General features: G+C 42.6%; 4 protein-coding genes and 2 long non-coding RNA genes across 14 annotated transcripts in view; 3 read left to right on the forward strand and 3 right to left on the reverse strand.

Moving 5' to 3' along the window:
* Positions 1-6,125: 6,125 nt before the first annotated feature.
* Positions 6,126-7,809, reverse strand: LOC146672693 (uncharacterized). Its single transcript, XR_014908425.1, has 2 exons — positions 7,576-7,809; positions 6,126-6,692 (listed from the first exon to the last, which is right to left on the reverse strand). It is a non-coding gene; the product is annotated as an uncharacterized LOC146672693 (long non-coding RNA).
* Positions 7,810-11,179: 3,370 nt separating this feature from the next.
* On the forward strand, positions 11,180-115,566 carry LOC146672694 (uncharacterized). 2 transcript variants are annotated; one of them, XM_085387949.1, is made up of 6 exons: positions 11,180-12,445; positions 14,716-14,821; positions 15,240-26,056; positions 32,169-33,773; positions 34,099-34,474; positions 112,171-115,566. In XM_085387949.1, the coding sequence occupies exons 3-6, from the start codon at positions 25,913-25,915 to the stop codon at positions 112,569-112,571; spliced, it is 2,526 nt and encodes an 841-aa protein (XP_085244075.1). In that variant the 5' UTR covers positions 11,180-12,445; positions 14,716-14,821; positions 15,240-25,912; the 3' UTR covers positions 112,572-115,566. The 2 variants fall into 2 exon arrangements, with proteins under 2 accessions (XP_085244075.1, XP_085244083.1); XM_085387957.1 differs by lacking the exons at positions 11,180-12,445; positions 14,716-14,821; positions 112,171-115,566 and having other exon boundaries at positions 14,932-26,056; positions 34,099-35,233.
* Positions 40,388-45,761, forward strand: LOC146672695 (stonustoxin subunit alpha-like). Its single transcript, XM_085402599.1, has 3 exons — positions 40,388-40,413; positions 41,468-41,514; positions 41,663-45,761. The coding sequence occupies exons 1-3, from the start codon at positions 40,388-40,390 to the stop codon at positions 42,202-42,204; spliced, it is 615 nt and encodes a 204-aa protein (XP_085258725.1). The 3' UTR covers positions 42,205-45,761.
* On the reverse strand, positions 60,000-80,389 carry LOC146672696 (uncharacterized). Its single transcript, XR_014908427.1, has 3 exons — positions 80,318-80,389; positions 65,363-65,468; positions 60,000-60,694 (listed from the first exon to the last, which is right to left on the reverse strand). It is a non-coding gene; the product is annotated as an uncharacterized LOC146672696 (long non-coding RNA).
* Positions 90,846-112,298, forward strand: LOC146672697 (uncharacterized). 7 transcript variants are annotated; one of them, XR_014908404.1, is made up of 5 exons: positions 90,846-91,002; positions 95,125-95,230; positions 105,186-105,782; positions 106,398-106,560; positions 111,879-112,298. XR_014908404.1 is itself a non-coding variant. In XM_085388361.1 (5 exons), the coding sequence occupies exons 2-5, from the start codon at positions 95,213-95,215 to the stop codon at positions 111,988-111,990; spliced, it is 900 nt and encodes a 299-aa protein (XP_085244487.1). In that variant the 5' UTR covers positions 90,846-91,002; positions 95,125-95,212; the 3' UTR covers positions 111,991-112,298. The 7 variants fall into 7 exon arrangements, 6 of the variants coding, with proteins under 6 accessions (XP_085244487.1, XP_085244495.1, XP_085244503.1 ...); XM_085388361.1 differs by having other exon boundaries at positions 106,388-106,560; XM_085388369.1 differs by having other exon boundaries at positions 106,388-106,560; positions 111,882-112,298.
* Positions 115,567-142,802: 27,236 nt separating the features above from the next.
* Positions 142,803-144,179, reverse strand: part of LOC146672698 (uncharacterized) — a 26,250-nt gene continuing 24,873 nt past the window's right edge. For both annotated transcript variants that reach the window (XM_085387872.1, XM_085387861.1), the window contains one exon: positions 142,803-144,179. This exon is cut by the window's right edge and continues 56 nt beyond it. In XM_085387872.1, coding sequence (XP_085243998.1) covers positions 143,543-144,179 — 637 coding nt within the window. In that variant the 3' untranslated portion in view covers positions 142,803-143,542.

The raw sequence follows: 144,179 nt of genomic DNA on the forward strand, positions 1-144,179 counted from the left end.
AGAGGATGGCTTTATCGATCCTTAAAAATGGTTCCCATCCTCTAAGGGGTGAATTTCAGCTTCTTCCCTCAGGACGGAGGTTTCTATTTCCGAGATGCAGGACAAAGCGTTATAAAAACAGCTTTGTCCCCGTTGCTGTCACTGAATTAAATAAGAACTGTTTTTGATTCGAAATATTAAAGTATGTGTCACAGTGAGTTTTATATATTTACTAGGTATGTGTGTAAAATACATACTTGGGCAGAATATTGCAAATATCTATTTTTCATTTTGTAGCAGCATAGAGCTTTTTTCCAATTATTTTTTAAAAGTCAGGTCAAGGCTCCAAAAGCCCAAAGGCGATATAACAGTTTGTGTTTGCTACATGGATCATTGTAGTTCAGCTTTCCTTTGTTATATTTCTTTAAGAGCTCAAAATGTGTTCATTACATAAATCAAATGTAATTTTCTCTGTAGCACTTCATGGATTTCATAAGCAACACACTGTAGTTGTTCACACAAAGCATAAAGGTAAAAACAATATACACAGTGTTATCTTCATTTTAGATGTCACAAAGTATTTGCGGCTCCCAGTGTTTTCCCGAACCCTGACCCTTTGTGTGGAAACCGGGTCCAAAAGGCTCTTTGGGTGTTAAAGGTTGCTGACCCCTGCACTAGGCCCAACTGACACATATATTTGATTCCAAATACAAAAAATAATGTGTAACCTGCTGGAAGAATGTAGGAGGTTGAGACAGGATCTCAACACTTGGTGTCTGCAACAAAAGACAACAATATGTGGGCCGATCGTGGCTCAAGAGTTGGCAGCTCGTCTTGTAATCGGAAGGTTGCCGGTTCGAGCCCCGGCTTGGACAGTCTCGGTCGTTGTGTCCTTGGGCAAAAAAGCACTTTGGGGTCCTTAGGGACGAGTAAAGCGCTCTACAAATACAGGCCATGTAATGGCAGAAACATTCTCTACTGTAAATCCTGACTAGTTCATTAACTACAGATCAGTTTCAGTGAACATTATTCACAGAGGGATCTGAGTTCCTTATACCAGACTCTACAGAAACTGTAACACTGTACAGCTCTGCGACTCAACAATATGACAACAATGTAACACACACTAGAATCATCAAATAAAGCCCCGCTAACCACTAGAACTAGAACTAACTAGCACTGGACACTTGCATATTAGAGATTTCTACCACCATAGGAGGCGAGATATCATCCTTGAACCAGAGCATCCAGCCCTCAATTTCGGACATAAAAAGCGACGTGGCCAGGCATGATAACACTTTGACTGAACTGCAGGACTGTGCCTCGAACCACTCTGACACCATCGCCACTCTCCAGGCCACTGTGGAGCGTTTGTCTGCGGAGGTAAAGAAGTTAGATGAGAGATGTGGAGCTCTTGAGGCACTCCAGGAGGAATAATTTAAGAACTGCAGGAATACCAGAAGGCACAGAGGGACCCAAGATGACTGAGTTGGTTCACACCTGTTGGCGGAGGCGCTATCTCTCGAGGAGAAGCCACTCATCGATCGAGCACATAGAGTGAATCGCCAGCGTCCCAAACAAAGTCATCTTCCTCGGCCCATCATCTTGAGATTGCACTACTACCACATTGGTGAGGAAATTCTGCTGAAAGCTGCAGAGAACAAGAACCTGATGTATAAGGGTTTTTAAAATAAACATCCTCCCAGATTTCCCTCCCTCTGTTGGAAACGCAGAGCCGCATTTGCAAATATGAGAGGAAGACTAAGTGGGATGACCGGCGTCAGGTACAGACTGCTATACCCTGCAAAGCTGTTAGTGACCCATGGTGATGTGAGGAAAAGCTTTACCGATCCCAAAGAGACCGTAGACTACGCGGAGAAGCACCTCTCCCACCCACCTTCAAATGTATTAAAAGCAAGGATATATCTATATGTCTAACGCTGACACAGCACTGTGTTTCTTCTTTTCCCTTTATATTCCATGTAAAGGTGAATATGGAGCGTTTATGGAGCTCGTTTATTGAGCAGCTGTCAGTTAGAAGGTAAGAGTTACTAGGTTAACAGAGGTTAGCAGTAACAGTACGGGGAAGTATATTGTGTTGTTCTTTTGTTGGTTTTTATTTTATCGTACTTTACTTTGTTATTTTGATTTTACCTGTTGTGAGTGCTTCCCGTAATTCTCCTTTTTCTTGCGCCGCTGCGGCCAGAGTTCACAACATTACATATTTTTGTATCTATAAACAGGAAGCTGACACTCTCCAGACTTTATCAAAGGTGTGAGCGTCACAGCAGAGGCCTTTGTGTCAACGTAGCTGAAGACAAAACACAGAAACACATGAAGGAGATTTTCCTGGCCTGGATTTTATACAAATATTCTGCAGTACATCAAAAATGAAAGAAAACCATTAGTCAACATATGAACATCACCTCTGAAGTTACAGAGCTTTGATTGGAGACACAGCTGAGCGTTTTGCATTTTGCATAATTAATTACACAATTAATTATGTAACCATAATTAAATGGTTACATCATCTTTAAAGTCCCCAGAGATCAGGAAAAGGGCCTGAGGGTGCTGTGTTTGGAGTCTGCTGGTTACAGTGTGCAGGACCTCACAGGCTGCTGCAGCGTTAGCAGAGGGCGGGACATACACAGCTATCATAATCACGTGTGTAAACTCTCGTGGTAGATAGTACGGTCTCATGCTAACCGCTAGCAGCTCAATGTCCTTACAGCATAGCGTCTCTTTGATAGAGAAATGCCCAGAGTTACACCATCTATCGTTCACAAACACAGCCAGACCCCCTCCTCCCTTCTTACCACTCTCCGCTGTTCTGTCATAAGAGGCTCAGCAGCTAAAGCAGCACACCTGGGTCTCCCAGCCTATTAAAAGCAGCCCTTTGCTTCACCTGCTTCACTAAACATTATTATTTTAAGCAGAGTGGTGTGATTTATGTAGGCATTGCTGTGTGACAGGATGACTTTTCTTGCACACCCACCAAATGAGGGCGCACATGCTTCCACGCCCACTGGTGACTGCACACATCCTTTCAAGGAAGCATTTCATTCATCCCTAACAAATGGAAGAAAACACTGTGCAGCGTGTTCAGGTTTGAACGTGGCCCCGGCCTCTCTCTGCATCCACCTGGCACATGCAACACACATCCACTCCCTGCTGAACTGCTTGTATTTGATGTGTTGAAGTTTTGGTAAAGTTTGAATAAATTCCACTTTATTTATAGGAACATTTCATCTGTGGACTCCTGCTTCCCCTCTCCTTGAGCCAGTTTGTGACGGGAACATGACATAAGAAAAGTAATTTATCCCTTTTTGATTCTGTGTATCTGGCGCTCATCCAGTGAGTTCACACTTGGCAGAAACAGACTGAATTTGTCTGGAGAACTTTGGCTTCAGCCAAGTTAGATAAACACACTGTGTCTCTGTCAAAACAGCAGTGTAGTTGTGGCACCCCTGTGAGGGAATGACCACATGAATATTATTTTGTGTAAAACACTCATGTAACGGGACATTTTTCATTGCTATATGTATTTATTTTCAGTTTCTTTAAGAGGATAGAAAATCCATGTAACAGGGATTCATTTTATGTTAGAAAGCAGTGAGGGCGGAACTTTGGTGCTTGCTCCGGGGTTTCGGGGTGCAGTAAGTGGAGCCCACCTTCCGCTGCTTCCTCAGACACGTTCTGGAGGAAAGCAGAGACGCATCGTGTCTTCCTTACTCTGCTCTTCACCTGCTTTTACAGGTCGGTACACGGTGCTCGCACCGAAAATGTTGTTTATTGTCACCATGGTTACCCACGTTAATGTGAATGGGAGAGTTAAGGCGGTCCGCCAAAGTTATTTATATGTAAACACGGGAGAAAACCAGAGGAGTGTCCCGCGCGACCGCACCGCGAGCCCGCTCGTTAGGTGGAGCGCTCGTGAAGCAGAGTCAGTGCGCTCCTATGCTCTGTGCAAACGTGTTGTAATGCTCCAATCAAATCAGTTCTGTGAGATGTGAATGTTAATAGTTCTGTTAAAGTGACTGAGTAGATTAGCTAGTGTAACACAAGCACTCTGAGCAACTCTGTGTAGCTAACAGAGGCATTCATGGGTTGATTCAACAAGCTGTGTTTCATGATGCACTAAATAGTGATTTTGCCAGTAAATTACTGGAGGGAACAAATGTAATGTATTTACCAATGCTGTTATTGAATAGAACTGTTTAGCCAGTAAGACACTGCAGAAGACAATGTGATGTGTTTATTGATATGATAAAAGGATGTAGCTGTTATGGAAAGAAGTGTGAACTTGAGAAACTGAACCAGTTAAAAAGAGTATATTTCACTGATGTTGTGAAATAAGTAAATGTAATTGATGTGAATGAGGAACCAGCTGAACAGTATATTGAAAGCTCATGTTTAGTGTTTTATAGCATTTATTTGTGTGAAATAAATCAGACTCAGACACGTTCTGGAGGAAAGCAGAGACGCATCGTGTCTTCCTTACGGTGTGTTCACACCGAACGCGATGGACGCGAATAGAGCGTCAGGTTTACATGTAAAGTCAATGGAAAGGCGCGATGACGCGCGATTGCGGGTCCCGCGAAAATTCGGAAGCAGATTTGCGTCGCGAAAACGCCAAAACGCGTGAAACGCGCGTCAGTGTAGCGCGTCTGGCGCGTTTGACTCGCGAATAAAACCACGCGCGTGAGTTTTTGTGTTGCATTTTGTGCATACGCGCGTTTCGCGTCTACCGCTCGAGTTGGAAAAATCTGAACTCCAGCGTCAAATCGCGCCGCGACAACCAATCAGGAGCCTGGTGACGTGGCTGTTACCTAGGTCAAAGGGGCAGATCCAGCCAAAGCCTTTCATACTTCAATGGAGGGGAAGGCTAATCAATGCGGTAGCAAACAACTCGGAGCTGTACAACACCAGCTGCTTTCAGTACCGAGACAGGAATAAAAAGGACCGAGCTTGGAGGAAGATATGTGAAGAGATCGGGCAACCTGGTAAGTTCATTCATTTCTCTTTTGAAAGTTTTCACTGACCCGGGGAAGCCGCACAAAAGCTAGCAAGCCACCGCTATTTTCCCACTGACGTACAAATACCGTTCTGCTTTTATGCATGTTGTCATTTAGGAATATATTTTATTGTTTATTAATAAACAGCACACAGTGGTCCCGCTGTTCATCCGTCACTGCTTTGCTTTTTCGCTGATTTTTTATTGCACAGTACAGCATTGCATTCTGCAGCCTGATTGACAAATCTCCTGCGCTTGCCAAATTTATCACGTTTGGTTTTGATAACCATCGCGTCCAATAGAAAAAACAGCACAAAAACACCCATAACTATGAGCCTCATTCGGAAATAGACACCTGCACCGTGAGGGAAAAAGGCGCACGAAAGTGGCGGGCAGATGAAGACAAACCGCGGCATAATAATACTTTTACGTTTTGCAATCTACAAAGGTTTGCACTTTGAGAATCAATTGTGAGAACTGTGACCAGGGGCTAGTTATTCTGAGAACCCCTGCAATAAATGAGGGACCACTGTCTACTCTACGATTATTATATCCAACCTGTTAACATTTAATACTGTATTGATAGAACCAACTGATTCTGCAGCAGAGCATCCCCAGTCCCTGAGCTCCTGCTGCTGCACCCACAGATATGTACAGCAAGCACTGATACCTTTTTAGTCGGTGGGATTGCCTTGTGATCACCTTTACTAAATATCTACAACCAATCTGATTATATCCTGTTATTGTTTTTTTTTTTTTTCAATGTTGAAATTAAAATCTAGTAGCAGCCTTCTCATTTCTTTGTGTTTTGTGCTGTTTTACAGGCCCACAGAGGAGGACGGCTCCGAGGCAGATGAGGGACGGGTCCCAGGACGGTCCATCGGCGGTGGAGCTGGCCATCCTGGAGTCCCTGAAGAGGCCACACCAGTCTCCAATGGAGCATTTCCTCCTCAGCCTTGTTCCTGCTCTGGAGAGCAGCTGGTCCTTTTTATTCCTGTCTCTCTGTAAATTCTTATATTTTATATATTTATGTTTAATGTTTTTCTGTTTGAGACTTTTAATATTATTTCAAATAAATGTTTATAATGACTAATGTCTCAGTTCTACTACACAGCAAATGTTGGCACACAACTTGACACATGTAGAATTTATTTCATATTATACTAATGACAAAATATACTGATACAGTGGGATGCAGAAGTTTGGGCAACCTTGTTAATAGACATTATTTTCCTGTATAAATCGTTGGTTGTTACAATAAAAAATGTCAGTTAAATATCATACAGGAGACACACACAGTGATATTTGAGAAGTGAAAAGAAGTTTACTGGATTTACAGAAAGTGTGCAATAATTGTTTAAACAAAATCAAGCAGGTGCATCAATTTGGGCACCACAAAAAAGAAATGAAATAAATATTTAGTGCATATCAATGTGTGTGTCTCCTATATGATATATGGGGTGCCTTTGTCTGGATGTGCTTCCCATCCAGAGCTGCACAGCACAGAGGAAAGTTCCAGCGCTCCTGGAATCCCTCTGTGATGGAGCGCCAGTCTCCAGGTGAAGGCACAGCCATGAAGTCGTCCACTAGACAGTCCCAGATGGACGTCGTTGCCTGGGGGGTGATCTGGCTCACCGTGGACACACCGACTCTGAAACTGAACGCGATGGTCCTGAAGGAGTCCCCGGTGACAAGGAACCTGGACAAAATTGTTCAAAATCAGTATTATGTGTACTGCAGTTACAAAATACATTATTCAAATTCCAAAATACTTTTGTGATGTCAGATATAAATCACAAAACTTAAATCTTACATAAAACATTTTGTAATTATAAGGATAATTACAAAATGTATATTAGATAATATCTAAAACATTTGTGTTTTATTTTAACTTTAACATATAATTTGATTGGTAGCAACTTTCACAACTACAGTGAGCCAATCACTCATAATTCCTAAACATGTCAATCAGGTAGGAATGAAGTAAGACATTAATAGAAATAAAGAGTTGTGTGTTAACATGTAGCCCTTTCCTTGCTTAAATCATTAATATTTTTGAAAAATTAATCTGTGATAAGACAGCTTATCAAGATAGAACCATGTAACTAGAGATGAACCAAACTGTTCAGTTTTATCTAACTCTGTTTTAATAAAGGCTGGTGACCCCTGCTATAGAGTCTGACAGCTGCAGGGATTATATACAAATATTCAACTATCCCAGAATTAAACCAGGTCTAAATAAAAAGGAGTGAGTATCACTACAAGGTTAACTCAGTGGTCCTAATGCTACAGTTTGATATCAGCAAACACCGAGCGCATACATTGATGTGACACCACAGCCATGCTATCATGCAAACACTGATAACAGCATAAATCGAATTAAATCGGGACTTGATGAGACCTTCTGAGTATCACTAGAAATATTATAAATAGTCGTCTCTGTACCACAGTTTGCTTTCAGTAAACACCGACAGCATTCACTGTTAGCATAGCACATCCATGTTAGCAGTGTATAACTGGATGGATTAGCATATTAGCACAGATATCAATAAAGGACTACCGTATTAAATAGTTTTACTAACCTCAGGCAGACGGACAGGCGCTCTGCAGGTGGGATTGAGCGCCTGTAGTTGGTGTCTAGGCGGGCGATGCTGGGACCGACGAGGGAAAGCAGGTCCTCAAACTGGCCGAGTGAATGACGGTGATAGCGCTGGAATCGGCCGTCATCCAGGCGCAGCTCCTGGAGCAAGTGGTGAAACTCACCAAACTGCTCATGCCTCTGGAGGACCTGATGGACCCAGGTACGGCGAGGACGTCTTTTACGCCGCAGCTCTGCTCTCCACAGTACATAGAGAAGGGAGACTCTCTCTTCAAGCGCTAGCTCGATAGCTGCCATCTTGCAAAGATACCGGTCTGGCACAACTCCCTCCCACATTCCTCCCACATTTCCGGTTCACGCGCGTCAAAATTTGACGCGCGATGGATTTTTCTTGGACACGCGTTGAGACGCGAATGTACACGCGTCAAATTAGGGGCGTTTGGGGCGTTTTATTCGCGTCCATCGCGTTCGGTGTGAACACACCGTTACTCTGCTCTTCACCTGCTTTTACAGGTAACATATTTGTCATCGAGGTCTTCATCCTTGGGACCCGTAACATAGTAACTTCTTCATTGTTATACTTCTATAGTTTTCCCATTTTGTGAGCTGTGGATGTGGAAAGTGTCTCAGTGACACATCCACATGAAAACGGCGTTACCTTCGTTCATTTGCACGTCAAATGAACGAGCTGTTTGGACTTTAACGTCACAGCTGATGCTTCGATACTCGAACTCAAGAGTTCAGCTTCCACTCAGAGGTACAAGTACACACAGCAAAGATAAACGTGTACACAAGGTGGAACCCACAAGTGCACAGCTCCAACCAGAGATGGGCAGTAATCCGATTACTTTTTTCAAGAAACGAGTAAAGTGAGGGATTACTATTGCAAAAAGGTAATTAGATTACTGTTACTTTCCCGTAAGCACGCTGCGTTACTGCGTTACTAAAACCGCAGCTGTGTGCAGATGAACAATGGATAATCTATCGAGTGTGGAGAGAGTGTGAGCGTGCAGCGTTTAAAGCGTGGAAGCACTGACCTTACTTTGAGTTTGACTCTGTAAAAAGTGACAAAAACATTAGCATCCGCTGTTCACTGCGTGGGAAGACAACATGCTCACTCACTATGTGTTAATGGGCATGCTTATTTATAACTTTGATAAAATGTCATAAAAATAATTCCATGCCAGCTCACCATTGGTGATCAGGTAGTTTCTGTTCCAGTTCCAGTCCCATAAATCATGAAGCTTGCTGCCAGAAAAGCTTCAAATCTCCTTTGAAAGCTGTTTGTGGTCTTGATTGTGGGAGCTTCAGTTGTCTGACTCCAGCTGCCACACAGTGCTCACTGATATCATTTGCAAAAACCCCAGTGTGACAATATTTATCAGTGAAGCAGAAATCAGGAAGTGACGACTTTTCTTTGAACATTTGCTAAGGCTAAGCTGTGCTTTCTACCACAGTTGGGAATTTCCTGGTTTACAACAAATTATTGTGTCAACACCGCATAAGATTTCAAACTACAGGAAAATCACTGGAGTTATAAGAGGCAGACAACGACACACACACCACATGCATGCTGTTGCTATTTATTGTGGATTAACCTGTCAAGGGCAAGAACAAAATAATTCTGCCTCAAATACAGGAAATCATAGCTTTCCTGTATTTCCTCCATTGTTGGCATGCTGGTTAGTGCTGTTGCTCCACAGTAAGAAGGTCCTGGGCTAAATTATCCATGAATGTAAACGGCTGTGTGTTTCTATCTGATAGACTGGTGAGCTGTCCAGGGTGTACCCTGCCTGGTAACCTATCACTTCAGGGTTATTTCCCAGCCCTGCTGCAACCAGGATAGAGATAGGAGGATGGTAGTTGTTGTAGACCCATTCAATTTCAATTGAAGGATTAAAATGTTCCAGGAGCTCAACTTACTCCATCTGAACATGTTTCAATCGTGTTTTATGAACACAACATGCAGCTTTACTGAATATGAAAAGGTTGTGTTGATTTAACTCAGTTGTTTAAGTTTCTGCCAAAGCAAAACCTTTGTGTGCAACCAGTGTCCACTATTGAATCAAGTAAATCCAACATGTTTTTGTCAGTGCAAAAGGAGTTACGGTGCCTGTATTCCTGCACAATATTGTCCCGGGAGGGAGAAAAACTTTCTGGTGAAGTTTTGGTTGATTTTTGGGTTTTGCTTGACACTAGGTTGATTTTATCAGTGAGGTTTGGATTGTTTTCTTTCTCTAAGAGAGAGAAAGATGGTTTTATGCTTGGACATGTTTGCAATGGGCCCCAGTATTTGTTACTTTATTAGTATTTTATTGGTTGCGTTTGTTTGTGCTTTTGTTACAGTGCACTGAGATAAGAACATCTGAGAGGTGTGATCCACCACTGGTGATATTTTGGTATTTTGTGAGTTCCCGATTTAACAAATCAGCTCTTTAATCCAGACCTGAGAGGTTGAACTTTAAAGCGCTATAAAATATTCTTACTGGAAACAGTGGCAAAGTGTTTTTCTCCATGATTATAATGGGCTTGGGAGAAATTCACTTATATGTGACATTGATCACATGAGAAGTCCTGAGCCTAAAAGGATTGCAGCGAGTCAATCCAGTCCAAAAACAAGGAGCTGTTTTCCTTTAAAATGATGACGTCATCTTGCTGGTGATGGAGGCTCGAATAGGCTGCGCGTGAGACTCCATTATCAGCAATATCTGGTATGAATGTGTGTGGATGTATGCATGTGACTGGACTGTGACGGACTGACGACTAAAAGTTTAACTGACTTGATACTGAGACAAAAACGGTGCCGACTTTAGGATTAGTGAATGTCCACAACAATTCACCCAGCCTGTAGAAGAAGGGTGGAGGTTTTGTCTTGCTTTGTTTGTGCAGGAGCAGAAGGATGACAGAGACTAAAGGGGGAGGCTGTAGCTTCACATGAGTGTGAGCTGCAGACTGAACCCTTTGGTTGCTAATGTTGAGTCACTGATGTTTGCATTAAGAAAATTGTGTTTTATTAGCTGTGTTTTAATTAAGGTATCACATTATATTGTTGGGAATGTTAAATGCTAAAGTGAAGAAAAGCTTTGATTTCACTCATGACTGAACATGTTATTATTAACCATAGCAGGCTGTAAAGAGTCAATTAGCTTTTATAGATGGAAAAAAAGGCCAAAAACTCTGTTAATACCTATGAATAACAGGCAATGATAGACTTGTCACATTCAAAATAGAGATATGTAATAACAAACACGGGTCCGTGTCATTTAGGTTCTCCATTGAAATAGTCAATCATTTAGAAAAGTAGAATATATATATATATGTCTCAACGCTGTTTCTCAATAATATTAAAAACCTAAAAACTATTGTTGTGGAAGATAGAAGTCACTGTGACAGCCCTCTGACTGTGGAGGACGTTTGTAATCCTATTTCTGCACTTAAGGCCAACAAATCTCCCGGCACAGATGGTTTAACTGCAGAGTTTTATGAATCATTTTCTAATCTCCTGGCTCCGTCTTACTGCAGCTTTTCATAGGAAGTGTAGAGAATAACATCCTCCCTCCTACTCTTACTCAGGGTCTCATAACACTTATTCCAAAGCCAAACAAAGACTTACTTCTTATTGATAATTGGAGACCCATCTGTCTGCTCAATGATGACTATGAGATTATGGCTTTAGTACTTGCTAACAGAATGAAAGAGTTCTTGGACACAATTATGGATGAGACACAATCAGGCTTTATGAGAAACAGACACCTTTCTAAGAACATGAGACTGGTTTTAGATCTACTTGATTACTCTGATTTGGTATCTGACTATAGCTTCATTCTCTTCCTGGATTTTTAAAAGGCTTTTGATACAATTGAACATCAATTTATTTTCCACTCTTTGGAAAAATTTGGCATTTTTCTGTAAAGCTATCAAAACCTTGTACACGAATGGCAATAGCTCAATTAAAATGATTAAGACTCCACCCCGAGATTTGACCTGTTATACAAGGAATCAGCACAGCTGATAAGGAGCTCATCATCAGCCAGCTAGCTGATGACACCACACTCTTCTTGAAGAATGCAAATCAAATCCGTCCAGCCCTTAGTGTTATTAGTGATTTCTCTGAGGCATGTTAATACTTTTAGCTATTTTATATCCATAAATGTAAGTTTATTAATAAAACACCATATTTCTGCCTTTTTATAAGGATATGAATTGTACATACAATCAATTTCAGACTCAACCAACAAAAAGCCTCTCAGAACAATATTTATATTGTAACAGTTGCTATTGTAATGCAGTGTATCACCACATGGCGGCGCCTCCTGTCTCACGACTGGTGTCACCCCCTTTGTGTTCTTCTTCGCACTCCTCCTGTAATGGATGCTCCCGTGTGTACGCGGACTAGTGTGCTCTTTAGTAATGTGTGGTAGAGGTAGCACTTTTATTTTTGATATTGTAAATAAATGAGTACTTTTTGGAAAGTCAGAAGCTGTTGCTCATTCGCTATCCACCTGCACACCTCCGCGGCTGGCTTCATCTCCACTGCACGTTACAATATGTTGATTTTTTTCGCCTACTCATATCATCATTTTTTTACTCCTGGTTCTGTATGTTCATGTTCTGTTCTTTTGTAAACTTCATCTGTTTGTATGTTGTATACTCATTGTGTTTCAATAAAGTTCGATTTAATAAAAGGTACGTTCTAAACGAAGCTTCAGACGTCACTGATCACGTGACTCTGGCCAAACGAATCAAGCCTCGACACGGTGCTTCTGAAGCAGCGCGTTGATCTTTCTGACACACGCACCGGAGCGTCAGCTTCAAGCGGACCATCACTACGTCTCACATCTAAAGGTGTCAAGGTAACTTTGAACTGAGTTCAGTCAATCTGGAGTTTTTCCAAGTTTTCTGTTGCTCTCTGTGAGAGAAGAGCGTTAAAGGCGGGGCTCTCCAGAGTCCAGCAAAACAGGAAACCACAGCTGGGTGTGTGTAAGTGTGCAAACCAATAGAATGCATCGTGGTGGGGGGGGCATCACGGGCAAGAAAAAAATAAAATAATCGGTCGTACCCATGCTTCCCCGACGTCATGCCAGCGCATATTGGGAAATTCGTAGGCACCGATCGGTTTTCTATCAGCCATTTGCTGGGAGTAAGGGCGCCCTCCGTTTGCGAGGTGCGCCTGCTGCTGGCGGCACAGGGAGGAGAGGGCGGGGCGGCGGGGAGTCTCTGGCTGGCTGGAGCGGCATCTAATAACCAACTCGCAAAACAAAATAAAAACAACAAACAGATATTATGATACAGACTTATAATCTGCACCGATGTTTTTTCTAAATTCTATAAAGTGAGCGCGAGAGCCCTCGGTGCGCCTGCGCGCTGCTGAAGTCAAAGTAAACTTTATTGTCATCTCCGCTACAGACAGTCCAGCATATAGAGAGACGAGACGACGAGGCTGCAGTTACAGCGGTGCAAGTAAACAAACAATAAATATAAGAAGAGTAAGAAAATAAATCTACACTTTAGGACTCGGGGTAAAGGATCAATAACAATTTAATTTATAATTTACAGTTTGATGATTTAAAGTCTCACACAACCCGTCAAAAGGGGCGGGGCCGGCTGCTTCCAAGTAGAGCGCATTTCATTTATAATGATGTAAATCCAAGCCCATCATGGATTCACGATCTGAATCCTGGGTTGTGTGAAATCCCAGAAATCAACCTTAGACAAAGTGAATCTGTGAACTAAGGTGTAGGTCTGTTAGGTTAATTGTGCTGATCCTCGGGTTGGGGGATTTGTGTTTGTACTGGAGCGCAAAATTCAAACCAATGGAAGATGGACAACAAAAGTTCAAAGCCATCAGGTGCTCAGGTTAGAAAAAAGAGAAAAGATGCAGGTAAGCAGACGTGTGATTGGATAATGGCAGGTCATCCTGAACCAATCAGACTAAACTCCAAACAATACATTATGTTACAGATTTTAATATTAATTAGTCATTGTTACTTGTTGATTTGTCCTTTTCTCATTGTGTGACGAATTATGACGACTGTTTGGTAGCTGTTATTGTCTCTCTCTCTCTCTTCATGTGTGTTTCTCTGGTGAAACAATAGTTTTGTGTTAATGTTAGGGCTGCACGATTTTGCATGAAATGAGAATCACGATTTTTTGGCTTAGAATTGAGATCATGATTCTCTCATAACAATAAATAAACATAAAACAACAAATGTCTCACGTTTTGTTGTTGCAGCAAAATGTTGTCCTGCTTGAAATTCCGTCTCCACCGTTGCTCGACGCTGCGTGTACAGAGCAGGTAGTGCAACAATAGAAAAATAGTTGTGGGACGGCACTGTGTAGCGTTTGTCTAGGGTGTTGATCGTTTTCCTAAATCCCTCGTTTTGCACAGTGTTGATGGAGCCATATCTTTGGTCAGGTGATAAGTGATAGCCTCCGTAATGTCTTTGTGCCTGCGGGAGTTTGACGTGTATAGGGAAGCGCTGTATAAGGTTCCCGTTATTAATGTTTGGGTGGTTGACCGGGACAGATTTTCTCCTGTCACTTTCTCGTCATCCCTGACGTGCTCTCCGTTGTTGTTTCCCTGCTAATTTTAGCATCACACGGCACAGCTTCTGTATCACGTGGTATAAGGCTCCGCCCTTGTCATTTGTTGAGCAGGAAGAGTGAGCACTTGGTTTCATGCAGAGTACGTCCCGGATCAAAATGTGAAGTTTTACAAATCACCACTTCTTTAGTGAATATCATTTCAGTCTCAGACAATCTCGTTTCTCTTACAGAGGTTGAATGCACCTTCTGCGGATGGCGGTACCACACAGTGTGCGTGGACTTCCCCTGCACAGAAGGCAACTACAAATGCTGTGAATGCTAAATAAACAGAAACAAATGATCCCTGTTGTCTTTGCTTGATGATTGGTTTGAGTCTTGACAATCCACATTGCTGGCGTTGCATCTTTCAATGGCAGCAATGGCAGGTATCAGTGCTCAAACCTTTTGTGTTTGTTTCCAACAAGTTGCCCACCTCGGGAAACAAAAATGTGTTCTTTTACTTGTCAGATGAACATATGAGACACTTTGACTCTTCAGTGCAGTGTGGAGCCTAACAAAGATCTGTTTTGTGTCCCAGCTGATCAGCAGGAGGAGGAGAGTCTGACGGAGCAGCAGAGGAACATTTTCAGCTACTTGGACTCAGCTCAGCCACTACAGAGGAAACAATGAGCTCAACACAGAAGGTGACAGACAGAGCAGGACCATATGACCAAAGATATTTATCACCATATACATTTGAACATTTGCCATAACGATGTAGCTGACGATAGAATTGACACCAGACAAAATACTTTACAGCTGCACAACTTTATTAAAAAGCCATCAATGTATTTTCACTGAAACAAGCAGCTGTTGTTTATGTGCATTAAAGTTATATAAAAATGTAACAGTGCAAATGCAAATTCCTCGCTGACAGTTTAACCAAAAGGCGTTTCCAGTGGAAACTGGCCGACACATCCTGAGCATAACCATGTATAATATCCACTAAACTTCAGAAGAGGTTATACAGTCGTGGCCAAAAGGTTTGAGAATTGCATAAATATTGGAACCTGGAGAAGTTGCTGCTTAAGTTTTTATAATAGCATTTTGCCTGCACTCCAGAATATTATGAGGAGTGATCAGATGAACTGCATCGTCCTTCTTTGCCATGAAAACGAACTTAATCCCCAAAAAGCCTTACCACTGCATTTCATTGCTGTCATCAAAGGACCTGCTGAGACCATTTCAGTGATCGTCTTTGATAGGTTTTAGAGTATAAACCTATTCGCTGGAACGTTGAAGACAATATAATTACACTGCAAAAGCAAGACACTTGTAGGCAAGCTTCTTCATGTTACTCGTGCACGGGAGAGAACTGGACAACCGCTTGACTCCAGTTGGTCTCGTCCGTCCTCCCATACCACTGTCCTTTTATTGAGGTTACATGAATATGCATAGGTTCATTAACATATGACGTCCACATACACACAAAGAGTACCTTGCCTGGGTGTGTGTATGTGTGTGTGTGTGTGTGTGTGTGTGAGGTACTGCTGATCAAAGGGTCATAAAAGCACACAAGCAAACATCCTTGGTCAGGAAGAGGGTAGACTAGACCCCCCCCCCCCCCCCCCCCCCGGTAAGGAAGTCCAGCAGGTCATCTGAACAGAAAAGCACTCAGACTAGAACAGACATAGCTACGTTAATCCTACCATAAATCAGCAAGGGAAGATACGATCTCTCCTCTCTTCATGCTACACAGAGTTGTTACAGACCTCTTAGGATGAGACATTCTTTAAATCTACAAATGATTATATACTTCTAAGCATATGTGAGTAAATGTTTCTAAGCATAAATGACAATCAACAATACAACTCTAACAGTCTTCTTAACTCAGGTGAGAATGTTGGCGAGCACGAGGCTGGAGATCATCATGGCTGTATCCCGATTCAGGTTCTGCAGCTTTAAAGTCCTCAAGGGCCGCGTACTCAAAGACCGCTAAGGCCGAAGTGCGAGGCTCGTAGGCTCGTGAAATGGGACGTCTAGCCTCCGTCGCGCTGCCCAGGTTGCCTAGCAACCATGATACTAACAGCTGGAAACGTTTCATACAGCTTTGTTTGACAGAAATGAAGGAGAACATATTTAGTTCATTTGTTTCTACATGAGCTCTGTGTGATTTGATGAGTATCTGAGGCTGAGACCACAGGACTGTGAAACATGATTGTTGGGCTTCATTTCTGTGCTGAACAGTCGTTTAAGATTAGCTGTAAATAACAATTAGCTGATGTTGTTCATGAGACTAAAGTCATCTCACTAGTTTAAATGAATCAACACCCCCGAGTCATTCTAACTACCAGAAATCTCGAAGCACAGGCCGAGGGGGCGGTGTGGCAGCAATTTTTCACACCAGCCTATTAATTAATGAAAGACCAAAACTAGGGATAGGTATTGATAAGATTTTAACGATTCCGATTAGAGCAGGGCGATATGGCCAAAAATATTTATCACGATATATATTTGAAAATTTGCGATAACGATATAACTGACGATATAATTGATGCGAGACAAAATACAACTCCACAACATTACTAGCGCAAAAAGACAACCTTCCATTTATTTTCACTTAAACAAGAAGCTGGTTTTTATGTACATTAAAGCTTTATAAAAATGTAACAGTGCAAATGCAAATTCCTTGCTGAAAGTTTAACCAAAAGGCATTTCCAGTAGAAATGGGCTGACATATCCTGAGCATAACCATGTATAATATCGACTGAAGTTAAAAAGAGGTGCTTTGCAACATTAAACTGCAGTGTGCAGTACGTATTTTTCGGACCATAAGGTGCACGTGATTATAAGGCACATTAAGCGAAACAAAGCAGTCAGATAAATCAAACTTTATTAAACTCATTCTTCTTGCTTCCTCCACTTCTGTACCATTGATTCATTAATGTTGAATTCTCTGGCAGCTGTTCTATTCCCATGTTGTTGCAGTATATTAATGACTAACCTTGTATTGTGGATGGATTATCTCAGTTGTTCTCCTGACTGAAGTTTGGTCCGTTTACAGCATCCTGCCATGCGATTGCATTTGTCTCTAACTATCAGGCACGTTAACTTTTCTAAGTGGAAAAGTGTTGGTGTTCGTCCTCCAGCTTCACTGTTTATGTTATGCTAACATAGCTGTGTTGCTAGCGATCACGTAGCATATCGTTATATACCAGTTAGCCCACCTTCAGTAACCCTACAAACGTCACTGCTGTTTAGTTTCCTGTCTTCATTTATGTTGGAAGTGATAGCAGAGCTGTACGTTTGAATTTTTCCAGAAATCTCTGTCAGAACATGCTATATCATGCTTGGGTAACTAGCAAAACTAGCGAGCTAACTTCCGCTAGCTTCCTGCTAACTTCTAACTCCGTTAAATGTAATAACTTTTGTTTTCATGGATGCCTGGAAGCTAAACTTCATAGTTACACCTGGTAAAGCAGCAATGCTGATCGTTTTATTAAAGATGAAAGAATTTAGACAGTTTTTAAGTCTAGGTGATGCTGCAGTGTTCGTTTGACCTATAGCATACGGAGTTTAGGACCCAGATTACTCCCAGATTTAAGAGCATCTTAGTCCGACAAATACGACAATAACGACGGCCGCTTGCATGTTCTGCAAAAAATGTGCTTTGTGTATCTGACGGACAAACACCAAACCAGTTCCACATCACTGAAGTTGCACCATTTTTACAAACCAATTCTGGTTCATTTGTTTCACTCAACAATCGGCCATGTGCGTATGAAAACAAAGGCACTGCGCATGCGCGTTTTACTCATATTCTATCGCGATATTTCATTTTCCTATCGTTGCCTAACTTTATACCGGTATTACCGTGAACGGTATAATATGGCCCAGCCCTAATTCCGATTCCATTTTCGATTCTGTTTAACGATTCGATTCTTTATCGATTCTCTTATCGATTCTTATTTTTAAAAAAGGAGAACACTGAGGTCGATTAGCTTAGAACTTTATTTTTTATCTTCTCTTTGAACAAGATAGAAATTTAGGAGTAACATGGCCTTACAAACCCAACAGTGAGATCTTAAGAGATCCAGCCTGCGGCTCTTCAATGGGGTGTCACAGGGTCCCCAGGAAAAAAATGTAAATGTAAAATAATAAAATAAATATTCTCCTGTAGCAATAACAAAGTGTAACATAAATTATTCTGTAGCAATTACACAAGAATATCCAGTAATGTCCCTGCCTACAATTAAACACATTCACTTACCAAAGTGAAATCGGGGGCATCTGCTGTGGCAAACGGGTGCAAGCCTTTGACCACAAACTCAGTCACTGCTCGGTGACATTCGTCTATCCTGGCCTGAAAGGAGACGCTACCGGTAGACTGCAGTGAGAACTGCCAGCATCTGAGCCAGCCAGACTCTGTCTGTCTCATCACGGTCCCCTAAATGCACAGTAATGGCAGGTTTGTAATAAGGCAGATCGCGCTAACATAATATGCACTGTTAGTTGATTATTTACCTGCCGCATTAACGGGAGAGGACGTGCAAACGTTACTGCTACTGCTGGGTTGAGATTCACGAGTCCGGAGCGGAATTAAAAACACGACATTCATTTAAGGTTATCACGTGTTTTGTGAGCAAATGCTTTTGCATATTCGTAGTGTTTCCTCCCTTAAATGAAATATCTACTTTGCAAGTATTGCAAGTTGCCCTGTTGTCATCCGTTCTCGTAAAGTATAACCAAGCTTTTGAGCATTTGAGCCGCTGGCGCCATGTTTCCTGCCAGGTAAATGACGCTCCGCAACGTGGTGACGTCATTCGGGGCGACTGGAATCGATAAGGGAATTGTTTGCAAAAATGGCAAACGATTCCAAGGAATTGAAACAGTGGGAACCGGTTCTCAACAAGAACCGGGTTTCGATACCCATCCCTAACCAAGACAGACTTTTAATTCATTTGAAAGCCTGATGCTTAACATTGTCCACCCCAGCTGTGAAACTCAGAAACCAGTCTTACTTGTTATCATCTATCGTCCACCTGGGCCTTACACAGAGTTTCTGTCTGATTTCTCAGACTGTATATCTAATTTAGTTCTGAGCTCAGATAAAATAATTATTGTGGGTGATTTTAACATCCATGTAGATGCGAAGAATGACAGCCTCAACATGGCATTTAATCTGTTATTAGACTCAATTGGTTTCTCTCAAAATGTAAAAGAACCCACCCACCACTTTAATCACACTCTAGATCTTGTTTTAACATATGGCATCGAACCTGAACATTTAACAGTGTTTCCTGAAAACCCTCTCCTGTCTGATCATTTCCTGATAACATTTACTTTTACAATAATTGATTACACAGCGGTGGAGAGTAGACTTTATCAAAGTAGATGTCTTTCTGAAAGCACTGTAACTAAGTTTAAGAATATAATCCACCCACTGTTATCATCTCCAATGCCCTGTACCAACACAGAGCAGAGCAGCTATCTGAACGCTACCCCAACAGAGGTCGATTATCTTGTTAATAATTTCACCTCCTCACTACGTACGACTCTGGATACTGTAGCTCCTGTGAAAACTAAGGCCTCAAATCAGAAGTACCTGACTCCGTGGTATAATTCTCAAACACGTACCCTAAAGCAGATGACTCGTAATCTGGAGAGGAAATGGCGTGTCACAAATCTAGAGGATCATCATTTAGCCTGGAGAAATAGTTTGCTGCTTTATAAGAAAGCCCTCCGCAAAGCCAGAACATCTTACTATTCATCAATGATTGAAGAAAATAAGAACAACCCTAGGTTTCTCTTCAGCACTGTAGCCAGGCTGACAAAAAGTCAGAGCTCTTTTGAGCCAACCATCCCTTTAACGTTAACTAGTAATGACTTCATGAACTTCTTCACAAATAAAATTTTTATCATTAGAGAAAAAATTACCAATAATCATCCCACAGATGTAATATTATCTACAGTTACTCTTAGTACCATTGATGTTAAGTTAGACTCTTTTTCTCCAATTGATCTTTCTGAGTTAACTTCAATAATTACTTCCTCCAAACCATCAACGTGTCTTTTAGACCCCATTCCTACAAAACTGCTCAAAGAAGTCCTGCCATTAATTAATTCTTCGATCTTAAATATGATCAACCTATCTCTAATAATCGGCTATGTACCACAGGCCTTCAAGCTGGCTGTAGTTAAACCTTTACTCAAAAAGCCATCTCTAGACCCAGCAGTCTAGCTAATTATAGGCCAATCTCCAACCTTCCTTTCATATCAAAAATCCTTGAAAGAGTAGTTGTCAAACAGCTAACAGATCATCTGCAGAGGAATTGTTTATTTGAAGAGTTTCAGTCAGGTTTCAGAGCTCAGCACAGCACAGAAACAGCTTTAGTGAAGGTTACAAATGATCTTCTTATGGCCTCTGACAGTGGACTCATCTCTGTGCTTGTCCTGCTAGACCTCAGTGCAGCGTTCGATACTGTTGACCATAATATCCTATTAGAGCGATTAGAACATGCTGTAGGTATTACAAGTACTGCGCTGCAGTGGTTTGTATCATATCTATCTAATAGACTCCAATTTGTGCATGTAAATGGAGAGTCCTCTTCACACACTGAGGTTAATTATGGAGTTCCACAGGGTTCAGTGCTAGGACCAATTCTGTTTACATTATACATGCTTCCCTTAGGCAGTATCATTAGAAGACATAGCATACATTTTCACTGCTATGCAGATGACACCCAGCTCTATCTGTCCATGAAGCCAGATAACACACAACAATTAGTTAAACTGCAGGAATGTCTTAAAGACATAAAGACCTGGATGGCCGCTAACCTTCTGCTTCTTAATTCAGATAAAACTGAGGTTATTGTACTCGGCCCTGAAAATCTTAGAAATATGGTATCTAACCAGATTCTTACTCTGGATGGCATTACCTTGGCCTCCAGTAACGCGGTGAGGAACCTTGGAGTCATTTTTGACCAGGACATGTCCTTCAACGCACATATTAAACAAATATGTAAGACTGCTTTCTTCCATTTGTGCAACATCTCTAAAATTAGAAATATCCTGTCTCAGAGCGATGCTGAAAAACTAGTTCATGCATTTATTACTTCCAGGCTGGACTACTGTAATTCATTATTATCAGGATGTCCAAAAAACTCACTGAAAAGCCTTCAGCTAATCCAAAATGCTGCAGCAAGAGTACTGACAGGGACTAGAAAGAGAGAGCATATTTCTCCTGTTTTGGCTTCCCTTCATTGGCTTCCTGTTAAATCCAGAATTGAATTCAAAATCCTGCTCCTCACATACAAGGTCTTAAATAATCAGGCCCCATCTTATCTTAATGACCTTGTAGTACCATATCACCCTATTAGAGCGCTCCGCTCTCGCTCTGCAGGCCTACTTGTTGTTCCTAGAGTATTTAAGAGTAGAATGGGAGGGAGAGCCTTCAGTTTTCAGGCCCCTCTTCTGTGGAACCAGCTTCCAGTTTGGATTCGGGAGACAGACACTATCTCTACTTTCAAGATTAGGCTTAAAACTTTCCTTTTTGCTAAAGCATATAGTTAGGGCTGGACCAGGTGACCCTGAATCCTCCCTTAGTTATGCTGCAATAGATGTAGGCTGCCGGGCGATTCCCATGATGCATTGAGTTTTTCCTTTCCAGTCACCTTTCTCACTCACTATGTATTAATAGACCTCTCTGCATTGAATCATATCTGTTATTAACCTCTGTCTCTCTTCCACAGCATGTCTTTATCCTGTCTTCCTTCTCTCACCCCAACCGGTCGCAGCAGATGGCCGCCCCTCCCTGAGCCTGGTTCTGCCGGAGGTTTCTTCCTGTTAAAAGGGAGTTTTTCCTTCCCACTGTCGCCAAAGTGCTTGCTCATAGGGGGTCATATGATTGTTGGGTTTTTCTCTGTATCTATGAAGCGCCTTGAGGCGACTTTTGTTGTGATTTGGCGCTATATAAATAAAATTGAATTGATTTAAATTGAATTGATGCAACAAACACAGCAGCTACTGATCCAAAATACTCAAAGCTTCATAGAACTGAAACCAACATTTATTTTTAGCTCCATTCTGCTGCTGATACAGACTTTAGGTTTCTGAACATTAAACTTGTTGCTGCCTTTCATAGTGTGTAACTTGAAGGCCCTGAGTACTTTCTCCCACACTGGAAACACTGGGATGATCACATTATTTGAACATTACCTAATAAGACTCAGGACAGACAGTTATGTTAAACTTTCCTAGCAGTCCTTCACAAACAGGGAACAGTCTGTCTATTCTCTCCATCTGTCAGCTGCTGCTGGCTCTTCCTCCTCCTCTTCCTCAGACACTGCTGAGTTTGTCCTGGTGGATCATCAGGGCTGCAAAGCCTCACAGATGATGTGCAGCAGTGGCTCCCTCAGTCTGTCCTCACTCTGGACACTTGCAGTCGTCACACATGGAAATCAAATGTGTGATGAGCTGCAGGATTCAAACACAAGTGTAACTTATAAACACATGTTCATACTTTTATTCCACAATCAGAGAAAAAGAAACAGAGAGAGAGTGCAGGACAGACAGACAGGTGACAGTCTCAGGTGTACACACTGCTACACAACAGCACCAGAGAAGCAGGATTTAGTGTTTGTGTTATTACGAGTGTAAACAAGAAGAGTTCCAGATGGTGCAGTGGACACATGTGTGACTGCTGTGATTAAAGCATCTTTCTTTCAGCTTAACGAGTGAACCGTCAGCTCGTTCAAACACACGTTAAAGTGCGTTTGGCTCGACACCAGCGAACAGAGGCAGCAATATAACACAGCTAACATTAACAGTGCAGTGGATCCTGCTTGTGCCGTGATGTTCAGGACTGCAAACCGAGCAGCATCACTGACTTTCTGCTTGTTGTGTTTGTGGATATATGACTGACTTTAATTATCCACAAAATCATCACATTCTCTGTCAGATTAAGGTCGACTATTGAACGGCGTATATTTTAAAGGCTTTAAAACCAAGTTAACGCTGAAAGTACAAACATCACTAATGTCACATAACTCTGCCGACAAGGCATAGCTATGGCTATGAAATGCTCTTTGTGTATCACTTCTTCATTATGAAAGATGTCATTAATGCACTAGTAATGTCTCATCTGGAGTATTGTTCAATCATTTGGTCAGCAGCTAATAAGACAGCTCTTAACAGACTTCAGTTAGTCCAGAATAAGGCGTCCAGATTAGTGTGAAGATGTTCATACTATACTAATATTGATAAAATGCATAATAACCTTTCTTGGCTTCCTGTACAGGCTAAAATATTCTATGGCTTACTTGTAGTTCTAAAAAAAGCAATTCTATTAAACACACCACATTTATTCTGCTCAGCTGCAGTATCCAGATAAAATACATCATCATATTTTTTTTTTTTGTCCCGTTTGGATCTATAGCCATCAGAATTGTTGTCTTAAGGCCAAGAAAGATGCCAAGCGGATTTATTTTACCAAGTGGATCATCATGACCTTGCCATATTGGTCCATTTGATTGACCTTTATTATAATTATGAATTTATTTTATTTTCAGTTGCTACAAACGGGACAGACATGACTGTGCGATAGGACAGGGGGAAAGAATGAAAGAAAGAGAGGGAGAGAAAGAAAGAAAACCAAAGGGGAGAAGAGACTGTGAGAAGGGGGGGAAGAGAGAAAAAAAACAAACAAATAAAAAAACAAAACTCCTGAGTCACCTGTATGGAGAAAAAAAAACAGAGGAGAAAGCAAACAACAAAGAGCAACATAATAAGAAAAAAAAAGCACCATCACAATAAACTAGCTAGCAATAAATCTCCATGTAATGATCTGCTAGGGAGTGTGGGGAGCCACAGCCCTGTGCTCTATGGTATCAAGCAGGTATGGAGGAGATCAAAACTCCAGACATCCAGAGGCCCCCAGAACACAAGAGACCAAGGAAGACCCACAGAGGGGCAGCCGCACCACTGTCCCAGTAAGAGCTAAGGAGAGTCCCAGATGAGGGCTCACTCAGCAGCCGCGGAGCAGAAGCCAGGGGGAGTTGCAGCGACGCGTCTGTGAGGTCCGCCGGCAGCCAGCTGTGCCTGAGTGACCGAGCCCCAGGCCGAGAGGCTGGGGGCACCCCACCTCCGAAGTGGCCCGAGCGAGCCCCAATAAGCGGCCGCTAAGGAGTGAGCCGGTGTGTTCCCGGACGCCCACCCCCAGATACAAAGAACCACCAACGCACCGACACCTGAGGGAGTCCGCCACCGGCAGAGGAAGTGGTGGTGGGTGGAGATAGGCCTCCAAACCTTGGAGGGCCCGAGATGTCCCCAGAGAGGTGGCGTCTGATACCCAACCTGACATATAGACACAGACAATAATAATAATAATAATGGATACTTTATTGATCCCCATGGGGAAATTACTTGTTTTTCTCTGCATTTGACCCATTCACTCAGTGAAGCAGTGGGCAGCCCACTAAGCAGGCGCCCGGGGAGCAGTGTGTAGGGACGGTACCTTGCTCAGGGGTACCTCAGGGTAGCCGTTAAGTGGATTCGAACCGCCGACCTTCCGATCATGGGGCGACCACTTTACCTACTGAGCTATCCCTGCCCACATACAGGCACACACAGACACAAACATCTATTCCCACCCTCATGCTCTCATATGCACTTCACACTCAACCGACGTGGAGACAGACATAAAGAGACGCTGTACACACGATCACACTCCCCAAGCGTACTCTACAAACCGGGTCTAGGTACCCTTGCCCCTGGAGGGGGGAACTGCAGCACCCAGACCCAGGTGGTGTTACCCTTTTCCCTGCGGTGGGGAGAGGCAGACCGCCCCGACTCCGCAGCAGCAGGGAGGCCCCACACCCCAGACCGCAGTCGGACGGCCAACTCCTCCTAGCCCCCCCGCTCCAGCAGGCCGCAGAGAATGGGGGTGAGAGAAGACTCCAAACCTCCCTCCACCCGCTTATAGTAGTGTTGATGCATGTGTGTTCTAAGGTGCAATTAAAACCCAGGAGGGCATGGAGCTACCTGCCAGAGAGCAGCAGGTAAGCGCATAGTCCCTCCTGCTAGCCCTCAATGTCTACGTGTATTTAATATTGAGAGGTGGGCAACGATGCCAGGTGTGAGGTGTACACCCTGATGGTAACTTGGACTCCGTGTATCGTGCCCACCCCCAAGATCCTATATGTATGTGTAATGAGGGTGTGAGTAATGTGAATGTCTAAGTTGTGGGATAAAATTGAGGCAGAGGCAGCCAGAAGGGGACAGAGGGGGGTAGCCTCCTCTGCACCCTGGTGACATACCCCTACTCCAAGGCCCTGCATGTGTGGGTGGTTGTGGTGGAGCGGGAAGAGGGAGGCAGCTGGAGATGGGGAGGGAAGGAAGGGAGGGGCAGGTGACCCCTCCCTGGGGCCAGCTCCCCCACTGACCCCAGTAGGCACTCCCATACTCCGCGACCCACCAGGGAAAGGGGGCTCAGGCCCATCCAGACCGGGGCCCAGCGCAGCAGCGCCCCCCCGGCCCCACAGAGCCCGGGACAGTCCACCTAAACCCACCATAGAGAAAACTGCACCCACCCCACCATCCACTCATCTTCCAGACTACATGAGACAATAGACACCCAGGCTGAGATCTTCCTTCACTTCTCCTGTATCTCCCCCTCCTGCAGAGAGTTCCTGAGGAGAGGAAAGCTCCTGCAAGGTGTGACAATCTTCCCCACCGGTTGAAGAGCCCCACAGGTGGCTTGACACACCGGCAGCACCCTGCGCCAGGGATGGGCCCCCATGCACCCACCCGCCCACAACCCCGGCAACACACAAACCAGGACCCAAGGCCCCGAGGCCCGGCCAGGGCCCCGGCCCAGAGACGGCGCGCCCCCAGACCCTCACGCCCATCCCGGACCCACCCAGGGGCAGACAGGCTACCAGGTCAGTAACCCACGTCCATCAGCACAGACCCTCCCCTAGCCCCGCTGCACGCAGCCACGAGGAAATAGTCAGAAAAGCCCCCAACCGGACATGACCGCTACCCCGGGTTGAGCCCCCCAACGAAGATGCCTCTGGGGAAACCCCCGACGCCCTAAGCCTGTCCCTACCCCCACACCAATCACAACATTGAAGGCTGGACCAAACTATGACCCCCCACCCCCACTAGGTGATGGAGCTGATCAAAGGAGCCCAGAGCAATTGATCTGATGTGGTGGCAGAGGCTGTATCAAAACTAATGTAATCTAATAGATAATTTCTATATTGGTTAGAATTAAGATTGTTTTTATTTTTCCAGTTCATGAGGACAGTTTTCTTGGCTATGCATAGGGCAGGGAAAACCATATGGGCTATATTCTTTTCTGAAGTGACATTATCTAAGCTGCCCAACAAACACACTAAGGGGGAAGTTGGAATGTTACATTTCAGACACTTTGATAAGTCTTCACATATCTCGCGCCAAAACTTCTGCACTGGTGGACAGAACCAAAGAGCGTGAATGTAATTGTCTGGTGTATTGCTTTGACAGTATGAGCAGTTGTTTGAAGATGTAAAGCCCATCTTGAACATCCGATGACCTGTATAGTGCACTCTATGTAGTATTTTGTATTGTATTAATTGCAGACTGGGATTTTTAATCAATTTAAAGGTTTTTAAGCATACCTGAGACCAGAAGTTTTGGTCTATACTGACTGATAAATCTGCTTCCCACTTTGCAATAGGAAGTGATATTGATTCATCTAATTTAGAAAGTGTTCTGTATATTTTAGATAATAATTTGGGGGATTTAAGAGTAAGGAGATGTGCCGCACTTGGTGGTGTTTGTAATTCAACTTGACTGAGGTTGAATTTCTTTTTTATTATGGATTTAATTTGTTGATATTCTAAAAATCTTTTCTTGTTGATCCCATATTGTGCAACTAGTCTGTCAAATGGGATAAATTCTGTTCCCTCTAATATATGTTCTAAGTATTTAATTCCTTTACAACTCCATTCTGGGAAATTAATCATATTATTGTTTTGTAATATGTCAGGGTTATTCCAGATAGGTGTACGTTTGCATGGGATTAATGAAGACTCCGTTATTTTTAGAAACTCCCACCATGCTGTCAGAGAGAAGCTGATGTTGATACTTTTAAAGCATTCATGTCTTTTGATGTTTGAGCTAATAAATGGTAGGTCTGAAATCTCTAGATCCTTGCATAGTGCCTGTTCAACATCTAGCCAGGGCTCATCTAAGAAGGTATGTTTTGACCATTCTGAGATGAACTGAAGCCTGTTGGCTAAGAAGTATTGGTGAAAATTAGGCAGATCTAATCCTCCTCTATCCTTGGTTCTTTGTAGCGTTTTTAAGCTGGTATGCGGAGGTTTATTTTTCCAAAGGAATTTGGAAATATATGAATCCAGAGATCTGAACCAATCTTGTGATGGTTTGTTAGGGATCATCAAAAATAAGTAATTTATTTTTGGCAAGATCATTTTTATAGTGGCGACCCTTCCCATGAGTGATATGGGTAAAGATTTCCATCTAGTCAGATCGCCTTCTACTTTCTTTAGAAGTGGGATGTGATTTAATTTAGTTAAGTCTGAAAGCTTAGGAGAAACATTAATACCTAAATGTTTAATATTTTCGGATTGCAGTGGGGCAGAGGAAGAATTATGGAAGGAGCAGTTAATGGGGAGAACTGTAGATTTTGGCCAGTTAATTGAATAATCTGAAACTCTTGAAAACCAGTTTATTAGAGTAATTACCTCAGAGAGGTTGGTTTGTGTGTTTTGCAGAAAAAGCAACACATTATCCGCATAGAGACTGATTTTATGCTCTATGTTCTTACATTTTATGCCCTTAATTGTTGTAGCCTGTCTAAATGCTGCTGCTAGAGGTTCGATAAAAATTGCAAAAAGTGAAGGGGAGAGTGGGCATCCCTGTCTGGTGCCCCTCAGGAGACAGAAGCTGGAGGATGTCTGGTCATTTGTTCTGATACGAGCTGTTGGGGAATTGTATAATATTCTTATCCAGTTTATAAAAGAGTTTCCGAAACCAAATTTGTGTAAAGTTGCGAATAAAAATTTCCAGTTAACTCTGTCAAATGCTTTTTCTGCATCTAAAGAAAATATTATGGTTTCGATGTTTTTATTGTATGAGTAGTCTATTAAATTAAGTAATCTACGAGTGTTTGTTGAGGAGTGCCGACCTTTTATGAAACCAGTTTGGTCAGGATGAATTAAGAGGGGGGTTATTTTCTCTAATCTCTTTGAGAGAGCTTTGCAGATTATTTTAAGGTCTACATTTAAAAGAGAAATTGGACGATAGCTTGAGGGAAATAAAGGGTCTTTGCCTGGTTTTAGCAGGAGACTAATGTTGGCAGAATTCATATTTGGTGGTAGTCTGCCATTTTCCTTGATTTCTTGCAACATTCCGTGGAATACTGGTGCCAGAATTGTCCAGAATTCTTTGTAGAATTCTGCAGGGAAGCCGTCTGGACCTGGAGCCTGGAGCCTTATTATTGGGCATACTTATCAGGGCTTCCTGGAATTCACTTGGCGTCAGTGGCGAATCCAGTTCCATTGCTTGACTGTCTAGTAATTTTGGGAGAGTTACGTTGTCAAGAAACCGATCAATTTCATTTTTAGATGGGTTTATTTGTGGTGAGTATAAAGTTTCATAGAAATCCCTAAAAATGTTGTTTATTCTTCCAGGGTCATATATTGTGTTCCCCGATAAATCTTTAGCAGCACATATAGTTGTTTTTTCTTTATTTATTTTTAACTGGTTAGCTAGAAATCGGCCTGATTTGTTACTGTGTTCAAAATTCTGCAAGCGAAGTCTTTGTATAAGGAATTGTGTTTTTTTTTATTAATAGTTTCATTTAATTCTAGTTTTGTCTTGCATATTTTGTTCAATGTTTCCTGATCTTGGTCGCACGCATAGGCTTCTTCTAGTGATTTTATGTTTTTTTCTAATTCCTGAATATTTTTGTTTTCTTCTTTCTTTTTGTGTGATGAGAAAGAAATTATTTTACCTCTCATCACAGCTTTCCCTGCTTCCCATAGAACAGAAGCAGATATTCCGGGAGTGTCATTAAAGTCTAAATATGAAGTCCATTCCTTTTTAAAATATGTAATAAAGTCTTCATCTTTAAGCAGTGATGTATTAAATCTCCAGTTTTTACTTAGCGTAGTATTATTCTTGTGCATTAGTGTTAAAGATACAGGAGCATGATCGCTGACAGCTATAGGATGAATCTCAGTGTCTGAAATGTCACTCAGCAGTGAGCTGGTGACCAAAAAATAATCCAGACGAGAGTAAGAGTGATGAACATGCGAGAAAAAAGTATATTCCTTACTGTTGGGGTGAAGGGAGCGCCATGCATCGCGAAGGCCAAAGTCGCTCATATACTGTTTGATTATATTTGTGGATTGCCAATTGCGCTGAGTTCCTGTTGTGTTGAGCCTATCCATTTCTTCATTTAGTCCAAGGTTGAGGTCACCGCCAAGAATGAGTGCGCAATCGAGGTGCTCAGAGAGTGCACTAAAAAATCCGTGGAAGAATGAGGGTTCATCAACATTTGGACCATATATACTTACAATACATAGTTTTTTGTTCAATATTGATAGTTTAATAATTAGAAATCTACCCTCTGGATCTATAACTGTATCGAGTACTGTAAAATTAACATTTTTATGTATTAAAATTGCTACTCCCCGTTGTCTAGAATTATAACAGGCTGCAAACACGTTAGGAAACTCAGGTGTTTTAAGTTCGTTTAAACCTGTGACAGGTCTGTGAGTTTCTTGTAATAAAACATCTGCCTGTAGTTTTTTAAGCTGGTTAAATATCTTTAACCTCTTTCCTCTGGTGCCAGCTCCATTTACATTCCATGTGACAAACCTCAGCATGCCCATAATTGTGTGTGTATGTCGAATGATGTACGCTGGGTGTTTCGTTTAGACAGGTGGAGAGAGTGTGGAAACATCCCTTGTTTGTAAATAGAAAGAGAGAGAGAGAAAAAAAAGTGTGGTGAGAGGCTCCATAAGTCTGACTATGTGTGAATATTCACTAATATGAACAAGCGTGGCTTGCTTATGTGTCCTGCAAGTCTGTGCGTGCTGTGAGGCTGTTGTGAATGTGCTGCCGTTGAGCGGATGTGTTTGCGTGATCGTGGTGTGAAAATATGGAGGAAATAGAGGGTGTTGTTTGTAGGTGAGTGGGGAAGTAGGTGATCACAGCAGTGAAAGACAAGAGAAAGAAAGAAACCACATGAACTGTGAGCAACAACAAAAAAAAGAAACGAAACGGAAACATTCCAATTAAAGCAATGACGGAGGGTGACGGTGTTATATCTGCTATGACATCATATTGATATTACTAGGTTAAACCCATGTTAAAGGAGAAAGTGTGAATGAATAAGAAAAGAGTGTAGCGGGTTCTTATCTGGAGTGCAGTCAGTATAACCACAGTGTGGTGCCGGGGTCGCGGTACAGCTGTCCGTCCACGTAGAGCCGGTCCACGGCGATGACAGCACGGGAGCCTTTCTGGATGAAGCTACGTCGAACTGGGAACAGGACCTTGCGTCGTTCCAGGATCTCTTTGGGGAACTGGTCGTTCACGCTGAAGTCCGTTCCTTTCAGCTCTCTGCCGCGACTCTTCACCTGTTCCTTCTGTTTGAATTGCCCGAATTTGGCCACAATAGGCCGTGGTCTCCCGGTCCGCGACCTCACGCCCCCCAAGCGATGTACTCTATCGAAGTCGATGTTCTTTACGATGTCCTCCGGCAGCTTCAGGTGGATTTTGCTGAAGCTTTTCACCGTTGCCTCCGCATCCTCTCCGGTAGATTCTGGAATACCAGAGAACACAAGATTATCTCTCATGCTACGGGCTTGTAGATCGATAACGGACTCTTTTATTTTTTTATTTTCAATGTTTAGCTGGGTCACGTTATCGGTGAGAGATTTGACCGACTCCCGTAGCGTGGCATTTTCAGCAGCAAGCGTTTCCACCTGCTGCTGGCTGAATTCCAGGGATTCTCTCAGAGATTTAAATTCCCGGTGTAAAATCTCCACCAGGGCCAGCCTCGCATCGAAACTGGACAATCGCTTGTCGATTGACTCCAGGATGTCTGCGATGTCTTTGCCGGCAGGCGATGTTGTACCGGGGGAGTCTGCCGGGCGACATCTCTTCGATGACGGCGTCTCAATTTTGGTCGGGGAGGATGCACTGAGGGCCTTCTTCATTACTAGATCTTGAAAACAGCGGTCGATGTAATCTTGGAGAGCGTCTAAACTCTCCCCGTTGTCCTCCAGGGTGTTAGAGATGATAGAACAGATGTTGTTAGTTATATGACAATCGATTAGTATATTTGGTAATACTGAAGCTTGAAAAACCTTTGTTAAACTCTGTGCTACCATTTGCTTTTTTTTTATTCCGCCAAATCTCCGGCGTCTGACGTCACCTACAACATGGGTCGCTTACCTTACTCGTCACTCCGCTTACCTTACTCGTCACTTCCGTCACTTATTGATTGCTTATATTTGAACAATTGTGAAACCTCACTGTGGATGTAAGAGTGAAATTATGTGGATATCTTGAATCCACTTTATTGTGTAATATTTTATGTGAGTATTTGACGGAAGACGAGCAACATCTGTTGTGGAAGCTAACGGGGTTCCTTTAAAATAAACAAACATAGGATTTATTATCACTGAATAATTCTGTATAAATCTATACAAATTATAGAAATATGTAATAGGAAACAACAAAATAATCTAAATTATAAAATAATGTGTGTGTGTGTGTGTGTGTGTGTGTGTGTGTGTGTGTGTGTGTGTGTGTGTGTGCATGATTTTAGTGTTTGAACAGTCATGAATTATCTTTAACAGCAGGTTGGATGTAATGTGTTAGAACTACCAGCAGGTGGGGATAAGAGACCTTTAAGGTGTTTGGTGCCACGCTCCACCTTCAGGTTTAAAACTAGTGTTAATGGAGTTTGAAGGTTGAGTTTGTTCCACGACTGCATTTCACTCACTGCCTCTGTTTGTATCTCTGTCACTGCAGGACCAACATGGAGCCAGAAGTCAGCGCTCTCAGGAGGCCGACAAACCTCACAGAAGAAAGGGAGAGAAAAAACACACCTGTGACGAGTGTGGGAAGGGTTTTACTGTGAGGGCTAAACTAAAACAGCATCAGGTCATCCACACTGGAGTTAAAGCGTACAGCTGTGACGAGTGTGGGAAGGGTTTTACTGAGAAGGCTTCACTAAAACAGCATCAGGTCATCCACACTGGAGAGAGACCGTTCAGCTGTGACTTGTGTGGAAAGTCTTTTTCCTTGAAGGGTTACCTAAAAAAACACCAACTCATCCACAGTGGAGTTAAAGCGTACAGCTGTGATCAGTGTGGCAGAGCTTTTACTCACAGTAGCCACTTACAGAGGCATGTAGTTACCCACTCTGGAATTAAGCCATACAGCTGTGACGAGTGTGGGAAGGGTTTTACTGTGAGGGCTAAACTAAAACAGCATCAGGTCATCCACACTGGAGTTAAAGCGTACAGCTGTGACGAGTGTGGGAAGGGTTTTACTGAGAAGGCTTCACTAAAACAGCATCAGGTCATCCACACTGGAGAGAGACCGTTCAGCTGTGACTTGTGTGGAAAGTCTTTTTCCTTGAAGGGTTACCTAAAAAAACACCAACTCATCCACAGTGGAGTTAAAGCGTACAGCTGTGATCAGTGTGGCAGAGCTTTTACTCACAGTAGCCACTTACAGAGGCATGTAGTTACCCACTCTGGAATTAAGCCATACAGCTGTGACGAGTGTGGGAAGGGTTTTACTGTGAGGGCTAAACTAAAACAGCATCAGGTCATCCACACTGGAGTTAAAGCGTACAGCTGTGACGAGTGTGGGAAGGGTTTTACTGAGAAGGCTTCACTAAAACAGCATCAGGTCATCCACACTGGAGAGAGACCGTTCAGCTGTGACTTGTGTGGAAAGTCTTTTTCCTTGAAGGGTTACCTAAAAAAACACCAACTCATGCACAGTGGAGTTAAAGCGTACAGCTGTGATCAGTGTGGCAGAGCTTTTACTCGCAGTAGCAACTTACAGAGTCATCTAGTTACCCACTCTGGAATTAAGCCATACAGCTGTGACGAGTGTGGGATGGAGTTTACTCTGAAGGCTTCACTAAAACAGCATCAGGTCATCCACACTGGAGAGAGACCGTTCAGCTGTGACTTGTGTGGAAAGTCTTTTTCCTGGAAGGATTCTCTAAAAAAACACCAACTCATCCACAGTGGAGTTAAAGCGTACAGCTGTGATCAGTGTGGCAGAGCTTTTACTCACAGTAGCAGCTTACAGAGGCATGTAGTTACCCACTCTGGAATTAAGGCATACAGCTGTGACATCTGTGGAAAAACTTTCAGCCGGAGAGGAAGCCGAAATACACACCTACGCATTCACACCAGACATGATGTGTACTGCTGTGAACAGTGTGGCAAACAGTTTACAACAGACTCAGTCTTACAACGACACATGTTTACCCACACTGAGGAGAGACCTTATCGATGTGACCTGTGTGAGAAGACTTTTAAAGCTCCACGTTACCTGAGAGAACACCAACAGATCCACACCAGAAAGAGACTCTACAAGTGCAGCTACTGTGAGGTATGTATTTATATTGTTATCTTGTCATTTTAGCCTGACTGTTTGGAACAACTCTGCTCATTAAACTGTGTTAGCATGTTAGCAATTCTACTGCATGGAAAAGCAGCTCTGAGTGATTATTCAGATTTTCCTTTCAGTTATGATTTTAGTATTACTGTAGTATTATGGTGGTAGTATTGTAGTTATTGCAGCCCAGTAAACTGAGTGTGTTAACTGAAACAGTCAAATGTAGTTGGACGTCTGCAGAGATGCTCTTTATTTCAGGCGACGTTCAGGATACAAATGTTGAAGGACTGACTTACACTGTCTTTGTGTCTTTGTTTAGAAGCAGAGCGACACAGATGGATCCAGTTCTCAACCCTGTCATCACTGTGGTGGTGGGAAAGACTTTCATTGTGACCTCTGTGGAAAAACTTTCAGTCAGCAAAAGACCCTAAAACTACATCAACGTAGACACACTGGAGACAAACTGAAATACTGCAAAGAATGTGGGAGAAGCTTCACCACACCAAGTGAGTTAAAACGACATGAACTGATTCACAGTGGGGTTAAAAAGCACCTCTGTGATCAGTGTGGGTCATCTTTCACCACTGAAGGTCATCTTAAATCACACGAACGAGTCCACACAGGAGAGAAACCACACAAGTGCAGACACTGTGAGAGAAGCTTCTCACATTCAGGTCATCGTAACATTCATGAACGTACACACATGGAAGGAAACTACAGCTGTGACCAGTGTGACAAGAGCTTCAGGAATCTCAGTTCATACTCTGCACACAAACGATCCCACGTTACTAATAAACTGTTTCACTGTTACCAATGTGCCCAAACATTCACCTCATTGTCTGCTCTGTGCAAACATCAGCGCGATCACTCAGGGCTGAAATCACTCCCATCACTGGATCACAGTGAATCTGAAGACACAGAAAGATCCTCTGGTTTCTGTGTCAGACTCAAAAAGCTTGAGATCAGGCTCCACAGAGTTCAGATAGAATCATTTAAACTTGTGTTGAACTGAACTGGTTGCTGGGCTGAACTTCTACATAATACAGATCTACATGGGATCTTCTTTTCTGTTGTTTTACTGAGTCAGTTTTGTCCTTTTTTCTCTGTCCTGGTTTTGCTCGTCTGTAAATGATTGAAACTCAGTCAAATAGTTCATTGTTCTCCAGCAAAACGTTTTGGAAACTCATGTTTAACCTTTAAAACTCTGACATGTTTTAGCACACAAGGCTTCATCGGGGAGTTCACTCATGATTGGACCATGAGAACAAAGGTTTTTAGTTCTTTCAAAGAGAGTCTTGGAGATGTTTGATGTTTCTGTTTTTCTGAAACCACCTGAAAGAAAAACTATTTTTCTTGCTTTATGTAGTGTGGAAGTTTTTAATGTTTCTTCATCTGTGATGTTCTTGAATGTGTTCACGTGAAGATGGTACAAATAAACTGTCCTTTCAGCTTTAGCTCCTAATTTATTCATTATTTATGGATGTAGCACAGCAGCCGTCTCTTGATTAACACATGGAGGGCTCGGGATCTGATGGTGTCGTCTCCCTAATTTGCCCACTCAGTAAATCTCACTCATGGCCAAGAAATTGAAATAAACCTTGTTTCCCTGCTGGATAGTGATCCACTGTAACTCTGCTCCTCCTTCCTGTTTAGGATTTCTGTGGCTGAAGTAAAATTCCCTCCATCCATCACTTATCCCAGCTAACCCAAAGTGAAATAAAGTTTTGCTCGTCTTAAAAAAGCATTACAATAATGGGCATTACCAATGCAAACTGAATGATACAGAAGATGAAAGAAGAGACTTTGATCAGTTAATAAAGCTCATGATCTGGATTCATTGTGGCTGCTACACAGATACTTCTGGGTCACTTCTCTCAGTTAGGAACCTTCCTCACCAAACTGACTGTTGGACCACACCCCTGGTTTCATGAGAAATTGTTTCAGCCATGATTTCTCTTCCTGTATTTCAGAGTAAAGACTGAAGTGACGAATGGAAGCATGTTTAAAAAACACAATGTGAGAGACGTTGAGGTCCTTAGAAGTTACCCTGGGTTTTTCTGTCACCCTGCTAGATGTTACACACCTTGTTATTGGACTGATTTCTACTGCTGGACTACTCCTGCGGAGAGTAACAATACTCTTACTAATTAGCTCCCTTTCACACCTTTGGGGATATTTATTTTTGTGTTTGCAGCGCTGTGAGCCAGAACAGCGAGAGAAAAATCTGCAACAGCGACGAGCCGAATGCTTACGTGAATCGCAGCAGCTGCACATGTGCTACGCTGAATTAGAGGATATCTTTGCTCTGGATTTCTATTTCTACTTTTTCATTTCTATATGATTCTTCTTGCATCTAAACAAAGATGATTCAATTTGCTAAATGTTGATGGCTCTTCGTGCTCAGGTGTAAATGAGACGTAATATTTGCTCTTGGTTTGGTTCTCCTGTACAGAACCTTGCAGTACAACAGAAACCTAAAAACATTATTTGTAGTTGTTATTCTTAGTTGTTCTGCTGCCTAAATACCACAGGGTCTGATTATGAAGTTATTGAGCTGCACATACGTTACGACCTGCTTAAGTTCGAGGTCACAGCGTCTGTAGAGCAGCTGGAACATAATGAAGTCTACAAGGTTAAAGTTTTCTCTTCAGTTATTGTTCTTTCTGCTGCTTGGTTTGATGGATCTGAGAGCTTTTGTTTTTATTATTGTTATTATAATTATCATTAATATTTTACTCTCTAGAAGCTTTAAAATAGTGTTTGTGTTTGAAAAAATTGATTTAAGAATTGAACAGAAACATCTGTCCTTCTGAAAATCGCCCAAAGGCACGGAGACAAAGTCAAAGGATGCAACCTGTAACTTTCTCTTCCTTCATGTCAGGACCATCATCCATGATTTATATAAAATGCATATAGCAACAGTAGCACTTTAGTTTGGACTTTATGATTTCTGTAACTGGAAAATATTATTTTGTTTAAAGACAGAAGTGACCGCATAGTTGCAACATCAAAGGGAAATATTAATTAATTAGCATCAAGTATATTTGTTGCTTAAGCGTTTGCACTATAACTTAAGTAGGATTATAACTTTTAAGGAAGGAAAGATTTCAGATATTTAGTTCACTGCTTCAGTTATTTTATATGAAATTAAAACATTTACTTTGGTCAAATATGATGCTCTAAATCAAATAAAAGTTTGAAAATAAATGATGTATTTTTAAATGCTGCAACAAATGTTCACAAAAAGTAACTATAATTAAAACCAGTTAAACAAAATCAAATGTTTGAATCATGCTTAACCAAATGCCAGGCTGGAGAGCTGAACCTAAAGTATACGTAGAAAGATTTCAACATCTGAGCAGTTTTTAATGTTTTTATCACATATAAAATTCAAATTTTATTTGTCACGTACACAGTCATACACAGTACGATATGTAGTGAAATGCTTGGACAACTGCTCGTGACCTAAAGAAAACAAAAAAGGAAAAGGCTATGAATAAGATAGGAAATAAATATGAAAAATTAAAAAGGGTAAATTTAACTAGGAAGGAATAGAATATAAATTAAGGTTAAAAATGAAATAACTGTACAACACAAATTAGAATGAAGGGTAAATTTAACTGGGAAGAATAAGATAAAGATAAATATATAAATTAAAGTTTAAAATAAAATAACTGTACAACAAAATACACAATACACAATATAGAACTATATAAGAATGTATGAAGAAATCTAAATATAAATAAATATATACACAATAACAGCAGCTGTACAAGTATTAACCGGAAATGAAGAATATAGTGACCAGTGTTGTGCAAAACCAAAGTCCAGAAAGTCCAGTGTGTGTGAAAGAACCATATGTGTGGGTCAGTACTGTGTGGTGGTGTGATTGAGAGACCGTATCGCCTGCGGGAAGAAGCTCCTCCTCAGTCTCTCTGTGTTGGTCTTCAGGGAGCGGAATCGCTTTCCTGACCTCAACAGAGAGAACAGTCTGTTGTTGGGATGGCTGAGGTCCTTCACGATCTTCCTGGCCTTGGTCCAGCACCGCCTGTTGTAGATTGAGTGCAGGTCAGGGAGCTCGGAGCGGATGGTGCGCTCAGCTGACCGCACAACCCTCTGTAGAGCTCGTCTGTCCTGCATGGTGCTGTTCCCGAACCAGGTTAAGATGTTTCCCGCCAGGATGCTCTCTATGGTGCACGAGTAAAAGTTCCTGAGCACCTTGGAGGGCAGTTGGAAGTCTCTCAAGCGTCTGAGGTGGTAGAGACGCTGTCGGGCCTTTTTCACCACGGTGTTGATGTGACAGGACCATGACAGGTCCTGCGTGATGTGAACTCCGAGGTATTTGAAGCTGTCCACTCTCTCCACTGGGCACTCGTTGATGACAGGGGTCTGGTAGTTCCTCTCCTGCTTAGTGCTGAAGTCCACTATCAGCTCCTTTGTCTTACTGACGTTTAGAAGGAGGTTTTTCCTCTGGCACCAGTTCTCCAGATTCCTAATCTCCTTCAGGTAGGCCGTCTCGTTGTTATCAGAGATCAGGCCCACCACGACGGTGTCGTCAGCAAACTTGATGATGGTGGTGGAGCTGGTAGTGGCCACACAGTCATATGTGTACAAAGAGTACAGCAGGGGGCTCAGAACACACCCCTGGGGGGCTCCAGTGCTGAGAGTGGTGGAGGCTGAGACATGTCCGCCCATCCTTACTGCCTGTGGTCTGCCAGTTAGGAAGTTGGAGATCCACTGACACATAGATGAGCTGAGTCCCAGATGCTCCAGCTTGGTGGTGAGTGTGGAGGGAATTATGGTGTTAAATGCAGAGCTGTAGTCTATGAAGAGCATTTTAACATAATTCCCCCTTCTAGTGTCCAAGTGAGTGAGTGATGTGTGGAGGAGATGAGAGATGGCATCGTCTGTGGAACGATTTGGACGGTAAGCGAACTGTAGTGGGTCCAGTGTGTCTGGTAGTGAAGAAATGATGAAGTCTCTGACCAGGCGTTCAAAGCACTTCATCACTACTGAGGTGAGGGCTACAGGGCGATAGTCATTGAGAGAAGCAGGGTGGGGTTTCTTCGGGACAGGAACAATGATGGACTCTTTGAAGCATGTGGGGATCACCGACTGAGATAAAGAGATGTTGAATATCTCAGTGAACACAGGAGCTAGCTGGTATGCGCAGTCTCTTAGGATACGACCTGGGATGCCGTCTGGTCCTGCTGCTTTCCTGGTGTTCACTCTCTTGAAGGCTCTCCTTACTTCATGCTCGGAGATGACGAGCACGTTTCCGGTGCTAGCAGTATCTTCCTGTCTGCAGCCGTTAGCGCCGCTAACACTAGCATTGTTGGAGACCTTAGCTGCAGCCTCGAAGCGAGCATAGAAAGTGTTCAGCTCGTCTGCCAGAGTCACGGCCGCGTTCGTCATACCGGTTGTTGGTGCTTTATAGTCCGTTATTGTCCTTAGTCCCCGCCACAGGCTCCTAGAGTCACTCTGTTGGAGTTGTGACTCTAGTTTCCTCCCGTAGCGCTGCTTCGCCTCTTTCACCGCCCTCCGCACGTTATATGACGCGGCTTTGTACGGGTCCATGTCCCCCGTCTTGAGTCCCGTGTTGTAGGCAGCGGTGCGGGATCTCAGAGCGTCGCGGATGGTTTTATCCACCCACGGCTTCTGGTTGGGAAACGTTGTGATAGTCTTTGTCTCCACGGTATCATCCGCTAGTTTCCCGATGAATCCCACAACCGCAGTGGGTCCTGGCCCAATGCTTTGTGTTTTTGGTTTTCTTTGACTCTTGTTTTTCTTGGTTTTTGTTCTTCTTATTTATCAGGCTCTCAGTAATCTTAGTTCTCCCTCCCTCAGTGTTCATTTCAGCCTGTGTTTAGTTTCTGTTCCCGTGTCCCACGTTTCATCGTTTCATGTCGAGTCAGCCCTGTCTCTTTGTTTCCTGTGTCTCCCCAGTCAGCCCCGCCTCCCTCGGGCACTCATGTGTGATACAGAGTAATAAACCTGACTACATTTGCTACACTCTCTTTATTACCTGTTACTTTAAAATTCATACACTAATTATGTCTGCCCATCTCTCTAATGTGAAGGTCAAAGGTCAACATCCCAGTGACATAAGAATAATCCCAAAGGGGCAAAGGCAGCGGTTAATTTAGCATATTTAGCATTAAGGGTAAAGCAAGGATATACTTTTACTTATTGCGGCAGGGGTGTGGTCTCTGGCCTGCTGCAGTGGAGGCTGGTGGTGGGACGTCGCTATGTGACTGCAAACTAAATTGGGCTGCATTGAGTTCATGACTTTTCTTTTATCCCGCCGCCTACGCATCACTGTGAGAGTTAATATGAGATCTCTCTCTGTGGAAAAATAACTTTAAATCCCACTGACGTGTGTATAAATCTATATATGTATAATGTCCCGCTGGGCAGCAACTTAAAAAAACAAGTTTTTTTGAAGTGTTGTGAACGCAGCGCGCTGGGGCGAATGTCGGCGTTTGCCCAATAGAAAGGAGGAAGCCAGCCAGGTACAGGAAAGAAAGAAACACTCCAGGGCAACGCTGCTGGAACTTTGACTCATTGAGAAATGTTTCCCTGCTTGCATCAAGCCCGGCTGGTGTCCCATGAGATCCATATCCAACCCTGATTGGTGGGTTAATTCAGCTCCGCCCACAACACTGTAAAGTGTCATACGTTATCAAACTAACATTACATTTTCATATTAAGGTGGGGCCAAAAACTATCGTCCTGCGGGCCGCAATTGGCCCGCGGGCCGCGAGTTTGAGACCCCTGGTGTAGGAGGACACCTACTCTGCGTCTGGTTAAGTATAAGAGCCCTTTGTTAGGGGGGCCGCTGGACTCTTAGCACCAGCTTTGGGGTCACAGGGTCACATCTGGAACACACACACACACACACACACACACACACACACACACACACACACACACACACACACACACACACACTATGCACAGACTGGTACTCTTTGTTCATACCTGTGTAAGACGTCATATGTTAATGAACTTGTGCATATTCATGTAAGCTCAATAAAGAGCAGTGTTACGAGGGAGCAGACGAGAGCGACTGAGGTCAAGTGAAGGAACGGCGCTGTCACAGTTCTCTCCCTCATCAATTGTCTGGTTCCAGCGGTGGGTCTGTGCTAGACGACCCATCACCAGCTTTTTCCACTGGTTACCAGTACGTGGTAGAATCCACTTCCAGATCTGGTTGTCTTTAAATCTGTGAATGGATTGGCTCCATCTTATCTCTCTTTAACAAAATAATCCAAGTGGAGCCCTCAGGTCTGCAGATAAGCAGCTTCTGACCAGAACTAGACGTAAAAACAGAGGTGAGCTTTATCGATGGCTGCAGCCAAACTCTGGAACAGTCGCCCTTCACATCAGGTCGTCACCAACACTGGACATTTTTAAAAGCCGGTTGGAAACACATTTGTACTCTGTAGCTTTCAATCCTGACCAGTCTTTATAGTCATTACTGTGTATGTTTCCTATTTTCTCTCTACTCTGTGCAGCACTTTGGCTCAACCTGTTTTTAAATGTGCTGATAAATAAATGTAGATTTCTTTGAATAAAACAGTGGAGCCGAGCTTTGAGCTCAGTGTGTAACAGTGTGTGTGTGAGAGCCATGTAATGTCCATGTGTGCATGCTGACTGTGCTGCTCTGACCCCCCTCCTCCTTTCAGGGTGGAGCCTGCTGGAGTCCGATGGTTGAGACCAGGTCTGAGGAAGTGTAAGTGTGTTTTTAATGGGATTCATGAAAACAAAGCAGCACACATTCAACCATCTTCATCATGTCAGGAGTCATCATCAAAGTGTCAATCAATGAACAGATGATGGATCAATAACTGCAGCTGGATTGTGTTTGTTCTCTCCATCAGATTCCTGTCAACTCACAATCGACACAAACACAGTGAACACAAAGCTCCAACTGTCTGACAACAACAGGAAGGTGACACATGTGGAGGAGGTTCAGTCATATCCTGATCATCCAGACAGATTTGATGATGTTCATCAGCTGCTGTGTAGAAATGGTCTGACTGGTCGCTGTTACTGGGAGGTCGAGTGGAGAGGAGACGTTTGTATATCAGTGAGTTACAGAAGCATCAGAAGGAAAGGAGACAGTTATGACTGTTGGTTTGGATGGAATGATCAGTCCTGGAGTCTGTTCTGCTCTGATCGTGGTCCTCAGTCTGTCAGGCACAATAAAATAAAAACATCCATCTCCTCCTCCTCCTCCTCCTCCTCCTCTGTCTCTAACAGAGCAGCAGTGTATGTGGACTGTCCTGCTGGCACTCTGTCCTTCTACAGAGTCTCCTCTGACACTCTGATCTACCTCCACACCTTCAACACCACATTCACTCAAACTCTTTATCCTGGGTTTATGGTCTGGTTTCCTGGTTCCTCAGTGTCCCTGTGCTGAGTGGAGTGTAAAGAGTGTCTCCTGTTACAGAAACACTCTGACTGTTGAACAGATAGTTCAGTCTGTACATGTCTGTCTCTTTCACTCACAAACACGTTTTCAGATTCATGGATTCAATCAGTTGATGTTTGAAACTCTTCTAAATGATTCCTTGTAAACTTCTTCCTCTTCAGTCACAAACAAACAGGAAGTGATGTCACATGTGTTCCTGTCCACACAGCAGAATGAGTCTATTGCTGACAGTGATGTACAAACAGAGTGAGCATTTCTGAGGCCCAAAATAAACTGAGTAGTTCACTGAATGAACAATGGACTGTGAGCTCAGTTCCTTCATCATTAGTATGGATTATATATGTATATGTATTATATTAGTATCATATATATCAGGTGCTGCTGCTTTCAGTCATTGTGCAAATGTGCTGTTTGTAAGGTTGTAAAGCTGCAGTCAGCTGAGACTGAAGAAGTCACCTGATCAGTGAGCAAACGTTTCTGAAAACGTCCAGATGAACAGAATCAACCTTTTGGGATCAGCCAGCAATGCAGCATCATTGTTGTTCAGCTTCAGAGGTTTGCAGGAATGAACTGATGACCAGAAACAGCTGCAAAGTCCAAGAAAATACCAGCTGGAGTTCAGCTGCATTTGAAGAAGTCAAAGAAAAGTAAGGATGGCAAAGGGCGACGTTTTCTTCCAAAGAGCTGAAAACATGGTCGACGCCTCATTAGAAGAATCATCTGGACATTTGTGAGGAACTCTAACCAAGAAAGCAACGTCACACAGATCCAACAGACAGTTTCTATGACTGCAAGTGTTCAGTGGAAAAATGCTACATTGCATTATTGCATCCTCTCACCACAGGAGGCGCTGTTGGCACCACTGATTGCTGATCAGCTGTTCTCTGATGATCTGATTGATACTGTGAATAACGGGACTCACTGAACTCTGTGACACAGTGAAGATTACAGAGTTTAACTTCAACATCTGACTGACGTCACACAGACAGAAGGATGAACCAGTGAGGCACAGAACACAGTTACTGGAGATACTGGATCAGCTCCATGTGAACCTCTGATGGAGAAGCTGCTGAGCCAGAGAAACATCAGGACATGACAGCAGCTGCACTTATCTAACAACATGTAGCAGAGCTGATCTATGTTAGAGGATCTATCACAGCAGCTGAAGCCAAAGTCCAACACTGGATACCAGCTGAGCCTGTGCTGAGTGTAGTGTTACAGGAAAAGGGCAGAAACACTGGTAGCTCCCAGTGATGCTGACTGGGGCACAGAGCTGAATGATGCAGCATCAGGACACTGTTTCAGTCTGACTGACAGAGAAACCTGTAGCTGTATCTACATGTGAGGCAGAGGCCACACAAGCAGCTTTCTATGTTTCACAGTGACTGAGATCTTCAGTGGGGGTGGACATGCTCCTGTACAGACCTCTGAGGAGAACCAAGGTGCAGTCAAAGAGTCCAGTCTGTCCTCACAGATGTGAACATGTGCTAACACATCAGGTCTGCTGTCAGCTAGCAGGCTCACATCAGAATCACTGTTCCTGAAAAACACAGTCTGTGTGACATCATCAGTCAGCTGATGGTCCCAGATCTGAATGGTTTCTGTCTCTACTGAGGAAGTCAGAGAATATCACTGAGGTGTGGATCAGGTCTGAGTGAGCTGTGGAGGGACAGCTTTAAACAGTCCACAGGTCTCACGTCCTGCTCAGTCTGGTAGCAGATACCTCGTATTGTTCCAGATGTGCTGACATCAGCAGCAGCACAGCTGTGTGATACCATGAATCTCATTTATTGATCCAACACACAGTAAATACAAAGATCAGGATTTCTGAGAGTAATCATTATGAGTCTGAACACATGATCACTGAATGTTAGTCTCCACAATAATAAGCTAACACAAGCAAACACAGCTTTCAGCTCTTATTTTGAAACTGGCTTATTTAGAGAGCTGTGATGTGAGCGTGCCTGGCTCTGAGGCACTTGGGTCAGCCTCTGTTGTTTAGAAGTGTTACAGACTGTGAATGACACAGACCTGTCAGTTTCCATGTTTGTCTGTAACACAGCTCAGGGGCTCCATGCTGAACGCATCCATCCAGTGTTATTGATCCAGGACTGATACCAGCATTGGGATCAATACTACAACACACAATCACATGTGTCCACGTGATGCAGTTTGACCAGCTTTATTCATTAATGATCAATCAGCTTATTTACTGCATCTGAGTCCAGCTTCATTTAAATGATCCAACCATGAAAATGACATCAGTCCTACAGAAGCACTTCATGCTAACAGGAAGTCATTTATTAAGGTGGAATAACACAGAGACACAACCACTCACAGCTAACCTGACCCCACTAACTGCATGTGTTTGGACTGTGGGAGGAAGCCGGAGTACCGGAGAGGACGCACACAAACACGGGAGAACATGAAGCACTGAAACAAAGATGGTGGATTTGACCTCAGGACCAGGCGGGGTTACGGGGGTCATGACCCCCCAATAATAGATCCAGCTACACTGAAACTGTCAATTTCATTTACTTTTCCTGTTTTAAAGCTATCAGGCTGCTTTGTGGCTCACTCAATACTAAACTAAGATACTTTCAGTGTGAATCATTTGCAGGAACACAGGCAGGATTTAAAGTGCAGAACTTTACAGTCTCTGTCTCAAAGTTGGTCTGAACATGCTAACAGCTCTTTGTTTTTTTCAGTTTTCACTGGTTTGATGTAATGAAAGAAATTTTAAAGAAGCAGACGATTGTTGTTTAGTTCTATAGTTTCATAAATCGTGGTGTGGATCTAAGTCAACATTCAGAATAAATAAGATAATACAGCACTTTGATGGTTGCCTTTGTATTTTCCCAGCAGTGCTCAGGTTGGTTCTCAGCTACATTTACATACAGATGTTAATGTGTTCAGCAGCTGGACTCATCTGAGGAAGGAACATTGGAAAGGTGCTCAGTGCACAACTGCATCACTGATTTTATGTAAGACCCTGTGTTTTATTGTATTTATATATTTGTAACATTTGACTCAAACACTTTTGGGAAGGATGAAAATGTTTTCAGGAGGAAGTTTTTCCTTCTGTCCGACTGCAGTACACACAACACTGCGTCTCCCCCCATTATCACACTTCCTCAGGCTGGTGATGAGCGCCCCCTGGTGTCAGTGTTGATGACGTCATGCACAGTGAAACATAAACAGTTTCTGTTAATAAAAAATCATGTGTCCATTTTCATGTTTGCATCATGTTTCTGTAAAATCATCAGCTGTTTCTGAACCTTCTTCATTGTTTGACTCATTCCAACAGCTGTGAGCTGTGATGGAGTCAGAGCAGCTTCATCACTGATGTTCAGGTGAAGCTGAACTTAATAAACTGTAGAAATGATCAGGATTCAGGCTGGATGTGTAAAACACTTCTGTGTGAGGTCGCAGTGCTTCATATGTGTGTGTGGGCTGAAGCACACACGTGTGAGTCCTCAGAGGTTTCACACACATCACTGCACAGCGAGCGCTGGTGAACATCCAGGCCTCCTCGTAGAACTGATCACTGATTGGATCCAAAATATCGATGGAGGATCTGTGTAAGCGCTGAGGATCGTCCTGATGGACAGAACAGAAGGAGAGTGAGACAAGTGAAGAAATACTAAACAACACTGTGACATGAACTGAGCCACACACAGTTTGATTCACAGGTGATTGACAAGATAAGATAAGATAAGATAAGATAAGATAACTCTTTATTGTCATTGCACAGTCATACATAGTACAGTAGTACAATGAAATTGGAAAAACTGTCCTACGTCGGCACTACATATAACACAACACGACACGATATGACACATCACAACGTAACAAACAACACAACACAGTATATTAACTTAGTATAAAAAAGAAGAATAAGTGTATGTGTATTGCACACTGTTATTATTGCACATTAATTATTATTGCACCTTGTTATAAATATAAATATTATTGTTATCGTTTTAAACATTGTTACCTCCCCCTAAAAAGTCCAGGGAGGTATCCAGTCAGGTCAGCTATTTACATTGATCAGGGCTATTGCCCTGTTGTAAAAGCTGTCCTTGAGTCTATTTGTTCGGGACCTCAGCAGCCTGAACCTCCTGCCAGACGGCAGCAGCTTAAACACCCGGTGTCCTGGGTGTGTGCAGTCCCGTAGGATGCTGCGTGCCCTCTTGAGACAGCGAGTGCTGTACAGGTCCTTCAGGGAGGGAAGAGGATGTCCAATGATTTTTTGGGCCATGTTGATGACCCTCTGGAGTGCCTTTCTGTGTGCTGTGGTGCAGCTGGAGAACCACACACCGATGCAATATGTCAGCACACTTTCAATGGAGCAGCGGTAGAAGACGGTCAGCAGCTCCTTCTTCAGGTCCATTTTTCTGAGGATTCTCAGAAAGTGGAGACGCTGTTGGGCCTTCTTTAAGACCGCAGAGGTGTTAGAGCTCCATTGGAGGTCTGTGTCTATGTGCACACCCAGAAACTTGAAACTGGAGACCCTTTCCACGCACTCCCCGTTGATGCTGACAGGCTGCAGCTCGGACTTCCTCCTTCTGAAGTCAACTACCAGTTCTTTTGTTTTGGTGGTATTGAGGTCCAGGTTGTTGTCTGCACACCAATCTGACAGCCTCTGAACTTCAGCTCTGTATGCAGTCTCATCTCCCCCTGAGATGAGCCCCACCACAGTGGTATCATCTGCAAACTTGATGACTGTGTTGTCTGGGTGGGAACTAACACAGTCATGTGTGTACAGAGTGTACAGTAGGGGACTCAGTACACAGCCTTGTGGAGAGCCGGTGTTGAGGCTGAGGGCTGAGGAAAGATGAGGCCCCACTCTAACTCTCTGTACACGGTCTGAGAGGAAGTCTCTGATCCAGCGGCAGGTGGTGGAAGGAAGTCCAATTTCCAGCAGTTTATCTATTAGTCTGTCCGGGAGTATCGTATTGAAAGCAGAGCTAAAGTCAACAAAGAGCAGCCTGGCGTAACGGCCCTGCACTTCCAGGTGAGAGATGGTGGTGTGGAGCGTTGTAGCAATGGCATCTTCAGTTGATCTGTTAGCTCTGTATGCAAACTGGAGCGGGTCGAGTGTGGGTGGCAGGCAGGACATGATGTGACGTCGGACCAGTTTCTCAAAGCACTTCATTATAACAGGTGTTAGAGCAACTGGTCGGTAGTCGTTGAGGCTGCTAATGTTAGTACGCTTTGGCAGTGGGACAATTGTGGCTGACTTTAGGCACGGCGGGATGCAGGACTGGGACAGTGAAGTGTTGAAGATCTTAGTGAAGACCCCAGCCAGCTGGTCTGCACACTCTTTTAGGACCTTTGCGGTTACCCCATCTGGTCCGGTGGCCTTCCTGGGGTTCACTGCCCTCAGTGTGCGCCTCACCTCATATTCCTGCACTATGAGGCTTGGGCTGCTGCTGTCCGATGTTTTTGCTGCTGCTGCCTCTGGTCCCTTCACCTCGAAGCGTGCGAAGAAGTGGTTCAGCTCCTCTGCAAGCTCCGCGTTACCCTCAGTCAACGTGGTATTGCCAGGTTTGTAGTTGGTTAAGTGCTGAACTCCCTGCCATACCTGTCGTGAGTTGTTGGTGGTGAAGTGGTCTTCGATCCTTCTCTTGTACGCTGCCTTGGCCTCTCTGATGCCTCTTTTCAACTGAGATCTGGCTGCACTGTACTGCATACCATCACCGGATCTAAAAGCGGCGTCACGTTGCTTCAGCAGGACCTGGACCTCTTTAGTCATCCAGGGTTTCTGGTTGGAATACACCCGGAGACGTTTGTCCACAGTGACACTGTTGACACAGAAGTTAATATATGAGAGCACTGATGTTGTGTGCTCTTCAAGGTCCTGATGTTCGAACACGCTCCAGTCCGTGTTTTCAAAACAGTCCTGCAGAAAAGAAGATCAGAAAAGAAGATCAGACACCAGCGAGGGAGGATAAGAAAGACAGACGCAACAACATTGTCATCCCCTATGTAGCCGGAGTATCAGAAAAACTCAGGAGAGTTTTCTCCAAGCATGACATCCCGGTGCATTTCAGACCCAGCAACACGCTCAGACAGAAACTGGTTCACCCGAAAGACAAAACGCCAAAACACAGACTTAACAATGTGGTGTATGCTGTACAGTGCAGCGAGGAATGCCCAGACCTCTACATTGGAGAGACCAAACAGCCACTTCACAAGCGCATGGCACAACACAGAAGAGCCACCTCCACAGGACAAGACTCAGCAGTCCATCTGCATCTTAAGGTCAAAGGTCACTCTTTCGAGGATGCCAATGTTCACGTTTTGGACAGAGAGGACAGATGGTTTGAAAGAGGAGTGAAAGAAGCCATCTATGTCCTCTGTGAGCGACCATCTTTGAACAGAGGCGGGGGTTTACGACACCAACTCTCTGCCATCTATAATCCAGTTTTGAGATCCCTTCCCAGACGCCTTAACGCCCACTCACATCCTGGGCCATCTGACCTCAGGAATTCGCATGACAAGGTGGGGCCAGGTTTCACAATGAACTCACCCGAAACTCTGGCTGATTGGGTCCCACACCCAATTTCACACCTTGGCTCAGGCGATTAGAGGATCATCAGGGGGTCCTTTTGTCCCTCTGGGGGGTCACTCCCACTAGGTTTATATCTGGGACTCTCCACCATTTGACCTTAGAACTGAAGAAGCTTCTCGGATGAGAGGTGAAACGTCTTCAAGTAACTTAAAGAAGTCCAGACCCTTTTCTTTGCAAGCTCCTTTGACATTTGACCACGAGCAATCTTTTCTGGTTTGACGCCGTCTTTGTAGCCAGAAACCAGCTCTCTCCTCGGCTTCCTCCACTACACGCTTCCCCCACGCCAGTCTCCTCCGTCACTATAAAGGGGAGAGTCATGAGCTCCATCACCCTCACCTGTGCCGTCCAACGTCCCGCCACCAGCCTCCACTGCAGCAGGCCAGAGACCACACCCCTGCCACAATAAGTAAAAGTATATCCTTGCTGTACCCTTAATGCTAAATATGCTAAATTAACCGCTGCCTTTGCCCCTTTGGGATTATTCTTATGTCACTGGGATGTTGACCTTTGACCTTCACATTAGAGAGATGGGCAGACATAATTAGTTTATGAATTTTAAAGTAACAGGTAATAAAGAGAGTGTAGCAAATGTAGTCAGGTTTATTACTCTGTATCACACACATGAGTGCCCGAGGGAGGCGGGGCTGACTGGGAAGACACAGGAAACAGAGAGACAGGGCTGACTCGACATGAAACGATGAAACGTGGGACACGGGAACAGAAACTAAACACAGGCTGAACTAGAGCTGGGCGATATGAGATTTTTTCATATCACAATATGTTTTTTTCATTTCAGGCCATGACGATATCTATCACAATATAAGCCAAATAACTATATTTGTAAGATTTAAATGTGCTGTTGCTCACAAGTAAAATGTGAAATAATCAGCAGCTTGTTTTTATTTAAATATTTATTTCCCATAATAAGTTCAACAGGGTAGATGTACTTAAGGAACATGAGACTTTTTCAGATAAATAAAGGCAAATATTACAAACTACACAAAAGGCAGCCACTAAAGCGTTTAAGTTTCAAAATAGAACAAACGAAACAGACTACTAAATTGTCAATTCCACTTAGAAACAAAATATTAATTCTAAAAATAAATCTTAGTTTGTTTTACAGAAGAACAGACAAAACTGACTAACTTTTGTCAATATCAAATAAACTGAGAACTAAAAGGAAATTCTCAATCTCTCCTTGTTGTATAGCTGAGCTTTTCAAACAGTTTTAACAGTTACTTTAGTCTGACAAAAGCCGAATGACGAATTAGCGCTTCCAGTCAGAGACTGAGGCTACGTCCGCACGTACACGGGTATTTTTGAAAACGGAGATTTTCCGTTTTCGTTTTCAAAAATAATCCCGTCCACACATAAAGGCAGAAATGAAGGAAAACGCTGCTATGAACATGCCAAAGCAGCAGGTGGAGCTAGATTCCTAACCGTGCAGAAATGTTGGCCAATCAGAAGTCTAGAAGCCTCGGTGGGAAAAAGTAAACAAAGCTGGGGCATAGAAGCAGAACCGAGTCGTATGTGTGGACGGACAGTAACTGTGTGTATATGTAAGCATTTAAACACTGCAGAGAGTAGAATTAACAGTATTGTAGAAATTCATTTCACCGAAACAATAACGTGGCGCACAGTGTGACGCATGCACCAGTTTATTGTATTTCCAGACTTGCTTTCGGCACAATTTACAGTGCAGCTACTCTGTTTTTTGTCAGACTTGAAATAGCCGAAATACCTTCACACTACGGAACTTCTATGGCTCTTCCGTTCGACAATCTCTCCGGCATTGGAACCATCATCTGTTTTCTCTTCGGTCACGCTCGGTTGATTTTCTAGTCGGCACACTCATTTCCTCCATTACCCGCTGGATGCTTCCCAAACAAACACACGTGCGGCTTGGCACTTGTGCTGTACGTAACAAGTCACACGACGTGACGCTGCGGCTGTGATTGGTTCGGCTCTGCACTACTTAATTTGGATTGGCTGACCTTTTTTTTTTTTTTTTTTAAAAGAGGACAAGAGCGGCGAGGTCTATCGCGATAGCTTAATTTCTCTATCGAGTAAAAGTTATATCGGGATACATATCGTTATCGTTCTATCGCCCAGCTCTAGGCTGAAATGAACACTGAGGGAGGGAGAACTAAGATTACTGAGAGCCTGATAAATAAGAAGAACAAAAACCAAGAAAAACAAGAGTCAAAGAAAACCAAAAACACAAAGCATTGGGCCAGGACCCACTGCTGTGACATTTATATGTGATAAAAACATTAAAAACTGCTCAGATGTTGAAATCTTTAGGTTCAGCTCTCCAGCCTGGCATTTGGTTAAGCATGATTCAAACATTTGATTTTGTTCCTGAGGTGATTGACACATTATTTGACCACGAGCAATCTTTTCTGGTTTGACGCCGTCTTTGTAGCCAGAAACCAGCTCTCTCCTCGGCTTCCTCCACTACACGCTTCCCCCACGCCAGTCTCCTCCGTCACTATAAAGGGGAGAGTCATGAGCTCCATCACCCTCACCTGTGCCGTCCAACGTCCCGCCACCAGCCTCCACTGCAGCAGGCCAGAGACCACACCCCTGCCACAATAAGTAAAAGTATATCCTTGCTGTACCCTTAATGCTAAATGTGCTAAATTAACCGCTGCCTTTGCCCCTTAGATCAGAGAGGCTAAGGACAATTACAGGAGGAAGCTGGAGTGGAAACTCCAGCAGAACAGCATGAGAGAGGTGTGGAGGGGCATGAAGACCATCACTGGATTCAGGCCAACCAACAGCAGGGGAGCTGAGGGAGGTGAGAATAGAGCCAATGAGTTGAATCTGTTTTTCAATAGATTCGACACCACAGTGTCTGCTCCCACCCCCACAACCTCACCTGCAGTCAGCCTGGAATCCAGAGCCACACCACTGTGCCAGCCTCTCTCTTCACATTTTGCCTCCTGTGAGATTCCTGACACCCCTCCCCCACCCATCACCTTCACTCAATACCAGGTTGAGATGCAAATGAGGAGACTTCACTCAGGCAAGTCTGCTGGACCAGACGGAGTGAGTCCCCTTGTCCTCAAGACCTGTGCCCCCCAGCTGTGTGGAGTCTTTCATAAACTGTTTATGCTGAGTCTGAGTCTGCAGAGGGTCCCAGTGATGTGGAAGACATCATGCCTCGTCCCTGTACCAAAGACGCCACGTCCCAGTGGCCCCCAGGATTACAGGCCCGTGGCATTGACCTCCCACATCATGAAGACCCTGGAAAGGCTCATCCTGGACCAGCTGCGACCCATAGTAAGACCACACCTGGATCCCCTTCAGTTCGCTTATCAGCCTCGTCTCGGAACTGAGGACGCCATCATCTACCTGCTCAATCGTGTCTACACCCATCTGGACCAGCCGGCGAGCACTGTGAGGGTCATGTTTTTTGACTTTTCCAGTGCTTTCAACACCATCAGGCCGACCCTCCTGGGTGATAAGTTAGCAGCGATGCAGGTGGATGCTTCTCTGGTGTCCTGGATTGTTGATTACCTGACAGGAAGACCACAATATGTACAGTGGGGCAAAAAAGTATTTAGTCAGCCACCGATTGTGCAAGTTCCCCCACCTAAAATGATGACACAGGTCAGTAATTTGCACCAGAGGTACACTTCAACTGTGAGAGACAGAATGTGAAAAAAAAATCCATGAATCCACATGGTAGGATTTGTAAAGAATTTATTCGTAAATCAGGGTGGAAAATAAGTATTTGGTCAATAACAAAAATACAACTCAATACTTTGTAACATAACCTTTGTTGGCAATAACAGAGGTCAAACGTTTACTATAGGTCTTTACCAGGTTTGCACACACAGTAGCTGGTATTTTGGCCCATTCCTCCATGCAGATCTTCTCGAGAGCAGTGATGTTTTGGGGCTGTCGCCGAGCAACACGGACTTTCAACTCCCGCCACAGATTTTCTATGGGGTTGAGGTCTGGAGACTGGCTAGGCCACTCCAGGACTTTCAAATGCTTCTTACGGAGCCACTCCTTTGTTGCCCGGGCGGTGTGTTTTGGATCATTGTCATGTTGGAAGACCCAGCCTCGTTTCATCTTCAAAGTTCTCACTGATGGAAGGAGGTTTTGGCTCAAAATCTCACGATACATGGCCCCATTCATTCTGTCCTTAACACGGATCAGTCGTCCTGTCCCCTTGGCAGAAAAACAGCCCCATAGCATGATGTTTCCACCCCCATGCTTCACAGTAGGTATGGTGTTCTTGGGATGCAACTCAGTATTCTTCTTCCTCCAAACACGACGAGTTGAGTTTATACCAAAAAGTTCTACTTTGGTTTCATCTGACCACATGACATTCTCCCAATCCTCTGCTGTATCATCCATGTGCTCTCTGGCAAACTTCAGACGGGCCTGGACATGCACTGGCTTCAGCAGCGGAACACGTCTGACAGTGCGGGATTTGATTCCCTGCCGTTGTAGTGTGTTACTGATGGTGACCTTTGTTACTTTGGTCCCAGCTCTCTGCAGGTCATTCACCAGGTCCCCCCATGTGGTTCTGGGATCTTTGCTCACCGTTCTCATGATCATTTTGACCCCACGGGATGAGATCTTGCGTGGAGCCCCAGATCGAGGGAGATTATCAGTGGTCTTGTATGTCTTCCATTTTCTGATGATTGCTCCCACAGTTGATTTTTTCACACCAAGCTGCTTGCCTATTGTAGATTCACTCTTCCCAGTCTGGTGCAGGTCTACAATACTTTTCCTGGTGTCCTTCGAAAGCTCTTTGGTCTTGGCCATGGCGGAGTTTGGAGTCTGACTGTTTGAGGCTGTGGACAGGTGTCTTTTATACAGATGATGAGTTCAAACAGGTGCCATTCATACAGGTAACGAGTGGGGGACAGAAAAGCTTCTTACAGAAGACGTTACAGGTCTGTGAGAGCCAGAGATTTTCCTTGTTTGAGGTGACCAAATACTTATTTTCCACCCTAATTTACGAATAAATTCTTTACAAATCCTACCATGTGAATTCATGGATTTTTTTTTTCACATTCTGTCTCTCACAGTTGAAGTGTACCACTGGTGCAAATTACTGACCTCTGTCATCATTTTAAGTGGGGGAACTTGCACAATCGGTGGCTGACTAAATACTTTTTTGCCCCACTGTACGTCTCCCACAGTGTGTGTCTGACAAGGTGATCAGCAACACAGGGGCACCACAGGGGACTGTCCTCTCCCCCTTCCTCTTCACCCTCTACACCACAGACTTCAGCCACTGCACAGAGACCTGCCATCTTCAGAAGTTTTCTGATGACTCTGCGGTGGTTGGATGCATCAGCAGGGATGATGAGACAGAGTACCGGGCTGTGATCGACTCCTTTGTCACGTGGTGTGAGCAGAATCATCTGCAGCTCAACGTGGCAAAGACCAAGGAACTGATCGTGGACTTCAGGAAGACCAGGAAACACTTGACCCCTGTTTCAATTCAGGGGGTCAGTGTTGACATTGTGGAGGACTATAAATACCTTGGAGTACACATTGACAATAAACTGGACTGGGCTAAAAACACCACAGCACTTTACAGGAAGGGCCAGAGTCGTCTCTATTTTTTGAGGCGACTGAGGTCCTTCAACATCTGCCAGAAAATGCTGAGGATTTTCTATGAGTCTGTTGTGGCCAGTGCGATCCTCTATGCTGTTGCATGCTGGGGGAGCAGGCTGAGGGTCGCAGATGCCAACAGACTTAATAAACTAATCCGTAAGGCCAGCAATGTTGTGGGGATGGTGCTGGACACCCTCAAGGTGGTGTCGGAGAGGCGGATGCTGTCCAAGATAAAGACAATGTTGGATAACACCTCCCACCCACTCCATGACATGCTGGTCAGTCACAGGAGCACGTTCAGTGAGAGACTGAGATTACCGAAAAGCACCACTGAACGACACAGGAAATCATTCCTGCCTGTGGCCATCTCCCTGTACAACGCATCCACTTAACACACTGTTTGCTGCTACAGCTACACATGTTTCTTTTCCAACTATTTATTTATGAGTGACTTATGTATGTATGTATGTATATATATGTATATATTGTACTATTCTTAGTTAGTGTATTGTCTGTCTTGTCTTAATGTTGGTTTAAAATGGAGCACTGTAACAAAAAATAATTTCCCCCAGGGATCAATAAAGTATTCTGATTCTGATTCTGATTTCGGATTATTCTTATGTCACTGGGATGTTGACCTTTGACCTTCACATTAGAGAGATGGGCAGACATAATTAGTGTATGAATTTTAAAGTAACAGGTAATAAAGAGAGTGTAGCAAATGTAGTCAGGTTTATTACTCTGTATCACACATGACTGCCCGAGGGAGGCGGGGCTGACTGGGGAGACACAGGAAACAGAGAGACAGGGCTGACTCGACATGAAACGATGAAACGTGGGACACGGGAACAGAAACTAAACACAGGCTGAAATGAACACTGAGGGAGGGAGAACTAAGATTACTGAGAGCCTGATAAATAAGAAGAACAAAAACCAAGAAAAACAAGAGTCAAAGAAAACCAAAAACACAAAGCATTGGGCCAGGACCCACTGCTGTGACATTTATATGTGATAAAAACATTAAAAACTGCTCAGATGTTGAAATCTTTCTACGTATACTTTAGGTTCAGCTCTCCAGCCTGGCATTTGGTTAAGCATGATTCAAACATTTGATTTTGTTTAACTGGTTTTAATTATAGTTACTTTTTGTGAACATTTGTTGCAGCATTTAAAAATACATCATTTATTTTCAAACTTTTATTTGATTTAGAGCATCATATTTGACCAACGTAAATGTTTTAATTTCATATAAAATAACTGAAACAGTGAACTAAATATCTGAAATCTTTCCTTCCTTAAAAGTTATAATCCTACTTAAGTTATAGTGCAAACGCTTAAGCAACAAATATACTTGATGCTAATTAATTCATATTTCCCTTTGATGTTGCAACTATGCGGTCACTTCTGTCTTTAAACAAAATAATATTTTCCAGTTACAGAAATCATAAAGTCCAAACTAAAGTGCTACTGTTGCTATATGCATTTTATATAAATCATGGATGATGGTCCTGACATGAAGGAAGAGAAAGTTACAGGTTGCATCCTTTGACTTTGTCTCCGTGCCTTTGGGCCATTTTCAGAAGGACAGATGTTTCTGTTCAATTCTTAAATCAATTTTTTCAAACACAAACACTATTTTAAAGCTTCTAGAGAGTAAAATATTAATGATAATTATAATAACAATAATAAAAACAAAAGCTCTCAGATCCATCAAACCAAGCAGCAGAAAGAACAATAACTGAAGAGAAAACTTTAACCTTGTAGACTTCATTATGTTCCAGCTGCTCTACAGACGCTGTGACCTCGAACTTAAGCAGGTCGTAACGTATGTGCAGCTCAATAACTTCATAATCAGACCCTGTGGTATTTAGGCAGCAGAACAACTAAGAATAACAACTACAAATAATGTTTTTAGGTTTCTGTTGTACTGCAAGGTTCTGTACAGGAGAACCAAACCAAGAGCAAATATTACGTCTCATTTACACCTGAGCATGAAGAGCCATCAACATTTAGCAAATTGAATCATCTTTGTTTAGATGCAAGAAGAATCATATAGAAACGAAAAAGTAGAAATAGAAATCCAGAGCAAAGATATCCTCTAATTCAGCGTTGCACATGTGCAGCTGCTGCGATTCACGTAAGCATTCGGCTCGTCGCTGTTGCAGATTTTTCTCTCGCTGTTCTGGCTCACAGCGCTGCAAACACAAAAATAAATATCCCCAAAGGTGTGAAAGGGAGCTAATTAGTAAGAGTATTGTTACTCTCCGCAGGAGTAGTCCAGCAGTAGAAATCAGTCCAATAACAAGGTGTGTAACATCTAGCAGGGTGACAGAAAAACCCAGGGTAACTTCTAAGGACCTCAACGTCTCTCTCACATTGTGTTTTTTAAACATGCTTCCATTTGTCACTTCAGTCTTTACTCTGAAATACAGGAAGAGAAATCATGGCTGAAACAATTTCTCATGAAACCAGGGGTGTGGTCCAACAGTCAGTTTGGTGAGGAAGGTTCCTAACTACATCGTTCCCTCGCTCACCTGGAGACCGCTGGAAGCACTGTGAGAATCATGTTCTTTGATTTCTCCAGTGCCTTCAACACCATTCTTCCCTCGGTTCTAAAGGACAAGCTGGTGAACTCTGGAGTGGACCATCACCTCACTACCTGGATCCTGGACTACCTCACCGACCGACCACAGTATGTGAGGACTCAGGGCTGTGTGTCGGACAGGGTCGTCTGCAGTACGGGGGCCCCACAGGGAACGGTTCTGGCTCCGTTCCTCTTCACCATCTACACTGCAGACTTCTCCCACAATTCCACCCAGTGCTTCCTGCAGAAGTTCTCTGATGACTCTGCAATAGTCGGCCTCATCGCTGATGGGGACGACAAGGAGTACAGAGGTCTGACCCAAGACTTTGTGGACTGGTGCCAGCTGAACTACCTCCAGATCAACGCCAGTAAAACCAAGGAACTGGTGGTAGACTTCCGCAGGCACAAGCATTCTCCACTGCAACCACTGAACATCCAAGGTATGGACATTGAGGCTGTGGACACCTACAGGTACCTTGGTGTTCATCTGAACAATAGACTGGACTGGACTCATAACTCAGACGCCCTCTACAGGAAAGGGCAGAGCAGGCTGTACCTACTGCGGAGACTCAGGTCGTTTGGAGTGGAGGGCCCACTGCTGAAGACCTTCTATGACTCTGTTGTGGCTTCTGCTATCTTCTATGGTGTGGTCTGCTGGGGCGGCAGCATCTCTGCTGGGGACAGGAAGAGACTGAACAGGGTGATCCGAAGGGCCAGCTCTGTTCTAGGATGCCCTCTGGACCCAGTGGAGGTGGTGAGTGACAGGAGAATGGTGGCTAAGCTGTCATCCCTGTTGGACAACATCTCCCACCCCATGCAGCAGACTGTGACAGCACTGAGCAGCTCCTTCAGTGGGAGACTGCGGCACCCACGGTGTGGGACGGAGAGATTTCGCAGGTCTTTCCTCCCCACTGCTGTCAGACTCCATAATAAAGACTTTAACTGATCAAGCACACACATCCATACATATGCAATAGTACTAAGTGCAATAATCCTTTCTGTCATCGTTGTATTTTTACTCAGTTGTATATAGTATTTGTATTTGTATTCTATTTTTATCTTATTGTATATTTATTTTATTTTATTCTTCTGTATATAGTATTTTATTTTATTCTATTCTGTACAGTTGTGTACTGTATTTATTCTTATTGTATTCTAATTTTTGCCTCATAACTTTTGCACTGTCCACTTCCTGCTGTGACAAAACAAATTTCCCACGTGTGGGACTAATAAAGGTTATCTTATCTTAACTGAGAGAAGTGACCCAGAAGTATCTGTGTAGCAGCCACAATGAATCCAGATCATGACCTTTATTAACTGATCAAAGTCTCTTCTTTCATCTTCTGTATCATTCAGTTTGCATTGGTAATGCCCATTATTGTAACGCTTTTTTAAGACGAGCAAAACTTTATTTCACTTTGGGTTAGCTGGGATAAGTGATGGATGGAGGGAATTTTACTTCAGCCACAGAAATCCTAAACAGGAAGGAGGAGCAGAGTTACAGTGGATCACTATCCAGCAGGGAAACAAGGTTTATTTCAATTTCTTGGCCATGAGTGAGATTTACTGAGTGGGCAAATTCGGGAGACGACACCATCAGATCCCGAGCCCTCCATGTGTTAATCAAGAGACGGCTGCTGTGCTACATCCATAAATAATGAATAAATTAGGAGCTAAAGCTGAAAGGACAGTTTATTTGTACCATCTTCACGCGAACACATTCAAGAACATCACAGATGAAGAAACATTAAAAACTTCCACACTACATAAAGCAAGAAAAATAGTTTTTCTTTCAGGTGGTTTCAGAAAAACAGAAACATCAAACATCTCCAAGACTCTCTTTGAAAGAACTAAAAACCTTTGTTCTCATGGTCCAATCATGAGTGAACTCCCCGATGAAGCCTTGTGTGCTAAAACATGTCAGAGTTTTAAAGGTTAAACATGAGTTTCCAAAACGTTTTGCTGGAGAACAATGAACTATTTGACTGAGTTTCAATCATTTACAGACGAGCAAAACCAGGACAGAGAATAAAGGACAAAACTGACTCAGTAAAACAACAGAAAAGAAGATCCCATGTAGATCTGTATTATGTAGAAGTTCATCCCAGCAACCAGTTCAGTTCAACACAAGTTTAAATGATTCTATCTGAACTCTGTGGAGCCTGATCTCAAGCTTTTTGAGTCTGACACAGAAACCAGAGGATCTTTCTGTGTCTTCAGATTCACTGTGATCCAGTGATGGGAGTGATTTCAGCCCTGAGTGATCGCGCTGATGTTTGCACAGAGCAGACAATGAGGTGAATGTTTGGGCACATTGGTAACAGTGAAACAGTTTATTAGTAACGTGGGATCGTTTGTGTGCAGAGTATGAACTGAGATTCCTGAAGCTCTTGTCACACTGGTCACAGCTGTAGTTTCCTTCCATGTGTGCACGTTCATGAATGTTACGACTACCTGACTGTGAGAAGCTTCTCTCACAGTGTCTGCACTTGTGTGGTTTCTCTCCTGTGTGGACTCCTTTGTGTGTTTTAAGCTTCCATGCAGTGGTGAAGGATGACCCACACTGATCACAGAGGTGCTTTTTAACCCCACTGTGAATCAGTTCATGTCGTTTTAACTCACTTGGTGTGGTGAAGCTTCTCCCACATTCTTTGCAGTATTTCAGTTTGTCTCCAGTGTGTCTACGTTGATGTACTTTTAGGGTCTTTTGCCAACTGAAAGTTTTTCCACAGAGGTCACAATGAAAGTCTTTCCCACCACCACAGTGATGACAGGGTTGAGAACTGGATCCATCTGTGTCGCTCTGCTTTTAAACAAAGACACAAAGACAGTGTAAGTCAGTCCTTCAACATTTGTATCCTGAACGTCGCCTGAAATAAAGAGCATCTCTGCAGACGTCCAACTACATTTGACTGTTTCAGTTAACACACTCAGTTTACTGGGCTGCAATAACTACAATACTACCACCATAATACTACAGTAATACTAAAATCATAACTGAAAGGAAAATCTGAATAATCACTCAGAGCTGCTTTTCCATGCAGTAGAATTGCTAACATGCTAACACAGTTTAATGAGCAGAGTTGTTCCAAACAGTCAGGCTAAAATGACAAGATAACAATATAAATACATACCTCACAGTAGCTGCACTTGTAGAGTCTCTTTCTGGTGTGGATCTGTTGGTGTTGTCTCAGGTGACGTGGAGATTTAAAAGTCTTCTCACACAGGTCACATTGATAAGGTCTCTCCTCAGTGTGGGTAAACATGTGTCGTTGTAAGTCTGTGTGAGTTATAAACTGTTTGCCACACTGTTCACAGCAGTACACATCATGTCTGGTGTGAATGCGTAGGTGTGTATTTCGGTTCCCTCTCTGACTGAAAGTTTTTCCACAGATGTCACAGCTGTATGGCTTAATTCCAGAGTGGGTAACTAGATGCCTCTGTAAGTTGCTACTGTGAGTAAAAGCTCTGCCACACTGATCACAGCTGTACGCTTTAACTCCACTGTGGATGAGTTGGTGTGTTTTTAGGGAACCCTTGAAGGAAAAAGACTTTCCACACAAGTCACAGCTGAACGGTCTCTCTCCAGTGTGGATGACCTGATGCCGTTTTAGTTTAGCCCTCACAGTAAAACCCTTCCCACACTCGTCACAGGTGTGTTTTTTCTCTCCCTTTCCTCTGTGAGGTTTGTCGGCCTCCTGAGAGCGCTGACTTCTGGCTCCATGTTGGTCCTGCAGTGACAGAGATACAAGCAGAGGCAGTGAGTGAAATGCAGTCGTGGAACAAACTCAACCTTCAAACTCCATTAACACTAGTTTTAAACCTGAAGGTGGAGCGTGGCACCAAACACCTTAAAGGTCTCTTATCCCCACCTGCTGGTAGTTCTAACACATTACATCCAACCTGCTGTTAAAGATAATTCATGACTGTTCAAACACTAAAATCATGCCCATCACTCCTGATTGTACACACACACACACACACACACACACACACACACACACACACACACACACACACACACATTATTTTATAATTTAGATCATTTTGTTGTTTCCTATTACATATTTCTATAATTTGTATAGATTTATACAGAATTATTCAGTGATAATAAATCCTATGTTTGTTTATTCTAAAGGAACCCCGTTAGCTTCCACAACAGATGTTGTTCGTCTTCCGTCAAATACTCACATAAAATATTACACAATAAAGTGGATTCAAGATATCCACATAATTTCACTCTTACATCCACAGTGAGGTTTCACAATTGTTCAAATATAAGCAATCAATAATAATAATAATAATATCAATAACATTGAGGCACATTACACAAATTTCAAAAACAAATCATGTCTTACAATATTTACAACAACTAAAAGCTCTGTAAATCGGCTTTTAAGTGTTCATTGAAGTTTTGAATAATTCTCTAATTTTTTAAGGCAACTTATTCCACTTAAAAGTTGCTCTAAATGTAACAGTTTTACAAAACGTTACTTTTAACTCGAGCATTTACTAAATTGCAGTTTGTTGAAAACTGTGTAATATGATGATGTATTTCATTTGGATACTGCAGCTGAGCAGAATAAATGTGGTGTGTTTAACAGAATTGCTTTCTTTAGAACTACAAGTAAGCCATAGAATATTTTAGCCTGTACAGGAAGCCAAGAAAGGTTATTATGCATTTTATCAATATTAGTATAGTATGAACATCTTCACACTAATCTGGACGCCTTATTCTGGACTAACTGAAGTCTGTTAAGATCTGTCTTATTAGCTGCTGACCAAATGATTGAACAATACTCCAGATGAGACATTACTAGTGCATTAATGACATCTTTCATAATGAAGAAGTGATACACAAAGAGCATTTCATAGCCATAGCTATGCCTTGTCGGCAGAGTTATGTGACATTAGTGATGTTTGTACTTTCAGCGTTAACTTGGTTTTAAAGCCTTTAAAATATACGCCGTTCAATAGTCGACCTTAATCTGACAGAGAATTTGATGATTTTGTGGATAATTAAAGTCAGTCATATATCCACAAACACAACAAGCTGAAAGTCAGTGATGCTGCTCGGTTTGCAGTCCTGAACATCACGGCACAAGCAGGATCCACTGCACTGTTAATGTGAGCTGTGTTATATTGCTGCCTCTGTTCGGTGGTGTCGAGCCAAACGCACTTTAACGTGTGTTTGAACGAGCTGACGGTTCACTCGTTAAGCTGAAAGAAAGATGCTTTAATCACAGCAGTCACACATGTGTCCACTGCACCATCTGGAACTCTTCTTGTTTACACTCGTAATAACACAAACACTAAATCCTGCTTCTCTGGTGCTGTTGTGTAGCAGTGTGTACACCTGAGACTGTCACCTGTCTGTCTGTCCTGCACTCTCTCTCTGTTTCTTTCTCTCTGATTGTGGAATAAAAGTATGAACATGTGTTTATAAGTTACACTTGTGTCTGAATCCTGCAGCTTATCACACATTTGATTTCCATGTGTGACGACTGCAAGTGTCCAGAGTGAGGACAGACTGAGGGAGCCACTGCTGCACATCATCTGTGAGGCTTTGCAGCCCTGATGATCAACCAGGACAAACTCAGCAGTGTGTGAGGAAGAGGAGGAGGAAGAGCCAGCAGCAGCTGACAGATGGAGAGAATAGACAGACTGTTCCCTGTTTGTGAAGGACTGCTAGGAAAGTTTAACACAACTGTCTGTGCTGAATCCGTCTTATTAGGTAATGTTCAAATAATGTGATCATCCCAGTGTTTCCAGTGTGGGAGAAAGTACTCAGGGCCTTCAAGTTACACACTATGAAAGACAGCAACAAGTTTAATGTTCAGAAACCTAAAGTCTGTATCAGCAGCAGGATGGAGCTAAAAATAAATGTTGGTTTCAGTTCTATGAAGCTTTGAGTCTGTGAAGGTTCTCAGTCATCCAGGTCATCGTAGTCAAAGGAGCTTGCAAAGAAAAGCGTCTGGACTTCTTTAAGTTACTTGAAGACGTTTCACCTCTCATCCGAGAAGCTTCTTCAGTTCTCTCTCTTCACTTGCATACCCACCACGGAGGCCGTGGAGACGGTCAGAAAACGACTACAAGAAGACAGCTCCTTGGAGGACAGGACCAACTTCACAGCCGATCAGATTTGCACACTGTTAGACCTCTGCCTCACCACTACATATTTCAAATACAACGAAGGCTTTTACAGACAAAAACATGGCTGTGCCATGGGCTCCCCCGTGTCACCTATTGTAGCCAACCTTTACATGGAGGAAGTGGAAAGGAAGGCTCTTGTCTCTTTCAAAGGAAGAGTACCCAGCCACTGGTACAGATATGTAGACGACACATGGGTCAAAATCAAGACACAAGAAGTGGAATCCTTCACTGCGCACATTAACGCTGTGGATAAAAACATCAAGTTCACCAGGGAAGACACAAAGGATGACTGTTTGCCTTTCCTGGACTGCGCTGTGCACATTGAAGAGAACGGCAACCTCAACATCGAAGTTTACCGGAAGCCCACACACACGGACCAGTACCTCCTCTTTGACTCCCATCACCCTCTGGAACACAAACTTGGAGTAATTAGGACCCTACACCACCGAGCAGAACATGTTCCCTCTCAACCTGAAGGAAAAAAGAAGGAACACACACACATGTAAAGGAAGCACTCAAAACGTGCGGCTATCCTAAATGGGCGTTCTTAAAGTCAGCAAAGAGGCACAGAAAAGAAGACCAGACACCAGCGAGGGAGGATAAGAAGGACAGACGCAACAACATTGTCATCCCCTATGTAGCCGGTGTATCAGAAAAACTCAGGAGAGTTTTCTCCAAGCATGACATCCCGGTGCATTTCAGACCCAGCAACACGCTCAGACAGAAACTGGTTCACCCGAAAGATAAAACGCCAAAACACAAACTTAACAATGTGGTGTATGCTGTACAGTGCAGCGAGGAATGCCCAGACCTCTACATTGGAGAGACCAAACAGCCACTTCACAAGCGCATGGCACAACACAGAAGAGCCACCTCCACAGGACAAGACTCAGCAGTCCATCTGCATCTTAAGGATAAAGGACACTCTTTCGAGGATGCCAATGTTCACATTTTGGACAGAGAGGACAGATGGTTTGAAAGAGGAGTGAAGGAAGCCATCTATGTCCACTGTGAGCGACCATCTTTGAACAGAGGCGGTGGTTTACAACACCAACTCTCTGCCATCTATAATCCAGTTTTGAGATCCCTTCCCAGACGCCTTAACGCCCACTCACATCCTGGGCCATCTGATCTCAGGAATTCGCATGATAAGGTGGGGCCAGGTTTCACAATGAACTCACCCGAAACTCTGGCTGATTGGGACCCACACCCAGTTTCACACCTTGGCTCAGGCGATTAGAGGATCATCAGGGGGTCCTTTTGTCCCTCTGTGGGGGGTCACTCCCACTAGGTTTATATCTGGGACTCTCCACCATTTGACCTTAGAACTGAAGAAGCTTCTCGGATGAGAGGTGAAACGTCTTCAAGTAACTTAAAGAAGTCCAGACGCTTTTCTTTGCAAGCTCCTTTGACTATGAAGCTTTGAGTATTTTGGATCAGTAGCTGCTGTGTTTGTTGCATCATGTTGCTGTAACTGTTTATATGCTTTATATATTCTGAGCTAAGTTGATCTATAGTGTTACATCATATTCTATAAGGATGTTATGTGTTTGTAGACTTTCTGCCCAGTTTGACCCATTTAGCAGAAGTCAGCCTGTTTAAGGCTCTGATATCTATTCTGTGTGACTTAAAGCAGTTATGACATGGTCTGATTTTCTCACCCAATAAAGGAATATTTCATATATCAGTCTACTCTTCATTCTATCAGACACAGTTATCACAGCTCCTACATTTGCTTTTTACGCATATATGTAAGCATTGAGCCAAATTTAGTAATGCCAACAATATAATAACTATAATATTGGCCATATTATATTTACATTACCACAGTGAGATGACTTTAGTCTCATGAACAACATCAGCTAATTGTTATTTACAGCTAATCTTAAACGACTGTTCAGCACAGAAATGAAGCCCAACAATCATGTTTCACAGTCCTGTGGTCTCAGCCTCAGATACTCATCAAATCACACAGAGCTCATGTAGAAACAAATGAACTAAATATGTTCTCCTTCATTTCTGTCAAACACAGCTGTATGAAACGTTTCCAGCTGTTAGTACATAAACACATAAACAACAGCTGCTTGTTTCAGTGAAAATACATTGATGGGATTTTAATAAAGTTGTGCAGCTGTAAAGTATTTTGTCTGGTGTCAATTCTATCGTCAGCTACATCGTTATGGCAAATGTTCAAATGTATATGGTGATAAATATCTTTGGTCATATGGTCCTGCTCTGTCTGTCACCTTCTGTGTTGAGCTCATTGTTTCCTCTGTAGTGGCTGAGCTGAGTCCAAGTAGCTGAAAATGTTCCTCTGCTGCTCCGTCAGACTCTCCTCCTCCTGCTGATCAGCTGGGACACAAAACAGATCTTTGTTAGGCTCCACACTGCACTGAAGAGTCAAAGTGTCTCATATGTTCATCTGACAAGTAAAAGAACACATTTTTGTTTCCCGAGGTGGGCAACTTGTTGGAAACAAACACAAAAGCTTTGAGCACTGATACCTGCCTGAACAAATTAACACAAGTATAATCAGAGTCATAAAAATAAAAGTGTAGAATTATGTTCACAGGAAAAAGCCACCAATAGAAAAAATATAACTGTCAGGAGTTTTCCTGTAATGCAACTCAGGTCAGAATAAATGACACTCAGACAGGTTTGCAGGTTTAACGTGCACACGGGTGAGAGTTCAAACGAAGACTCACACCCCGCAGCAGTTGCCACCCTTTATTTATACTCAAACATGTTTGCGTCACAGACACATGCAGGAAGAGATAACATACAACAGTAGAGACTTCATCACAGATACATGAGTGGAAGAGATAACATACAACAGTAGAGACTTTGTGCTGAGCTTGCACAGTGTAACTTCTCTAGTACAAAGAGCAAACACATCTAGAGAACCTCAAATGAAATGTACTTCTATACATAAACATAATAAAATCTTTCAACATTCCCTCCTGTTGTTTGATCTTTTCTCCTATATATGTACATAGCAACTCACTAACACTGTATCAGTCTATGACCACTTGTAAAACATTTTTAGCCAAGACATCATGAAATAGTGAGTTTTGCAAGTATGTTATATCCAAATGTCTATCTCATTATCATGTTCTTCATTCTGTGGTAGGGTGATGTAAGCATTAATTGAAGCAGCTACCATTTTTGACACCATGTTCTTCAAACAAGGTATGACACATGAAGTGAAAAGACACAATAACAGTAGTAGAACACCAACAAAAACAAGTCCTTTAAACAACAGGGACTTCCAAGAGCCACTTAAAAGCCACGTGAGCCAGTCTTCTGTGTTCGCAACATAGTCTTGTTGTTGTACATCCCGAAGTTGTCTGAGTGTTTTCAGAGCATCAGTCATGTTGGATGAGTGTACATTATCTGGAATGTATGTGCAGCAAGTTGTATTGAACAAAACACATAGTCCGCCCTTTTCTGCCAAGATCATGTCCAGGGCGACTCGGTGTTGCATAACAGTCATTCTTATGGCATCAATTTCCTGATTTTGCTCTTTGTTGATGGTGGTCGATGCATTTAAAAACAGCCCAAAACGATAGTCCAATAGTCAGGGGGTCACTGTGGTTTAGGGCAATTCATGAATATTGATAATCTGGACTGGTAAAGCTTGCTACGCATGTCACTTGAGTCATATTCATATAATATAGGATGCTGTGTTTGAGCATATATATCTGTATCAGGCGTTGTTCATCCAGGGATGGATGTGGTCCTGTGTCACTTCGACCAGGTGTGAATTGTCATATGTCCATGTCCTTCTATGCAAGTTGGCTTCTTGATCCATTAAGTGCATCAGAGTCCATGCTGTAAGCAGCAGGGCCAAGGTGGTAAACAGAATAATCTTCATGATGACCAGACACACCGATTTACTCTGGTGAGTAGACTACAGGCGAGAAGTAGAAGGCGGGATATACCCGATCAGCCCTCCCTTCACCTGTAGATCACCAAAGAGTCGGGGTGGTGGTGTCTTTTAGGTTATGCTGTCACTCACTTCCACTTTTTTGCAATGCCTCTGGTGGATCCAAAGGGCCTCTCAGTGATTTTGCAAGCTGTTGGTGTCGTTAAGAGTACTTGGCATGGACCTTATCGCCTGGGTTTAATCTGCAAGAGACTTGAGAAGCGTCGCACAGCAGTTCGAAACAATATCCCTATTTTCTACTAAAGTTGTCTCTCTAACAGATTTATCTATTGGTTCACTTGTATCAATTCATGCATCTTTTCACTGAGGTCTGATTCAAACTATCTTACTTCTGATTCTTTCCAAAAATAATTTCACATGTAACAATTTATATATGTGTGTTTTCTATTTTTTATTTACCTCTTTGTTGTGCTCTGGTGGACATCTCTAAACACCATCATGAGTTCAGGCTTCAATTTCAACCCAATTATACTCCTCTGGGCTTCACCTTCCCACTGGCCCCTGTACCCTTCTCAAAGTGTCCTTTGTTGTCTTAAATCTCCAGCAAACACAATCTGTTTCTTCTCCGTTTCTTTTCAGTATTTTCCTTGTAGATTAAGTCCCAGCCAGGCAAAATATCACATTCAGTGCCTTTAAACAGTTATGTCACACTGTTCTTACCAGCCTGCTGTTAATTCTTCAGGTTCACGATGTTCTGTTGGTCTTCATCAGGAGATTAACTGTCCTTTGAGCTTCTTCTCAGGATCGGGACAAGTGGGAGGTCAAGCTGTAAAATTTTAAGCCAAACTTTGGCTTGTTTTTTCCCCAATTATGTTAATCTATGGTTTTGCTGCTATGCTCAAAATTCTAGGTTGAGAAAAGTCCACCTTTATCTATTTGTGGCCTATATTAACACACTAAACCATACCATTAATATCATTTTCATGTCTTTTCTTAAAGCCTCAAATTGCTTCATCTGGCTAGAGTCTGTCTCTTCTGTTTTTTCTCTCTGGGTGCTCACTCCTTATATGGGCATGCAAAGGTCCTGTCACACACACACTTCCTGTTACTCTCTTTTGCGTTTCTACAGGCTAATCAAACTCATTTTGCATTTACAATCTACAAACCCTTTGTAATTCTACTAACTTTTGATCTAACATGTAGCGTTATTCACACAATAATTTCATATTTTAATAAAATCCATGTGGATGGTGTAGAGAACTAGCCTCTCTTAGGTCTTAAGTTTCCTTGTGGGTTGTGTTTTTGACAGAATAGGCATCTTCTTACAAATTTTTCGCTAAAGTTCCAAAATTTATAGTGTAAAAATTTATAGTGTAAAAATTTATAGTGTAAAAGTGTGTATTGTTTATCTATACTATATTCCCTCCTGTTTACACATGTATTTACTACATGTGTCACTACAGCCGCTGTCCTGTGTAACGACTCTGGTAATACTGGTTTTCCATCACGGACCATTAAATCATCTTTCAGTTGTGCTCCACATTTCAGCCACTTGTTCTGTTCAGTGATTGTTGCAGCTTGTTGTTCGGTTTTTAGTACATCAAGTGGTATTTGTGGGCAGCAGTCGGATACTAGTAGCTCTGCCGGTTGTTGTGCAGCCTGTTTTGCTGCTTGATCTGCAAAATTATTTCCTTTTGTGACAATAAAATTGTCTTTTTGATGTGCTGCACATTTGCAAAGTGCCAATTGTTTTGGCAAGGTGATCACTTCCAGCAAGATTTTTTTTAAAAGCTGCCGTGTTGCACTGGGTTATCCGTAGAGGTAACCATACCTCTGTTATGCCAAATGTTTGCAAAGTGGTGCACTGCTGAAAGAACAAACTGGCTGTCAGTGTATATATTTATATTTTGGCCTGTGTGCAATTCATATGCACATATGACTGCATACGTGCAGCTGACTCTTTTACTGCCTCTGCTGCGGCTACACAGGCTTGCACATGCAGGCAGGCCTGACGCAACAGAGTCTAATTTACACGAGTCTAAATTTCACCAGGAATGTTAATGAGCATTGTTATCCTCCAAACGCCTGTGTTATCACAGCTTTCATATAACCTGCTCTTCTATCTACACGTAAGTAGAAAGGCTTATCATAGTCAGGCAATGTTAAAACTGTATCTGTCTGTAATGCCTATTTTTAAATAACTGAATGCTTCTTCTTCTTCTTTTTTCCATTTTTTTTCTATAGATGCAACATTACACTTTCACTCAAGACATTTTTAGATGATGTCTAGTGTTTCAAAGAATTCACACATCTCACATATTTCAAACTTTGAAGTTGGGTTTATATATATATATATATATATATATATATATATATATATATATATATATATATATATATATATATATATATATATGTATGTTTTTAAACTTTGGATTGCTCACAGTTCTAAAACTGGGCATTTGTAAATCATATGCCTGATCACTATGTGTCACTGATCCACAAGTATGGTCACAAATTTGTTTCCAAACCAACAAAAAAAATAAAATCATCAAACAAAACCAAAAACATACATGAGTCAGGACACAAAAAGAAAAATGCTGCTACTGAAACAGAGCAGAAGTGTGAGGGAAAACTGAGCTCACAGACTCTATTTTATTCAAAAGGTTTTCATGTGAATTATTTCCTTTTATTTATTTTATACATTCTGGGCATGGTCGTCATGCCAACTATGTTTCATTGTTAATATCAGTTTACAGGTTGTTATCCTTCCTATTATTAGTTTCAATAGGTTAAAAATAAGTTCTAATGTAATTTTGTCTTTGTTTATTTTATTTTTGTACTTCTTATATTTATATCTATTCGTTGGGGTCTGTTTCCAACCTTTTCAAACTACTTTGATCTCTAGTTTTCACTTAATAAGGGTTTTGTCAGTCACTGCACTGTAGTGTGACCTGATGCAGATTTTACTATTAAAGTATCTTCTGAGACTTGTACTTCCTTGCCACAATTCCAGCACGTATTATCTCTTTCTTCACTTCTTTCGCGTAAGTCTATCTGTCCTACATATCTCTGGCCTTTTCCTCTAAAGTCCTCCTGTCTGTTACCTTCTGTTACCTTCTAAATCCTCCTGAGAATGCGATAAACCCTGTTTCTGGATCTAATGTGAAAGTACCTGTGCTTGCAGGTTTTTCTTTTTTCTTTTTTATATTACACGGAATGTGTGCTCGGCATATTGCAATGCGTCGGCTAGTGGTCATTCATTGTGACCTAATGTTTTTCAACATCTAACATATTTTGTGCCTCTGCATAAGGACCAGGCTGAGGTCGAAACGGATCAGATGATAATTTAAGGGGGGGGGGGGGGGGGGGGGTCGCAGCAGCGGGAGTGGGGGTTGGCCGTGCAGCAGCAGGAGTGGGGGTTGGCTACCTCTGCCTTTTTCATTTTTCTTTTCTTGTTTCTTCTACTTTCAGTAATGCTCCTTTAGGTTGTGATAGTGCAGATGGGCTACATTTTCCTTCCCAGGTGGGACATTTGATCTTTTTAGGATTTCTCCATCTTTGCACACTAATTTGTCCGGCGCCTGGACATTTTTTTTTTTCTAGCCACTGCTCGTCAGCAGTGAGTTTTGTTGATTTATTACCCATTTTTTCCTCAACTCATAGATATTTTTACGTTTAAACACACATACACACACACCCGCGGTGCTTTCTCTGGCACGAGGAATGGGAGAGGCTATTAACACAGCCTTCTACTCTCAAGCTATTCTTTGAGAGCGGTGTTAATTTTATGTGTTGAAACACAACCTTCCTCCCGTCCCACCAGTACGTAAGCGACCAACGGTAAACAATTCAGTGGAGTAGTTCAGTCTCGCTAATGTACTGAAAAAGCAACTTACTCCACCAACAAAACAGTAAAACAATAAATACCTTTATGCGCGCGCTAATTTTACCCTCTACAGGGGAGCTACCAGTCCTATTTCAGACGAGCTCTATTTTATTTTAAAATGCTACCAGCCTTCTTCAGGCGAGCTTTTAAATGCTACCAGCCCCTCTCTGGGCGAGCTTTTAAATGCTACCAGCCCCTCTCTGGGCGAGCTTTTAAATGCTACCAGCCCCTCTCTGGGCGAGCTTTTAAATGCTACCAGCCCCTCTCTGGGCGAGCTTACACGATTTTACGCAACGTGTCTCAGAGTGTCAATATTCACCTGTTTGCTGACTTTGCCGGTTATCAGGTTTCCCTCATCGACCCCCAGCGTCGTGTACCACTTTTAAGAACGCTGGCCAGAACCCGAATTCTACGTCTCTGGTCTTTTATCCTGTACCTAGACAGGAGCTGTCGACAGACTTCAGCGCGGGCTTCTCACGACGTCAGGACTCGATGAGGTTTTCCTGTGGGATCACGCAAAGTGGTGTCCCTCCGGCTCGGAGGACCAAGAAATGTCAGGAGTTTTCCTGTAATGCAACTCAGGTCAGAATAAATGACACTCAGACAGGTTTGCAGGTTTAACGTGCACACGGGTGAGAGTTCAAACGAAGACTCACACCCCGCAGCAGTTGCCACCCTTTATTTATACTCAAACATGTTTGCGTCACAGACACATGCAGGAAGAGATAACATACAACAGTAGAGACTTCATCACAGATACATGAGTGGAAGAGATAACATACAACAGTAGAGACTTCATCACAGATACATGAGTGGAAGAGATAACATACAACAGTAGAGACTTCGTGCTGAGCTTGCACAGTGTAACTTCTCTAGTACAAAGAGCAAACACATCTAGAGAACCTCAAATGAAATGTACTTCTATACATAAACATAATAAAATCTTTCAACAATAACTATAGCACATAGCTATAGCACAATATAACTGTGCCATCAACACACAATGGGGATAAGACATACACAGCGCAAATAAAAAGCAAGATAGGAAAATTAGTAAAATAAATCACTGCAGACAAGGCCAGCATTTAACCGGTAGAAAACGCAAGATTAAACAAATACGTTTTAAGCCGTGATTTAAAAGATTGAATAGAGTCAGACGCCCGAATGCCAATGGGAAGGTTGTTCCACAACTCTGGTGCGGCCAGGGCAAACGCTCGATCACCTCTAGACTTCAGCCGAGATCTAGGCTGCACCAACAGTAACTGTGAGGATGATCTTAAAGCCCTAGCAGGAACATATAAGCTTAAGAGTTCCTTAAGATAGCTCGGTGCTGTGTTATTAGTGATTTTAAAAGTAAACAGCAGAATTTTAAATTGGATACGGTATTTCACAGGCAACCAGTGCAAATCAGCTAGGACGGGAGTAATGTGGGCAAACTTCTTAGTTTTGGTTAGAATGCCTGCAGCAGCATTTTGGACTGTCTGTAATCTATGGAGGAGGGAGAGTGGAGTCCAAAATAGAGTGAATTGCAGTAATCCAGCCTCGAAGTTACAAAGACATGGATGAGTTTTTCCAGGTCTTTATGCGAGATATACTGCCTGGCCTTAGAAATAAGGCGGAGTTGGTATAAACTGGATCTAACAACAGCAGACACTTGTCTATCAAGTTTAAATGAGCTGTCAAGTAACACGCCCAAATTCCTAACAGTGTCGTAAAAGGAGCTAGTGAGAAAACCAAAAGCATCACGAAGTTTGGCACGAAGGACATCACTGCCAAAGACCACAATTTCAGTTTTCTTATCATTAAGGATAAGAGTATTTGCCAGGAGCCATTGCCTGACCTCACACATGCACCCTCGAAAACTATTCAAGGACAAAGCTAGGTCATCATTTAACTCAAAGTAGATCTGAATGTCATCAGCATAATAATGAAAAGCGATGTGATATTTCTCAAAGATAGCGCTTAATGGAAGCATGTACAATGAGAACAGAGTAGGGCCTAACACAGATCCCTGAGGGACACCACAACAGACAGGTACAGCGGAGGAAGAGGAAGTGGCCAAGTGAACCGAGGAGAGCCAATTGGAGAAGTATGATTTAAACCAATCCAAGGAAACACCCTTGATGCCTACAGTGTGCTCAAGTCTCGCCAATAGGATTTTATGATCAACCATATCGAAAGCCGACGATAAATCCAATAGCACTAGGACCGAGGAGCGTCCATTGTCAGCCATTAGTAGAAGGTCATTGAGAACTCGGAGCAGCGCTGACTCAGTGCTATGATGTGGTTTGAAGGCCGATTGGAATTTATCATTAATGCTATTCTCATCCAGGTAGGCCTGGAGTTGAAGCAACACTATCTTCTCAAGAATTTTGGCCAAGAACGGAAGCTTGGAAATCGGCCTATAGTTCGCATAATCATTATAATCGAGGTTCCTTTTTTTAAGAAGAGGCTGAATTATAGCATGTTTAAAGGCTGATGGTACGCAACCAGAGAGCAAAGAAGAGTTCAAAAGGGACAATATACTAGGTCCAATTGCACTAAAACAGTCCTTAACTATACGAGATGGAAGAACATCATATACGAGATTAGTATTGTTCAGTTGTTCAACCAGACCCTTAAGAGTAGGGAGTGAAACGGGTTCAAACTGATAGAAGGAAGAGGAACAGTCAGGGGTAAACGCAGGGCCTGTCATTAAAGGAAGAGCAGATTTAAGAGATGAGACTTTATCTAAAAAATAATTTAAAAATTGTTCGCAAAGAACCGTGGAGCACGGCAGCGGCATAGTGGGGCAGGGGTTGACCACAGAGTTAAAAATTTTAAATAAAATTCGAGGATTGTTACCATTGGTAGAGATAATTTTTGAAAGAAAAGCTGCTTTAGCCATTTTGGCAGCAGTTTGAAACTTCAAGCGACTAGTACGTAGGATGTCGTAAGATGCCTGGAGTTTATCTTTCCTCCACCTTCTCTCATCCCGCCGACACGCACGTCGTAGAGTGCGAACAGAGTCACTTAACCAACATTGTGAGTAAGTTCTGGGGCGCTTCACTTTAATAGGTGCCACAGTGTCGAGGATGGAGGAACATGTAGTTAACAGGGTATTGGCAAAATTCTCAACCATATGAGGGGTAAGACAATCTGACGTAATAGATGCAGAATACACAAAAGAAGCAGAGAATTTCACCACAGTATCAGCATTAACAGTACGCACATCACATAATAACGTTACATGTTATTATGTGATGTTACTGAAATCATCATGAATAACAGGAGTGGTGATTCCTGTAACTTTGTGTATATAATTTGGCATTTCTTACTGATGTAGGCCAAAAATAAATACATAAACTGAGCACCTGATGGCTTTGAACTTTTGTTGTCCATCTTCCATTGGTTTGAATTTTGCGCTCCAGTACAAACACAAATCCCCCAACCCGAGGATCAGCACAATTAACCTAACAGACCTACACCTTAGTTCACAGATTCACTTTGTCTAAGGTTGATTTCTGGGATGTCACACAACCCAGGATTCAGATCGTGAATCCATGATGGGCTTGGATTTACATCATTATAAATGAAATGTGCTCTACTTGGAAGCAGCCGGCCCCGCCCCTTTTGACGGGTTGTGTGAGACTTTAAATCATCAAACTGTAAATTATAAATTTAAATTGTTATTGATCCTTTACCCCGAGTCCTAAAGTGTAGATTTATTTTCTTACTCTTCTTATATTTATTGTTTGTTTACTTGCACCGCTGTAACTGCAGCCTCGTCGTCTCGTCTCTCTATATGCTGGACTGTCTGTAGCGGAGATGACAATAAAGTTTACTTTGACTTCAGCAGCGCGCAGGCGCACCGAGGGCTCTCGCGCTCACTTTATAGAATTTAGAAAAAACATGGGTGCAGATTATAAGTCTGTATCATAATATCTGTTTGTTGTTTTTATTTTGTTTTGCGAGTTGGTTATTAGATGCCGCTCCAGCCAGCCAGGGACTCCCCGCCGCCCCGCCCTCTCCTCCCTGTGCCGCCAGCAGCAGGCGCACCTCGCAAACGGAGGGCGCCCTTACTCCCAGCAAATGGCTGATAGAAAACCGATCGGTGCCTACGAATTTCCCAATATGCGCTGGCATGACGTCGGGGAAGCATGGGTACGACCGATTATTTTATTTTTTTCTTGCCAATGCCCGTGATGCCCCCCCCACCACGATGCATTCTATTGGTTTGCACACTTACACACACCCAGCTGTGGTTTCCTGTTTTGCTGGACTCTGGAGAGCCCCGCCTTTAACGCTCTTCTCTCACAGAGAGCAACAGAAAACTTGGAAAAACTCCAGATTGACTGAACTCAGTTCAAAGTTACCTTGACACCTTTAGATGTGAGACGTAGTGATGGCCAGCTTGAAGCTGACGCTCCGGTGCGTGTGTCAGAAAGATCAACGCGCTGCTTCAGAAGCACCGTGTCGAGGCTTGATTCGTTTGGCCAGAGTCACGTGATCAGTGACGTCTGAAGCTTCGTTTAGAACGTACCTTTTATTAAATCGAACTTTATTGAAACACAATGAGTATACAACATACAAACAGATGAAGTTTACAAAAGAACAGAACATGAACATACAGAACCAGGAGTAAAAAAATTATGATATGAGTAGGCGAAAAAAATCAACATATTGTAACGTGCAGTGGAGATGAAGCCAGCCGCGGAGGTGTGCAGGTGGATAGCGAATGAGCAACAGCTTCTGACTTTCCAAAAAGTACTCATTTATTTACAATATCAAAAATAAAAGTGCTACCTCTACCACACATTACTAAAGAGCACACTAGTCCGCGTACACACGGGAGCATCCATTACAGGAGGAGTGCAAAGAAGAACAAAAAGGGGGTGACACCAGTCGTGAGACAGGAGGCGCCGCCATGTGGTGATACACTGCATTACAATAGCAACTGTTACAATATAAATATTGTTCTGAGAGGCTTTTTGTTGGTTGAGTCTGAAATTGATTGTATGTACAATTCATATCCTTATAAAAAGGCAGAAATATGGTGTTTTATTAATAAACTTACATTTATGGATATAAAATAGCTAAAAGTATTAACAATTTTTTTATAAAAAAACATTTATCATTCTTCCTGGGGAACTTAAAGAAAAAGAATAAAACATTTTCCCATCGTAAAGAAAACTCCCTTAAACTATAGACAATAACAAAACTGCTAAATTCTTCCAGAATCTCTGTGTAGAGGAACCAAAAGAGATGTGCCAAAGTTTCTGGATGATCCCCACAGAAAGTTCAATTAGTATTTATGTCTCTTTTAAATGTTACCATATAGTGACTGGCTGGGTAACATTTATGAAGAATTTTATATGAGATTTCCTTCACCTTGTTCACAATTAGATATTTATGGGATCATCCAGACTGTCTTCCAGGTGATATCTGGAACATGTCGATTCCAGTAAGATATTCTATATATGGGAGAGACATGATATCTTCTTGGAATAAACTACGTATTCTCTTATTGCTGTTACCAAGTTCCTGTGAAAAGCAGATTTTTCCCACTGCTGACTCAGCTGGATCAGGGAGAGTGACTGAGGCAGATATTGAGCTGTCGGTGTTTTTATATAACATTAAAGTCCCTGAGGGTATGGCACCAAGCACCATTGAGAATTCCCCAACACTGTTTGACAAGTTTGACGAGCATCTTGACTTTTGGTCTTTGGATATCAACAGTCCTGGATATGTGACTTCTTGTTTAACAGAAATGTTACAGAGAGCATTTGCAGTGCAGCCTTTAATTGCTAGTAATTCACATTTTTTTAGATTTCGACATAAAGCAGATGCCTCAGAGAAATCACTAATAACACTAAGGGCTGGACGGATTTGATTTGCATTCTTCAAGAAGAGTGTGGTGTCATCAGCTAGCTGGCTGATGATGAGCTCCTTATCAGCTGTGCTGATTCCTTGTATAACAGGTCAAATCTCGGGGTGGAGTCTTAATCATTTTAATTGAGCTATTGCCATTCGTGTACAAGGTTTTGATAGCTTTACAGAAAAATGCCAAATTTTTCCAAAGAGTGGAAAATAAATTGATGTTCAATTGTATCAAAAGCCTTTTAAAAATCCAGGAAGAGAATGAAGCTATAGTCAGATACCAAATCAGAGTAATCAAGTAGATCTAAAACCAGTCTCATGTTCTTAGAAAGGTGTCTGTTTCTCATAAAGCCTGATTGTGTCTCATCCATAATTGTGTCCAAGAACTCTTTCATTCTGTTAGCAAGTACTAAAGCCATAATCTCATAGTCATCATTGAGCAGACAGATGGGTCTCCAATTATCAATAAGAAGTAAGTCTTTGTTTGGCTTTGGAATAAGTGTTATGAGACCCTGAGTAAGAGTAGGAGGGAGGATGTTATTCTCTACACTTCCTATGAAAAGCTGCAGTAAGACGGAGCCAGGAGATTAGAAAATGATTCATAAAACTCTGCAGTTAAACCATCTGTGCCGGGAGATTTGTTGGCCTTAAGTGCAGAAATAGGATTACAAACATCCTCCACAGTCAGAGGGCTGTCACAGTGACTTCTATCTTCCACAACAATAGTTTTTAGGTTTTTAATATTATTGAGAAACAGCGTTGAGACATATATATATATATTCTACTTTTCTAAATGATTGACTATTTCAATGGAGAACCTAAATGACACGGACCCGTGTTTGTTATTACATATCTCTATTTTGAATGTGACAAGTCTATCATTGCCTGTTATTCATAGGTATTAACAGAGTTTTTGGCCTTTTTTTCCATCTATAAAAGCTAATTGACTCTTTACAGCCTGCTATGGTTAATAATAACATGTTCAGTCATGAGTGAAATCAAAGCTTTTCTTCACTTTAGCATTTAACATTCCCAACAATATAATGTGATACCTTAATTAAAACACAGCTAATAAAACACAATTTTCTTAATGCAAACATCAGTGACTCAACATTAGCAACCAAAGGGTTCAGTCTGCAGCTCACACTCATGTGAAGCTACAGCCTCCCCCTTTAGTCTCTGTCATCCTTCTGCTCCTGCAACAACAAAACAAAGCAAGACAAAACCTCCACCCTTCTTCTACAGGCTGGGTGAATTGTTGTGGACATTCACTAATCCTAAAGTCGGCACCGTTTTTGTCTCAGTATCAAGTCAGTTAAACTTTTAGTCGTCAGTCCATCACAGTCCAGTCACATGCATACATCCACACACATTCATACCAGATATTGCTGATAATGGAGTCTCACGCGCAGCCTATTCGAGCCTCCATCACCAGCAAGATGACGTCATCATTTTAAAGGAAAACAGCTCCTTGTTTTTGGACTGGATTGACTCGCTGCAATCCTTTTAGGCTCAGGACTTCTCATGTGATCAATGTCCCATATAAGTGAATTTCTCCCAAGCCCATTACAATCATGGAGAAAAACACTTTGCCACTGTTTCCAGTAAGAATATTTTATAGCGCTTTAAAGTTCAACCTCTCAGGTCTGGATTAAAGAGCTGATTTGTTAAATCGGGAACTCACAAAATACCAAAATATCACCAGCGGTGGATCACACCTCTCAGATGTTCTTATCTCAGTGCACTGTAACAAAAGCACAAACAAACGCAACCAATAAAATACTAATAAAGTAACAAATACTGGGGCCCATTGCAAACATGTCCAAGCATAAAACCATCTTTCTCTCTCTTAGAGAAAGAAAACAATCCAAACCTCACTGATAAAATCAACCTAGTGTCAAGCAAAACCCAAAAATCAACCAAAACTTCACCAGAAAGTTTTTCTCCCTCCCGGGACAATATTGTGCAGGAATACAGGCATCGTAACTCCTTTTGCACTGACAAAAACATGTTGGATTTACTTGATTCAATAGTGGACACTGGTTGCACACAAAGGTTTTGCTTTGGCAGAAACTTAAACAACTGAGTTAAATCAACACAACCTTTTCATATTCAGTAAAGCTGCATGTTGTGTTCATAAAACACGATTGAAACATGTTCAGATGGAGTAAGTTGAGCTCCTGGAACATTTTAATCCTTCAATTGAAATTGAATGGGTCTACAACAACTACCATCCTCCTATCTCTATCCTGGTTGCAGCAGGGCTGGGAAATAACCCTGAAGTGATAGGTTACCAGGCAGGGTACACCCTGGACAGCTCACCAGTCTATCAGATAGAAACACACAGCCGTTTACATTCATGGATAATTTAGCCCAGGACCTTCTTACTGTGGAGCAACAGCACTAACCAGCATACCAACAATGGAGGAAATACAGGAAAGCTATGATTTCCTGTATTTGAGGCAGAATTATTTTGTTCTTGCCCTTGACAGGTTAATCCATAATAAATAGCAACAGCATGCATGTGGTGTGTGTGTCGTTGTCTGCCTCTTATAACTCCAGTGATTTTCCTGTAGTTTGAAATCTTATGCGGTGTTGACACAATAATTTGTTGTAAACCAGGAAATTCCCAACTGTGGTAGAAAGCACAGCTTAGCCTTAGCAAATGTTCAAAGAAAAGTCGTCACTTCCTGATTTCTGCTTCACTGATAAATATTGTCACACTGGGGTTTTTGCAAATGATATCAGTGAGCACTGTGTGGCAGCTGGAGTCAGACAACTGAAGCTCCCACAATCAAGACCACAAACAGCTTTCAAAGGAGATGTGAAGCTTTTCTGGCAGCAAGCTTCATGATTTATGGGACTGGAACTGGAACAGAAACTACCTGATCACCAATGGTGAGCTGGCATGGAATTATTTTTATGACATTTTATCAAAGTTATAAATAAGCATGCCCATTAACACATAGTGAGTGAGCATGTTGTCTTCCCACGCAGTGAACAGCGGATGCTAATGTTTTTGTCACTTTTTACAGAGTCAAACTCAAAGTAAGGTCAGTGCTTCCACGCTTTAAACGCTGCACGCTCACACTCGATAGATTATCCATTGTTCATCTGCACACAGCTGCGGTTTTAGTAACGCAGTAACGCAGCGTGCTTACGGGAAAGTAACAGTAATCTAATTACCTTTTTTGCAATAGTAATCCCTCACTTTACTCGTTTCTTGAAAAAAGTAATCGGATTACTGCCCATCTCTGGTTGGAGCTGTGCACTTGTGGGTTCAACCTTGTGTACACGTTTATCTTTGCTGTGTGTACTTGTACCTCTGAGTGGAAGCTGAACTCTTGAGTTCGAGTATCGAAGCATCAGCTGTGACGTTAAAGTCCAAACAGCTCGTTCATTTGACGTGCAAATGAACGAAGGTAACGCCGTTTTCATGTGGATGTGTCACTGAGACACTTTCCACATCCACAGCTCACAAAATGGGAAAACTATAGAAGTATAACAATGAAGAAGTTACTATGTTACGGGTCCCAAGGATGAAGACCTCGATGACAAATATGTTACCTGTAAAAGCAGGTGAAGAGCAGAGTAAGGAAGACACGATGCGTCTCTGCTTTCCTCCAGAACGTGTCTGAGTCTGATTTATTTCACACAAATAAATGCTATAAAACACTAAACATGAGCTTTCAATATGCTGTTCAGCTGGTTCCTCATTCACATCAATTACATTTACTTATTTCACAACATCAGTGAAATATACTCTTTTTAACTGGTTCAGTTTCTCAAGTTCACACTTCTTTCCATAACAGCTACATCCTTTTATCATATCAATAAACACATCACATTGTCTTCTGCAGTGTCTTACTGGCTAAACAGTTCTATTCAATAACAGCATTGGTAAATACATTACATTTGTTCCCTCCAGTAATTTACTGGCAAAATCACTATTTAGTGCATCATGAAACACAGCTTGTTTAATCAACCCATGAATGCCTCTGTTAGCTACACAGAGTTGCTCAGAGTGCTTGTGTTACACTAGCTAATCTACTCAGTCACTTTAACAGAACTATTAACATTCACATCTCACAGAACTGATTTGATTGGAGCATTACAACACGTTTGCACAGAGCATAGGAGCGCACTGACTCTGCTTCACGAGCGCTCCACCTAACGAGCGGGCTCGCGGTGCGGTCGCGCGGGACACTCCTCTGGTTTTCTCCCGTGTTTACATATAAATAACTTTGGCGGACCGCCTTAACTCTCCCATTCACGTTAACGTGGGTAACCATGGTGACAATAAACAACATTTTCGGTGCGAGCACCGTGTACCGACCTGTAAAAGCAGGTGAAGAGCAGAGTAAGGAAGACACGATGCGTCTCTGCTTTCCTCCAGAACGTGTCTGAGGAAGCAGCGGAAGGTGGGCTCCACTTACTGCACCCCGAAACCCCGGAGCAAGCACCAAAGTTCCGCCCTCACTGCTTTCTAACATAAAATGAATCCCTGTTACATGGATTTTCTATCCTCTTAAAGAAACTGAAAATAAATACATATAGCAATGAAAAATGTCCCGTTACATGAGTGTTTTACACAAAATAATATTCATGTGGTCATTCCCTCACAGGGGTGCCACAACTACACTGCTGTTTTGACAGAGACACAGTGTGTTTATCTAACTTGGCTGAAGCCAAAGTTCTCCAGACAAATTCAGTCTGTTTCTGCCAAGTGTGAACTCACTGGATGAGCGCCAGATACACAGAATCAAAAAGGGATAAATTACTTTTCTTATGTCATGTTCCCGTCACAAACTGGCTCAAGGAGAGGGGAAGCAGGAGTCCACAGATGAAATGTTCCTATAAATAAAGTGGAATTTATTCAAACTTTACCAAAACTTCAACACATCAAATACAAGCAGTTCAGCAGGGAGTGGATGTGTGTTGCATGTGCCAGGTGGATGCAGAGAGAGGCCAGGGCCACGTTCAAACCTGAACACGCTGCACAGTGTTTTGTTCCATTTGTTAGGGATGAATGAAATGCTTCCTTGAAAGGATGTGTGCAGTCACCAGTGGGCGTGGAAGCATGTGCGCCCTCATTTGGTGGGTGTGCAAGAAAAGTCATCCTGTCACACAGCAATGCCTACATAAATCACACCACTCTGCTTAAAATAATAATGTTTAGTGAAGCAGGTGAAGCAAAGGGCTGCTTTTAATAGGCTGGGAGACCCAGGTGTGCTGCTTTAGCTGCTGAGCCTCTTATGACAGAACAGCGGAGAGTGGTAAGAAGGGAGGAGGGGGTCTGGCTGTGTTTGTGAACGATAGATGGTGTAACTCTGGGCATTTCTCTATCAAAGAGACGCTATGCTGTAAGGACATTGAGCTGCTAGCGGTTAGCATGAGACCGTACTATCTACCACGAGAGTTTACACACGTGATTATGATAGCTGTGTATGTCCCGCCCTCTGCTAACGCTGCAGCAGCCTGTGAGGTCCTGCACACTGTAAACAGCAGACTCCAAACACAGCACCCTCAGGCCCTTTTCCTGATCTCTGGGGACTTTAAAGATGATGTAACCATTTAATTATGGTTACATAATTAATTGTGTAATTAATTATGCAAAATGCAAAACGCTCAGCTGTGTCTCCAGTCAAAGCTCTGTAACTTCAGAGGTGATGTTCATATGTTGACTAATGGTTTTCTTTCATTTTTGATGTACTGCAGAATATTTGTATAAAATCCAGGCCAGGAAAATCTCCTTCATGTGTTTCTGTGTTTTGTCTTCAGCTACGTTGACACAAAGGCCTCTGCTGTGACGCTCACACCTTTGATAAAGTCTGGAGAGTGTCAGCTTCCTGTTTATAGATACAAAAATATGTAATGTTGTGAACTCTGGCCGCAGCGGCGCAAGAAAAAGGAGAATTACGGGAAGCACTCACAACAGGTAAAATCAAAATAACAAAGTAAAGTACGATAAAATAAAAACCAACAAAAGAACAACACAATATACTTCCCCGTACTGTTACTGCTAACCTCTGTTAACCTAGTAACTCTTACCTTCTAACTGACAGCTGCTCAATAAACGAGCTCCATAAACGCTCCATATTCACCTTTACATGGAATATAAAGGGAAAAGAAGAAACACAGTGCTGTGTCAGCGTTAGACATATAGATATATCCTTGCTTTTAATACATTTGAAGGTGGGTGGGAGAGGTGCTTCTCCGCGTAGTCTACGGTCTCTTTGGGATCGGTAAAGCTTTTCCTCACATCACCATGGGTCACTAACAGCTTTGCAGGGTATAGCAGTCTGTACCTGACGCCGGTCATCCCACGTAGTCTTCCTCTCATATTTGCAAATGCGGCTCTGCGTTTCCAACAGAGGGAGGGAAATCTGGGAGGATGTTTATTTTAAAAACCCTTATACATCAGGTTCTTGTTCTCTGCAGCTTTCAGCAGAATTTCCTCACCAATGTGGTAGTAGTGCAATCTCAAGATGATGGGCCGAGGAAGATGACTTTGTTTGGGACGCTGGCGATTCACTCTATGTGCTCGATCGATGAGTGGCTTCTCCTCGAGAGATAGCGCCTCCGCCAACAGGTGTGAACCAACTCAGTCATCTTGGGTCCCTCTGTGCCTTCTGGTATTCCTGCAGTTCTTAAATTATTCCTCCTGGAGTGCCTCAAGAGCTCCACATCTCTCATCTAACTTCTTTACCTCCGCAGACAAACGCTCCACAGTGGCCTGGAGAGTGGCGATGGTGTCAGAGTGGTTCGAGGCACAGTCCTGCAGTTCAGTCAAAGTGTTATCATGCCTGGCCACGTCGCTTTTTATGTCCGAAATTGAGGGCTGGATGCTCTGGTTCAAGGATGATATCTCGCCTCCTATGGTGGTAGAAATCTCTAATATGCAAGTGTCCAGTGCTAGTTAGTTAGTTCTAGTTCTAGTGGTTAGTGGGGCTTTATTTGATGATTCTAGTGTGTGTTACATTGTTGTCATATTGTTGAGTCGCAGAGCTGTACAGTGTTACAGTTTCTGTAGAGTCTGGTATAAGGAACTCAGATCCCTCTGTGAATAATGTTCACTGAAACTGATCTGTAGTTAATGAACTAGTCAGGATTTACACTAGAGAATGTTTCTGCCATTACATGGCCTGTATTTGTAGAGCGCTTTACTCGTCCCTAAGGACCCCAAAGTGCTTTTTTGCCCAAGGACACAACGACCGAGACTGTCCAAGCCGGGGCTCGAACCGGCAACCTTCCGATTACAAGACGAGCTGCCAACTCTTGAGCCACGATCGCCCCACATATTGTTGTCTTTTGTTGCAGACACCAAGTGTTGAGATCCTGTCTCAACCTCCTACATTCTTCCAGCAGGTTACACATTATTTTTTGTATTTGGAATCAAATATATGTGTCAGTTGGGCCTAGTGCAGGGGTCAGCAGCCTTTAACACCCAAAGAGCCTTTTGGACCCGGTTTCCACGCAAAGGGTCAGGGTTCGGGAAAACACTGGGAGCCGCAAATACTTTGTGACATCTAAAATGAAGATAACACTGTGTATATTGTTTTTACCTTTATGCTTTGTGTGAACAACTACAGTGTGTTGCTTATGAAATCCATGAAGTGCTACAGAGAAAATTACATTTGATTTATGTAATGAACACATTTTGAGCTCTTAAAGAAATATAACAAAGGAAAGCTGAACTACAATGATCCATGTAGCAAACACAAACTGTTATATCGCCTTTGGGCTTTTGGAGCCTTGACCTGACTTTTAAAAAATAATTGGAAAAAAGCTCTATGCTGCTACAAAATGAAAAATAGATATTTGCAAAATTCTGCCTAAGTATGTATTTTACCTGGTTACTGCGTGTGGTGGGCGTGGTCTGCAGCGCCACTGCAGGGGAGGCGGACGCACCTGAGCGGCACCCGCAATCACGCCTTAACGTCTGTGCTCTCTCTGCTGTTGTTGGTGTGTGTCGGGCTGTGAGCTGCAAAGCTACAGCCGGCTGTGTGCGTACAGCAACCGTGTGTGTAAAGTGGTCAATAAAGAGATGCTGAAAAGCGCGTTCATGCAAACATCGTCGGGTCTGCCGTGATATGTTTACAACGGGACTTCTGCTCCTGAACCTCTGCGCACAGCGTCTGCAGGTCGGGGCTGTACGAAGTCACTTTATCTCTACAGGACTGTAAGCTGTCGTCTGTGAGGCGTGAGCGTGTTTGTTTGAACACAGTTCACGGTGGAGAACAGCTGCTGACATAATGTGGATCCGAAGATCCATAACTGGCCTACCTGGGGCTGAAAGTCTCCATAAATGCAGGCGTTTCGGCGGCTACACCGGCTTCCACGAGTGTGACGCTTATTTTGAGAAAATAATAGAATATAAATGTATTTTTATATTTCAATATCACAATAATCTTCCAATGTAGAACTACAAGTTAAAAAAGAACTAACATAAATCAAATCCACTTCAGCTAAATACTTCTCATTTATTTCCATCTTACATGCTGTGACTGCAGCCATTCCCACATCTCTGTGAATGGGACTCATGGACATGGATCAGTGGTTGTTGATCAATGGTCCTGAGAATCTGCATAATTAAGATGAAGGAACGGAGCTCCCAGCCCATCGTTCCTGCAGCTGCTTTCAGTCTTTATGCAAATGTCCTGTTTGTAAGACTGAAACCTGCAGCTGAGACTGAAGACGTCACCTGATGATGACGACACGTTTCTCCCACAAAACGCTGCGTCCAGATGAACAGAAGCAACAGACTCACTTTCCTGGATGATTGAGATGCATCAAGACTTCATTGTGTGTTACTTCTCATTCAGCACAGACACATTATTCCTGTTAGGTCATGTCAGCTGTCACTCAGTACAAGCACAACTGTGAACAACACAAACTTCTCTTCAATGTGTCACAGAAACACTAAGTGTGAGAGCCTGTATGACACACAGGACAGACTGTAAGCTCTGCTGGCTGCACAGCACTTTGTAGCAGTTTTCCAACATGTCCTCCACCCGTGATGTCAGTGGTGGGACCCCAGTCACAGCACTCAGCACCACCTCCTTTAAATGGATTTTATAGCAGTTACTCCCGTTACTCGGTGCAACGCTTCTTAAATGTGTTTTTGCAGGATAAAACACAGCAGGTGGTGTAGAGAGGACGTCAGCTGACGGAGCAGAGGGAGGCAGACTGTGGATAAATGACAGAGTGAGAGGAGAGCAACCATGACAGAAGCACAGGTGTGGCAGATAGAAGTGGCTTTATAGACACTTATTGTCAGTCCTCGTGCATGCTGTGGAAATAAGTGTCTGTGTCATGAGGTGACATGTGAGCTTATCTTTGGTCAATAAAGCTGAACGACCAGTTTTCACTTTGCTTGTTACGCTTGTTTAGTGACGTCTGGGTTTCTGTGGAGCCCGAATTTTGATGAGTTCTGGTGAAATCATCTGAGATCATCTGAGCATCGGTGAAGAGTCAGCAGAGAAAGTGTGGGACAGAAGTTTGCTTTGGACACATGGACTGAAATAAAAAACTAACAAACAGGATTTCCAATGGACAGTATGGAGAAGTGAAAGTACACAAAGGCTGTGCTGGAACACGTGTGTTACACTTTTTGACAGCTGAGAACAAAACACAATATTTTGCATCATCTCTGCAGTGTCTCTTCTTTCCTCTGCTGTTGTGCTTTTAGCTCCAAACTGTTTCAAATGGTTTGTCAGCAAGCTGACCTCTGACCTCTGCAGTACTAACTCCTGACCCGTACAAAGAGCGGGCGTTTCTGACCTTTGACCTGCAGCTGTATGTCTCTCAGTCTCAGTTCTTCTCTCCGTCACTGATGGAGCAGGTGTAGTTGCTGCTGACAGTCAGTCGTTTGTTTTCTCAGAGTGAGGCTGAAGTCTGAACTGTTCAGAGCATCAGGTCTCATCAACGTGCGCTGCTGTAACGCCGCTTTGTCCTCTGAGATCACCAGGTATGAAACCTGAGTGCTGACAGAGCAGCATGTTCCCCCTCATTCACCTCCACCACCACAGCCAAGGCATGCTGGGAAACTGAGGACACACAGACGGAGAACTGAAGTGTCTGCTGTGTGTTCATCTCAGAGTCCTCACAGGTGACACATTAGCTCCAGAACACCAAGCCAGGTGTTTGAAGCCTGACAGGGATTCTTCCCATCCAGAGGGAGGATTTAGCTGCACAACAATGAACATTAGTGTGTAGTTTAGAAACACAGACTGTGCCTGCACTGCATCTAGTGAAGAAAAGTGTTACTGCGAGAGAACGAGGCTCCTTTAAAGCAGCTGATATTAAGGTTGAAAAATCAACAATAAGCTGATGTAATCAACGTTTCACAAAATGGTCAGCAGCTAAAATCTGGAGCCGTTCTTTGGTGGTAATTAACAGTTTGTTCTTGTTAGCTAATTATGTAATTAAAGGTAGCAGCAGAAGCCTTGTGTTGAAAGCCCATTCACTCACACATTCACACAGTATGTGTGTGTCTGTGTTACACTGTGGACATCCCTTCTGTTGGAGCGCCATCTTGTGGCAGGTTTAAGAAATGTTCTTCTTGTAAATCCAAACTGATGCACCTCCATAGCAGACTGTGGAGGCTTTCAGTGACATGAAGACTTGATTTATACTGTCATATTCTCCTGTTACACAAAGCACAGCACGCTGAACATGGATGAACTGAAACTCCCAGCATCTGACTGAGGAAAAGCACAAATCATTCTCACACTGACTCCTGCTTGATTTTAGATTTGCTTTCAAATCCTCACACTTTCATATGAAGCACTAAATGGGCTCCAGACTGTTTATTTCAGCTTCCTGTCAAACACACTGCTGCTCACACCGAGGCTCAGTTTACTCCTCCAGCCTGGCTTAACCTGCTGTCTGTTAAAAACAGTCCCACACTCCTCTGTTTAATCCTTCTGATCAGACTCTTTGATTTTGTATTGTTTTTACCTGAACTTGTGTTTTTGACATGGTTCTGTCTGTGAAATAAAGCTCACACACACACTGCTACAGTCCTTCATACACTTAGAAACGAAGCTGCTCCTTTCCTCAGTGCTGACACATAAAGAAGAGTTGGTTTTATATCCAACACGTCTCTGTTCCAGAAAACAGCTTCAGCAGCCTCTGAGTCTGAACTTGGAGTTGGTTATAAGCCACAGGCCTGTGTGCACAGCAATGAGGAAATATAATGCAGTAAGTGAAACATGGATGTGTGGAACAGATTATCCCAAAGGTTGATTCTGTTCATCTGGACGTTCTCAGTGAAACATTTGGTCTCTCGGTCAGGTGACTCCTTTAGTCTCAGCTGACTGCAGGTTTCCAAACCTTTGTCACTGGATCACTCACTTCATCTCCAACGTGTCCCTGACACAGACAGCTGGAGCCGTTACAGCAAAATCATTGATCATCGTTTTTAGAACATTAGCTGGTGTTGGTGGGCAGGCTAGCAGTGCTAATTGTTAGCACTAGTTCTGCTGCTCTCCCTTTGTCTCTGTTATTGTTGGTCTTTAGTGAACAATATAAAGTGTCTTCATGAGACTGTTGCCTAATGTTCAAATGTAGATAACACCACCTGCACCAACCTATTACACAGCACAACCCTCTGGTGTAGCTTTGGCTGGAGCACATATTGGCAGCTCCAGTGACATCACCACTCCATGGTGACATCATCTCTACAGACTGTGGCTGTTACATATCCTCACCTGGTAATAATAAGACTGTCCTCAGCTGCACACAGCTCCAAGATGAACAAACTGAAGTAAATACAAATTAGAGTTACGATAGATTGAAATCTTGTAATCAGAGCTGATTCTTAGTGAAACTCTCACAACATCATATCATGATCCTGGGTTAGTGTCTCGGTCTCAGATCACAACATCAGCACAGGCTTGGCTTGGGTGAGGTATTGAGTGGTTCTTGTCCATGACAGCTGCAGGTACAGTGCCATCAGCCATGCTGCACCACATGTCTGCCCAGGAACATTAGTGTGGCTGAGTCTCATGTAAACATTGTGCTAAAGTGGTGGGAAAGTGGCTGCAAGCTGGCTGCACTGTGTCCAATACTCTCAGTATGATATCCACAAACCTCTGAGTGTCACAGAGTGGGCCTGTGCTCAGCTCACTGTGCCCCATTCAATTCTACTTGCATAGTTTTACAAGTAAAATTAAATATACAAGTTGCACAATGATAAGTTATTGTAGTAACAACTAAGTCCATGGTCATTATTTGTTAATAGTAGCTTAAAGCTTCTGCACCAATCATGGAGCACCAGGTTTAGAGCATGTGGATCTACAAAAGTAAGTCCCAGTAAGATGGGCTGAGCCTTACATACTAGAAGAAACATGTCATTCCCAGCAGATGAAGCGCCCTTTAAAGCAGGATCTCACTTTAAACCTAAAGAACTTGCTATGAGCATGCAGTGCATTCATGGTTATTATTCATACGATTGTGGGGAGCTAATAAAGTGCAACTATCACATTACATTTCATTATTAAATTGTTGTTAACAATCCCTTCACTTCTGCTTATCTAATTCATGGTTGCAGGATGGCTGACAGCTTCCATTAGGCAGGAGGTAATGTCCATTCTGGCCACAGTGCAACCCACAATGTGTAACTGACACTATTATATTGCATTATGTCACATTGTTACATCTTTTTAATAAATGATGACAGTCAGCTGAATTTGCTGCCCCCTTGGTGGAGGACATCAGGATCAGCAGCTGCTGCTCCATCACAAACACCACAGAAGAAGAACAACACTGGATCACATTATCTGGACGTGTTTGACAGGGACAGTGTTCATGTTCATGGACATCAGGACAAAAACAGACGATGGAAACCTGCCAGATTTGAGCTAAACTGCTCGTTTCCATGTGTAGTCCCTGGGAGGTCATATGACCAACAAAGACACACAAGCTGTGTCCCAAAACGTCGGCTGCATCCTCCGGAGGCCGCATTTGAAGGCCGATGACGTCACAGCCAGGCGACGAAGGCTGTCCCGATTCCTCGACTCCTTCAAATGCGTCCTTCATTCCCCCGAGTTTGAAGGATGGGTCGGGTGTGTCCTTCGTGGCCCACCATATCCCAGAATTCATAGCGCGGCCCAGCCAAATTTCAGCTGCCAACAATGGCGGCCGCTACTAAGTTTTAAAATTTAACGAGGGAGTACTACTTACTTACAATGAATTCCTTACACTATATAATTTTCCCGTCAGTGTTGGGGAATTCTCAGTGGTGCTTGGTGCCATACCCTCAGGGACTTTAATGTTATATAAAAACACTGACAGCTCAATATCTGCCTCAGTCACTCTCCCTGATCCAGCTGAGTCAGCAGTGGGAAAAATCTGCTTTTCACAGGAACTTGGTAACAGCAATAAGAGAATACGTAGTTTATTCCAAGAAGATATCATGTCTCTCCCATATATAGAATATCTTACTGGAACCGACATGTTCCAGATATCACCTGGAAGACAGTCTGGATGATCCCATAAATATCTAATTGTGAACAAGGTGAAGGAAATCTCATATAAAATTCTTCATAAATGTGACCCAGCCAGTCACTATATGGTAACATTTAAAAGAGACATAAATACTAATTGAACTTTCTGTGGGGATCATCCAGAAACTGTGGCACATCTCTTTTGGTTCCTCTACACAGAGATTCTGGAAAAATTTAGCTGTTTTGTTATTGTCCATATTTTAAGGGAGTTTTCTTTACGATGGGAAATGTTTTATTCTTTTTCTTTAAGTTCCCCAGGAAGAATGATAAATGTTTTTTTTATAAAAAATTTGTTAATACTTTTAGCTATTTTATATCCATAAATGTAAGTTTATTAATAAAACACCATATTTCTGCCTTTTTATAAGGATATGAATTGTACATACAATCAATTTCAGACTCAACCAACAAAAAGCCTCTCAGAACAATATTTATATGTTGATTTTTTTCGCCTACTCATATCATAATTTTTTTACTCCTGGTTCTGTATGTTCATGTTCTGTTCTTTTGTAAACTTCATCTGTTTGTATGTTGTATACTCATTGTGTTTCAATAAAGTTCGATTTAAAAAAAGGTACGTTCTAAACGAAGCTTCAGACGTCACTGATCACGTGACTCTGGCCAAACGAATCAAGCCTCGACACGGTGCTTCTGAAGCAGCGCGTTGATCTTTCTGACACACGCACCGGAGCGTCAGCTTCAAGCGGACCATCACTACGTCTCACATCTAAAGGTGTCAAGGTAACTTTGAACTGAGTTCAGTCAATCTGGAGTTTTTCCAAGTTTTCTGTTGCTCTCTGTGAGAGAAGAGCGTTAAAGGCGGGGCTCTCCAGAGTCCAGCAAAACAGGAAACCACAGCTGGGTGTGTGTAAGTGTGCAAACCAATAGAATGCATCGTGGTGGGGGGGGGCATCACGGGCATTGGCAAGAAAAAAATAAAATAATCGGTCGTACCCATGCTTCCCCGACGTCATGCCAGCGCATATTGGGAAATTCGTAGGCACTGATCGGTTTTCTATCAGCCATTTGCTGGGAGTAAGGGCGCCCTCCGTTTGCGAGGTGCGCCTGCTGCTGGCGGCACAGGGAGGAGAGGGCGGGGCGGCGGGGAGTCTCTGGCTGGCTGGAGCGGCATCTAATAACCAACTCGCAAAACAAAATAAAAACAACAAACAGATATTATGATACAGACTTATAATCTGCACCGATGTTTTTTCTAAATTCTATAAAGTGAGCGCGAGAGCCCTCGGTGCGCCTGCGCGCTGCTGAAGTCAAAGTAAACTTTATTGTCATCTCCGCTACAGACAGTCCAGCATATAGAGAGACGAGACGACGAGGCTGCAGTTACAGCGGTGCAAGTAAACAAACAATAAATATAAGAAGAGTAAGAAAATAAATCTACACTTTAGGACTCGGGGTAAAGGATCAATAACAATTTAAATTTATAATTTACAGTTTGATGATTTAAAGTCTCACACAACCCGTCAAAAGGGGCGGGGCCGGCTGCTTCCAAGTAGAGCACATTTCATTTATAATGATGTAAATCCAAGCCCATCATGGATTCACGATCTGAATAATGGGTTGTGTGACATCCCAGAAATCAACCTTAGACAAAGTGAATCTGTGAACTAAGGTGTAGGTCTGTTAGGTTAATTGTGCTGATCCTCGGGTTGGGGGATTTGTGTTTGTACTGGAGCGCAAAATTCAAACCAATGGAAGATGGACAACAAAAGTTCAAAGCCATCAGGTGCTCAGTTTATGTATTTATTTTTGGCCTACATCAGTAAGAAATGCCAAATTATATACACAAAGTTACAGGAATCACCACTCCTGTTATTCATGATGATTTCAGTAACATCACATAATAACATGTAACGTTATTATGTGATGTGCGTACTGTTAATGCTGATACTGTGGTGAAATTCTCTGCTTCTTTTGTGTATTCTGCATCTATTACGTCAGATTGTCTTACCCCTCATATGGTTGAGAATTTTGCCAATACCCTGTTAACTACATGTTCCTCCATCCTCGACACTGTGGCACCTATTAAAATGAAGCGCCCCAGAACTTACTCACAATGTTGGTTAAGTGACTCTGTTCGCGCTCTACGACGTGCGTGTCGGCGGGATGAGAGAAGGTGGAGGAAAGATAAACTCCAGGCATCTTACGACATCCTACGTACTAGTCGCTTGAAGTTTCAAACTGCTGCCAAAATGGCTAAAGCAGCTTTTCTTTCAAAAATTATCTCTACCAATGGTAACAATCCTCGAATTTTATTTAAAATTTTTAACTCTGTGGTCAACCCCTGCCCCACTATGCCGCTGCCGTGCTCCACGGTTCTTTGCGAACAATTTTTAAATTATTTTTTAGATAAAGTCTCATCTCTTAAATCTGCTCTTCCTTTAATGACAGGCCCTGCGTTTACCCCTGACTGTTCCTCTTCCTTCTATCAGTTTGAACCCGTTTCACTCCCTACTCTTAAGCGTCTGGTTGAACAACTGAACAATACTAATCTCGTATATGATGTTCTTCCATCTCGTATAGTTAAGGACTGTTTTAGTGCAATTGGACCTAGTATATTGTCCCTTTTGAACTCTTCTTTGCTCTCTGGTTGCGTACCATCAGCCTTTAAACATGCTATAATTCAGCCTCTTCTTAAAAAAAGGAACCTCGATTATAATGATTATGCGAACTATAGGCCGATTTCCAAGCTTCCGTTCTTGGCCAAAATTCTTGAGAAGATAGTGTTGCTTCAACTCCAGGCCTACCTGGATGAGAATAGCATTAATGATAAATTCCAATCGGCCTTCAAACCACATCATAGCACTGAGTCAGCGCTGCTCCAAGTTCTCAATGACCTTCTACTAAAAGCTGACAATGGACGCTCCTCGGTCCTAGTGCTATTGGATTTATCGTCGGCTTTCGATATGGTTGATCATAAAATCCTATTGGCGAGACTTGAGCACACTGTAGGCATCAAGGGTGTTGCCTTGGATTGGTTTAAATCATACTTGTCCAATCGGCTCTCCTCGGTTCACTTGGCCACTTCCTCTTCCTCCGCTGTACCTGTCTGTTGTGGTGTCCCTCAGGGATCTGTGTTAGGCCCTACTCTGTTCTCATTGTACATGCTTCCATTAAGCGCTATCTTTGAGAAATATCACATCGCTTTTCATTATTATGCTGATGACATTCAGATCTACTTTGAGTTAAATGATGACCTAGCTTTGTCCTTGAATAGTTTTCGAGGGTGCATGTGTGAGGTCAGGCAATGGCTCCTGGCAAATACTCTTATCCTTTATGATAAGAAAACTGAAATTGTGGTCTTTGGCAGTGACGTCCTTCGTGCCAAACTTCGTGATGCTTTTGGTTTTCTCACTAGCTCCTTTTCCGACACTGTTAGGAATTTGGGCGTGTTACTTGACAGCTCATTTAAACTTGATAGACAAGTGTCTGCTGTTGTTAGATCCAGTTTATACCAACTCCGCCTTATTTCTAAGGCCAGGCAGTATATCTCGCATAAAGACCTGGAAAAACTCATCCATGTCTTTGTAACTTCGAGGCTGGATTACTGCAATTCACTCTATTTTGGACTCCACTCTCCCTCCTCCATAGATTACAGACAGTCCAAAATGCTGCTGCACGCATTCTAACCAAAACTAAGAAGTTTGCCCACATTACTCCCGTCCTAGCTGATTTGCACTGGTTGCCTGTGAAATACCGTATCCAATTTAAAATTCTGCTGTTTACTTTTAAAATCACTAATAACACAGCACCGAGCTATCTTAAGGAACTCTTAAGCTTATATGTTCCTGCTAGGGCTTTAAGATCATCCTCACAGTTACTGTTGGTGCAGCCTAGATCTCGGCTGAAGTCTAGAGGTGATCGAGCGTTTGCCCTGGCCGCACCAGAGTTGTGGAACAACCTTCCCATTGGCATTCGGGCGTCTGACTCTATTCAATCTTTTAAATCACGGCTTAAAACGTATTTGTTTAATCTTGCGTTTTCTACCGGTTAAATGCTGGCCTTGTCTGCAGTGATTTATTTTACTAATTTTCCTATCTTGCTTTTTATTTGCGCTGTGTATGTCTTATCCCCATTGTGTGTTGATGGCACAGTTATATTGTGCTATAGCTATGTGCTATAGTTATATTTTTTCTATTGGTGGCTTTTTCCTGTGAACATAATTCTACACTTTTATTTTTATGACTCTGATTATACTTGTGTTAATTTGTTCTATGTTAAGCACTTTGGCATGCCGTTGGTTTTTAAATGTGCTCTATAAATAAAGATTGTTGTTGTTGTTGTCCTGTAAGCACAGTCTGCCTGTGTCTTTTCTCTGCAAATGAACATTTTCAGCCAATATAGGTAATACATCAACATGGCTGCCGTGGCTAAGTTAGGAATATTTATAATGTCATTTCCAAAACTTGCATATGATCTGCAATTTGTAGCAGATCTACTGACTGTCACAGAGTAGCTGGAGCAGTCTCAAATGGAGGTCAGTCCACTGCTGCCACCTGTGGCCAAGTGCCATAGCTACTGCTGGATGAACTCGTGACACATCTGCACCTGTTTCTATGAACACATTGAGTCTGAGTGGCTGCACTTACACTGGTGCATTCAAACATATTGAAAGATGCCAGCAATGTGGATTGTCAAGACTCAAACCAATCCACATTGCTGGCGTTGCATCTTTCAATGCCAGCAATGGCAGGTATCAGTGCTCAAACCTTTTGTGTTTGTTTCCAACAAGTTGCCCACCTCGGGAAACAAAAATGTGTTCTTTTACTTGTCAGATGAACATATGAGACACTTTGACTCTTCAGTGCAGTGTGGAGCCTAACAAAGATCTGTTTTGTGTCCCAGCTGATCAGCAGGAGGAGGAGAGTCTGACGGAGCAGCAGAGGAACATTTTCAGCTACTTGGACTCAGCTCAGCCACTACAGAGGAAACAATGAGCTCAACACAGAAGGTGACAGACAGAGCAGGACCATATGACCAAAGATATTTATCACCATATACAGGGAGTGCATAATTATTAGGCAACTTAACAAAAAACAAATATATACCCATTTCAATGATTTATTTTTACCAGTGAAACCAATATAACATCTCCACATTCACAAATATACATTTCTGACATTCAAAAACAAAAACAAATCAGCGACCAATATAGCCACCTTTCTTTGCAAGGACACTCAAAAGCCTGCCATCCATGGATTCTGTCAGTGTTTTGATCTGTTCACCATCAACATTGCATGCAGCAGCAACCACAGCCTCCCAGACACTGTTCAGAGAGGTGCACTGTTTTCCCTCCTTGTAAATCTCACATTTGATGATGGACCACAGGTTCTCAATGGGGTTCAGATCAGGTGAACAAGGAGGCCATGTCATTAGTTTTTCTTCTTTTATACCCTTTCTTGCCAGCCACGCTGTGGAGTACTTGGACGCGTGTGATGGAGCATTGTCCTGCATGAAAATCATGTTTTTCTTGAAGGATGCAGACTTCTTCCTGTACCACTGCTTGAAGAAGGTGTCTTCCAGAAACTGGCAGTAGGACTGGGAGTTGAGCTTGACTCCATCCTCAACCCGAAAAGGCCCCACAAGCTCATCTTTGATGATACCAGCCCAAACCAGTACTCCACCTCCACCTTGCTGGCGTCTGAGTGGGACTGGAGCTCTCTGCCCTTTACCAATCCAGCCACGGGCCCATCCATCTGGCCCATCAAGACTCACTCTCATTTCATCAGTCCATAAAACCTTAGAAAAACCAGTCTTGAGATATTTCTTGGCCCAGTCTTGACGTTTCAGCTTGTTAGAATTAGAATTAGAATTCAACTTTATATTCACTGCACATGCACAGGTAGAGGGCAACGAAATGCAGTTTGCATCCATCCAGAAGTGCTTTAGTGATATAGATATATTACAATATATATTAGCAATAGTATAGATATGTAAGTATATTACAGAAATGGCTCTATTATGGTATGTTATAATGTACACGGTATGAAGTATGTTGTGAATATTCTATAACTAAGTATGTACAGGCTATGAACAGGATATAAATATGAAAAACTATACAGAAATGGGAACTATGCAAGTTGTAAACAGTTGTAGGATTAAAGATTATCGAATGTACAGAATGATTATTTACACAGTGCTATACAGTAGTGCAGTTAAGATAAGTGAGGGTGTGGATAATTTCTACAGAGGCTATATAAAGTGCCAGTGGTTGTGAGTGGTGGTTCACTCCATGTTATTATTGTGTGTTTGAGGGTCCAGGGCCCTATTTCAGGAAGCCGGTTTAGTGCAAACTCTGAGTAAGTATACCCTGAGTTAACGAAAACTCTGGGTTTTCAGTTTCACAAAGCGAGTTCAGATGAAGCCTGAGTGAGTTACTATGACGACACTCTCCGTGAAGCTAACCTGCTCCCTAGCAGGTTTACTTCAACTAACCCTGACTTTCTCCGCCTCTTTGTCGGAAACCTGACTGTAGGAAGTGTCAGACATGGCGTGCTCCTTCCTTGAAGAGCCAGTAGATGTTGAAGCCCAAATTCTCCGCAGAGCTCTCCGCCGGGAGAGAATGATTAGAGCGCGTTTGGACATTTTATCATTTCCTGATGATTTTCTGTGTGAACGTTACCGTTGTTCAGCACAATCTATAATTTATTTGAATAACATCCTCAGGCCATATATTGCTCATGTGACACATCGCGGACATTCTCTCAGTTCTGTACATATTATTTGTATTGCACTTCGGTTTTTTGCAAACGGGAGCTTTCTGTATAATATTGGTGACGCTGAGCACGTTTCCAAGGCTACCGTCTGTCGGGCAGTCAGGAATGTTACAGTTGCACTGAAACGTCTCCTGTACTCGTTTGTGGTGTTCCCCGGTCACAGACCCACAAGATTCATCAAAGAGGGATGCCACAAAATTGCAGGTATCAGGATGAACAAAACTTAATTCATGATGTGGTGATACTTGAACTACTACTTAAATTTTACATTTATTTTCACGGTTCCCAGGCGTGATTGGCTGTACAGATGGCACTCACATTCCAATCATTGCTCCTTCAGTAAATGAAGGAGACTGTGAACAGGAAGTCTTTCCAGAGCATTAATGTGCAGGTACATAGTTCCCTGTAGCATTTCAAACTAACAAATTATTTCATTATAGTAATGGATGCTAATTTGTGTTCTCTGCACTGTGAAGATCATATGTGATGCTGCCAACATTATCACAAATGTGGAAGCCAAGTGGCCAGGTTCTGTGAGTGGTGGTGGTGGAGGACCCCCACCTGTTTTTCGGGCCTCCGCTTTTTTTCTGTTGGCCATAACGGGTCACATTTGAGCATACAGAGTAAGCAAATATTTACTTGTAATGTGCTCAGATAATTTCAATAAGTGCTTACAGAAAGAAAATTAATGTAGCCTCTAACTGCAATCGATTTACATCGGACAAACAGACCAAGCACTATGGCTCATAATACAATTACACCTTACCTGTTTGGACTATATTTTTATATTTGATTTTTACTTGCTGCCAGGAACGTTTGGGGCCTGTTGGGTTGCACCTGCGCTCACATCACATCACAAAATAAAATGTATAAAATAAAAAATGAAATATAATAAAATAACGTGTTAAATGGGTGGAAATCCCTAGATCAATGTTTAAATTAACACTCACGCATTGACTCTGTCGGCTATGTTTTGCCATGCATGCTCCCTTTCTTTTGCAGCTGAGGCTGTGTTACTTTTTTTCTGCAAAATTTGCATGTTATCGGCATATGCTGCCATCAGAATTTCGGCCTCAAGCGCTGTAAAATACATTGACCGCACCTTCTTTCCCTCCGTCTCCATGGTGACTCGCTTAATCTGTGCTCCACTAATCAGGGCTTTATGTATCCTCGTGCGCGTGCTTAACTTGGGGTTAAAGCAACTCCGCGTTGACTGAACTACTTGTTATCAGCTTTTCTGAAACCGAATATTCCGAGTTGGACATTTCGGGGTTACTCAACCCTGAGTATCATTTTTCACTCTGTGTTTTCTAAACCGGCTTCCTGAAATAGGCAAGGCAAGGCAAGGCAAATGTATTTGTATAGCACAATTCAACAACAAGGTGATTGTAATAGGGTACAGTTGTCCATTGTGGGTGTGTGTATGTTGAGTCCATAAGTTAACGTGGGTCAGATGTCAGGAGGCAGAGTTCAGGAGTCTGACAGCTGTGGGGAAGAAGCTGTTCCGGTACCTGGTGGTCTTAGTCCGGAGGCTCCTGTAGCGCCTCCCAGAGGGCAGGAGGGTGAAGAGTCCATGTGATGGGTGACTGGGGTCTTTGATGATTTTCCCAGCCCTTTTCAGACGCTTCCTGTAGCTGTCTTTTATGGCAGGAAGTGGTGCTCCGGCGATGCGCTGGGCAGTTTTCACGACCCTCTGCAACGCCTTCCGGTCCGAGGCAGAGCAGTTCCCGTACCAGACTGTTATACAGTTGGTCAGGATGCTCTCGATGGTGCAACGATAGAAGTTCACCAGGATGTCTGAGGACAGGTGGTTCTTCCTCAGAGTCCTCAAGAAGAAGAGGCGCTGGTGAGCCTTCTTGACCAGCTTGGAGCAGTTGGTCGACCAGGTGAGATCCTCGGAGATGTGGACTCCCAGGAACTTGAAGCTGCTCACACGCTCCACAGCCATCCCCTTAATGTGGATGGGTGGATGTGGGTCAGCATTCCTCCTGTAGTCCACGATGAGCTCCTTGGTCTTCTCGGTGTTAAGCAGCAGGTTGTTTGTGTCGCACCACTCAGCCAGACGATCCACCTCCTCCCTGTAGGCGGCCTCATCGTTGTCACTGATGAGGCCAATCACCGTGGTGTCATCTGCAAACTTAATGATGGTGTTGGAACCATCAGCAGGTCTGCAGTCGTGGGTGAAGAGGGAGTAGAGGAAAGGGCTCATCACACAGCCTTGTGGTACACCGGTGTTCATTGTGATGGTAGATGAGCAGCGGTTATCCAGCCGGACATGTTGGGGGCGGTTGGTCAGGAAGTCCAGTAACCATTTGCAGATGAGGGAACTGATGCCCAGGTCTGTCAGTTTCCTGATGAGTTGTGAGGGGTGGATTGTATTGAATGCTGAACTGAAGTCTATAAACAGCATTCTGGCGTAGGTGTTGTTGTTGTCCAGGTGTGAGAGGACAGAGTGCAGTGCGATGGAGAAAGCATCCTCTGTGCTCCTGTTCTGGCGGTATGCGAATTGGTGGGGGTCCAGGGTGGGGGGGAGACAGGATTTGAAGTGTGCTAGGACCAGCTGCTCTAAGCACTTAGTGATGATGGGGGTGAGTGCTACTGGGCGGTAGTCATTGAGGCAAGATGGGTTGGAGTTTTTGGGTATCGGGACAATGGAGGTGGATTTGAAGCAGGCCGGTACCACAGCGTGGGCCAAGGACAGGTTGAATATGTCTGTGAGCACTCCTGCAAGCTCCCCAGAACACGCTCCAGGGCTCTAGAGTGCGACCAATTTTTCAGTGGTGCGACTAAAAAAAAAAATTTGGTTGCACCTGTGCGACCAACTGTTCGGGTAGCAAAAAAAAAAAAAAAAAAAAAAAAAAAAAAATCTGCAACCTTCCCTGTGGTCAACAACAGACACACATTTTGCCCCTATCGTGGACTAAACCAATCAGAGATAGTCAGGGGCGGGACCTCTCTGATTGGCCGTGGTCCAGTTGAAAGTGCAGGTGGAAGTGGGAGGTGAGTAGCTTGAATAAAGCGATATCGATTCATTAAATCCTGAATCGACTTTTAAATATAACTGTGTTTTGCCAGAAACGCCAGATTCTCAGATTAAAGCTCACAAAACCAGTTCAACAACAACCAAACAGCAAATGAGAGCAGGTACACGGACTCCACACAAAGACGTAAACACAGCACAGACCCGACGCATCAGAATTAACTTTGTCTTTCTCGGCTTTCTCACCCGACGGCCCGTAGACGGACACGCTGTCGGAGCTTAGCGATCCTGATGCGTCCGGTCCACGCTGTGTTTACGTCTTTTTGCGCTGATTCTGAGCTGCAGGTTTTGTCTCTCCAACCAAAATTCACCGAGCTGAATTTTGCTGTTTTGCTTCCACGACTATTAAAATCGCACTTCATGCACAGCTAGCTCTCTCTATCTCTCTCTGTACTTCAAGAACAGTTTCCCGTCTCCAATCTCTGTTTTCTGTATTATTCATTCGCTTATTACCCACCAGTCTACCGTTGTTTACAGCGCTGCGGCTGCTGTCTTTTTCTTTTCTTTTTCTTTTTTTCACTTAAATGACCTCGAACAAGAAAGCCTGTTTTTTTCTGTTGTTCAATACTGAAGAAATTTAAACTTTATATGCAGAACATTGTAGAATATTTTAAGGTTATCTGCTATAGAAAGCCAGACCAGGAAAATCTCCTTCATGTTTTTCTGTGTTTTATTCTCAGTTACTTTCACACAAAGGCATCTGCTGTGATGCTCACAATTCTGATGAAGTCAGTACTGATAAATTATCAGAATTATAATATCATAAATTATCAGAATATGCCCACTCTCCCCGGCCGGGGAGAGTGGGCAGCCTCCGGTGTTCTGGAGATCTCTGGGATGAGTCGGAGATCGGCGATAAAACTGTTGGAGTTGTGAGTCCAGATGTCCAGAAGCTCCTGTCTGCTGTAGGTCAGCAATGCACAGCAATTCTGGACGAATAATCCGGTTAAAAGTAGATAAAAAACCGCTAAATAGCAGATTCTGGAGAGACACTGAGCCTCGCGTTGTTCACGCGCCGTCATCTTGTGTGTCTTGTTCAGTGGTGGTCGTCTTTCAGCCTTTCTTACCTTGGCTCTGAGTATTGCACACCTTGTGCTTTTGGGCACTCCAGTGATGTTGCAGCTCTGAAATATGGCCAAACTGGTGGCAAGTGGCATCTTGGCAGCTGCACGCTTGACTTTTCTCAGTTCATGGGCAGTTATTTTGCGCCTTGGTTTTTCCACACGCTTCTTGCGACCCTGTTGACTATTCTGAATGAAACGCTTGATTGTTCGATGATCACGCTTCAGAAGCTTTGCAATTTTGAGACTGCTGCATCCCTCTGCAAGATATCTCACTATTTTTGACTTTTCTGAGCCTGTCAAGTCCTTCTTTTGACCCGTTGCCTAATAATTCTGCACACCTGATATAGGGTGTTGATGTCATTAGACCACACCCCTTCTCATTACAGAGATGCACATCACCTAATATGCTTAATTGGTAGTAGGCTTTCGAGCCTATACAGCTTGGAGTAAGACAACATGCATGAAGAGGATGATGTGGACAAAATACTAATTTGCCTAATAATTCTGCACTCCCTGTATACATTTGAACATTTGCCATAACGATGTAGCTGACGATAGAATTGACACCAGACAAAATACTTTACAGCTGCACAACTTTATTAAAAACCCATCAATGTATTTTCACTGAAACAAGCAGCTGTTGTTTATGTGCATTAAAGTTATATAAAAATGTAACAGTGCAAATGCAAATTCCTCGCTGACAGTTTAACCAAAAGGCGTTTCCAGTGGAAACTGGCCGACACATCCTGAGCATAACCATGTATAATATCCACTAAACTTCAGAAGAGGTTATACAGTCGTGGCCAAAAGGTTTGAGAATTGCATAAATATTGGAACCTGGAGAAGTTGCTGCTTAAGTTTTTATAATAGCATTTTGCTTGCACTCCAGAATATTATGAGGAGTGATCAGATGAACTGCATCGTCCTTCTTTGCCATGAAAACGAACTTAATCCCCAAAAAGCCTTACCACTGCATTTCATTGCTGTCATCAAAGGACCTGCTGAGACCATTTCAGTGATCGTCTTCTTAACTCAGGTGAGAATGTTGGCGAGCACGAGGCTGGAGATCATCATGGCTGTATCCCGATTCAGGTTCTGCAGCTTTAAAGTCCTCAAGGGCCGCGTACTCAAAGACCGCTAAGGCTGAAGTGCGAGGCTCGTAGGCTCGTGAAATGGGACGTCTAGCCTCCGTCGCGCTGCCCAGGTTGCCTAGCAACCATGATACTAACAGCTGGAAACGTTTCATACAGCTTTGTTTGACAGAAATGAAGGAGAACATATTTAGTTCATTTGTTTCTACATGAGCTCTGTGTGATTTGATGAGTATCTGAGGCTGAGACCACTGGACTGTGAAACATGATTGTTGGGCTTCATTTCTGTGCTGAACAGTCGTTTAAGATTAGCTGTAAATAACAATTAGCTGATGTTGTTCATGAGACTAAAGTCATCTCACTGTGGTAATGTAAATATAATATGGCCAATATTATAGTTATCATATTAATCACTTCACTCACAGACAAGTATCTGTGACAGTGTGTATACAGATGTATCATATATAAGAGACAAATATTGTTCCTTCAGTATGTTGGTACTAAATGTGGCTCAGTGCTTACATATATGTGTAAAAATCAAATGTACGAGCTGTGATAACTGTGTCTGATAGAATGAAGAGTAGACTGATATATGAAATATTCCTTTATTGGGTGAGAAAATCAGACCATGTCATAACTGCTTTAAGTCACAAAGAATAGATATCAGAGCCTTAAACAGGCTGACTTCTGCTAAATGGGTCAAACTGGGCAGAAAGTCTACAAACACATAACATCCTTATAGAATATGATGTAACACTATAGATCAACTTAGCTCAGAATATATAAAGCATATAAACAGTTACAGCAATATGATGCAACAAACACAGCAGCTACTGATCCAAAATACTCAAAGCTTCATAGAACTGAAACCAACATTTATTTTTAGCTCCATTCTGCTGCTGATACAGACTTTAGGTTTCTGAACATTAAACTTGTTGCTGCCTTTCATAGTGTGTAACTTGAAGGCCCTGAGTACTTTCTCCCACACTGAAAACACTGGGATGATCACATTATTTGAACATTACCTAATAAGACTGATTCAGCACAGACAGTTGTGTTAAACTTTCCTAGCAGTCCTTCACAAACAGGGAACAGTCTGTCTATTCTCTCCATCTGTCAGCTGCTGCTGGCTCTTCCTCCTCCTCTTCCTCACACACTGCTGAGTTTGTCCTGGTGGATCATCAGGGCTGCAAAGCCTCACAGATGATGTGCAGCAGTGGGTCCCTCAGTCTGTCCTCACTCTGGACACTTGCAGTCGTCACACATGGAAATCAAATGTGTGATAAGCTGCAGGATTCAAACACAAGTGTAACTTATAAACACATGTTCATACTTTTATTCCACAATCAGAGAGAAAGAAACAGAGAGAGAGTGCAGGACAGACAGACAGGTGACAGTCTCAGGTGTACACACTGCTACACAACAGCACCAGAGAAGCAGGATTTAGTGTTTGTGTTATTACGAGTGTAAACAAGAAGAGTTCCAGATGGTGCAGTGGACACATGTGTGACTGCTGTGATTAAAGCATCTTTCTTTCAGCTTAACGAGTGAACCGTCAGCTCGTTCAAACACACGTTAAAGTGCGTTTGGCTCGACACCACCGAACAGAGGCAGCAATATAACACAGCTAACATTAACAGTGCAGTGAATCCTGCTTGTGCCGTGATGTTCAGGACTGCAAACCGAGCAGCATCACTGACTTTCAGCTTGTTGTGTTTGTGGATATATGACTGACTTTAATTATCCACAAAATCATCACATTCTCTGTCAGATTAAGGTCGACTATTGAACGGCGTATATTTTAAAGGCTTTAAAACCAAGTTAACGCTGAAAGTACAAACATCACTAATGTCACATAACTCTGCCGACAAGGCATAGCTATGGCTATGAAATGCTCTTTGTGTATCACTTCTTCATTATGAAAGATGTCATTAATGCACTAGTAATGTCTCATCTGGAGTATTGTTCAATCATTTGGTCAGCAGCTAATAAGACAGATCTTAACAGACTTCAGTTAGTCCAGAATAAGGCGTCCAGATTAGTGTGAAGATGTTCATACTATACTAATATTGATCAAATGCATAATAACCTTTCTTGGCTTCCTGTACAGGCTAAAATATTCTATGGCTTACTTGTAGTTCTAAAGAAAGCAATTCTGTTAAACACACCACATTTATTCTGCTCAGCTGCAGTATCCAGATGAAATACATCATCATATTACACAGTTTTCAACAAGCTGCAATTTAGTAAATGCTCGAGTTAAAAGTAACGTTTTGTAAAACTGTTACATTTAGAGCAACTTTTAAGTGGAATAAGTTGCCTTAAAAAATTAGAGAATTATTCAAAACTTCAATGAACACTTAAAAGCCGATTTACAGAGCTTTTAGTTGTTGTAAATATTGTAAGACATGATTTGTTTTTGAAATTTGTGTAATGTGCCTCAATGTTATTGATATTATTATTATTATTATTGATTGCTTATATTTGAACAATTGTGAAACCTCACTGTGGATGTAAGAGTGAAATTATGTGGATATCTTGAATCCACTTCATTGTGTAATATTTTATGTGAGTATTTGACGGAAGACGAGCAAAATCTGTTGTGGAAGCTAACGGGGTTCCTTTAGAATAAACAAACATAGGATTTATTATCACTGAATAATTCTGTATAAATCTATACAAATTATAGAAATATGTAATAGGAAACAACAAAATGATCTAAATTATAAAATTGTGTGTGTGTGTGTGTGTGTGTGTGTGTGTGTGTGTGTGTGTGTGCATGATTTTAGTGTTTGAACAGTCATGAATTATCTTTAACAGCAGGTTGGATGTAATGTGTTAGAACTACCAGCAGGTGGGGATAAGAGACCTTTAAGGTGTTTGGTGCCACGCTCCACCTTCAGGTTTAAAACTAGTGTTAATGGAGTTTGAAGGTTGAGTTTGTTCCACGACTGCATTTCACTCACTGCCTCTGTTTGTATCTCTGTCACTGCAGGACCAACATGGAGCCAGAAGTCAGCGCTCTCAGGAGGCTGACAAACCTCACAGAAGAAAGGGAGAGAAAAAACACACCTGTGACGAGTGTGGGAAGGGTTTTACTGTGAGGGCTTCACTAAAACAGCATCAGGTCATCCACACTGGAGAGAGACCGTTCAGCTGTGACTTTTGTGGAAAGTCTTTTTCCTGGATGCATTCCCTAAAACAACACCAACTCATCCACAGTGGAGTTAAAGCGTACAGCTGTGATCAGTGTGGCAGAGCTTTTACTCGCAGTAGCAACTTACAGAGTCATCTAGTTACCCACTCTGGAATTAAGGCATACAGCTGTGACATCTGTGGAAAAACTTTCAGCCAGAGAGGGAACCGAAATACACACCTACGCATTCACACCAGACATGATGTGTACTGCTGTGAACAGTGTGGCAAAGAGTTTATAACTCACACAGACTTACAACGACACATGTTTACCCACACTGAGGAGAGACCTTATCAATGTGACCTGTGTGAGAAGACTTTTAAAACTCCACATCACCTGAGACAACACCAACAGATCCACACCAGAAAGAGACTCTACAAGTGCAGCTACTGTGAGGTATGTATTTATATTGTTATCTTGTCATTTTAGCCTGACTGTTTGGAACAACTCTGCTCATTAAACTGTGTTAGCATGTTAGCAATTCTACTGCATGGAAAAGCAGCTCTGAGTGATTGTGAGAGGATTTTTATGAAATCAAGTATAATCAAGTGTGCCTTATAATCGAGTGTTCATATATTTTCACATAACCAAGTTTATTGTTAAAGAGAACATAATGCATTCCTTACTTTAGTGTCTGAGATGTTTGACAAGTATGTATTCTTTAACCCAGTGTGTGTGATGTCAGATAAGTGTGATATACTTCTATGTTTTTATTCTTAGTTTGTGTGCAGAGGTCAGATAAGCTTAGGTAATGTCTGGCCTTTTCCCTTTCGGTTAAAAGAGGAAGTACTATGTAACCCATTTTGCCTTATAAATAAAGCAACCAGCCTGCGCTGAGTGTGTGTGATTTTGCTGAGAGGCACACACCCATGCGCATGTCTTAATACTCTCTGAGTCGGTCTGCAGTGTCTTATTTCTCTTACTTGTGAACAAATGTCTTAACCCCTGACATTTAATTGGTCCTCCGAGCCGGAGAACTGGCTGTTATGTTTAACGTCTAGTTGTCCACAGACGGTTTTCATCGGATCCTGACGTCGTGTTGCCTGCGCTGGAAAAAACCTGTGCACAGTAAAGGAGAAAAACCGGGACCATTCGATCTCCGGTCAGCGTCTTATACAGGCCCCACGGCGCCAGGATCAGATGAACCGAATTCAAAACGCAGCGCCACAGTAAGGTGAATATGAAACACTGCATTCCATCAAGCGCTAAAATACGTTGATATTGAGATTTTCCTTTAAAATAGTGTGTAAACCTGGTTAGCGCCGACAGATCTTAGTCCAAGAGGGACTTAAAGACGACAGGCAAGAGCGAGATTCTAGAAATCGCTATTAAAAGTTCCGGTTGCTCTGGGTAGCAGCTGAACGGAACGAGTTCCGGTCGCTCTGGGAGTGGCTTCAACGGAACAGGTAGAAGGTTGCACAACGAAAATACGGAAAATCTCAGTAAAAATTATAAAAGCGCGCTCTAATTGTGTTAACTAAGAGGAGTAAGTTGTCATTTACGACCCAATAAGCGGTCGAACTACTCCTCAAAGCTGTTTTCCTGTGTACGCTCACGAACTGGTTGGAGTGGGAATCTAAGGTTGTGCGTCATCACGTAAAATCAATAACCGCTCTCTCAACTAGTGGGTGAGTAGAAACCTGCCCCCTCCTTTGTGCCAGAGAAGGTGTCACAGTTCTGACGTAATTAGTTCAAAATGGGTAATTCTAAAGCTAAAGTAAAATTAACAGCAGATGAAGAGTGGTTAAAAAAAAAAAAAAAAAACTGTTCAAATGCAGGAATAATCAGTGCAAAAAGGTGGAGAAATCCACATAAAATATATTGTCCAGCTTGGCAAGGCAAATGCACCCCTGATTCAATAAATGCTTTAAAAGCCGCTTTGCAAAAAGAGCTATATGAGGAAAAAAGTAAAAAGCAGGACAAAGAAGGGACAAAAGAGAGATTAAATGCTGTAATTGTGGAAAAAAACGGGCACTTTGCTCGAGACTGCAGGAGTGTAATTCAGGAACAGGAAAGTGATGAATGACTAGCACGAGAGGAAGGAAGTGAAACAGATGAAGCAGAGGTTTACAATGTAGAACAACTACTGTTAGGTTCAGAAGACAAGCCAACAGTTGTAATATATGTGAAAGGTGTGCCGTTAAAAAATGTTTTGGGACACAGGAGCTTGTAAAACTGTTTTAACTGTAGAAGTCCCAAATGTAACATTCTCAAAAAACACTATAATTGTGAAATCAGCCTCAGGACATGTGACAAAACAGCATCTAACCGATCCCCTTTTATGTCACATAGAGATAGTGGCCGTGGCTGCAAAAATCAGTGCATTTATGACCCATCATGCCCAGATTGTATGAAATAAATAAAAGGAAATCATTCATATGAAGACCTTTTCTATTAAAAAAAGAGAGATGCATAAGGTAGATTAAGGCTGTGTCATTGTTCAGCCAAGGAAAGTGTGTGAAAAGATAAATGTTTCCATCCTGGAGGGTGGGTGAGACTGCAGCTCACTCACAGTCCCTGATGGATACAAAATAAAATATAATAATCTGAAGGTTGGATCTGAGATGAGGCAAACAGAAGACCAGTCTAAAACTAGGCACAAACCTGTTCAGAGAAAAAGCAAATTTTGTACAGATTGGATGAACTATAAATTATCTGTTTGCTGAGTAAGATGATCCTAACTATTAAGTTGGCTCAGTAGTAGTATAGTGATATACACTAATAACATATTGTAATATACTATTGTTATTATATAGACAGAAAAAGATGATAATAATTAATAAAAATATAATATTAATAATAACAAGAAGTATCCTAGCCAGTATGATGTGAGATGGACAATTGTTATGAAGTAGTCTGCATCAAGCTTAAAGGTTTGCTCAAACTCAGTATAATGAAATATGAGATGAAGAAAATAAAAGCAATATCTAAACCAATTAGGTGCATAGAGGCACTTAACCTGCTTGAAAACCTGTCATTTATCCTAGATAAATATTACTGAGATACAGAGCACATCTATAATAACAACTAATAAGCCAAACCCTGTAGATAATAACTAAACCTGCAGGATTATGAAGCTGAATTAAATGTGTGGACACCGCTAAGTTGATGAGCATGTTACACATTTTCTTTTATTTTTTATTTATTGGTTTTTTTAGAGCAGAGGCTGCATGCTATTAAAAGCGAACACATGCAGCTGTCTGTGAGCTCAGTTTCCCCTCACACTTCTGCTTTGTTTCTGGCAACATTTTTCTTTGTCTTTTTGTATCCTGACTCATGTATGTTTTTGTTTTTTTGATTATTTTGTTGGTTTGGAAACAAATTTGTGCCAATACTTGTGGATTACAGTGACACATAGTGATTAGGCATATGATTTACAAATGCATATGATTTACAAATACCCAGTTTTAGAACTGTGAGCTATGAACAATGCAAAGTTTAGGAAAAAATATATATATATACACAAAACAAAAAACTTCAAAGTTTGAAATATGTAAGATGTGTGAATTCTTTGGAAAACTAGAAGGTATCTAAAAATGCCTCAAGTGAAAATGAGATTCTCTAATGACACTCTGATAGTTAGGTCAGCATCAGGGCCAGAAGGCCTGTGAAACCACAATAACCTTTGAGTGCAGAAGCAAAGGAAGGAATTAGGCCAGTAATAGCAGACATGCAGAAAGCAGGTATTCTCGTGAAAACTAATAAAGCCACGTGTAATACACCAATTTTTCCAGTAAAAAAGGCCAATACTGGAAAATATCGCCTAGTTCATGATCTAAGAGCAATAAACGAGGTAACAGAGCAAATACCTCCAGTGGTTGCTAATCCACATACCATCTTGAACCAAGTAACACCAAAGGATTTCAAAATAGCCCAACACTGTATGCAGAAGTTCTAAAGAAATCAATGTCATTTTGCTCTCTTCCTGCTCCAGGAAAATTTCTGCTGTATGTAGATGACATATTGATTACAGGCCATACACAAGATGATTGTAGAGAAAACACAATGACGGTTCTGCAACATTTGGCAGAACAAGGCCACAAAGTATCACAACACAAGTTACCATTGTGGAGTGATAAAGTCATCTACTTAGGACATCAACTAACAGGCCGAGGCCGCACCTTACTAGAGAGCAGAAAGACAGCAGTCCAAAATGCACCAAAACCAAATAACTAAGCAACAAATGATGAGTTATTTAGGTCTGTGCAATTTCTGTAGGTGCTGGATCCCAGAGTATGCACTGCTGGCCCAGCCACTACAGAACCTAATTTATGGAAAAGACCTAGCATTAAAAGACAAAATACAGTGGACCCTAGAAGCAGAAAAAGCCTTCACTGATTTAAAAATAGCATTGCAAACATGTACCGTCTTAGCATTACCAGACTATGAAAAACCTTTTATTCTCCATGTCGATGGAGTAGCAGGGTACATGAAGGCAGTTTTGACTCAAGCTTTCAGAGACAACTCTCTTATGTAGGTATTCTGCTCTCACACTCACACATTACTATAGAGAAGTGTAATCAGCTAAACCCCAGCACCCTGCTTCCTGCAGAAACAACGATGGCAGAATGGATGACAAAACTGTTTGAGAATAAAGAAGTGATACTATCTCCAGTCTCTTGCAGGTTGAACCCCGGTGATTGGATTCTGATTAAAGTCCTCCAGCGAAAAAACTGGAGTGCTCCGAGGTGGGAGGGGCCCTTCCAGGTGTTGCTTACTACACCGACAGCTTGTAAGATAGCCGAACGACCTTCGTGGATCCATCAAAGCCACGTGAAGAAAGTGTTTGCACCACAATAAGACGCCGGTTCCCCTAGCTTCCAGGTGATCTGCCGGTGGAGGAAGGGCTGATTGGGTATATCCCGCCACTCCACTTCGCTGGCAGTCTACTCACCAGAAGTTTAGGTGTACCAGGTCATCCTGAAGAACAGACACATAGTAAAAGAGTGACCTATCCCACCAAAGAGAAGAACCAATAACAACACCAGGGACGCCTGAATAAAAACTCAACAAGATGACTGAGGAAAACAACCTGATGAATCCAGAAGAAGCACCAGCCCCAGCACCAGCACCAGCCCCAGCCCCAAAGCTGTTGTGCTTAGGTACTTGTAAGTTACAACTCTGGACCAACGGCCAGAAGGTAATGCACGCTTTGTTTCCCTGGATCGGAGTAGGAAAGCACGCACTACAAATAGAGACTTTAGACTATCGTTTTGGACTGTTTTTGAATGCTTCCACCCGCATTGACAAAGCACAGAATGAAGAAATTGATGCAATCCGCATCACTGTCATGCAACATCGAGTAGCTTTGGACATTATTCTTGCAGAGAAAGGAGGTCTCTGCGTGTTGTTCAACATCACCTGTTGCACCTACATACCTGACAACATACACTCATTAAACATGACAAATGCTTTGAATGTTCTGAAACAATTGAGAGACGCTCAGCAGCAGGACTACGTAGCCGTTAAGCAAGGCTGGTGGGACTGGTTGCTGAGTGGCTCCTGGAAATCCTTACTGATTAAAGGCCTGTTGGCCCTTTTCAATGAGATGTTACTATTTTGCCTTTTCACTGCTTGTATTATCCCATGTCTGAGAAGCATAATGTCAAACATGTTCAAGCGTATGTTAGGAAACTATGTCTTGGTTCAGAGGAATATGGAGGATCCCTATCGCCAATATGATATGCTGAATATGGAGGAAAGAGTGGAAAATCCCTATTCTAGTCTTTACAGAACTGTTGTTTAAATACTTCACTGAATGACATGCAAGTTGAAAATGTGACTAACAAGTGACTATGCATTGATTAAAACCTGTGAAATATATTAACAACAGGAGGGAAATGTGAGAGGATTTTTATGAAATCAAGTATAATCAAGTGTGCCTTATAATCGAGTGTTCATATATTTTCACATAACCAAGTTTATTGTTAAAGAGAACATAATGCATTCCTTACTTTAGTGTCTGAGATGTTTGACAAGTATGTATTCTTTAACCCAGTGTGTGTGATGTCAGATAAGTGTGATATACTTCTATGTTTTTATTCTTAGTTTGTGTGCAGAGGTCAGATAAGCTTAGGTAATGTCTGGCCTTTTCCCTTTCGGTTAAAAGAGGAAGTACTATGTAACCCATTTTGCCTTATAAATAAAGCAACCAGCCTGCGCTGAGTGTGTGTGATTTTGCTGAGAGGCACACACCCATGCGCATGTCTTAATACTCTCTGAGTCGGTCTGCAGTGTCTTATTTCTCTTACTTGTGAACAAATGTCTTAACCCCTGACAGTGATTATTCAGATTTTCCTTTCAGTTATGATTTTAGTATTACTGTAGTATTATGGTGGTAGTATTGTAGTTATTGCAGCCCAGTAAACTGAGTGTGTTAACTGAAACAGTCAAATGTAGTTGGACGTCTGCAGAGATGCTCTTTATTTCAGGCGACGTTCAGGATACAAATGTTGAAGGACTGACTTACACTGTCTTTGTGTCTTTTTTTAGAAGCAGAGCGACACAGATGGATCCAGTTCTCAACCCTGTCATCACTGTGGTGGTGGGAAAGACTTTCATTGTGACCTCTGTGGAAAAACTTTCAGTCGGCAAAAGACCCTAAAAGTACATCAACGTAGACACACTGGAGACAAACTGAAATACTGCAAAGAATGTGGGAGAAGCTTCACCACACCAAGTGAGTTAAAACGACATGAACTGATTCACAGTGGGGTTCAAAAGCACCTCTGTGATCAGTGTGGGTCATCCTTCACCACTGCATGGAAGCTTAAAACACACAAAGGAGTCCACACAGGAGAGAAACCACACAAGTGCAGACACTGTGAGAGAAGCTTCTCACAGTCAGGTAGTCGTAACATTCATGAACGTGCACACATGGAAGGAAACTACAGCTGTGACCAGTGTGACAAGAGCTTCAGGAATCTCAGTTCATACTCTGAACACAAACGATCCCACGTTACTAATAAACTGTTTCACTGTTACCAATGTGCCCAAACATTCACCTCATTGTCTGCTCTGTGCAAACATCAGCGCGATCACTCAGGGCTGAAATCACTCCCATCACTGGATCACAGTGAATCTGAAGACACAGAAAGATCCTCTGGTTTCTGTGTCAGACTCAAAAAGCTTGAGATCAGGCTCCACAGAGTTCAGATAGAATCATTTAAACTTGTGTTGAACTGAACTGGTTGCTGGGCTGAACTTCTACATAATACAGATCTACATGGGATCTTCTTTTCTGTTGTTTTACTGAGTCAGTTTTGTCCTTTTTTCTCTGTCCTGGTTTTGCTCGTCTGTAAATGATTGAAACTCAGTCAAATAGTTCATTGTTCTCCAGCAAAACGTTTTGGAAACTCATGTTTAACCTTTAAAACTCTGACATGTTTTAGCACACAAGGCTTCATCGGGGAGTTCACTCATGATTGGACCATGAGAACAAAGGTTTTTAGTTCTTTCAAAGAGAGTCTTGGAGATGTTTGATGTTTCTGTTTTTCTGAAACCACCTGAAAGAAAAACTATTTTTCTTGCTTCATGTAGTGTGGAAGTTTTTAATGTTTCTTCATCTGTGATGTTCTTGAATGTGTTCACGTGAAGATGGTATAAATAAACTGTTGTCAGAGATTTACAGTTATCAAACAGGTGAATAAACAACACTGAGACACTTGGAGACGGTTAACGTGCTGCACGGGTGAGGGCTCAGAGAGGACTCACACCGAGCTGCAGTAGTCGTTTATTATTTATAGCAGGGTGAAACAAGCATAGCAGTTTCCTCTAATTTTGCATATGTGTGTGTGTGTGTCTAAGTTCGTATAAATGTCATAGGGTGAACTTCCTCTTTCTATAAACAGAGCGAGTAGTACATTTTGTTCTTTTCCTATTAAGAGTAAAATATGAACATATACTTTAATGCAACATAAAACTCATTAAAGCGTTTCTTCTTTAACATCCCCTCCTGATGTTAATATTTTTCACTTAATCATACTTTATTATCAGCCAACAATCACTTGCTTATAACATTTTCAATTGTAGCATCATTCAGTATGTGTGTGTGTGTTTCTATACTAAATCTTCTTCATCCGGTTCATCTTCTAGTGGCAGTCCAACATAGGTAATTACTGTGGCCTGTACCATTTTGTCAATCATGGATCTTATGCATGGTAGGATACATGTAGAAAACAAGCACAATAATAGAAGCAGAACTCCTATCAGTACGAGTCCTTTTATCACGAGGGTCTTCCAGCTGCCACTCAGCAGCCAGGTCAGCCAGTCCTCATTGTTCGTGACATAGTCTTGTTGCTGCGCATTACTCAGTTGTCGCAACTTGTCTAGGGCGGTGGTCATGGTCAAGGAGTGCACGTTGTCCGGGATATAGGTGCAACAAGTGGTGTTGAATAAGACACAGAGGCCTCCTCTCTCAGCGAGAATCATGTCCAGGGCGACCCTGTGTTGCATGACCACTATTCTGATTGCGTCGATTTCCTCATTCTGAGCCTTATTTATCTTTGTTGAGCTGTTCAGGAAAAGTCCAAATCGGTAGTCAAGAGTCTCAATTCTTAACGTGTTTTTTCCAGTTCCGACCCATGGGAACAGTGAGTGCAGGACCTTCTGTCTGGTGGTCCACAACTTGAACTCCGCTGGTACATCACTGCCCCAGATTGGGTCATGGGGTTGCACGTCATCAGTGTTCCTCTTGCGTCGTGGTTGGTTCTGATGGAATACTCTGAAGGTGTGGTCTGACACTAAAATTGGGGCGCAGAGTCCGGTACAAGAAAAGCTCACAACTAAGACAAAACTGCTCCTGCAAGGAAAGCTCACTGTTATGCATGCAAGGTGATCAGCTCTAGGTGAGAAGACATTTAAATCTCACACTTGTTCTGCTGCATTTTTGAAGCTCAATTCCAGGAACAGATCGCAGGGTTCATTTTTATATACACTGCAACTGCCATGAGGACAGGGCCATTTTTGTTGTTGTTGTTTGTTTTTCCTTTTGCTCTGTGCAGCATTTTGGCAGCATTTTTAAATTTCTCTTTGTATTTTTTCTTTCTTTTACTAGTGAAGAGATGTAGCGTGAACAGTTATACAGTCTAAATATCCCATATGGGTCGTGTGAAATGGTGTTTTCAGTTTCATTCAGTTGAAGTAAAGAACGTTGAATATTTCTAAGTGTGCTGTTTTGAACCAACATGTCACAGTATGATCAGTGCTGTAATTTTTGACAGTCACTGTATCAATGTTATTTTTGCATCTCTTGAATAAAGGTTTTGACCTGCAAGTGCTAATTTCTTTAGTTATTGGGGTAAAATGGGTAATGTTAATAGGAAGGTGTTTGCCAATTCAGTAACCTAATTTAATGTTAATGGAAACTAACATTATCTCAAATTGTTTAGTTATAATTGTTGTTTAACTGAATCTTGATTTTTGATCTTGATTTGTTCTTTCCCAACATTTTTCAAAAGAAACAGTCTAATTTCTTTGCTGTGATTGATTCCAGAGAACACGGAAGAACTGACATTATTTAACTGTTGATTTATGTAGATTCAGTGGAGGAGTAATGTCAGTTTAATTCTTTACCTACTGTCAATGCAGTGAAATTAGACATTTTGTTTTGAAAGGTTACTGGTGGATGCCAGCAACCATCTTGGAAGAGAACAATATAATCTGTTATAAGGCCTCCATTTGAAAATTGTGTATTTGATACTAGAATATAATAGCAAAATGTAATTTGAAGATAACATGTAGTATTTAAGTGACCAAGTAGTATTGGGTAAAAGTTATTGAATGGTGTTGGGATAAAGTGAGAAAATTGTGAAGGATTAAAATATTCCAAGAGCTCAAATTACTTCATCAAAACATGTTTAAGTCACATTTTATCAACACAAATTGCACAGGCTTATTGAACATGAATAAATTGTGTTAATTTAACTCAATTGTTTAAGTTGCTGCCAAAGCAAAACATCTGTGTGCAACAAATGTCCACCATTGAATTAAGTAAATCCAACAACATATTTTTTTCAGTGTAGTTTGGACTTTATGATTTCTGTAACTGGAAAATATTATTTTGTTTAAAGACAGAAGTGACCGCATAGTTGCAACATCAAAGGGAAATATTAATTAATTAGCATCAAGTATATTTGTTGCTTAAGCGTTTGCACTATAACTTAAGTAGGATTATAACTTTTAAGGAAGGAAAGATTTCAGATATTTAGTTCACTGTTTCAGTTATTTTATATGAAATTAAAACATTTACGTTGGTCAAATATGATGCTCTAAATCAAATAAAAGTTTGAAAATAAATGATGTATTTTTAAATGCTGCAACAAATGTTCACAAAAAGTAACTATAATTAAAACCAGTTAAACAAAATCAAATGTTTGAATCATGCTTAACCAAATGCCAGGCTGGAGAGCTGAACCTAAAGTATCCGTAGAAAGATTTCAACATCTGAGCAGTTTTTAATGTTTTCATCACATATAAATGTCACAGCAGTGGGTCCTGGCCCAATGCTTTGTGTTTTTGGTTTTCTTTGACTCTTGTTTTTCTTGGTTTTTGTTCTTCTTATTTATCAGGCTCTCAGTAATCTTAGTTCTCCCTCCCTCAGTGTTCATTTCAGCCTGTGTTTAGTTTCTGTTCCCGTGTCCCACGTTTCATCGTTTCATGTCGAGTCAGCCCTGTCTCTCTGTTTCCTGTGTCTCCCCAGTCAGCCCCGCCTCACTCGGGCACTCATGTGTGATACAGAGTAATAAACCTGACTACATTTGCTACACTCTCTTTATTACCTGTTACTTTAAAATTCATACACTAATTATGTCTGCCCATCTCTCTAATGTGAAGGTCAAAGGTCAACATCCCAGTGACATAAGAATAATCCCAAAGGGGCAAAGGCAGCGGTTAATTTAGCACATTTAGCATTAAGGGTACAGCAAGGATATACTTTTACTTATTGTGGCAGGGGTGTGGTCTCTGGCCTGCTGCAGTGGAGGCTGGTGGCGGGACGTTGGACGGCACAGGTGAGGGTGATGGAGCTCATGACTCTCCCCTTTATAGTGACGGAGGAGACTGGCGTGGGGGAAGCGTTTAGTGGAGGAAGCCGAGGAGAGAGCTGGTTTCTGGCTACAAAGACGGCGTCAAACCAGAAAAGATTGCTCGTGGTCAAATGTCAAAGGAGCTTGCAAAGAAAAGCGTCTGGACTTCTTTAAGTTACTTGAAGACGTTTCACCTCTCATCCGAGAAGCTTCTTCAGTTCTAAGGTCAAATGGTGGAGAGTCCCAGATATAAACCTAGTGGGAGTGACCCCCCACAGAGGGACAAAAGGACCCCCTGATGATCCTCTAATCGCCTGAGCCAAAGTGTGAAACTGGGTGTGGGTCCCAATCAGCCAGAGTTTCGGGTGAGTTCATTGTGAAACCTGGCCCCACCTTGTCATGCGAATTCCTGAGGTCAGATGGCCCAGGATGTGAGTGGGCATTAAGGCGTCTGGGAAGGGATCTCAAAACTGGATTATAGATGGCAGAGAGTTGGTGTCGTAAACCCCGCCTCTGTTCAAAGATGGTCGCTCACAGTGGACATAGATGCTTCTTTCACTCCTCTTTCAAACCATCTGTCCTCTCTGTCCAAAATGTGAACATTGGCATCCTCGAAAGAGTGTCCTTTATCCTTAAGATGCAGATGGACTGCTGAGTCTTGTCCTGTGGAGGTGGCTCTTCTGTGTTGTGCCATGCGCTTGTGAAGTGGCTGTTTGGTCTCTCCAATGTAGAGGTCTGGGCATTCCTCGCTGCACTGTACAGCATACACCACATTGTTAAGTCTGTGTTTTGGCGTTTTGTCTTTCGGGTGAACCAGTTTGTGTCTGAGCGTGTTGCTGGGTCTGAAATGCACCGGGATGTCATGCTTGGAGAAAACTCTCCTGAGTTTTTCTGATACACCGGCTACATAGGGGATGGCAATGTTGTTGCGTCTGTCCTTCTTATCCTCCCTCGCTGGTGTCTGATCTTCTTTTCTGTGCCTCTTTGCTAACTTTAAAGTCAGCAAAGAGGCTCCTTTGACTACAATGACCTGGATGACTGAGAACCTTCACAGACACTTGTGGTCAAATAATGTGTCAATCACCTGTGAATCAAACTGTGTGTGGCTCAGTTCATGTCACAGTGTTGTTTAGTATATCTTCACTTGTCTCACTCTCCTTCTGTTCTGTCCATCAGGACGATCCTCAGCGCTTACACAGATCCTCCATCGATGTTGTAACTGTTGGCATGATGACATTGTACATAATTTGGATTATTTCTTTATCTTGTCAAGATCTATGTCATGATTGTAAATTGTTTAAGCTGTACATTACTGTTTGTTTTTTGTAGTCAACGTTTTGGTGCTTTGTGCTTTTATTTTGAAAGTCAAGTTCGCTTACAAGTTGCGCTAGAATAAAGGTTTTTAGTGGTTTTATTATAAAGGTTTTGTTATTATATAATAATGATAATAATAATATCAATAACATTGAGGCACATTGTGTGGAGGAGGTTCAGTCATATCCTGATCATCCAGACAGATTTGATGGTTTTTATCCTCACCTGCTGTGTAGAAATGGTCTGACTGGTCGCTGTTACTGGGAGGTCGAGTGGAGAGGAAGCGTTTATATATCAGTGAGTTACAGAAGCATCAGAAGGAAAGGAAGCAGTGATGACTGTGTGTTTGGAAACAATGATCAGTCCTGGAGTCTGATCTGCTCTGATGATGGTCCTGATTCTGTCTGGCACAATAACAGACTAACATCCATCTCCTCCTCCTCCTCCTCCTCCTCCTCTGTCTCTAACAGAGCAGCAGTGTATGTGGACTGTCCTGCTGGCACTCTGTCCTTCTACAGAGTCTCCTCTGACACTCTGATCCACCTCCACACCTTCAACACCACATTCACTCAAACTCTTTATCCTGGGTTTAGACTCTGGTCTCCTGGTGCCTCAGTGTCCCTGTGCTGAGTGGAGTGTAAAGAGTGTCTCCTGTTACAGAAACACTCTGACTGTTGAACAGATAGTTCAGTCTGTACATGTCTGTCTCTTTCACTCACAAACACGTTTTCAGATTCATGGATTCAATCAGTTGATGTTTGAAACTCTTCTAAATGATTCCTTGTAAACTTCTTCCTCTTCAGTCACAAACAAACAGGAAGTGATGTCACATGTGTTCCTGTCCACACAGCAGAATGAGTCTATTGCTGACAGTGATGTACAAACAGAGTGAGCATTTCTGAGGCCCAAAATAAACTGAGTAGTTCACTGAATGAACAATGGACTGTGAGCTCAGTTCCTTCATCATTAGTATGGATTATATATGTATATGTATTATATTAGTATCATATATGTCAGGTGCTGCTGCTTTCAGTCATTGTGCAAATGTGCTGTTTGTAAGGTTGTAAAGCTGCAGTCAGCTGAGACTGAAGAAGTCACCTGATCAGTGAGCAAACGTTTCTGAAAACGTCCAGATGAACAGAATCAACCTTTTGGGATCAGCCAGCAATGCAGCATCATTGTTGTTCAGCTTCAGAGGTTTGCAGGAATGAACTGATGACCAGAAACAGCTGCAAAGTCCAAGAAAATACCAGCTGGAGTTCAGCTGCATTTGAAGAAGTCAAAGAAAAGTAAGGATGGCAAAGGGCGACGTTTTCTTCCAAAGAACTGCAAACATAGTCGACGCCTCATTAGAAGAATCATCTGGACATTTGTGAGGAACTCTAACCAAGAAAGCAACGTCACACAGATCCAACAGACAGTTTCCATGACTGCAAGTGTTGAGTGGAAAAATGCTACATTGCATTATTGCATCCTCTCACCACAGGAGGCGCTGTTGGCACCACTGATTGCTGATCAGCTGTTCTCTGATGATCTGATTGATACTGTGAATAACGGGACTCACTGAACTCTGTGACACAGTGAAGATTACAGAGTTTAACTTCAACATCTGACTGACGTCACACAGACAGAAGGATGAACCAGTGAGGCACAGAACACAGTTACTGGAGATACTGGATCAGCTCCATGTGAACCTCTGATGGAGAAGCTGCTGAGCCAGAGAAACATCAGGACATGACAGCAGCTGCACTTATCTAACAACATGTAGCAGAGCTGATCTATGTTAGAGGATCTATCATAGCAGCTGAAGCCAAAGTCCAACACTGGATACCAGCTGAGCCTGTGCTGAGTGTAGTGTTACAGGAAAAGGGCAGAAACACTGGTAGCTCCCAGTGATGCTGACTGGGGCACAGAGCTGAATGATGCAGCATCAGGACACTGTTTCAGTCTGACTGACAGAGAAACCTGTAGCTGTATCTACATGTGAGGCAGAGGCCACACAAGCAGCTTTCTATGTTTCACAGTGACTGAGATCTTCAGTGGGGGTGGACATGCTCCTGTACAGACCTCTGAGGAGAACCAAGGTGCAGTCAAAGAGTCCAGTCTGTCCTCACAGATGTGAACATGTGCTAACACATCAGGTCTGCTGTCAGCTAGCAGGCTCACATCAGAATCACTGTTCCTGAAAAACACAGTCTGTGTGACATCATCAGTCAGCTGATGGTCCCTGATCTGAATGGTTTCTGTCTCTACTGAGGAAGTCAGAGAATATCACTGAGGTGTGGATCAGGTCTGAGTGAGCTGTGGAGGGACAGCTTTAAACAGTCCACAGGTCTCACGTCCTGCTCAGTCTGGTAGCAGATACCTCGTATTGTTCCAGATGTGCTGACATCAGCAGCAGCACAGCTGTGTGATACCATGAATCTCAGTTATTGATCCAACACACAGTAAATACAAAGATCAGGATTTCTGAGAGTAATCATTATGAGTCTGAACACATGATCACTGAATGTTAGTCTCCACAATAATAAGCTAACACAAGCAAACACAGCTTTCAGCTCTTATTTTGAAACTGGCTTATTTAGAGAGCTGTGATGTGAGCGTGCCTGGCTCTGAGGCACTTGGGTCAGCCTCTGTTGTTTAGAAGTGTTACAGACTGTGAATGACACAGACCTGTCAGTTTCCATGTTTGTCTGTAACACAGCTCAGGGGCTCCATGCTGAACGCATCCATCCAGTGTTATTGATCCAGGACTGATACCAGCATTGGGATCAATACTACAACACACAATCACATGTGTCCACGTGATGCAGTTTGACCAGCTTTATTCATTAATGATCAATCAGCTTATTTACTGCATCTGCGTCCAGCTTCATTTAAATGATCCAACCATGAAAATGACATCAGTCCTACAGAAGCACTTCATGCTAACAGGAAGTCATTGATTAAGGTGGAATAACACAGAGACACAACCACTCACAGCTAACCTGACCCCACTAACTGCATGTGTTTGGACTGTGGGAGGAAGCCGGAGTACCGGAGAGGACGCACACAAACACGGGAGAACATGAAGCTCTGAAACAAAGATGGTGGATTTGACCTCAGGACCAGGCGGGGTTACGGGGGTCATGACCCCCCAATAATAGATCCAGCTACACTGAAACTGTCAATTTCATTTACTTTTACTGTTTTAAAGCTATCAGGCTGCTTTGTGGCTCACTCAATACTAAACTAAGATACTTTCAGTGTGAATCATTTGCAGGAACACAGGCAGGATTTAAGGTGCAGAACTTTACAGTCTCTGTCTCAAAGTTGGTCTAAACATGCTAACAGCTCTTTGTTTTTTTCAGTTTTCACTGGTTTGATGTAATGAAAGAAATTTTAAAGAAGCAGACGATTGTTGTTATTTTATTTCTATAGTTTCATAAATCGTGGTGTGGATCTAAGTCAACATTCAGAATAAATAAGATAATACAGCACTTTGATGGTTGCCTTTGTATTTTCCCAGCAGTGCTCAGGTTGGTTCTCGGCTACATTTACATACTGATGTTAATGTGTTCAGCAGCTGGACTCATCTGAGGAAGGAACATTGGAAAGGTGCTCAGTGCACAACTGCATCACTGATTTTATGTAAGACCCTGTGTTTTATTGTATTTATATATTTGTAACATTTGACTCAAACACTTTTGGGAAGGATGAAAATGTTTTCAGGAGGAAGTTTTTCCTTCTGTCCGACTGTAGTACACACAACACTGCGTCTCCCCCCATTATCACACTTCCTCAGGCTGGTGATGAGCGCCCCCTGGTGTCAGTGTTGATGACGTCATGCACAGTGAAACATAAACAGTGTCTGTTAATAAAAAATCATGTGTCCATTTTCATGTTTGCATCATGTTTCTGTAAAATCATCAGCTGTTTCTGAACCTTCTTCATTGTTTGACTCATTCCAACAGCTGTGAGCTGTGATGGAGTCAGAGCAGCTTCATCACTGATGTTCAGGTGAAGCTGAACTTAATAAACTGTAGAAATGATCAGGATTCAGGTTGGATGTGTAAAACACTTCTGTGTGAGGTCGCAGTGCTTCATATGTGTGTGTGGGCTGAAGCACACACGTGTGAGTCCTCAGAGGTTTCACACACATCACTGCACACACTTATAATCCTAGTTTAAGCTTGTGGATCATATCGGACACATCAGCAGCTCTTTGGAGACAAAGATTTGAGATTTAAGATGAGTCATAGTCTTTCTATCCATGGTAGCTTCCACTGCTGAGGCTCGGGAAACATGAAGAGGATAATTAAGAGCAAGCATCAGCTCTGTCTCATCTAACTACACAGTATTATGATCATGCACTTATGTCTCAAACTCACACACAATGAGACAAAATGAGTTCTGTAAGTCTTTAGATTATCAGTAAATTCTGGTGACAGTTTGACGCTCAGTGGAGCCATTTTTGGTTTGTGATGAGTGTTTTGTGAGCTTCTGTTTCGTGAATCGCTCTTTGTAATTTAGAAGCTCGTGCAGAAATGTGCGCGCCCTTATCTGAGAGGACACGGAGAGAGTGTCGCAGACTCGAGGTGAGGAGATAAACCTCGGAGCTGGATGGCCTGCACGTTACCCATGTGCATCTTTTCAGTGACATCAAGTGAACCCATAATAAGCATTTCTATGTCTTAGACATCATGTCCATTTCTAATGAGAGATTATTTTTAAATGAGGGAAACCTGGTCTAACAACACGCTTACAACAGAGCTAAAGGTTCACCACAGTGAGACGCTGGGACTCTGATAAGAACTGAAACACTGTGTATGAACAGCTGAGACAAAACTATATATAAACACTCATTTATTCCAGTTTAGTTTACAATGATTTTAAAGTAATGTGGAACGATTCATGTTCATGAGCTGTTACTGTGGAGCAGGGAAATTATTTTACTGCTATTGTTAAATAATAATCATCATCATTGCATTAATAATATAATCTGTAGTTTATATTGCATTCAGAGGTTGAACAGTGTGTGTGTCTTTCAGAAAGACTAAGTTGCAGGCTGAGAGGAAGTTGCAGAGAGTTTGCAGAAGTGAAAGTTATTTTGAGCAGCAGGCTAAGACGAGGCTATTTGAAGTACTAGGTTATTCAAATTGATCATTGCTTTAACAATGTAACAGATAGCTTTAAGAAGGCCTTAAGATGTCATGCATACAGTTATTATGTTAACCTTGTATTTCAGGTGTAGTTATAACTATTTTATACACAATGCATATCTGTGCTTATTAAAGAGTTGGAGCTCGGTCAATTAAGTGGAGGTTGTAAGCTTTGTTCGGCGCGATGTCCGGACAATCTATTGTGTAAGTGACTTGGAGCTATAGAAGGTTAAAACTGCGTACATGCTTACAAAACACTTATATCAGGTCATTTTATATTAAGCTTTTAGTAGAGGTTCTTGATTAAAACATGTATTCAACATAGTACATGTAGTTTCAGTTAGGTTGTTACACATAAAGATGAGCCTCGGTCCTGGTGAAGGGTCAGAAGTGCAACAGGTGAATTGAGAAAGAGCATTTGAGGACGAGACACAGACAGTTAGTAGGTGAAGAGGTGACATAGAGGCTGAGTGAGGTCAACACACACACATTAGTTAGATTTATTTATAGGAAAGAGTTTAGTCATGTCTGGTTGTAACTGCGAAAGTGTCTCTGTAAACGAGGAACCGTTCCTTGTTGTCTCGGCAAGAAAGAGGAACAAGACAAGAACTGAAAGGTAGACAGGAAGTGCCGGCCATGAAAATAGAAGATGATGTTCTTTCGAACTGTGTTAAAAGTCATTGTGGTGTTGATCTGATCTATGTATAAAATGTATCTGTGACGCATGAAGGGGCGTCAGTAATTCAAACCCTGATGCTATAAAAATCTGTGTATGCTTTGAGTAAGTCGAAGACCAATTCCTGTTCTTCCCACACGTGTGTATTCATTAAAATCATTGTTTGACCAAGAGCTTCTGGACCATGGTGGTTTGTACTCTCCTTCCTCAATTTTTGAACCTTAACATTACAAACACAACTATTGATTTGTCTATATATGGTCGGACTACAAGGCTTGTGTTGAGGCTCTTGGAATAATGTGTGAATTACAGCAAGAAATGATGGTTTTCCATTTTACCAAAGTGGAATAAAATCACCACAGCAAAGAAATAATGTTATTGTCTGCAGCTAAAATATATGGTGAACATGGTTTTATAATAATGTGCAAACACAACCTCACTCTGCTCTATACGAGGAGCCAACCACAGCTGTCCGGGTCTTCATCCACCACCTCCACCATCTTTGCTCATCATCATTCACTTAATTCCTGATTGGTTTAAATCAAACTCCATTACAGGTTCAACTCCATTATATAACAGCATGTTGACTTTGGATCTGGTGTGCAGTGCCACCTTAAAAGATGAGGAAACTAATAGATTACAAAAAAGAAGTGGAGGAGTTAAAGAGCTGCAGCAGATTAACAGTTTCTGACAGTCATGTGTTAGAAATAGGACGATTAGATGAGCTGAGGGATCCATCTACTGCTCAGTGAAGCCTCATCAGAAACAGTCTCAGTGGAAGGATGGCTCTATTGTTAAGGAAGGACACAGGCAGAAAGACTGGCGTCTGTCACACAGGAACTGGACTGAAAATCAGCTGTAATTCCTTTCACAATAAATCCATAAATAAACAAAATAAAACATAGAAAAGTGTTTAAACCCACTTTTCCATGAAGCTGTCAATAGGAAATGTTCCAGTAAACATGTCTGTGTTTCTGCTGTTTTCCTTTCATGCGTCCACAGCTGACAGGTAACCCTATTGGAGTCGCCATAGTGACGGGTGGCGTCTCAGCTTCAGCGTGTTGATGGGCACAGCCATGGTTACCACAGCTGGAGTTGGTGTACGGCGAGCTGTGAGAGGACAGAGATGGAGAATGCACATTTAACTCTTTAACAGGAGATACGTTACGACTAACAGACGACTGCTGTCTACATGATGTCTTTGCAGCCCTTATGCTACATGTTACACAACTTTTCTTCATGCCAACAAGACTGAGGTGCCACATAGTCGACACATACAGCTGATTATGATGCATGTTTTACTATTGCTATGTTCACATCATCTGCTTGGCTGTATTACTGAAAGCCTGGAGATCCTCTGACGTGTGCATGGCTGATGTGAAGTATGATTAGTCCTACATGACATCAACAACAGAGGCAATGAAAGCTTTGTTGTTAACAGGTTGTAGGTAAAGTCAAATGTCTACTTCTACACTTGTGTTGGGTAAAGTTCTTCTCACTGCAGCAGCTTTATATCTGTGCTTTCACAGGGCGTGATGTGGAGCTCAGCGCTGAGGTGCAGGTCTCCTTGGAGACGGCATCCTGGCTGAAAATATTATCATGCTTCCAAAACATTTCAGCTTTTATTTTGAAAGAAACAAGACTTGAAAACGAATCCCCTTCTTCCTCTTTGTCTTTGTTCTTCAGAGGAGTGTCACCTGGACAAACTCAGGGCTGTTCTAGAGCCTTTGTTATTATTTGACTCCATAGAAATAAAACTGAATCGAATCAAACAAAAACTCCCAAACAGCTAAAACACTTTGCTTTATTCTCTTTTTTAACAAATACGTTGAAGTCCATCCATAACAACACAGCTGAGATCTCCTTTGTAATCAAGTGTTTACATCCTTTGTACAGATCTGCATACAAAACAATCATTTACGTCCCACAGAAGTCTAGTTACACGTAACTATACAAGAACTGGTAAATGACAGAAACATGAGACACATGATCACAGGTGATAACAAAAAGAGAAAGAATTCATGTGTTAGTGATGTTTTTCAGCCCTGATGGCTCATGTTGGAGAAACAAGCTGAGGTACGTGGAAAGTTCACACACACAAGTGGGCGTGAGCACACACACAGAGAGAAACACAACTGAAGCATCTGTTTGCTGTTTCTGCTTTCATCATCTCTGCTGCTGTGTCAGGCTGGGGTCTCTCAGTGACGTGGTTGAGGTGAAGTATGACGAGTATCCCTGATTCAGTCCATCGAGACAAAGGGCAAAGAAAGCTGTTGTTAACAAACTCTATGGTGATGTGGCATTTAGCTCTGACTCTACGCTCTGCTGAATCCTTTGAACCTGCTGATCAGTAAAGCTCTACGTGCTGCAGCAGATTGACAGATTTACAGCAGACAAAGCAACACGCTGATCGACTTTGACCGCTGCAAAAACAAAATACCCACCAAGTCTGAAGTCGATCAGAGGAACTGTTGACAGACTGACAGACAAACAGATGCTTGATTCATTAGTGCGATTAAATGTTCTTCTTTAGCAGCATCACGTCATGTGTTTGTGTTCCAGGAATAAAGGTCTGTTTAAACTGGACGTCTCCTCAGCATCACTCGTGCTGTCATGGTTTCAAAGCTGTGCAGAAAGAATCTGAGGGATGATACAGAGGTGACCAAAGTTACAAACATCCAGCTGTGCTGCAAATGTTTGCAGAGCTCCAAACTCTTTGGCTTTCTGCAGAGCAAGTATGGAAGAAGCACCTGAGCTAACTTCAGTTTAGACGATATGAGGAAAAATGCTGCTTCCCAAAGTTTCCTACAAGTATCCAGTTTATATTTAGAGAAGCGAAGGCTCTTTATCCTGACAACTACTGGTGGTGCTGGACCAAGGCCAGGAAGATCGTGAAGGACCTCAGCCATCCCAACAACAGACTGTTCTCTCTGCTGAGGTCAGGAAAGCGATTCCGCTCCCTGAAGACCAACACAGAGAGACTGAGGAGGAGCTTCTTCCCGCAGGCGATACGGTCTCTCAATCACACCACCACACAGTACTGACCCACACATATGGTTCTTACACACACACTGGACTTTCTGGACTTTGGTTTTGCACAACACTGGTCACTATATTCTTCATTTCCGGTTAATACTTGTACAGTTGCTGTTATTGTGTATATATTTATTTATATTTAGATTTCTTCATACATTCTTATATAGTTCTATATTGTGTATTTTGTTGTACAGTTATTTTATTTTCAACTTTAATTTATATATTTTATCTTATTCTTCCCAGTTAAATTTACCCTTCATTCTAATTTGTGTTGTACAGTTATTTCATTTTTAACCTTAATTTATATTTTATTCCTTCCTAGTTAAATTTACCCTTTTTAATTTTTCATATTTATTTCCTATCTTATTCATAGCCTTTTCCTTTTTTGTTTTCTTTAGGTCATGAGCAGTTGTCCAAGCATTTCACTACATATCGTAATGTGTATGACTGTGTACGTGACAAATAAAAATTTGAATTTGAATTTACTCCCTGGTGGATCCCTGTCCTGTGACAGCAGCAAAGACTGTGTATCAGTGTCATCAAAGCCACTTCAATAACCAGTGTTTAAAGCTCTCTAGCAGATGGACTTCAGTGGCAGCAGCCTCTGTCTGCTGTGTACAGAAGGTTCTCTGATGAAGCACACAGCAGATGCTGCACTACAACAGCAGCAGCAGCTCAGCTTCAGTTTGCTTCGACGCCCTTTTTGACCTGTGAAACAGCAGAAAATGAAACATTTCAACACCCGTTTGTTAGCGTGAGCTATTCTGCTGTTTTTCATCATTTCACAGGTGAAATAAAATCCCAGTAATTTACTTCCTGTAGGAGTGATCGTGTCCAGCCTGACTGAGACCATGTGCTCCATCCTGCACAGGTAATAAACCTCTGACATGAAGGGCTGTCAAGTAGTTTTAGACAAATGGGGGTAAAAGAGACGTTAAAAGCTTAAAGAGAAACTACATTTTCTAAGAACTGTCTGACGTTCACCTCTCACTCTCAGAAAGTATACAGACTTTCTTTGATTCACTAGTGAGATAAAATGCATTTCTTGGACAACATGACTTTGATATATTTGTTTTCCAGGAGCAAAGGTCTGTTTATACTGGCGAGCGATGCAGGCAGGAGGACTCTTTACACTGTGACTGACTAATCAATCTCTTCATCATGACTTCTGCTGTCATGGTTTTAAACCTGCGCAGTGGAGAAAAGAAGCTGAAAGAAGCTTCCTGCAAGTATCTGACGTGTCTTTAAAGAACTAAATCCTCCTCATCCTCACAGATACTCCCTCCTTAACCAGTTTCTTAAACTAGCTAACAGGTGGAGCGACACCACTGCGTACCAAAGGTTATAAAGTTAACCACACAGCAGACACTCTCGGTGCGTCAGCTGTGTGGAATCGAGTTGTTCCTGCATTAATACACATACTGAAGGAACTGCCATGAGAAAGGTGAACTGAAGCTTTGATGCTAAAGTTAAGAACCTTTTGTTCACACTGGCAAGTGTTCAATGTTACCATTTATGCCAGTTTATTAATAAAGTACTTTTAAAAACAGCAGCAGGGCTGACAAAAGTGCAATAAAACCAAAAATCTATGAAACAGCAAATAATGAAATATTTTCATTTCAAGACCTTTTTATTAACTCTTCTCCGGCCTTTATAGCACATTTACTTGTCTTACACTCTTTCAGTTGATATGAGTGACCAATATCTAATTCATTAGCTCACTAGTGCTTCACTGTTATATTCAGTCTGCTGACTGAGATCAGGTGACATTAAAAAAATCGCTAGTGAATGAAATGTGAAAACAAAAATCATTGTGATCAAAGCTCTCTTGTTTGCTCTGAGGCACTAAAGCCTGCACAGGTAATAAGCTTCTTGGCTTTAAGTGAGGATTTCCATTCGTTTGCAAGCAAATGAAGAAACAAAAGTTTGTACGGACTTTAGCGCCCTGTTGTCCTCATGTGTGGACGTCACATTTTGGGATGTTTAGACCAAAATACAAAGTTTTGCTCCACAAGGACCTGATTTGCACCTACGAGGTCATTATCCTGCCTCTGTTCTATCGACATTTAAAGCAAATATCCTCATATGTGGATCTCATTTCTCTCAGAAACAAAATTCTGGTAATTCTTTGTTTGTACATGAATCAGGTCCCAAACAGCCCAAATAGCAAAGAGACTTTAAAAATGCATGAAAGCGTTCAGGTCTTAGGAGGTTAAAGCTCTAAAAGAGAAACTCCAGTGAAACAAGTTGAGGTGACCACGTGTGTCGTGTGTGTTGTTGTCACATGTTACTCTGCACGCCAGCAGGTGGCGACAGGTTAATCTGGCCCTGCTTTGTTTGTCCTTTTGGAGCAAAAAGCCTGTTTTTCTTGTGTTTTTAACTACATTTGATCATCACGTTGCTGATATCGTCTGATCTGCATCCCAACTGCTAAGTTTGTGTTATTTAGGTTGTTTCTTTGAATGTTTCTCTTGCTAACTGTCTGAGGTTCACCTCTCACAGAGTGAACATAATTCTGCCCTTGTAGGATTAAACTTTGTGGTTGCAAAACCGTCCATTTGTTTAGCAGAACTGACATGTTTCTGAATCCATGCCAGAGCCGAGGGTTTGTGTAAGTGGGTTTTTAGTGTGGGTTTTCGTGCTGGCAGGGAGGCAAAAGGTGATTTCAGTGTCTACTATATAAAGAGGCAGCAGCTTCCAGATCTTCATCTGTGTTCTCCTCCATCATCATTTCACTCATCACATGGCTTCACATCTCAGCCTTCTGGGAGTGGTGCTGTGCTCCTCATGGTTTCTGCTTCTGAAATCCCACCTCAGGCAGACTTTGATTTACAGGCAGCAACAGTCATCCATAATGGTTCTTATTTACCGCCCATCTAGTTTCATAACCACAGGTTTCAGGAAGGGGAGCTTCAGTACATGTTCACGTACTGTGTTGTGTGATATACTACAAGTGTTTGTCCCATAAGTATTTGGACAATGAACTCTGCTGTAGCTGTGTCTCTGTCCAAAGTAAAACAATCAGGATGTGTTGAAGTGCAGAATCAGAGTTTTAATTCGAGGGATTTAACAAAAGAACTGCTTTAACTGCTTCCTGGCTGCGTTCAGCTGTTACTCACAGGGCACCACAGTGGGTGACTGTTCATGTGTGATTGGACACATTTTTAGGCCTGATGCCATTTCTGACACAACCCCAAAGAGATGTTTTGTCTCCTCCTGAGATTCAGCCGCTGAGCTTCCACTTGGTAGGCAAATGTGTAAAGAACTATATTCAGGGGCGTTTTTAGCCCTTTTTGGGGGGTGCTTCCCAAAATGGATCAAAGCACCCCCAAAGATTTCTTACTTTTTTGACAATATTTGGTGTTTGTGTGATACACTACAAAAAATATAGAAAGTATACAGTACTTGGTTGAGATCTTTTAACAACAGAAGTATAGATACCCCCCCTCCCTGAATGGTTTGTTCCAGCTCTCCCCTGCTCTGGCTCTGGTGCCCTTTGTGCCAGAGAGATGGTGGCTGAGACGCAGCAGAGCGGAGGTGGAAGTGCCTGGCTTAAAACAGGACATGTTAGCTGCATTTAACCTTCAGTTACTCTTTATATAGTTGGTAGGAGTCAGACCATGTTTCTGTTTACCTGAAAAACATTACACCAGGTAACCTGCTGGGTTAAACGTGTTTTCTGACGATGTTTGTCCGTAGCTGCTGTTGTTACCACTGTCCTGTTAGAAAAGGAAGGAATGAGAGAAGCTGCTCACTTTGTCATATGTGCCGATATTAAACCCAAGGTACTTACCAGCTAACTGACTGGATTCCCATTAACCTTATAACTCCTGTTGTGTGTGTGTGAGGTTCATAATGGATATAGGGACGTTTTTTCAAAAAAAGCAGCAACATTCAGCTAAAAATGAAAGAATAAAGGATAATGTTGGATCAGTGTTTCAGTATTTATGTCTTTTATTTGATGTTCATGTGTTTGGTTATTTGCCTTTTGGTTGAAAGTACACTGAGGGAGGACTTTTTTATTAGTGATTTCAGTATTTGTGTATCCACTAAGACTGGTGGACCTAAATCTTCACCTCCAAGTCCGTTCACATACAAGAGGAAGGGGAGTGAGCGGGTCAGCGCTCAGGGCACAGAAACTAAACTGGCTTAAAACACCATTTATTTCCATTAAAAAAAACACAGCCAGAGTCACAAATACAAGATAAAATTCCCCGTATACAATAAAAATATTGTTGTAACCCGCTAAAAACCCTGCCGGCAGAAATAACTATACACTATTAAAACAAGGCTAAAACATGTTTTCCATAAGCTAAAATTACCCTCCCACAGTCCCATAATCCCACAGTCCAGCCACACATGGGCGAATGGTCCTTATATGAAAGAGACAGGAGAGGAACTTCTCTTCCAGTATGGTAAGACTCGTCAGCAGCAGACCAGGGAGGAGGCTCCTATCGCAGACCTGTCTCCTCCTGACAGCGCGTCGCCGCACAGTCCCGCCCCACTCCACACCTGAACACGGACTCCCTCGTCTCACCGTCAGATTCAGGCAGAAGGGCATCCCTGCCCTGTTGTGCATTGCAGCCATCGCCACCCACTGTTGCTGTTCCTGCGTTGGGAGTGGATCGCCGAATGACTCGCGGCACCCCACAGTCAGGCAGCAGTTCCTTCCACACACGTGCGGGCTTGCACGCGTTCCTTTTTCTCCTGCTCACCTTTCGTACGTCACTCCTCTCTTTGTCTCTGCGCTCACTATCCCCTTTAACAGGTCAACCTGGCGGCTGATAGGCCACCTTGGGGAACGCCCCCACCTCACAGGTGCCTACAATTGTCTGTTTAGTCCACAGTGGATTAAAGGAACATGGTACAACATTAACACACATAATATAAATATGAGGATAAAACCATGCCGTATAAATATCAATAAACAAACATGCAATATATAAATATCACAATAAAATCATGCAAATAAAATCAACACTATGTACCAATACACAGATTGATAAAACATAAAAACACAAATATCCACTGTGTGACATCTGCGTATGATTATCAGTTCAAAGAGGGGGAGAGGAAAGAGGGAAAGAACAAGGTCAGGAAGAATCAGGTAAGGAAGCAGACAGGGAGCAGTGACAGTTACAGCAGAAACTGTTAAACTGCTTGAGAGAGTTGATCACCAAACACTGATAGATTTGCCAACCTGAAGGTGACGTTAAAATAGAAGAAACAATCTGCAGAGCCGAGACAAGGCTAATCAAAAGGTACTGGCTGAAGCATGTTTATTAAATTGTGTTAAAATGTACAAAACAGTGATGTCATGTTTTGAGACTTGATGAATTTAAGAATCTTATGATTTAATAAAGACATTTGCAGACTTGCACAGAGAGGGTAAAATTAGGATGACTGATAACGGAGACGAAGACAACAGACGACGAGGACAGGAAGGAACAGGGGTTTAAATGCACCAAGGAGACAGTCAGAGAGAACTCGGGACAACTGGAGGCATGTAGGGATGCAGGGACTGACAGAGACGGGGAAGACGTCTCATCGTGACGAGTAAAGTTTATCTTGCCTGGCTGGGCAGCTCTCTGGGTGCTCAGCACCCCAAAGCTCTGATCCTAGAATCGCCCCTGGTTGAGACGCATTTTCTCTAAACACCGGGTCTCTGTGGCCTTTAAACACCTCAACACGCTGCACCAAACACTGGTCCACCCCAAGGATCGGGTCCCCCGACACAAACAGAGTAACATAGTGTACGCTGTTAGGTGCAGGAGGATTGCCAGGATTTCTACATCGGGGAAACCAAACAACCTCAGGCTAAGAGGACGGCACAACACAGAAGAGCCACCTCGTCAGGCCAGGACTCTGCAGTCTGTTTACACCTACAGGCCATTGGACACTCTTTCAATGATGAGGATGTAACAAGTCCAATGTCATGCAGATTCTCATGACCATTGATCAACAACCACTGATCCATGTCCATGAGTCCCATTCACAGAGAGATGTGGGAATGGCTGCAATCACAGCATGTAAGATGGTGACAGATGGACCCTTAGGCCCCTCCTCCATTCAGAGATGGTCTTTCCCTTTTCACGTGAATGGCCTCCTTGACTCCGCCCTCAAACCAGCGTTCCTCCCTGTCCAAGTGAAGAAGAAACACCCAGTGCATCATGGGAGTCCCCCAGCAGCCTACACCTATTGGGTGGTTGTTACATGTACAAGATTCAAACTTGTGATTTGAACTAAATAATTTCATGTTTCTGTGGTGAACATAATTAAATCATGGAGCATCTGCATGAAATTCAGACACTTAATTCTTGTTCTTGTTGAGATGACAGGATACAATCTAGTCAGAGTGGTTCGTTACCTGGACTCACGAAGTTCACAAGATCACATTAGATGTTAAACTGCAGGAAAATCACTGGAGTTTTCAGCAGCAGACAACTACGCCCACAACAACAGATTTCTTTGAGTGTAACTAAGGGAGGATTCAGGGTCACCTGGTCCAGCCCTAACTATATGCTTTAGCAAAAAGGAAAGTTTGAAGCCTAATCTTGAAAGTAGAGATAGTGTCTGTCTCCTGAATCCAAACTGGAAGCTGGTTCCACAGAAGAGGGGCCTGAAAACTGAAGGGTCAAAAATGACCCCAGGGGTTGTTTTTCTCCAAAATCTTTAAAATGCAAAGTTGTAATATATTCATATTCCAGGTATTCCTCATAAAATATGTTTGTAACATGAGGCCATTTGCATTTTTATTTATTTTTTCATTAATTAAAAAAATGCAGTTTTTGTATCACTACCCCACTCTTCCACAAGTGGGGTTAAAAATGACTCCAAGCAGTTCCTATGGAATCTTCTATGAAACTTTCATTCTTAGCAACTCTGACTGTTCCACTTACACTTCTGATGGATCAAGAATTAATTTTTGCACAGTAACGTACATGATTTATAGTCAGGGCTGCACATAAGTGGTCCGCAGGTGTGCATTTGCTGTCAAAATATGAGCATTCCCGGAAATTCAGAGAATACACGCTTCTTTTGCGGTGGAGGAACACCTGTCACGGTCCTGGGTCTCCTGACCCAGCGTTTTTAGTTCTTTGTGATGTTTGTATTTTTGTACTTGTGTGAGTTATTCTATGGTTTCTAGTTTCGATCCCTTGCCCTTCATGTTTCTCTGTGTCCCCTCTGTTCTGTGTAAGTCTGTGTCTGCATGTTTGAGTTCCCCTCTGTGTCTCTCGGTTCTTAGAGTCCTCTGCCTTATGGTTTATGTCTCTGTGTTTCTTAGCTGCTGTCTCCACTGTGTCAAGTTCGCGTCTCTGTGTGATCCTTCCTGTTTTACTTTGAAGGTCCGTGTCTTATGTGAATGTGTCCTGCTTTGCTTGTCTCGTCAGTCCTGATTTCTCCCAGCTGTGCCCTCCTTCTGTGTCTCATTCCCCTCGTTACTCCCCAGTGTATTTAAACCCTGTGTTTCTCTGAGCCACTGTCGCGTCGTCCCTCTTGCTGTGTGTGATTCTCCCCGTGTCTTCTGGTATGTGTTATAATTAGCATTTCCCAGTTTAGTTTTGTATTGCTTGTGTTCTTTTTTCCAGCAATAAAGCTGTGCTTTTGAGTTCAAGTTCTGTCCCCGTGAGTTTGCGTTTGGGTCCAATCCCTGCCTCCCACACAGCGTTTCATGGCAACACCTAAGTAATTGCTTACAGAGCTTGCTTCTTGGACATCTTTAAGAGTTCTGAACAAATGTCTGTTCTCCTCCAGAACATCTAATGTACACAAACGAGCGTCCCAACTTCTTATCTGGTGCGCGTCTTTTATTTTGACACCAAACGCGCACCTGCGGACCATTTATGTGCAGCCCTGTTTATAGTTTCCTGTGCATTTCAAACATTGTTCTTTCGGGGGGGTATTATCCAAAGTAACACGGCTGCCATGAGGCCAGCTAGGATCCCTGTGGCCCTACAAATGATCCAGGACGGATGCGATGAAGAGCCCATTGGAGGCATTGACTCAGAATCTGACATCTAAGTTATAGAGGACCCAGACTATTCCACCCCCCCGAACAAGGCCTGTCAGATACAGAGGAGTCCTCTGAAGAGGAAATAAATATTGAGTCTAACAGAATGAGCCCCTCTTACTGCTCTAGCCACAATATTCTGAATTAGTCGGCCAGGGCTTGCACCTGGGTTTAGTACTTTCTCCCCAGTAAATGCATGGAAGATGTTCATGTCTGATAATTTAATAGAAGAGGTGCTGTCATACACAAACATGGAGGCACGAAGAGTAGCCACAGACAGGGGAAAGAGTGGAAAAATGTAATCAAACATAAGCTCCTGGCCTTCATTTGATTGACCATTCTTGCAGGAAGTGAGAAGAACTGGGATGTACCACTCGGTGTGTTTTTTGGGAGTCCTCTGCATAACCCATTGTACAAGGCCACTATGTCAATTCAAAGATTTAAAGATTTCGCCGTTTCTTGCACTTTGAGGACAAGAGGACCAGAGCCTACCGACTGAAAACAAACCACATGGCAGCTTTCTGCTACATATGGGGCCTGTTCCTGGTCAACTGCAGGCAGAAATTCATCCACAGTGTTACAGTGGATGAACAACTTGTGCCTTTCAGAGGGAAGACCCAGCTTTTGCAGTATATGCCGAGCGAGCATACAAAAGTGATACAAAAACTGCGATTTCTTAAAATTAATGAAAAAATAAATAAAAATGCAAAGGGCCTCATGTCACAATCATGTTTTATGAGAAATACCTCAAATATGAAAATATTACAACTCTTCATTTTAAAGATTTTGAAGAATAACAACCGAGTTTATAGCAAAATGCATTGTTTCTATTTGGGGTCATTTTTGACCCCACTCGTGGAAGAGTGTAGGTATTGGTAGGTTGTGCATCCAAGGGCTAAACACTCTAGGAAAAAAAAGTAGGCCTGCAGTGTGAGAGCAAAGTGCTCTAATAGGGTGATATGGTACTATAACAGGGGTCCCCAACTCCTGGACTCCGGTCCAAATCCAGACCCCAAGAGGATCACAAAGCAGTTTCTCATTTACCGCGTAGTTGGATAGTTTCTTCCTGCCGGCTGCTGTGGCTGACTTTTGAACTGGCGCGACACGCAGCTATGCAGGTTAGCATCATGCTGGTCCACTCTCCCAGCCAGCTGTTGGCGGTAATGCACCACCAACTGCCAATAAAACGACAAAGAAGAACAAGCTATGTGGGTGTGCGGGTTGATAGGTTAATATGTTGGGAGCTTGCTGAGTGGATGAGTAAAAGAAGATGGCTTTGTCAAAAATACTTATAAAGTTATAAAGAGTGGAAATCTGAAGAGCTGTTATGAAATCAAACATAAGAACTTCAACCAAAGCTGTGCGCCTGGGTCTGACGGTAGAACAAGAAGAATAAATGAGGTATGAGCAGCTACACGGCTGATAACAGTCTGTGACAGCACAACAGCATACGAGTGTTCACTGTGAGCACGGTGGACTTTAGGAGGACACAAAAAGACTTTCACTGACTGGAAAATGATAAAGAGTGAAAGGAAGCTGCAGCAGAAACACTTTTTAGTTTGGAAGAGAAACAATGTAACACTTTTAGATGGAAACAATGTAAAGTGCAACAATTTACCTTCAATAAAAAAGAAATCCTTACTAAAACTCTAAACATTTGAACCGTTTGATACTGAAACATAAAATGAAATAAACTCCATAAACAATCAAAATGAATTCAAACTGATCAGCAACATTAACTCAGGAGCACAATATATGAAACACTTTAACCTACAAAACAAAAACGAATCAAACAGTTTGTGCTGATTTCTTTCTTTGATCAAAATAACAAAGTCAGCATTAATGGCTCCGACGAGCACGTTTTGCAGTGCACAGCTTTTCAAAGCAGCTTTGAAGCAGGATCCTGCAGCTCTCAGCTCCTGCTCAGTGTTTAGCTGGGACCTGGACTTGGTCTGCAGCAGCAGCAGAGAAGCCTCACAAAGATGAGACTAAAGGAAGAAGAACGCCCAGAGCCTGCTGCCCTCAGAGTGGATACTGCTTCTCTACACTCAGCCAGAATCCACTCAGTGTCTGTGATGTGAACTGCAGTCTCAGTGTGGAGTCAGACGTCAATGAACTGGTTCTGCTCTGCAAAGCTGAAACCAGTTGGAGCTGGTCATGCTGGGAACTGTTTTCATGGAAGTCCTTTTAAAAGTATCCCATCAGTGATGAAATATGCTGCTTGATATATGGAGTCACTGAGGCGGCATCATCATCAGTAGTGTCAACAAATTCATGCAGGTTCTCCAATGAATCTGTGTCTCCTTCATCGAGTCTCCTGCCCCACACTGCAAGCTTTCCAGTGACAGAGCTGATCTTGTGACCTGAGGGAGGTTTTTATCTTTCCCTTGAAGCTGTAGATTTACTTCATTTCCAAATATGTCACTCAGGTAGGCCAGTTTTGCCAGGAAGCTCTCATCACTAACTCTGCGACTTCATACTTGTGCTCCTGCTCCAAAAACATCTGATCTGCTCTCTGAGCTCAAAAACTCAGGACAAGACTTTTCCTGGTGACAGCCGCCTGGCTTCACTGTGAAACAGCACAGCTTGATGTTCGGCTCCATCTCCTCACAGACAGCAGAGACACTCTTGTTTTTACTGGTCTGGTCTTTATAAAACCGACTAAACCAATAATTTCAGTCATAACCTCACTGAATTCAGAGGAAAGCTGCTCTCAGTGTGAAACACTCCAGCAGAGGGCGCTGTTAAGTCCTTATTGTAACACAGTTACTGTGTGCAGTTAGACTTCATACATAATCTGCACTTATTTCCATCAGACATGCTGTCAGTAAATGATTGGTTTCTATTGATTCTACTTCCTGTTGACTCGTTTGATGACAGTGAAACAATTACAGCTGATTGTGTGATGATGTAAACTGTCACTGTTACATTCAGTGTGTGTGACATAATGTTAGTGCAGGCTGATAACAGCCCGGTTCTGTTAGAAACACATGAACGTGTCCATAGATCAGTGTGTGTTTAACATGAGAGCTTCAGCCCTGCTGATGTGTTAAATAAAGACATGCAGGAAAACTGATGAGACTCTGAAATAACTCTTTATATTTATAATGTAACTCTGCATCAAAAGAACAACAAAGGATCCCAGACAGGTTTCTGTGAACAAAGACCATTCTGATGTTTCTGTGTTTCTAACAGTTTGACATTATTAGTAAACAGACTGCAGTGAGCAGCATTTATAAAGAGCTTATATATAAAGATATGACAGCTGTTTGACAAGTTTATCACTCTGTGTTTGGACCTGATCAGTCCAGCTGTTTACTTGAAATATGTTCATTTTGGGGTGGGTACAGTTTCCTCTGCGGTGGGTAGGGTGGGCTGCCCCGGGTCCTGTGGGGCTTGGCAGTGCTACCGTAGGCCCCGGTCTGGATGGACCTGGGCTCCCTTGCCTTGGTGGGTACCAGAGGACGGGGGTGCCTACTGGGGTCAGCGGGGGAGCTGGCCCTAGGGAGGGGCATCCTCCCCTCCCTCCTTTTCCTCCCCATCCCCGGCTACCTCCCTCTTCCCGCTCCACCACACTCACCCATACAGGTAGGGCCTTGGGGTGCAGGTGTGTCACAGGGGTGCAGGTGAGACATCCCCCCCCCCCCTCCCCTCTGTCCCCTTCTGGCCACCTGTGCCTCAATTTTATCTCACAACTTAGACATCCACATTACTTACACTCTCATAACACACACATATATATAGGGCCTTGAGGGTGGGCACGTTAACGGCGTCCAGTGGACGGTCTGTGTACTCAAACCTACCTCTGGCGCTGGTGCCCACCTCTCAATTTTAAATCCATGTAGACATTGAGGGTTCTCGGGAGGGGCCATGCTAACACCTGCTGCTCTCTGGCAGCAGCACCATTTTTTAGTTTTAAATGCACTTTAGACAAACACGCAGCAACACTACACATGAGCGGGAGGAGGGAGGTATGGGGTCTTCACACACCCCCGTTCTCTGCTAGCCATTGGGGCGGGGGGGCTGGGAGGAGATGTTGGCTGTCCGATTGGCCTCCCTGCTGCTGCGGAGCCTGGGACGGTCTGCTTGCCTCCACCCCAGGGGGAAGGGTAACATCTCTTGGGTCTGGGTTCTGTTTCCCCCTCTGGGGGCGAGGGTACCTGGACCCGGGGTATAGAGTATGTTTGGGGAGTGTGATTGTGTGTACATGTCCATTTATGTCAGTCCTTACGTTGGGTGAGTGCTGAATGTTTGTATATGTGTGCATGAGGGTGGGAATGCATGTTTGTGTCTGTGTGTGCCTGTTTGTCTGTGTCTATATGTCAGGTCGGGTCTTAGACTCCACTTCTCTGGGAACTCCCAGGCCCTCCAAGGCCTATCTCCCCTCACCACACTCCCTGCTGGTGACTGATGCCCTCAGGGGTCGGTGCATTGGTGGTTCTTGGTGTCCGGGGCTGGGCGCTCAGGTATGTACCAGCTCACTCCCGGTGGCTACCTGGCGGGGCCTGGCGCCTGTTGCTCGGTCAGGCCTCCTCCGGGGTGCGGGGGGCCCTCGGGCCTCCGGCCTCTGGGCCTGCGGCTCGGTTCACTCTGGCACAGCTGGCTGCCGGCGGAGCCGTTGGGCACGCCGGTGCAGCCCCCTCTAGCTTCTGCTCGGTGGCTACTGGGTGATGCCTCGTCTGGGGATCCTCAGCCCTTCCCATGAGGGTGGCACAGATGCCCCTCCGGTGGTCCTCCTTGGGCTCTCGCACTCTGGGGCCTGGATCTGCTCCATGCCTGTTTCATGCCCTGGGGGACGGGGCTATGGCTCGCTACATCCTCTTGCAGACCATTACATGTGGAAACCATTTGAATACAAGCCACACAGGTGTGCACACGGGTGTTCACTGTTCGTAGACTTAAATTACACCTTTCTTGGCTGCTACTTCAAAGCACATTGTGCGCTGTCTGTCCTGCGTGCTGCAAAACACATTATTTGACCACAAGTGTCTGTGAAGGTTCTCAGTCATCCAGGTCATCGTAGTCAAAGGAGCCTCTGTCAGCAAAGAGGCACAGAAAAGAAGATCAGACACCAGCGAGGGAGGATAAGAAGGACAGATGCAACAACATTGTCATCCTCTATGTAGCTGGAGTATCAGAAAAACTCAGGAGAGTTTTCTCCAAGCATGACATCCCAGAGTATTTCAGACCCAGCAACACGCTCAGACAAAAACTGGTTCACCCGAAAGACAAAACGCCAAAACACAGACTTAACAATGTGGTGTATGCTGTACAGTGCAGCGAGGAATGCCCAGACCTCTACATTGGAGAGACCAAACAGCCACTTCACAAGCGCATGGCACAACACAGAAGAGCCACCTCCACAGGACAAGACTCAGCAGTCCATCTGCATCTTAAGGATAAAGGACACTCTTTCGAGGATGCCAATGTTCACATTTTGGACGGAGAGGACAGATGGTTTGAAAGAGGAGTGAAAGAAGCCATCTATGTCAACTGTGAGCGACCATCTTTGAACAGAGGCGGAGTTTACGACATCAACTCTCTGCCATCAATAATCCAGTTTTGAGATCCCTTCCCAGACGCCTTAATGCCCACTCACATCCTGGGCCATCTGATCTCAGGAATTCGCATGATAAGTTGGGGCCAGGTTTCACAATGAACACACCCGAAACTCTGGCTGATTGGGGCCCACACCCAGTTTCACACCTTGGCTCAGGCGATTAGAGGATCATCAGGGGGTCCTTTTGTCCCTCTGTGGGGGGTTACTCCCACTAGGTTTATATCTGGGACTCTCCACCATTTGACCTTAGAACTGAAGAAGCTTCTCGGATGAGAGGTGAAACGTCTTCAAGCAACTTAAAGAAGTCCAGACGCTTTTCTTTGCAAGCTCCTTTGACATTTGACCACAAGCAATCTTTTCTGGTTTGACGCCGTCTTTGTAGCCAGAAACCAGCTCTCTCCTCGGCTTCCTTCACTACACGCTTCCCCCACGCCAGTCTCCTCCGTCACTATAAAGGGGAGAGTCATGAGCTCCATCACCCTCACCTGTGCCGTCCAACGTCCCGCCACCAGCCTCCACTGCAGCAGGCCAGAGACCACACCCCTGCCACAATAAGTAAAAGTATATCCTTGCTGTACCCTTAATGCTAAATGTGCTAAATTAACCGCTGCCTTTGCCCCTTTGGGATTATTCTTATGTCACTGGGATGTTGACCTTTGACCTTCACATTAGAGAGATGGGCAGACATAATTAGTGTATGAATTTTAAAGTAACAGGTAATAAAGAGAGTGTAGCAAATGTAGTCAGGTTTATTACTCTGTATCACACATGAGTGCCCGAGGGAGGCGGGGCTGACTGGGGAGACACAGGAAACAGAGAGACAGGGCTGACTCGACATGAAACGATGAAACGTGGGACACGGGAACAGAAACTAAACACAGGCTGAAATGAACACTGAGGGAGGGAGAACTAAGATTACTGAGAGCCTGATAAATAAGAAGAACAAAAACCAAGAAAAACAAGAGTCAAAGAAAACCAAAAACACAAAGCATTGGGCCAGGACCCACTGCTGTGACATTTATATGTGGTAAAAACATTAAAAACTGCTCAGATGTTGAAATCTTTCTACGTATACTTTAGGTTCAGCTCTCCAGCCTGGCATTTGGTTAAGCATGACTCAAACATTTGATTTTGTTTAACTGGTTTTAATTATAGTTACTTTTTGTGAACATTTGTTGCAGCATTTAAAAATACATCATTTATTTTCAAACTTTTATTTGATTTAGAGCATCATATTTGACCAACGTAAATGTTTTAATTTCATATAAAATAACTGAAACAGTGAACTAAATATCTGAAATCTTTCCTTCCTTAAAAGTTATAATCCTACTTAAGTTATAGTGCAAACACTTAAGCAACAAATATACTTGATGCTAATTAATTAATATTTCCCTTTGATGTTGCAACTATGCGGTCACTTCTGTCTTTAAACAAAATAATATTTTCCAGTTACAGAAATCATAAAGTCCAAACTAAAGTGCTACTGTTGCTATATCCATTTTATATAAATCATGGATGATGGTCCTGACATGAAGGAAGAGAAAGTTACAGGTTGCATCCTTTGACTTTGTCTCCGTGCCTTTGGGCGATTTTCAGAAGGACAAATGTTTCTGTTCAATTCTTAAATCAATTTTTTCAAACACAAACACTATTTTAAAGCTTCTAGAGAGTAAAATATTAATGATAATTATAATAACAATAATAAAAACAAAAGCTCTCAGATCCATCAAACCAAGCAGCAGAAAGAACAATAACTGAAGAGAAAACTTTAACCTTGTAGACTTCATTATGTTCCAGCTGCTCTACAGACGCTGTGACCTCGAACTTAAGCAGGTCGTAAAGTATGTGCAGCTCAATAACTTCATAATCAGACCCTGTGGTATTTAGGCAGCAGAACAACTAAGAATAACAACTACAAATAATGTTTTTAGGTTTCTGTTGTACTGCAAGGTTCTGTACAGGAGAACCAAACCAAGAGCAAATATTACGTCTCATTTACACCTGAGCACGAAGAGCCATCAACATTTAGCAAATTGAATCATCTTTGTTTAGATGCAAGAAGAATCATATAGAAACGAAAAAGTAGAAATAGAAATCCAGAGCAAAGATATCCTCTAATTCAGCGTAGCACATGTGCAGCTGCTGCGATTCACGTAAGCATTCGGCTCGTCGCTGTTGCAGATTTTTCTCTCGCTGTTCTGGCTCACAGCGCTGCAAACACAAAAATAAATATCCCCAAAGGTGTGAAAGGGAGCTAATTAGTAAGAGTATTGTTACTCTCCGCAGGAGTAGTCCAGCAATAGAAACCAGTCCAATAACAAGGTGTGTAACATCTAGCAGGGTGACAGAAAAACCCAGGGTAACTTCTAAGGACCTCAACGTCTCTCTCACATTGTGTTTTTTAAACATGCTTCCATTTGTCACTTCAGTCTTTACTCTGAAATACAGGAAGAGAAATCATGGCTGAAACAATTTCTCATGAAACCAGGGGTGTGGTCCAACAGTCAGTTTGGTGAGGAAGGTTCCTAACTGAGAGAAGTGACCCAGAAGTATCTGTGTAGCAGCCACAATGAATCCAGATCATGAGCTTTATTAACTGATCAAAGTCTCTTCTTTCATCTTCTGTATCATTCAGTTTGCATTGGTAATGCCCATTATTGTAATGCTTTTTTAAGACCAGCAAAACTTTATTTCACTTTGGGTTAGCTGGGATAAGTGATGGATGGAGGGAATTTTACTTCAGCCACAGAAATCCTAAACAGGAAGGAGGAGCAGAGTTACAGTGGATCACTATCCAGCAGGGAAACAAGGTTTATTTCAATTTCTTGGCCATGAGTGAGATTTACTGAGTGGGCAAATTCGGGAGACGACACCATCAGATCCCGAGCCCTCCATGTGTTAATCAAGAGACGGCTGCTGTGCTACATCCATAAATAATGAATAAATTAGGAGCTAAAGCTGAAAGGACAGTTTATTTGTACCATCTTCACGTGAACACATTCAAGAACATCACAGATGAAGAAACATTAAAAACTTCCACACTACATAAAGCAAGAAAAATAGTTTTTCTTTCAGGTGGTTTCAGAAAAACAGAAACATCAAACATCTCCAAGACTCTCTTTGAAAGAACTAAAAACCTTTGTTCTCATGGTCCAATCATGAGTGAACTCCCCGATGAAGCCTTGTGTGCTAAAACATGTCAGAGTTTTAAAGGTTAAACATGAGTTTCCAAAACGTTTTGCTGGAGAACAATGAACTATTTGACTGAGTTTCAATCATTTACAGACGAGCAAAACCAGGACAGAGAAAAAAGGACAAAACTGACTCAGTAAAAAACAGAAAAGAAGATCCCATGTAGATCTGTATTATGTAGAAGTTCAGCCCAGCAACCAGTTCAGTTCAACACAAGTTTAAATGATTCTATCTGAACTCTGTGGAGCCTGATCTCAAGCTTTTTGAGTCCGACACAGAAACCAGAGGATCTTTCTGTGTCTTCAGATTCACTGTGATCCAGTGATGGGAGTGATTTCAGCCCTGAGTGATCGCGCTGATGTTTGCACAGAGCAGACAATGAGGTGAATGTTTGGGCACATTGGTAACAGTGAAACAGTTTATTAGTAACGTGGGATCGTTTGTGTTCAGAGTATGATCTGAGATTCCTGAAGCTCTTGTCACACTGGTCACAGCTGTAGTTTCCTTCCATGTGTGCACGTTCATGAAGGTTACGAGTACTTGAATGTGAGAAGCTTCTCTCACAGTGTCTGCACTTGTGTGGTTTCTCTCCTGTGTGGACTCGTTTGTGTGATTTAAGGTCCCATGCAGTGGTGAAGGATGACCCACACTGATCACAGAGGTGCTTTTTAACCCCACTGTGAATCAGTTCATGTCGTTTTAACTCACTTGGTGTGGTGAAGCTTCTCCCACATTCTTTGCAGTATTTCAGTTTGTCTCCAGTGTGTTTACGTTGATGTAGTTTTAGGGTATTTTGCCGACTGAAAGTTTTTCCACAGAGGTCACAATGAAAGTCTTTC

This window comes from Rhamphochromis longiceps, linkage group LG3 (genome assembly GCF_057381845.1).
Source record: "Rhamphochromis longiceps isolate RC_006_pf linkage group LG3, R_longiceps_female_GT1.1, whole genome shotgun sequence".
Classification (NCBI taxonomy): Eukaryota; Metazoa; Chordata; class Actinopteri; order Cichliformes; family Cichlidae; genus Rhamphochromis; species Rhamphochromis longiceps.

Coding starts and splice junctions, on each gene's coding strand:
- LOC146672695 (XM_085402599.1), top strand. CDS start 40,388: ATGAGATCCATATCCAACCCTGATTG. Junction 40,414..41,467: donor TCCATATCCAACCCTGATTG/GTGGGTTAATTC, acceptor TCCTCCTTTCAG/GGTGGAGCCTGCTGGAGTCC. Junction 41,515..41,662: donor GAGACCAGGTCTGAGGAAGT/GTAAGTGTGTTT, acceptor TCTCTCCATCAG/ATTCCTGTCAACTCACAATC.
- LOC146672697 (XM_085388352.1), top strand. Junction 105,783..106,387: donor ACAAGTGCAGCTACTGTGAG/GTATGTATTTAT, acceptor TTTAACGTCTAG/TTGTCCACAGACGGTTTTCA. Junction 106,561..110,011: donor AAACGCAGCGCCACAGTAAG/GTGAATATGAAA, acceptor AGTCTCTTGCAG/GTTGAACCCCGGTGATTGGA.
- LOC146672694 (XM_085387949.1), top strand. CDS start 25,913: ATGCACCCACCCGCCCACAACCCCGGCAACACACAAACCAGGACCCAA. Junction 26,057..32,168: donor AGGGGCAGACAGGCTACCAG/GTCAGTAACCCA, acceptor CTGTCACTGCAG/GACCAACATGGAGCCAGAAG. Junction 34,475..112,170: donor TCATCGTAACATTCATGAAC/GTACACACATGG, acceptor AAACACACAAAG/GAGTCCACACAGGAGAGAAA.